Raw genomic sequence first — 126519 nt, 5'->3', positions numbered from 1 at the left:
TGCCCTAGACCCAGAAGAGGCTGGGCTTCTCTTGAAAAGCAGAGTAAGGTAGAGGCCAGGGCAGTGCTAGGTCCTAGGAGGAGACAGAAGAGCAGAGGAGATCTGGAGGAAAGATGGAAGAGGAGCGGGCCTGAGGAGGGGTGGCCTCGGAAAGCAGGGCCATCCCTGAAGGAAACCCCTTAGGAGGAAGGCACAGAGCGGGGTGGGAGAGGAGAAGGAGAGAGGCCAGGAGAGGGGCCCCATGGCTGGACGAGAGCGGCCACACACAAATGGTTAAAATATTGCTGCTTCTATTATATCATGAAAAAATGGCAGTGACCAGAGCTGCCTGGATTAGGAAAAAAGGGTGTAATTCCATCTTGGGGCTTCTGGTGAATTGAGCTTGTGGTTCTGTGGTTTATGATGTCATCAGAACTCCTGGCTGGAATTACAGCCTTTTAATTTACAACTTGGTAAGTGGGGAGGCCGAGGGTCCATTGTGCCTGGTTGAAATGTGGCGAGGACCCCCAGGTCGAGGTTGGCCTGGGAGATCAAATTCTGGAGGTTGGCCCCTTCTACCCTTAGTGGGTAGATAGACTTGGTTAAGCCACTTTTCCTGTTCTGTCCTCTGTTTCTTCTCTCTCTGTCTCCCCATCCCTCCCTCCTCATTTCCCCAAGTTGCACAGCTTGATTTTCCCATGATTTCTTTTATAAAAAGCCCAAGTTAGCCAGATTCCTCTGGCGTTCATGCTCACTAAGCTCACAGTTCAAACCTTTTCATCTCAAAACCCACCCAAGAAAGGCTCAAATGTGACATCTTCTGGCTCCTGTGAATTGGGTGGCTCACTTCTGTCTTGTGTTCTGCCCCCAGCCTCCCACGTCACCGTACATGTCCAGGTCAGAAAGTGGTGGAGCTCATGGCTTAGCCTCAATAGAGTGACTGCCATGGTCTCCTCAGACATGGCGGCAAATTGCTACCCCAGTGCCTTTGGTTATCTTAGTTCCTAAGCCTCCATTTTTTCTTCAAGCCTTAACAAAGGTTTTCTGAATATTTACTATGTGCCAGGGACGCTAGGCTGAGATCTGGGGATATATAGAAAGCAAGATAGATATGATTGCTGTCTTCATGGAGGCTCTGCCTGCCTACTTGACATTGCCGTCTCTGGGCTGCAGAGGTCTTCAAGTCAGCATGTCTCAGCCCCTGTCTCCGAGTCTGTTCCTCCCCAAGGCTCCCTGCTTTCAGCTCCTGCCACGGTAATTGCCTAGTTGCTCAAGCCAGAGATCTGGGAGTATCCTGCCTGATTTCTCCTTTTCCCTCACTCCCAACATCCGGTCCTTCAGCTGGTCTTCTCCGTGGGGCCTCCTAACTAGAGCTCTTCTGCTCTGGACCACGTTTCTCCATCTCACCGACACCATGCTACTCCGCCAGCTCTTCACGACTGCAACAGCATCCCCGTGCCACCTCCCACCTCTTTGTTACTCTCTCTAATCCCAGAGTTCTCAAAGTGGGGTCCCCGGACCAGGAGCAGCAGCATCACCTGGGGATTTGTTAGAAATGCATATTCTTGGGCCTCCCCCAGACCAATTGTGTCAGAATCTCTGGGGTGGGGGGCAGCAGTCTTGACATTAACAAGCACCTCAGGTGATCTTGATGCAAGTTCACATTTCAGAACATCTTCAATCCATTCTCCAACCAGGGAGGGTACTCATCACTTTTTATGCATTCTTTTCTTTACTCCCATTTTACAGATGAGGGAACTGAGGCCTGGTCTTAGAAGATAAATTGGATGGTATAACTTCCAAGCTGAAAACTCTTCAGGAGCTTCCCACTTCACTTTGAATAAAACTCTTCCACAGCCTGTAAGACCCTACACCATCTGGCTCTAGTCTCTCTCCCCAGCCTCCCCCTGAGCGACACTTTTCCTTGGGCTCACTTGCTTCCAGACGTTCCCATCTTTCAGTTCCATGAACACACAATTCCCTTTCCAGCCCCAGGGCCTTTGCACACACTGTTCCCTCTGCCTAGAACACTCACTCTCCCCTTACTTTACATGGATAGTGCCTTCACCTCATCTTTCAGGCTCAGCAAAAATTCACCTCCTTAGAAAAAACTCCCCTGACTGTCTTAAAATAGGTTTCCCTGGTTTTCTCCATTTCAGTTCCTTACACGTCTCCTACAGCACACACAATTAGTAACAACTCTATCATTCTTTTTTGTTTTCTGTCTCCTCCACTAGGAAGTAAGCTCTTTGGGGATGGGAGCCGTGTCTGTTCACCACCGTGTTCTTAGTACCCAGCACAGTCCTGGAAGTATAGCATGGAATGAATGAGTGAATGAATAAACAAACATAGTCTAGCTTATTTTGTTTTGCCAACAAAGTCCTTACTTGTCCTTAAAGTCTCAACTCAAATGTCACCTTCTCTGGGGAGCCTTGTTTCCCTAAGCAGAATTAAATCTGTGTCCTCCCACTGTGCTCTGGACGGCACCATCATGATACGCATTTCCTTGCAGGCAGTGGGGGCCGTGGGATGGCAAGAGTGTGGGCTTTGAGGCACAGGGACCTGGGTCCACAAGACAGCCTGTGTGGCTGCCTGGCTGCTTGCCATTTTGCCTCTCTGAGGCCCCCGTGTGTGAGATGGGGAGTTCCTCGTGAGCGTGGAGATAACGTGCCCAGCATGGAGCAGACCCTTTAGAAGTGGCAGCTATTGTTTCAGAGCTAGTTATTCACCTCCCTCTCACTCCAGGGACTGGGAGCTCCTGGAGCGCTGGCCTCTGTCTTGTCACCTGTGCTGGTTGAGGGCGGAGGATAGCGAGTCCTGTGCACGCCCCTCCCCGTGCATGCCCAGGGCATGGTTTTGGTGGCCGGCCAACCAGAGGACAGCGAGCGGGCTGTCTATGTCTGTGGGTGAGCCCGGCCTATGAGTCACAGGGAAAGGGAACACAGCTGATTTGAAAAGCAAGCTAGACCTATTTACCGATGCCCCCCTCCAAAGAGCATCACAAATAGATGAGCCCAAAAACACAAAGAAAATCCCAGAATCACGGCTGGGTGGAGTATCCCATTTGCAGAGAGACACCCGAGGTTGTTTTGCAATGCCTTGGAAAGGCCCCGTGGGCTTCTTTTCCACCTGAGACCTCTCCCTTCCAGCGCTTGCCCTCAGTTGCATGAGTGTCAGAGATGCAGGAGACACCGGCTTCCTGGGAAGCGCATCGGGTGTTTGCCCGACCCTCAGTTGGTGGTAAATGATGCCTGCTTTTCTCTCTCCAAGACTCCCGGCCTTGTGATAGATGCTGATGGTTGCCAGTCCAGTCTGCCCTCCGCAGCTCTCTGCCCTCTTCCTTGGAGCTTCCCGAACTGCCCCACCCGCTGCTGCCCTCCACCCGGCAGCGGGGCAGGAGACCCACCTCTAAGTTCAGCAGCGTCTGCCGTCTTGTCCTGTGTTGTGTTTCAGGGGGCACTTTGAGATCCCGGCTTCCTCTGGAGGGAGGACTTTGCCATTGGTCATCTGCCTGAGCGCTCCCTGGGCACAGCACATGTTAGTAGGACTTCTACCTCAGCCTTCCCTTAGGTTGTATGAGTATTTTCCACACTTGAGGCATTGGGGTCTCACCTTCATGATTTTGCCATAGTACATTGCGACTACTTATATGATTTCGTAGTTTTCTTTGAACCTACTCGCTGTTTAATATCAATAGATTTATTCTCATTGGAAGATTTATTCCACTATCATAAGTAGAAAACCAGTGTCAATTGCTGTTAATCGATAGCAGTCATACAAGAAGGGCCAAGTGACTGTGTACATTTCAGCTGGATCTTTTCACCTACCAAAGACTGAAGCTTAGGCCTTCTTTCTCTTTATTAAAAGGGAGAACAGCAGGTTTTAGAGATGTGTTAAAGTCATATTTGCATTAAATTGTGACTTTTTCCTTGACATAATCAGAAAGTTTGAAGGAGAATTGAGGACAAAATAATTCCTTGATTTACTCTTATTTAAGGCTATGTCTGGGTACCACCTAAACCATTTTAGGTATTAAGAACCAATAACATAATGAAGGCACCAAGTCTTTTATGTAGATTAACTCACTAATCTTTACAACAACCCTATGATGTTGTGTTATAATTACCTCCATTTCACAGATTAAGAATTTGAGGCATCAAGAGGTTAACCTGCCCACGTTCATACAGCCAGTGAGCAGTCTGGTTCTGGATGCCTTGATCTCAAACATTACTCTCTATAGCCTTTTGAGAGTACCACTTGTCCCAACACTTTGGGAAATGCTGGCCGTGTGAAAGGTGGCAGATAATGAGGCCAGGACATCTCTTCCCTGGGCATGATGGGTCTGTCGTAGGCAGAGCTATGACCCATTGACAGAGCTGCTCCCTCCCAGGGCTGGGAGCTGTGACCATTACTGTGCCTCTAGTGCTTTTGTGTCTTTAGCTCTGTTCACTGTATTGAGTGCCTGCCGTGGCCATGGTGCTGTGCTGGGCCCTGGGGCCATGGAGACAAGTGCACCCCAGGCCTGGTTCTCAGGAGCTCACAGTCGTCCAGTGGGGGAGAGAGACATGTCAATGGGCACCAGAAGAGCCGCATGGTGGAGTTCTGTTACAGAGGGGAGCCCAGTGGGGTGGGATAGGCTGTGGGCACCTTGCTTAGGTTGGGAGGTAGAGAGGTAGGTGGGGTTTGGAGAATACTTCCTGAAATGAAGAAGGAAACAAAAGACTTCCAGAGCAGAGGGAAAGCATGAGAAAAGGCCCAGGGCTGACCAGCTGGGCATGGACAGGGCAGCATGCTTCTCAACTCCTTTGAAGAGTGTGGGCAAGTCTAGGTTCCTTTCCCGCCCGTGCGCTGAAAGCCCTGGGCAGAGTTGTAGGGAAGAACTTGAGCCAACTTTCCTTTGTCATTGCTTTTGCAAAGGACTCAGATTTGGAATGTGTGTGCAGTGACCAGTGAAGACCTCCGACTTGACAGAGAAAAATGGAGGCTTTTGTCCCCAGCTGGTCCCCAAATAACCAAAGATCGCTGTGGGCTGATTTTTACCGCCTCTGCACCACCGTTGCAGCCTGTGACTCTGAGGTGCAAACTCGGCCAGCCCAGAGAGGTAATTTTAGGGGTGAATTTGTTTATTTTAAACCCCACACTGGCAGTTGGGTCAGATTTTTATGTGATGATTTTGTGTTCTGCATATAAGGAAGTACTGCTCGTTGGCTACTACAAATGTGCCCAAAACATCTCTCTCCAGAATAAACTTGTGCTCTGCAGATGAAATGGAACATACTGGGGCCACACTCAGAATAGAACGTCCTTGGCTTGGTGTGGGATCCCTGGTGAGCCGTTGACAGGATCCCTAGAGTGGGAACTGCCACACTCCATACTTGGAGCTCCTTCCCAGAGGCAGGAGCCTCCAGAACATGGAGCTGAAGGGCTGTGATGAGTGGCAGGCTGTGAACATTTTGGGGGTATGCAGATGCTCCCCGGAATATTTCAAGGATGCATGCACTCTCCCACAGCAGTTGTTAAGTGGCGGTGGAGGCCCACTTTCGGCATAGGAGGGGAAGAAACATAGTCACAATTCAGACCTTTGAACCAGAGCAGTTTCGGTTGCATCCCCATGGAAAATAGAAGTTTGGAAATCTGCTTGAGAAACACAGGCAGGTGGGAAACCCGAGCACCACTAATGAGCTGAAGGACATGGGGCTGTGTTGCCTAACCTTTCAAGATGGCAGTGTGCAAAATGAGGAGGTTAGGCCATTAGGGAAGCTTTCCGGCCACTTTCACATTTTAAGTCCAGTGAATCTCTGGGAAAGGTGAGTAGAAGTTTGCTGGGATTGTTTTGCTCAGCCTATTAGGCAGTTTCTCCAGCTGCGAGTTACAGAAACTCTCTGGGAATTTATCAGCAGGACATTGGGCGCCCTCACAGGATCAAAAGAAAAGCTGAGTGCCTGAGTCACTCGAAGGAGGGGAACCAGGACAGCCCCAGGGATCTGGAAGCTGAACCAAAATGCTGTGTCCCGGGCATTATGTCTCCCAGACATATGCATGTCTAACCTTTGCTGGTCTTGTATTGCTCTACTCTAGCCTCAGAATTCCTAGATGAGCGAGGCTCTAACTGACCTATATTGGGCCCAGGACCCACTCCTTGGGCAAGGGAACCAGGGCGCCTGATTGACAGGCTCATCAAGACTGTAGGCAATGGTGGCGGGGTCGGGGGGTGGGTGCAGCAGGAGGGGATGAATAACTCCCCAAAGGAAAAGTGTGTTGTTACCAAAAAAGGGGAGGCATAGATACTGGATGGTCTAAAATAATAGATTTCCATTACTTTTAGAGATAATGAATAAAAAGGAGATCATTTGGACTGTCACAGTGCCCATTTTTAAGGTCATAATGAGTGTGGCTATTGGTCTTCTCAGCCCAGTCCTATTGAACATTTGCTTAAATAATCCGATCGGCTGTGTAGAGACAAACGTTTCTACATGTGGTCTGTGACATGCCCACAGTGCAGGATCCTGGCTATTTCAGCCATTTGTCCAGTCCACTGATGAGTAGAATTGAGTGCACAGGATTAAGTGAAGCTGAAATGACTAGAATGATGATATTGGGGTCTGTCTTTTCAGTTTTGGAGTCATAAGCATGATTTTTTGGTCAAGATTCTTTGCACATGTTCCTTGGACCAAAAGGGAAAAAAGGAAGAAGAAGAATATGAGGGAAATTGATAGCACCCTTAAGCTCTTGGTTACTTTATTCCCTTGCCCTCTTGGGTTAGGTGAGCAAGTTATATTGTTAAATTTCCACTAAGTACTATTCTTACCATGCACTAAGACTGTAGAAACAGCCTCGAGCAGCATTTTCCAAAGCATGTTCTATGGAGTCTAGGCCTTGAGATCCTCCAAAAAAAAAGAGAGGAAAAAAAGAGGAAAAAAAAGAGGAAAAACAAGAGGAAAAAAAAAAAGAGAAAAAAAGAGGAAAAAAAAGAGAAAAAAAGAGAGGAAAAAAAGAGGAGGTTTTATAGTCAAATAGGCTTGGGATATATTGCAAATTATATTGACTGTTGGATAGTCATGATGCTCATTAGCATATTAGAGAAGCTGATAAGTCCTGCAGTAAATAAACCTGTTTAGTTCTGTCTAATTTGGCATTTCCCAAACGTTGGTGACCATGGAACATTTTAAAATAACACCTATTACTAAATAGCACCTTTGGCTTCGAGGAATGCTCACAGTGCTCTTTCACCTCTATTGATCAGGAGCACGTGGGGTCATTGGTCACCTCTTCATCTTCTTGGCACTTACAGATTTCTACACGGTGACTTCAGAGGCCATGTCTACTTATATTTGATAGTTCTAAAGTAAACCTGGAGTCTTAAAGCATACGTACATGTTGCTCCATATTTTCTGTGATAAGGTTCATGTACCCTGCTACCAAATGTTTGTCAGGTGCTAATGTCCAGAGTGCTCTGTGAGGCGCAGTTGGAAGCAGAGAAATGAATAAGGGATTGACCCTTCCTTAAAGAGCCTCAGGGCTCCCAGGGGAGAAGCGCATGCAGGCAAATCGTGAAAAAGAGGTAGAATGAAGGAGAATAAAGAGATGCTCTATGCCAGCCCCAGGATGGGCGTGGCATTTCGTGTGCATGCTGTCTGAGGACACACTAATGATGCACATTGTACCTAAAGCTCAGTAGCTCTGCTCTAGAGGCAGTACTTTCCCTTTCTGCAGGGGAGGGAACTGAGGTTCAGAGAGGTCTGTCTCTTGCCCATATCGCACCGTCGGTGAGCGATGGAGGCAAGGGTTCAAACCACCTGTGTCTGACTCTGGAGCCCGGGATCTTTCCAAACACCCCATGCGGCTGCCATTTCCTGATGAGATGTCCCAAACCCCAAAGCCAGATCGTTTCTGAGACTGTCACATGTTAGAATGGGCTCACATATTTAAATGAGTACTGTCTCAGAAGACCTGAGCCGTGATCCTCATCACCAATAGGAATTGAGAGGAAGGCAAACTTTAATCTTAAAAAAAAAAGTTATTTCTAATTGCATGAGCAATTCATAATACACTCTTCTAAAAAATGAAAAGATTGCAGATAAGCTGAAGTATTCTGTAACAGCTGTCCTGGGCTCCTCTTCCCTAAAGGTAAACCGCATAATCAATTTGGTATGTATTCCTCCAGACCTCTCTCTGTGTGTTACTTATGTACAAATGGATGTAACATGGGAAATATCACACTGAGTGAATTATCTTGCAAATTTTCTTTTTTCACTCAACAGTATATTTGGAGCTCTTTCTATACTAGTACATATAGCTACATCATTTTTTTCCAACTTTTTATTTTGAAGCAACAACTTCTTATTTCGAATCAAAGAAGTTGCAAGAATAAGGACGGTTCAAAGATGTGTGTGTGTAGATATATATACACACACACATTTTATACAATGTAATTTTGTTATATGTAACATAATTTTATTATATATATAATGTAATTTTATTTTCTGAATCATTAATAAGTAGTATACATCATGTCCCTGTTCCCCTAAATACTTCCCTGCATATTTCCTGAGAGTAAAGATATTCTCTTAAATAGTTACAGTAGTTATAAACTTATCTAAATTTGATATTGATATGGTACTTTTATCTAGTCTGCCATCTATATTCCATTTTTGTCAATTAACTGAATAATGTCCTTTGTAGTATTTTCCCCACCAATCTAGGAGCTAGTCTAGGATCAGATACTGCATTTACTTGTCATGTCTCTTTGTTGTGCTATTCATAGGGAACATTTTTACAGTCTTTCTTTGTATTTTATGATAGACACTTTTGAAAGATACAGTCACTTTTTATAAAATGGGCTGTTTCTTATTTTGGGTTTTCTGATGTTCTCTCATCATTAGATTGATGACTGGATTCACGTTAGGCATTTTCAGCCAGAATATTATATAGGTGACATGTCTTTCTCAGGGTACCATATCTGTGGGTACCACGTGTGCACACTCACAATATCCATCTGCCCCTCGCTGGTATGGCTACTTTTGATCACCTAGTCAAGGTGTTGCCTGATTTGTCTACTATATAGTTACTATGTTTTCCCCTTGCAACTAATATGCAGTCTCTTGGAAGACACTTAAGACCATTCAAATAGCCCACCCCTCATCAACACTTGCCCCCAGATTTAGCATCTACTTATGATTCTTACCTGAGCCAGTCTTTTTGTTGTGACGGTTGCAAAATGATGATTTTCCATCTGTAACAATCTCTCCACATAGACAAGTGGGCTTGGCATTCCGCTGCAAGCTAGGGCCCTCCCTTTTCCCCTCTGTATTTATCTATTTATTATGGACTCATGGTTTCTAATTTTTCAATGGTCTGTAATTTATTACTATCCTTAATCATTTTAGTGCTCAAATTGTCCCAGATTAGGCCAGTGGAAGCCCCCTCTGTGTCTTTGTGACATGTACCCATCATTTTTGTAGTACTTCATTACTTTCTGGCATTACAAAATGTTCCAGGCTCATCTTGTACCTACCCTGCCTCAGCCCTAGGAATCTGCCATTTCTCTAAGGAGCTCTGGTTTCTTTTAGGGAGTGGTATCATAGACCAAGATCTGCATGCTAGCATGATCGTCAACTACTGGGTCTCGTTGCTTCTATCTATTGTATTCTTTTTAACTACTGCCTGGTATTTCATTGAATGGCTGCACAATAGTTTATCTATTGCCCCTATTGATGGATGTTTAGGTTGCTTCCCATTTGCTCCTATTTCAAGCAACTCTCAGTGAACATTTTTGTCCATGCCCATTGTGCATTTGGGCAAGGAATATCTCTCCAAGGGTGGGTGATGAGAAGTGAAATTGCTTTTCATAAGCTGTGTACGTTTGAAATTTTACTAGATACTGCCAGTTTATTCTCCACCAATTTAGAGCCCAACAAACAGGATATGAGAGTCCTTATTTTTCCACACCCTTTCTGATGCTTAGTATTATCAAACATTTTGTTTTTACACAATCTCAGGGGTGAAAAATGTTGTCTTATTGTCTTAATGTTTATTTTCCGGACTGTAAGTGAGGGCGAGCATCTTCTCGTGTTTATTGGCCATTTGTTTTCTCACTGAAGCAAACAGAGAAAGCTTTATGAGGGATGTAACTGTTGAGCCAGACCTCACTAGATGAGAAGGCTTTTAGGAGGCAGACAAGACAGGGAGGCTGCTTCAGACATAGGAAACAACAGAGCAAACCACAGAGCAGTGAGGGCCAAGTGGTCGTAGACTTTGGACCTCCCCCTTTCCTGAGGTGGGGCCTGCTATTTCATCCTGGTGCTGCCTCTCTCATGGTCATCTCTATGACAAGCTTTGCAAGAGATGGGAGGGCGACTCCCTGGCTTTCTGTTTTAAGGTCATATTAGAAGTCACAGACACACCTTCCTTGTCTGAGTGAAATTTCACTGGGACTGAAGTAGCCAAATGTTTTTCTTAAGGCAGTGCTCACCACAAATCAGATCAAGTGGAGGTACAGCTGATGAAGGAAAGAATGCAAGCCAAATGGCCTGCGGTGCGATACAGACTGATCAGTCAACAGTATTAAGCAAACAAACCTCTACCCAGAAACAACAGATGGAAACCCAGCACAATGTGGGGTATAGCCATCAGGACCGAAAGAGAGGCTAGCCTTTCACTGTGGCCCAGTAGTCAGAGGCTTGGAGGAAAAGCAAGATAGTGTTCCAGAAACAACATGTCTTATTGTGGTAATCATTTTGCAATATATACATGTATTAAATCATTATGTTGTACACCTTAAACTAACACAATGTTAGATGTCAATTGTATCTCAATAAAACTGGACAAAAAAATTAAAAAAAAAAGAATAATGAAATGGTTATGGGGTCTTGATGGTGGTTCTGCCAAGAGACGGGCGCCGGGTAATTTACTAAGGTTTAGGCGGGGCCTTCTTGCAGACAAAAAGGGGCCTCTGTGGGAGGGAAGAGCAAGAAGGAGGGGCTTCCTCCAGAGCGCAGGGATTTAGGTTAGGTCCGAGATGTGGAACCCATGGGGACGATCGTAACTATTCAAGCGATTTGTCAGGGGAGTTTGTGGAACGTCCTCTTCCTCTTTGATAAAGGCACAGATTCTTTTCTGCTGGGATAATTTGAGGCGTCCTGTGTGAAAGCCCCCCACGCCCGATTCTCTGCCAAGTCAGGGCCTCTGCCGGTGACGAAAGGTGCGGCCGTGGTCGGCAGATGCTGGTTTACTGCTCACACACTCACCTGCTTTCTCTGTCCAGGAGAGGAGAGTTGCCTAACCAGCAGGACCCCAACCTTTCAAGGGTAAATGGACTTTGGGGCCACAGATGTACTCAGGAAAGTGGCAAAGTATTTTATTTTTCCTAATTGGTATCTCAACTGACTTCTCATAACAATACCAAGAAGTAGGTATTATTATCCTTATTTTCTTCTTTTTTTCAACCTTCTGGTATGACAAATTTTAAACTCACAGAAAAGTGAGGGTCTAATATGATGAACACCCCTATATTCACCACCTAGATTCAACAGTTTTGTCTCTATTTCCTTTGTCTCAATGTATGTTTGGGTACGTGTGTGTGTTATAGCTATACATATGTGTATCTATCTATATATCTATATTTTTTCCTTTTGGCCGAATCTTTTTAAAGCGAGTTGCAAACATTATAACACTTCACTGGTTCAGGAGACAGAAACCACACCTGCTATTTCAGTGGAGAGAATTTACTATAATGACTTAACTAGGTAGAAAGTTATTAACTAGGTAACTAGAACTCCAAGGAATCCTGGAGGAGGCAATTTCAGGAAGAAGGTACCATCCTTAGGGCTGGTGGCATAAAGGCGAAGTTGGGATTGTTAATCTAGAGACCTAGAGGAGGGCTCCATGTCACTGAAATTCTGGTCTCTGAGGCTGAGGGGTGGCTCGGCTGGTGCTGGTCTCTGAGCTGTGGGGCTGGGACCAGACCTCTGAGAGGGGGCTGGCTGGAGGCTGCTGGTGTCTCTGTGGGGTGGATTCAGCAGCTGCTGTGGGAAAGAAGGGCTGCGGCCAGGGTGAAGCAGCAGTGTGGGGCGGCAGAGCAGGAACGGGAAGTAGACAGGGCCAAGCAAGTCCCTTCTTCCTCCTCCGGCACTGAAGGCTCTCTCTAGCGCACCCTTTTGGCAGAGCCTATCATATGGTTTATAGAGTCCCAGACGCAGTATTCAAGGCCGAGTGTAGAAAGATGAGTTTGGAGTGAAGAGACAGTATTTTAATAACTGGCACAAACCTTAAATACTTGAGCATTTAGTGTCTCCTAAATTAAGAAGATTCTCCTACATATACACAATATCATTATCATCATGCCCAAGAAACGGTAATTTCCTAATACCATCTAATACGCAATCCATGTTACAGTTTCCCTCATTATCTCCCAAATGTTTTTGTATGGCTGGGATTTTAGTTTTTTAGGGATTAGAATCCAATCAGCATTTCTGCATTGCATTTGCTTGATATATCTCTTTAGTCTCATTCTAGAACAATCTGTTGCCTCCTTCGCCTTTTTTAAGTAACCATGACAAGAGGCTAGGCCAATTGAGTTGAACAAAGTCGCACATTCTGAATGTCTGAGTGCTTCCTCACGGTGTTGCTTCACCTGTTCCTCTGTCCCCAGTAGTTCCTGTATCCTAGAAGTTAAATCTAAAGGCTTGATTTGATTCATTCGTTTTTGTCAAGAATACTTCACAGGGTGTGTTGTGCACCTCATTGCAATGTCTGTTTTAGCATATGAATTCTAGCGTCGTCTTTTAAGACATTTATTAACTTCAGACACACTTTTGTACCCCCGGGAAAAAAAGTAAAACAATTCTCGTGAAAAGAGGGGGAAGGACAACCGTTTTCATTGTAACAAGTGCCCCTGTTTGTTCTGGTAGATCTTGCCCTCGTCCCCCATGCCCTGAGCCCTCCCCGGCCGGCTCTTGTGTCATCTGGAGATGTTCTGTGCTGTGTCCTGGAACTGCTGCTCATCGAGACTGGGTTCTATCCCTGAGCATCCTGTTTTGCAGTCCCCTGGGCTCCCCCCATGCCTGGCAGTGTGCAGCGTGGGGCATCCCCACTTCTCTGGGCATGTGGGCTTGGCTCTCTGCCACCACTGAGTGCTCTGCTGCAGAGCCAGTTTGACGGGAACTGACTGTTTGTGGCAGTCTTTTCTTATCTGCAGCTGTCCTCTTTGTGAGTTCTTCCTGGGGCTGTCTTGTACACCTTGCACTGTGTCATGCCCTCACCCCTCCACGATCATGCCTTTCTCACCAGAGACTCTGGTCTGTCTCAGCATTTCCACTGCTCTCTCTGCTTTGCCGTTCACCTGGGGCCTTGGCCATTCTGACCTTCCTTTGGCATCACCGAGCAGAGCCTTCACCTACTACTTTGGATCCTCTTCCTGGGTTTTATTTTTGTCAAATCCATCTCGCCTTCCCATGTGCATGAGTGAATGGGTCAGGCACGCTTGTTCTGAGCTAAGTTGCAGGATAAGAGTTCTAGGTTTAGTTCTTTAACTTGGATGCCTACAAGGCTCCAGGTAGAGTGAAGTTTTGAGGAAGACCAGATGTAAGAAAACCAGTAGCTCAAGTTCAAGGAGAAATGGCAACTGACCCCCAGTTTCTGCAAGGTGGGGTTTATGGTGAACTGGAGAGCTCATTAGGAAAATAATGAAAGATTGTCTGCAGCTTCTCCTACCAAGGGGCAACGTCTATTTCTCTAACCCTTGAATCTGGCTGGTCTTGTGTCTTGCTTTAACCAAAGGGATTAATAAAAGGCATGTAGGCAGAAGCTCGCAAAAGGCTTGCCTGTTGGGGGTTCCCTCTCTTGCTGATGGAAGAGTGCCGAGCTACCCGTGGACAGGCCATGCGGAGGAGAATTGAGTTACCCTGTCCAACAGCCTGTCAACCTCTGACTGCAGCTGAATGCGTGAGCCTAGGCAAGACCTGCCGAGGAAATGCTTAGCTGAGCACAGCCTAAATTGCTGACACCCAGAATCGTAGCTAATAAACGATTATTGTTTTAAGCCACTAAGCTTTGGGGTGGTTTCTTACTCGGCAAAGTCTAACTGGTACATGCGCCATCTGATGGGGGCAGCTCCCACTCAGCCCCAGCCTAGAGTTGCCATGCCAGAATATGGACCCAGTATCATTGTATCTTCTAGTTTTTCCAGAGAAGAGGAAAACTCAAGAAAATTTTTATATAAAATATTCCAACTTTTAAATGATGGCACTAATTAAAAATTTTAAAAATATTCTAGAGGCCAAAAGAAACATCTGGGGGCTGGATTTTATCTCCTTGAGGCCATCCCCCTTCTTGCTGCTGGCTCCGTGTTTGCCCCATCATTCTCCCCGATCCAGGGGAAGTGGACATGGCAGGCGGGGTAATGGAGGCACACGAGCCAGCAGCAGCCTCTAGGGACCCCTGGCTGAGGGCTGGAGTGGGAGCAAATGCTTGGCCTGCCTTGGAGCACTGAGTCAATTATGGATAGCTGTGGCAAGGTGAGTCCTTTTAAAAAAATCCCTGAGGAGGAGATTTCTTTTGCTCATTCTTCAAGACTCAAACAAAATGCTACCTCCTCTGCTTCTCCATCACGTGGTTCGTTCCTCCACCAGGGCAAATCATAAATACTGTGCTTTTCTTTCCACTTCTGTCTCCCTCACTAGACGTGGGGGAGGTTCTGGAGGGCCAAGTCTGGAGGAATTATTTACCTTTCCATCCTGATGCCCAGGCTGATGTGGTGTGTTGAAGGACCAGGCGACCTGATGAATGCCTGGAATGTTCTTTTGTGCTCTTTCTGTGGGACAGGCTTCATCTTTTCCCAGTCCCAGTCAGCTTTCCTTGAAACCTGTATCAGAGTAAGTCACTGAGCACAAATTCATCTAGCTAAGGAATTCAAGAAAATGGAATTTTCTTACATTTTTGCCAATTTATGGAAAAGCAACAAATAAGCCCCAAAACTAAGCACAAAAGTCCTCCACGTGTCAAACGTGTCAGAGGCTAATCTCCAGAGATGGGACATCCAGCCGGCTCTCAGCCTGGGGAGAGTGATTTGCCTCCTTGGGACCTCGGAGCTGTGATAGCCACTGGGCAAGGGATTCACCCCCAGCGGGACGGTGGCGTTTTATTGGGCCTGCGCAGTCCAGGCCAGGCCAAACATCTGGCTCATTGTGGAAGAATAAAGCCTCCCAGTGTCTAGTCCTGTAACTCGTTGTACTCCCATTGAGAGTGAGCGCACGGACACGCTTTTTCCATTTTCCTTCACATATTTGATCTGTCACAGTCCAAGACTTGGCGTGGACGGGGTAGGCCAGAAAAACTTTGAGTGAAGGCCATCAGAGACCCTTAGGGGAGGCCAGGGGAGGAACAAATGTGCCTGGCAGGGCCTGCCTCTTCTTTCTGCAATGGCCCGCTGTACCCAGCTGGTGCAGAGCTGCCTCGTCATGGCAGGAGCCAGGCTGGGAGGCGCATGGCTTTCCTCTCTCCACTAGGGGCCGAAGCTGCCTGCATTAAACTCACTGGGCAAGGAAGCCAGGCGGCTCAGAGAACCAGTTGAGCCACAGGGACCGGATGGGGGCAAGGCCTTTTGATGAGTTGCCTGTTGGAGGCAGGTCTGGTTCCATGGGGCAGGATGGGCAATTGGGTCTGGCCTATCCTTGGGCAGTTTGGCCCAAGGCAGGCCAGTGAGGGCAGCTACTGTGGGCTGCGACCTGCAGTTCTGACCTCCAGACCCATCCTCAGGCTGTCCTCCATCAGTGATGGCTCTGTCCATTGTCATACGCCAGCCACAAAAGATGACTGAGCACTGGGCGGAGGACGTGGGGATGGGGTTCCTCTTCTCCAGCACTGCAGTATGGGGCCTGAGATTTTCCGTGTAGGAGATCCAGGGTGCCAGGAGGCCTGTGCAACTGGGAATATCTCCCCAACCTCCTGCTTACGGCCTGAATTTACTGCATCGGAGATTTTATTCTTTTGAGTCAAGGTGTGGGTGCTTCCCTGCGATCTCCTTTAAGAATCCACTCTCTCTGAGAGGAAGACTACATTAAGAAGGGGTCATCCTAGTTGCCTTGGAGTGAATTAATTTATTGCACCCCCCTCTTCCCCCAGGGCCATTTACTTTGAAGCAGAGATGGAAAGAAAGTCCAGTGACTGGGGCAGGGGGGAAAGAAACATTAGGAGGTCTGGGCCGGTGGGGCAGAGTGGCAGTAGAGGCTCTTGGCAAATTCTGGGGAGGGAGAAAATGGAGTAGAAAGAGGGTTCTTAGAATGAAAGAGGGGAACTGGAGAAGGAGGGGGCAGGGACACTGGAAAAAAACATTCCATGATTTAGTCTCATGCTGCCTTCATACCTGAGCTCCTTGAGTTCTGAGCTGAATTTTTAGTCTCTCACCTTCCCATCTTCCCCTTCACTTACTGAGGAATTGGCGAAGGATGAAATGCAAACTCAAATTACGTAACCCTCCGAGTCTAGATATCCTTGCTGGTAAAATGGAGAGAACTGTATCCCCATTATGCGTGGAAGGGACCAAGCACAGTATTTGTGAGGAAATACTAGCCTACTGAAGCCATAAAAGAAGATTATAGGGTTGCCCTGTACCCCGCATATGCCATGGTACTCAAAAATGCTATAACTGCTGGGAGGTTGCAGCAAGGGTTCTGGTGAGAGAGGAAGGCCAGGAAGAGGCTGGCCTCAGCCTGTGAGTCGCCGTCCAGTTGTGCCAGATGTTGCCGTCAGCTGAGAGTAGTGCAGAGGGACTGGATTGGCGTCTGAGATTTTCAGAGACGTGGCCCAAGTTTTTTATTTGGAGGGCTGGTGGGCTACATGTAGACCCAGGCTCTAAGTACACAAGAATTAAAAAAATAAACTGAAATAGACAAGCAATATACAAACACCACTTTTGATGATTTACACCCAAACAAATAATCTTAGAAAACCACAATCTACCAAAAGTATAAAAGGCAAACAACGTGAAAATGCAAAATTCCTCCATGGAACAAGCAAGATGTTTGTTTTCCTACGTGCAGGCAAGCCTTTCCCGTCCTGTAGCCCAGATTCCCTTCCCTGCTCTGTCTTCACGGAGTGAAAGGAGAGCCGAAACCTCTACGAATCCATCCCCCCTTCATTCAGGACACCTTACAGCAAACATGTAGAAGACAGCAGGACAACCCATGTAACTAAGGATGTCAGGGTGAGGAGAAACAAGGGTAAGACAAGAAGAACACGTCAGAGGTAGACTTGTGCAAAGACATTTGAGCCTTAACGTCCTGCACAATTTCTAAAGGGGAACTAGAGATTTGGCTATGAGCCTAGTGGTGGCCAAAGCAAAGAAGGAAATATGATCCACCAGAGGACTCCTGCTGTCCATCAGCTGGACTCAAGCCAGCTCGCTTAGGAGAAGCCCAGCTCTTACTGGAACCAAGGCTGGGCAGGCTTCTACCCTGGGTTTTCATGGAGGAAGCACTGTGTGCTGAAGTCGAGGCTTCCTTACCACAGCACTGCAATGCACGGAGCAATGAGTTTTATACTCCTCACCAAAAAATGCCTCCCTGGAGGCAGATGCCATGTAAGCAAGGCCCTTCCAATAAAAATGATTGTACAAAAACCCAAAACACTCTAGCCTGAACATTTAGCTTTCTTGTGGTTGGATTTTACTCAAAGGTAAAATTTAGAAAATGTGGAGCAATAACTTGCAAGGTGTGTCCTGTGGGATAATAATATGCACGATGTGAAAAAAGGTGAAACAAAGGTAAGCAAGCTCTTTTGTAAACTGCAAACGCTCTCAGAACCTTTCATGGCTGATGCACTTACACCTCTGTGGTGTGTAGTCTCTTGGAAACCTATTTAAGTGCTCAACTCCGTGTGTGCCTGTAAGACCTTGGGAGTCCACTGGAGGGGGAGGACTGAAAACAAAGAATTTAGGACCCCAAATCCCAAAAGCTAGAGCAACATAGTCTTGTTCCCTAACCACATCCTTACCTCAAATTTGTTTTTGAAAGCAATGCTCGTGGGATGTCACCTTGGAAAGCACTCATCTGAAGCAGTGTTTCATGGATTGGTTATCATTTTCCTAGGAAATATAAATAAGTATTATAAATAAATTTGTAGCTACTTTAACAATAAATATTCAACTAAGCTCCACCTAAAATGATCATGCATCTGTCCAATGGTGAGCCTGCCTCCCACCCTTGGGGAATCTGGCTCCAGGCAGCGTGGACTGCCGCGTGTCCTTCCACCAACTCGCCCTGGATTTGGGGTCTCGTCCCTGAGATGGGATGAGAGTTGGGCAGAAAAGAGTCGTTGGTTGTATTCTATGGCCCAGCCTCGACTACTGCAGTCCCGGGCCTGGTGTGCCCAGTTAAGGGCTGACCCATTCACTCTGGCCGTCCATTGAGCATGATGGGGGCGTGGAAAGAGGTTCAAGGGTAGTGCTTGACTCCACTGGATGTGAGCTAGAAGAAAATGAACACTATTCCCAACTTTTTAAACTCCCCACTGGGTCCACTTCTTTTTTCCCTTTGTTTACATATTTTTTGTCTTCTGAGGGGAGATTTCCAGATGGGATCCTTCAGGTTGTATGAGAGTGGATCAGGTTCATATCCTATCAGATCTTTAGCATTTCTCCCAGTTTTGTGGCCAAATGTTTGGAAATGTTTGCTTTCCAAAGGCAGCCATTCATTTATCTCTTTCTGCAGCAAATGTATATTCAGTGCTGACCATATGCAAAAAGAGAGTGAGCAGGCACACACAAATATATACAAAAGTCATCTACGAGTTACATAAATCTCTGTATAAATAGTATAAACCAGATTTCCAGCCAAAAACAGCAAGCATCATGTATTTGACAAAGAACATTTATACAATAAACACTATTCTTTTAGTAAAGTGGCTTTTAAATAATTTGCACTCCATGATTGTTGCTTACCAAACCAGTCTGATCGTTCAATATGGGCATCCTGATTTGGCACCAAGTGATGTGGAAGAGTTTTCGACTTGCCGACGCCTGTCTGATTTTCCATGTCCTCCCCTGCTCTGGTCTAAGGCCTTTCTCTCTCCTTTTCCTTTACGCCATTTCTCAGGACTAAAAATCTAGATACACTAGCGTGATCCCATTCAGCAAACATTTACTGGCTATAGTGTCTTAGCATTTTCACAGATGGACAAACATTCATCTGATCCCCTCCAAAGACCTTCTAGAACCACCTTGTGGACAAAAACTTTCCCTCAGGAAATGTTCTCTTTAGCTCTCTGCCAAGCAGGTCTCTAAAAGAACACAGAACACCCCCTTCTGTGAGAATTATAGTTAAGAGAGGCTCAGCTGCAGATCATTTCCAAGCGAGATGATGTACTGTGCTCATCGGCCATCTGAACAGTCTGTGATGTGGTTGGTAGGAAATGCACACACAGTGGAAAAAAAGTCCCCAGGGTGGTTAAAAGCCAGTGATGATAAATTTCTTTTACAATCCCATTATTCAGTTAAAAAATCGTACGTTAGAAATGAAATTCTCGCTACATGTTAGGTCGAAGATCAAGAGGGGCTATTGTCTGGATCCTGGGAAGGATCAATAATACAATAATAGGAGACGTAATTCTGGTGTGCGGACAGTTGCTCATTAGGTTATAATAGAAATTCACATGAGTGAAAACATTGTCTTCCTAACTTGCCCAAAGGACTTGAATGAACCCGGGAGGCCTTCTTTCCAGCACGTGGTCGTGCCTGATGAGAAGTAATTAATGGATTTGTCACTTGTGCTTCATATTATCTGGAGGTTAGCACATGCTTGGGAAGATCTCCCCAGACACAGAGCGGAGAGGAGGTATTAGTGGATTAATCCACTAGCTCCCTGTTTTCTCATATGTCTAACTTTCCCTTTAATTGAGATGTTGTATTGTCCTAAAAGTCTTTGTCCTGTGGCCTAAATGTTTTGTGCTGGCTTCCACTGAGAGGGAAAATATTTCTAGTTAGGGATGTGTGGTCAAATAGGAGTTGTGAGAGGAGCTTAGTGAAATGCACCACCAATCTTATTCAGCCAGGATTTCCTGAGCAGCTACTATGTGCCAGGCGTGTGTGAGTTCTAGCCCCAGAAGCGCTACTCAGGACCCTAAGGATCTCTAGTTCTCTCTCTTTGCTATTTTTATCTCTTTTCTTAGCACTGCACATCAGTATTTTGCAGCTTGCAAATAGCATTTTCTCTTCAAGCTGTCTCCTTTCCTTCTTTGAAAATCTGAATTTCACACTGGCACAAGACAATGTCTTCGGAGAACCAAACCATCCTGTCCCAGACCACTGTGAAATCTGCCTTCAGCCCTTCCACCCTGAGATTTAAAGATGCAATTGTTTTCTTCTAGGAAAACTAGGGAGCAAGCTTCTTCTCTTCTTCTTCTCTGTGGGTAAGAGTAGGTTATGACTTTAGAATGTAGTCCGGGTCCAGCAAGTTTTGCAATGGGATGACCTCATCCGTATGAACTCAGATTCTGTGGTCTTACAAAAAAAGGCATAGAAGATTAATTGGAGGGGTTGCTTGGAACAATTGATACTACTTTATCTTATTTGATATGTCTTTGGTTCTTAACTTGTTGATTTAAAGATGTTTGTTCCTTGCTTGATTACTTGAAAATGATTCTTGGATGTGTTTCAGCACTGGGTATTTTTTTAATTAAAAAATACAGATTCTTAGTTACAAAAAAATGTAGAAAAACATAAAGGAAAAAATGAACATAGCCTATAATCAGATATTTAAAAATTCAATGCAGTTGTATATCTATATTTATTTATAAAAGTGGGTTCATATTGTGCAAACCATTTGCAACCAGTGTTTTTCACTTAATATGACATGAACATTTCCATGTTGTTTCATATTTTTCTCTATCATCATGTTAATAGCCGCATAGTTATTCCCTTTGTATAGTGCCATAATATATTAAACCAGTCCTTCATTGTTTGGACAGCGAGGCTATTTCCAACTTTTTGATTTTATAAACAATGCTTCACTGGACATCCAAATGCATGTATCTTTAGCCATGATGATTTTCCTTAGGGATAAATGCTTAGAAGTGGAATTGCTATGTCCAAGTTTATGTGTATTTTAAAAGTTATTTATAGGTTTTTCAATATTGCCCCCCAAAAATGTTTTACCAATTTACCCTCCTATGAACAGTGTATGAGGCTGTTTACCTGTCTGTCCTCTTATCAACAAGTATTATAAAAAAATTTGAAACGTATCTGCTAGTTTGGTAGATAAAAATGTTATCTGACTTTTCACTGTGTGTCCTCAGTTATTAGAGGGGATGAATATTTTGTGTTTAGTGGCCATTTGTAGTTCCTCTTTCATGAATTGCTTATTTATGTCTTTTGCTCATTTTTCTGTTGGAGTGTGGTTTTTCCCTAAGTGCTTTTTATATGTTAAGGATAGTAAATATTTACATCATTAATGTTGTAAATATTTCCCTCTCCGAATATAGTTTAAGGTAATTTCTTTTTTTACAAATAGAAGTTTTTCAGTATTTGAAGTTAAGTCCATCCATCTTTCCTTCTGTGGTTTCCGCCTTTATCATATGCTTTGCTCATAGCAGATATATATGCATGCATTTTAGCTTTTATTTTATTGCATTATAAATGCAATGCATGCATTCTCCTTATGAAGGCTCCAAAGGCTGGATATGAGTGTGAAATAGCAGAACTCTCTCTGCCTCCTGCTCTCCTTTCCTATACCCTAGAGTTACTGCTGTTAGCTGTTTGGAAGCCCTTGGTCTTTAAAGCAGGTGTAATGGGTCCTTGGTCAGTGGAATGATTGTTTTCACTTGTTTCTGCTGTGACGGCCCCTGTGTGATGGCGTGTAGAGCTGACGGTCATGGCTCTTCACCTCACTTCATAGTCAGTCAGGTCCCATTCCCCACACCGCATTCCCTTTCTTCAGGCCATATGATTGGTATGGCCAGCGTGTGTTTATGGCTGGAGGTTCCTGCTCTAGGACCCTGCAAGCAGCTTGTCCAGAGGCCGGGGTGGAATGAGGATGGACAGTCCAGCTGGCCCAGTGCGCTTTCCTCCGGGGTACGAAATCTGGTGTCAGATGCTCCTGTGTGGGATATGCCTGAGGGGACCCTCCATGCCCAGCATTAGCTGGGCTGAGTCAGGCTGTTCGAGAGCCACACTTGCCCTTGACTGCTGGTGACCACAGCCCAGAGTAATGTGCCTAAGGTCACCTGGGCAGTTGGGACCAGGACCCAAGGCCCTGTCCTCTTGGCTGATGTTTTAAGCTGCATTATTATAGTGGATCAATCCTTGCAATGCTTTTGTCGATACAAGAGGAATTGAATACTCTGAAAGTTTCTGGTTCATCTTTATGGAGCGTTAAAATAAAATGACATTTTTTTAACCACATTTAGAAAAGCCAGGCTCCATTCTTCACACAGTGTTCCTTAGAACACTATTACACACCCCACAGAGCCACACAGGGAGGTAAAATGCTCCTTCTCTAATGCCTTTTCACATCAAGAGCTTGGGTTGGATGACTATTGGTTTCGTTCACAGAATATTTTGATGTCTGATTTTTGTTCCTGTTCAGTAGTCTTAGAAAATATACAGGTTCAGTGCAGGTTCAAACTGGCCCGCTATTTTTTTTCTGGAAAAAAACGCTTTGTTCCACTGTTCGGTAAAAATTTAATGTTTGGGCCCAGCTCATGGTGCAGCTAACGAGTAGGGGTTGTTTTGGTCACAGACTGACAGTGCGAGCTCTTGGTCGGGACTGAATTACTTCTGTTCCAGGGGAGAATCGGTCGTCTGTTAGCCAGCTGCCATCACAGCTCCCAGGGCCGCCTCAGAATTCCCGGGGAATGCTGCCTCACCTCCTGGCCCTGGTGAATGGGGCTCTGTGCAGAGGGATGGAGCTGGGCAGAGCAGACGGGACTGGGGCAGGGGGAGCCGTCTGCAGACCTGGGCTCCCTGGAGAGGCAGCCCCAAGTGCCATTTGGTCTTTCCTGACCTGCACTTTCCTGAAATCTGCTCACAAGAGATGAATCCATCAGCATGTTTGGGAGGAATTGATATGTGATGAGCTGAGGGTGTGTGTCTGTGAAGCAGAGTGGTATGTTCCAGAAGAATCTTATATCTCAAAAAACCCCTGTCCTGACACACTTGGCTGGGTGACCTCTGGCAAGTGACTTATTTTCTTCGAGTTTCCGTTCTTCATCTCTAAAATGGGATAGTGAGACAATCTCCATCCTCCACCTGCAAGGTGGTTGTGAGGGTCATATGGGAGCCTGTGTGTACCTGGGATATGGTAATGCGCTTAGCTACTTGGAGGAGTTTTGGGGGGACACAGCACATTGCATGAACTTGACCTGAAAATATAAAGGCAGTGTAAGAACCAGGAAGTGGCATGGGTAAATGTTGTAGGAATTCAGAGCAGGGAGGAATTCCCAAGGGCTTGGGAGAGAAGGCCAGGCTTCCTGGAGGTTTGCACTGGGCTTTGAAGGAGAACTCCGTGGAGAGGAAGACGAAGGCAGAGCAAACCTGGTGTGTTCTGCTCAGAGCCCAGGAAGAGATCTGTATATCACCTGTCCACTGACTTCATTTTGGATGTTAAGGTTGACCAAATCATGTCACGAATTAGTGATGGGCTGGGGCTGGGGGAGGTTTTCTCTCTTGTATTTTATTCATCAGTATTTCTGTTAGTTATTATGCTTTCGAAGATTGCAAGTGACAGAAAAACCCAATTCAAACTGTCTTAAGCAGAAAACCAAAAGAAAAACAACAGCAAAATCCCAGCAACAGAGAAGAGAATGCATTGACTTCACTCTTGAACAAACCCTCCCATGGTGGCTTCTGGCATTTCTAGGCTTATGCATGCCCAGCTTCACGTCCAGCAGAAAGCAAGCATCTCTGTCCCCCGAGTCTACGCTCAGGTCTCGTTGGCCTGGCCGTGGCCATGGGTCCATCCCCAACCCATCACTGCAGCCAAGGTGTATGCGTTTATTTTGTTGGACCACCTGCTCAGCATTGGAGCCTTCAAAGTGGCATGGTCTAGGGGGTTCTTACTGTAGGAGGGGGAGGGCTCCTGAGAAGACAGAAGCAGCAGTGCCCACTCCGCACTGGGACAAGGTTTACACACTCCTTGTGGTCGTTTTGTCCACAAAGTCAGGAGGGGCACCTGTAAGTGACCTCCACCAGGAGGTGAGAGACTCCTCTTCCTTGAGTTCTGAGTAAAAGCTTATGTAGTGACAGCAAAAGGCCCAGAAATTCAGTTCTGGCTGCCCATGGCCCCGGGAGTGGAGGAAGCTGGAGTGCCCATTGTGTGGTCCTGGCACATGGTGTGGTGGGGCCCATCCAAGATGGGTCTGGAGAGCTGCCTAGTGGAGTTCCGGGTCACTGGACCATGGTAGTTGAACTGGTCACTGAACATTCCAGAGGCAGTGCGGTAAGACAAAGGAGAGCTTGAAGAGGGGAGGAATCCGAGTGCATCGTGCAGGCTGGCCTTGAGTCCAGGGCTCCGGGCGGGGATGAAAGACTGTGTGCCTGAGTCCCTTGTCACCCGTGCTGTCCTCTCTGGCAGGGAGCAGGTTGGTTTCCCTTCCCATGTGACATCCCCGGGGGGTGGTGGGCATTCTGGAAGCAGCTTACTCACTGCTCTGTGGCTGCCAGGAGGTGGGAGGAGAAGCAACAGCTTGTGATGCTGCCTGTGGTCTCCTGGGGCTGGTGGAAAGATGACCTCCAGGCACCCCGGCCCCTTGCTCTTTGGGGGTGCTCGGAGACCCCTGGCCTGGCCTGTTCACACCTGGAGTCTAAGTTATGTCCCTCAGAGGATTTGTGTGTGGTTGGTTTATGAAGCGTCTGCTCCCAAGGGGAAGCAGGAAGGGATGAGAAGCAGGATGTGAAGCCAAGCAAGAGAGTGACTTTAGACAGAACCCTGAGGGTGGCTTCAGCCTGATCCTGCAGGGGACTCGGGGGGTGACTTACCTCTCAGAGTTGCTTCTGAGCGAGAGAGCTGGGCTTTCCTAACCTCGTTACCTCAGTCAGAGGCTAAGGGCCACCCAGAGGAAGGTAAACTCCCATGCACTTCTTGCGGGTTCAGGCTTTTGGAAACAAAAACACATGGAAGGTGGGGGACAGGTACCAGAAACAGGAAAAGGCCCCGGGGTGGGGGTGTGGTCTGGATGGAGCAGGGACAGTGTCTGCTCCAGCAGTTTCTTCTGTTCACAACACTCCACCACGTATTTCTTGCTGAGAGCCCATGAGTAGACTTCTTCCCCATAGGGAAGAGTCCAGGAAACACCTAAGTCTGTATCTCAGGGGTCCCTGTATTAACTGGGTCTAAGAAAACTGAGCTAAACGCAATCAGCTCATCATACCCAGCAGGACAGGGGTAGGGCTAACTTCAGGCACGGCTGCATCCAGGTGTCCAAATGGCACATCAGGGACTCTCACTGTCTCTTGGCTCTGCCTTCCTCTGTGCTGGCTCCATCCTCAGGCTGGTGCTCTCCTCATGGTGGCAGGATGGCCACCAGCAGCACTGGGCAGACTTAAGTCCAATGGAAGAGAGCAGTTTGCTCTTGGGCCTCCAGTAAGGGCCCTGGGATGAATTATGATTAGGTCACATGCCCACCCCTGAACAAATTTCTGGTGCCTAAGTGACCAGGCCTGGGTCACACTTGTCCCTGGAGTGGTGTGTGTGTGTGTATGTGTATGTGTGTGCACGTGTATGTGCACGTGTGTGTATAAAATGTTCCCAAGGAATGTCAGAGCTCTGTTACTAGAAGAGGAGACTAGGTTAAGGTTGGGGCCCAGGCCCCAGAGTCAGGCATCAGGGTCATGTGGTTGCGCACAAGGACCTCTTGTCCTCCCCGGATGTTCACGGTGACCTGTCCCTGACTTTGGAGACTAGAACCAGGGGCTCAGATCTCAGGGGCTGGAGTCTCCTCTCTAGCATAGAATGTGTTGCTGTGTGCATTCATTCACTTTACTTGTTCAATTTAGTATTACGGAAGTTATATATAGGTGCATTATAAAAATTCAAACAATATATAACATATAAATTGATAAATACATAAAATACATTACATTTAAATATAGTATATAAAAACATAATGTTTATAGTATCTATTATATATTATTATATATATTTATATTTAGAGCCAGCCCTGGTGGTCTAGTGGTTACGATTTGGCGCTCTGACCACCGCGGCCTGGGTTTGTTTCCCGGTCAGGGAACCACACCACCCGTCTGTGGGTTGTCGTACTGTGGTGGCTGTGTGGTGCTGTGATGCTGAAAGCTATGCCACCGGTATTTCAAATACCAGGAGGGTCACCCATGGGGGACAGGTTTCAGCGGAGCTGCCAGACTAAGACAGGCTAGGAAGAAGGCCCTGGCCGCCCACTTCCGGAAAAACTGGCCGTGAAAACCCTAGGAACGGCAGCAGAGCACTGTCTGATACAGCGCTGCAAGGTGAGAGGATGGTGCGGAAAGACCTGGCAGGGTTCCGCTCTGCTGCACACAGGGTCACTAGGAGTCAGAATCGAGTCCACAGCACTAAAAACAAATATTTATGTTTATACTTACATTTATGTTGTATGTATATAAAATAGAAAATATGTAAAACATAAAATGCAAGTCACTCATGATCCAGCCCGGAGGAAATCGCCATTGGTAGTTTGGGGAGTATCGCTCTCCAGACACCCTTTCCTCGTCTCAGTGACCCTCATCTCGTTTCCGCCTCTGTCTTTCATATCCAGGTGAAGTCCCTCCAGCCCTGCCTTTTGTGACTGCGGGAAATCCCCTCTGCCCTAAGTTGTGACTTGTTGCTTCTTGCCCATCCACGGGTCCATTCACATAAGTTTTACCCAGTGCCTGTTCCATCAAGAGTGTGTTGTAGGCACTTGAGATGTGTGGGTGATCAAAATAGGCTCCGATGCTGCCCTTGTAGGGTGCAGGCAGTGAACAATAAACCTAACGAGTAAACCAGGTATCTCGTCTATTACAAGACGCCAAGTACTATGGAAAGGGGAAAGGCTGGAGCAGGGTGAGGGGTCGGGCTGTGGGTTGGGGCTGGCAGGTTGCAGCAGGACCTGAGGGAGGACTCACTGGGGAGTCAGGGACTTGAGGGAGGGCGGGTGGTCACCTGGGGGAAAAGTGTCCCAGACAGAGGAACAGCCAGTATGAAATCTCTAAGTTGGGAAAGTGCCTGGAATGTTCTAGGGAGAGAAAGGAGGCTGGGGTGAGGGGAGCCAAGGGAATGGTGGTAGGGTGTGTGTGTGGAAGGAGGTGGGCTAGCAGGGTATCTGGATAGCTAGGCCCACGCTGTGGGAGTCTGGATGCCGTGAGGACATTGGCTTTAATGAGACAGAATGGGGAGCCACGGCAGGCTCTGCTGGAGGAGAGATGCTGTCTGACTTCTGTACACTGCACACTGGGCTCCCCAAGGCTGCTCTCAGCTTCCTCCTGGTCCCGCAGCCCCTCACACTGGGTGGGGCTCCCTCCTCCATTCCCCAGGCAGGCCTAAGGCAAGGCTGGCAAGGGATGCAGGGGCTGTAAGTGAGCCTTATCACGACTTACATAAAATACGTGTGTGTGCCGGATGGGTGTACAAATGCATAGATATGTACATAGAAGAATACAGAAAGCACAGGAGGATGTGCAGTGCTGGGGCGGGAGCAGGAGCTGGTGCAAGTGAGGGGAGACTTCCGAGGTTGGTGGCTGTATTATGGCTTGGATCTGGTAAATGACAGCAGCTCCATCAAGGTCGTTCCCTCTGGGATTTCAGAGCACCTGCCCCCCCCCCCCCGACTTCTCTCCACCTCACCGCTTCTGCTTCTGCTTTTGGCTCTGTCTCTCTCTCCCTCTCGCCAGCTGCCGACCCTCACTGTAAGGCTCTCATTCCTTTTCCCCAAGACCAAGGATCAGAATGGTTCAGTTAACCACCTTGACCTGATCCCAGGCCACCTGGCAGATCAATAAATTGGCTCTGAAGAAAAAAAAAGGTGCCAGTGTGGGATTCTAGCTCACGGGACAGTGTGTGAGATGCAGTCGTCCTGTCCCACCCTCCAGGTGGTCATTAGAGGTCTGTATGCATGTTAGGCAGGAGAAACGGGGTTCTGTTCCTTGGGAGAAATTCTGCTTTGCTTTTCACCTATAGCCACTGTCCAAAGAGTCTGGTGCTTTCTGTGATTTGTTATGCTATACTTCTCATTTCCATTTGGTTAGTCGTTCAGCGAACATTTATGGAGCATCCAGGCCCTATGCCAGATGCTAGAGACGTACAGATGATTTTAATCAGAATCCTGACCCCTGGGAGAAACATACTTGTCAGCTGTGGACAGTGTTCCGATGCAGGGTTGTAATATCATCATTGTCGTCACCATCATCATCATCTTCTGCTGCTGCTGCTTCATCATTGTCATCACCACTAACATTTATGCTAGCTGCTCTAAGCATTCCACAGGCGTTAACTTATTTAATGCTCACAACCACTCTAGGAAGCAGGTGCTATTATTACCCCCGTTTCACAGATGAGAAAATTAAAGCTCAAAGAGATTTAGTAACATGCCCAGGGTCACACCACTAAGAAACACTGGAGTAGAGATTTGAACACGGGTAGTTTGCTTCCAGAGCCAGAGAAGCAGCTATGGCCCTCAGTGCGTGACTGCATCATTCAGTGTTCTGACAAACGTTGGTTCCACGAGACATTAATAGGCGTTCCAGAAGGAAAGGGGGTAAACGGTTCAGGAAATGCTGGGCCACATAAGGCAACAAACAGCCTTCTTCACTGCAGGCATTCTCAGAGCCTTTAATTTGCTAAGGTGTGAATCTCTGGCAGCAGCAATTTCCAAACTTAGCTGACCATGCTTTTGGGGTGGAAACGCCTATGAACACTGCATGGCACCGGCATGTCATTGAATGCAATTTAAGAAAGGCTGCTTTGTGGTTTGTTTTTCCTTGCATTCCTACTTGTAGTCTTCTTACTTCATCTTTCGATGACAACTGCTGGGGTACCCTTTCACCACCCCCTCTACTCATGTGACCCATCCTGTGTGGGCAGGTGGAGTTCATGTGGAAGAAACTGTTCTGACACTTGACGCCTGATAGCCTTTGTCGCTGGCAGTAACGGGGCTGGTGCGGAGCAGAGCTGGCGCTGAGCTGGACTGGTGGATCGGCCAGACGGGCAGGAGGGCACCAGGAGGTCAACTAATACAGACCACGTATGGTCTGCTGAAATCCCACTTGGCAAAACAGGTGCGGTGTCTGGGGTCACAGATGAGGTGTGGGGTCCAAGCTGTGGTTGGTCCTTAGAATCCAGGGTGGACCCCGGGAGCAGGACACTGTCCACAATGTCTGCAGGTCTGGCCCGGGCCGTGGCTTCCTCCATCAGTGGGGCTCACTGTTCATCCCGGCCAGAGTGGCTTTGCCCTCCCCCTGGCTCTTGCCCCTTCCCTAGCGTGCACCATAGAGGCTGGAGGGCTGTGCTGTCCCCGAGTGAAGCAGGAAGGCTTTCAGGCTTTCAGGTTGCACTTCCCGGGGTCCTCGGGGGAGTTTCCACACCTGGCTTCTCCAGACCTGCAGCGTGCAGGAGGAGGCTCGTGGGGCAGGACTTCTAAGACAACGTGTGCTCCTGACCTGTGACAACTAAGCTTGAATTCAGTCTGGTGGTCCAACTTCTCAGAATCCCAGCTCTGAGAAAGAAAAAGTGAAGGACAGAAGGTGAGTTTTAAAGAGAAAGGATGCGGCCAGCCCCGTGGCTTAGCGGTTAAGTGCGCGTGCTCTGCTGCTGGCGGCCCGGGTTCGGATCCCGGGTGCGCACCGATGCACCGCTTCTCCAGCCATGCTGAGGCCGCGTCCCACGTACAGCAACTAGAAGGATGTGCAGCTATGACATACAACTATCTACTGGGGCTTTGGGGGAAAAATTAATAAATAAATAAATTTAAAAAATTTAAAAAAAAATAAAGAGAAAGGATGTAAAAATTGAAACTCTTTAAAAAAGAACCATGGCAGGACTGTGTAAGGGTTTGGAGTTGTAGGCATGGGCAGACCCTTGTGAGGTGATCAACTGCAGTCGTCATTGTGGCTGAGGTGGCTGGTGGCCTCCCAGTGTCCATTCTTCCCTTTCAAATAGCCCTGCTGCCTAGCCGGTCACAGCCTCCCTTGCAGCTAGATAAGGTCATCTGATTAATTCTACCCAATGAAGTGGAAGAAGGCATATTGTGGTTATTCAGGAAATGACGTTAAATGGGAGGAAGTACTCTTCATGTCCTCTCTCTTCTTCTGGCTGCTTGGAATGCAGACATGATGCCTGGACTTGAGCAACCATCTAAGACCATGAGGTGACATGCCAAGGATGGTGAAGTACAAAGACAGAAGGTGACACTGTGGAGCCACTACACCAACCCTAAGCTGTCTATCTCTAGACTACTTTTATGTAAAAGAGAAATAAATTTCTGTCTTCTTTTAAGCCAGTGTTGTTTGCAGGGGGCTGGCAGGAGGGAGTTCTGTTACATCAACTACACCAGCACAGCTGTAACTACCTTTCTATCCTAGATGGGTGGTGGCCTGAAGAGTAAAATTCTGGAGATCTGAGGTCAGAGCAGAAATGCTGGCAGCCTCGGGGGTGGTGACACGTTCTCCTGACTGGCTCAGGCTGCTGCCGTCCACAGCCTCGCTGCGCTCCTCCTTTTTGGCCACAGCAGTGAAAGAGATGAACAGAGGATGGTGGGGAGGGGAAGCTATGACTGGTCCTCGTGAGGCCAGGCGCCAAATGTCTTGTTCTGAAAAGGGAACAGGTTTCACGTGGACAAGATGGAAGGACTGCTTGTTCCCTCTGGAAAGTTCTATTAAAATGACCGACCCAGACACACTTTAATATTAATGGGAAATTCCTCCCGTTGTTTATGAAATCATTTTCGAGTTGATTTTAGAAAGAGAGGAGAGAGAGAGAAAAAGCCGTTTGTTAGCTAAACGAAGCCCAGACAATTATTTATAGATGCATCTGAGTGGCTTGTTTTAACATGGAGCAACTGTCTGAAAGGACTCCACTCTGACTCCGGTGAGCACCCCTGGCACTAAGAATAAATTTATGAATGTCTTTTATGAGAGTCAACAAACTAGACAAATAACCCCATAGCCCGTCCTTCACGTCGAGAACCAGAACAAAGATAGTCGTATCCATCACTCCCTCAGGACGGGAGCCGTGCCAGGCTGCGCAGCCCTCGCCGGGCCGGATGTGCCCCTCCAGCTAATGTGATTGCTTTGGGCACTGCCACGGCGGCAGGCAGATGCCTGGTTTATTTCCATTCCTCCGCTTCTCTGATTTGTTTGGGTAGCTAAATATCTCTTTCCCAGGAGAACATCTGCTCTTTTAAAAATGGAAAAAAGCAGGAAGACCTCCAAGTCATTAGACTGGAACTCACCCTCTGGTGAGACAGACCAGAATCTCATATAATGTGGTTTCTGGGGTCCATGCCACATCTCGGGGGAGGGCTCATGCCACCCAAGCCCCTTCAGGGCTCCTGGAACTCGACCCACTTGAATGGACTTCAAGGCAGTTCAGAGTCTATGCTAGGATGCCTTAAGCTTAGTCACCACTTTGACCAAGTTCAGGTCATTTTTCTTGCCGTCTCATTTGGAGATGACTTCTTACCATCCGTAACACCACAGTTTGGTTGGAAGTGAATCCACAACAATTCAGAGGTGCAAAAAGATATGGTGGAAAGACTTCAAACTCTTCCGTTAAAGGTGACTGAAGTGCTCCTGGATGAAACAGCCTCTTTGAGGAAACAGTCTTTCATGGCTTCATCCCTTTCTCCTCCTTCCTTTTCCTCGGGGCCCCGGGTGCCGAGGATGCTCACGTAGCATTGTGGCAGTGTGGGGACTGCTCCTGCAGCCGCCCCCTGTGCCCTGCTGTTGTGGCCGGGCTGATCTGGCCGGGTCCCTGGCACCCGGTGTGGATCCTGTGGGGTGGCCGGTTGCTCATCCTTCCTGGTCTGTGGGTCTCGCCAGCGCCGACTGCTGGAGTCTGTGGTCTCTCTACTTCCTTTGGTGGTGAGGTGCCTGTGTTTGGGTGCAGCCTGGTCCCACCCTGCATGCCACTGATACTCCTCGGAGCAGCTAACCAGGCCAGGTGGCATTCTCATGTTGCTTGGCCACTTGATGTTGCACTGGGGACGTTCTTCAAGATGGTTTCTGTATTAGTTTACTAAGGCTGCCATAACAAAATACTACAGACTGGGTGGCTTAAACAATGGAAGTTTACTTTCCCACAGTTCTTGGCTGGAAGTCCAAGATCGAGGTGTCAGCAGGGTTAGTTTCTCCTGAGGCCTCTCTCCTTGGGTTGCAGATGATGGCTTCCTCACTGTGTCCTGTGTGGCTGTCCCTCTGTTCACACGTAACCCTGGTGTCTCTTCCTCTTCTTATAAGGACACCAGTCATCTTGGCTTAGGGCCCCACCCTATTGGCTTCAATCACCTCTTAAAGACCTTATCTCCAAATATGGTTACATTTTGAAGTACTTGGGATTGAGATTTGAACACATGAATTTTGAGGGGACATAATACAGCCCCTGTTAGGGGTTCCCTTCCCCCTCGATGAGTCTGGGCTTTCTGTTCTCTTGCTGGGTCCTCCCTGGCCCTCTGCCAAGGCCCAGGGAGAGCTGGAATTGCTGGGTCCTTCAGAGATCAGGCTGAGGGTGTCACCATCCCATCTCGTTGACATCTCCTGCATCCTCAGCATCACTCTTCAGACCAGGAGGGCTTTTCCTCCTTCCTGCGGAGAGAAGACGTGGAGAACGCGCCTCCTGTCAAATCCTGTCTTTTCTCTAAATGTAGCTGGTATGTTCAGACCACCATGTGTTGTTCTTTGCAAGGGAGGCACGTTGGAATTTAGAAATTCCTTTTCTCAACAAAGCCTCACTTTCAAAACGATTTTCTTGCTGCTGCCATTGTAAATCTTGTTTGAAATTCAAAGCTTGGCAATTGCTTGGCCCTCTGAAGCAGTGGATGATGGGTGGGGAGCTACAGGACAACTTGATTTATAGAGAATGAAAATAAATCGATATGATATTGTCAGAATTATGATTTCTGCTTCATATATCATATGACTGATGCATATCAATAACAGAGATCTTAATTCTGAAAATATTTTATCTAGTTCAGGCTTTTTTAGTTTATTTTCTTTTCATTGTGAAAAACAATACGTGTTCATTTTAGGAAATTTGGAAAACAAGTTCAAACAAAAAAAAATCGTACTTAGGCTTAACATCCAAAGACAGATACTATTATCATTTTGGCTTATTTCCTTCCAGTCTTTTTTCTATGGGTAATTTTTGGGCTTTATTTATAATTTAATTTGTATTAAAAAAATTGGTGATATTTCAAATAGTTAAAAAATGAAAACACTATGTAGAGGTATACAGAGGGCAGTCTCACATCCGTTCCTGTCTCTGGTCACCCAGTCTCTCTAGGTAATCACTTGTTCTAGTTTTTTGTGCATCTGTGCTTCCAGAGTTTCTTTATTCAAATAGAAATTGAATATACACTCTTGTTTCTGCCTTTTCTAACGCAAAAGGTGTTAGCGTTCTGCAGCATCTGTACCTGGAGAACTTCCCGCGTCAGCCCTTCTTTTACAGTTTCCCACGGCCTGGACTCCTGGCTGCCCTCCTCCCTGGCTGTGACACTTGGGCAAACGCCTTCACCTGCCTGGGTCATGCTTCAGCAGTGATGGGGGTCTTTGAATTAAGAGAGCTAATGCTACTTGTCCTCTTTTCCTTCCTCCTGGTAACAAACACTGCCACCTGCCTTTCCACCACAGCCCTGGCCACCTGTGTGGACATATGACCCAGACCTGGACAATCGAATAACTGCCCTGGTGACAGTCATCGGTCCCAGCATGACTCCTGCTGGCCAGGATGCTCCTTCTGGTCCTGCTGGGAATGCCTGCCTCTTGCCTCTGGGCTTGCATGTTGGCTTAATGTGAACTTGGGGCTGTGCGTGGCCATTTTCCCCACCATGTAGAGGGGCCATCACTGGTAGGACAGATGTCACCAACATTCATAGAGAAGCAGAGAAGGGAGATGGAATGCCCCATGAGTCATTGGAGTCCTGGATGCAATCCTGTTTCGAGCTCAGTGAAGTCTCTTGGGGAAGGAAGGGAGTCACTGGGAGGTGGGGGTTAAGGGTATGGGCTCTAGAATCAGACTGGCTGGGTCCACGTCCTGCCTCCACCACTTAGTCTGTGGCCTTGGACAAACCATGTAACCTTGCCATGTCTATTTTTGCATTTGCAGGGTGACATGATTGAGTGAGCTGATGTCTGTCAAGTGTGCAGCCCAGTACCTGGTCATGGTAAACCACTGATAAATGCTGTTATTTGTATTCACCTGTTTGCATTTCGCAGCTGTCACGACACTCTCACCAGCTCCGTTTTCATTCTACCCAAGCCCATCTTCCCTCTCACCCCCGTGTTGTCGAACATTCGAGTTGCAACAGTCAGCATCAACATGGTGGGAAAGGACTGGTGAGAGTTTTCAATCAGCAGACATCTAAGGCCGGGCAAATAAGCAAAGAAACAAACAAAAACAAGTTTTAAATGAAAGGCACTAAAATAGAGCAAAATTTTAAGGATGGATTGAGCAGGTACAGCCCCGAGATACAGGAGGCCATCTTTCCTCCTTCGAGTGTCCTCTTTCATCAGTGAGCGCCTTTCTTTAAGTTTCCCCAATACCGAGCTTTTTGTTTTTGTTGTAAATCGTCCTGTATTCGTCTATTAGGGCCGCCATAACAAAGTACCACAGACTGGGCGGCTTCAACAACAGAAGTGCATTTCCTCACAGTTCTGGTGGCTGGAAGGCCAAGATCAAGGTGTTGGTAAGATTAGTCTCTCCTGAGGCCTCTCTCCTTGGTTTGTAGATGCCGCCTTCTCCCCGTGTCCTCACGTAGTCTGCCCTGTGTGTGTGTCTGTGTCCTTCTTTCCTCTTCTTATAAGGACACCAGTCATATTGGATACGAGCTCACCCGAATGACCTCATTTTACCTTACTTATCTTTTTAAAGATCTCTTCTCTAAATACATTACATTCTGAGGTACTGGGGGTTGGGGCTTCAATATACAAATTTGGAAGGATACAATTCAGCCCATAACACTCCTTGAAAGGGGCTTTCACGGTCCTCAGAGTCTGAGGACCCTGGAAACGTGAGCAGGGTGAAGATCCCCCCTGAAGCTGGTGGGCGTGGAGATGAGGAGGCGGGGCGGCCGTGTTTTGGGACCGTTTGTCCTTTGCACGTATTCAAGGCTGGCCAAGTTTAAAGTGGAGACTTTCCTTTTTTTTTTTTTAATTGTAGTTTTGAAAGAGGGTGGATGATTAGTGTGTGTGCACAGGAGCCTGTCTTGGGGTAAAAAATAAGTCAGTGGACGGTTCCATAACTGGGTAGAGACAATCTCAGAATGTTGAATAAAGGAACAGAGCAAGATTCTTAGCCTTCTCTTTTCTAGTTTCTTCAGAATATTTTTAGTTGAACTATCATCTTCAGCTTAGAGTCATAGGAGAGACTTTATTTCATTTAGTTTCGTCACCAGGAGAGCAAAGATAGTTGATTGTAATAATGACACATTGGGAATAAGTGATGAGGTATTTTCTTTTGACTGCTGGGAGCTGAACTTGCAGCCTGTAGACAATGACTGCGGTGGGCTGGCACCTGGAGTCTGTGTGTGGACTTGCCCTGACACCATCCCTCAGCTCAGCCTTCCTTTTCCATATCTATGATTTCATTCTCTTTTGTATTATATTGGATATATATTTATATATCCATTCAAACCCATTAATCTGTCCATCTGTCCATCCATATGTATGTAAATTATTTGGGGCTATTTTCCTGTATTTCAATATGATGTTGGAAGCAATCAAGCACTAACCTTATAATTGGAGGTTGAACCTTATTAGTATTCCACCTAACTGTGTTTAGCTAGTATCTTTCAGATCGAGATTAAAAATAAAACGCAGAGGTTTTTTAAAGGACCATTGTGCTTTCTTTGCCTTTGAAACATACTCTTGTGTACATACCTCTAAGGACACATACACACCTACAAGTATCTGTATGCACACGCACACATATATACAAATGTAGATATAATGCACACGTGTATTTAAAATTCTGTCATTGGCATGATTAGGATGTGTGGGGTATTCTGGTTAGTTGAGTGTTTTGGTTAATAATGAATTGCTTTATGTCATCTAAAAACTGTCAGTTAAAACAAGAATGCGATAAAACAGCCAACTCTCAAGTTAGACTGCGTAATTGGATCTTTCTTTTTAATTCAGAAGGCGCTTTAGTCTTGAGGTGATGATATGTAGCGATGTCAATGGACAAGAGATGATAAACTGGTTAATTTTGGACTTTCTGTGAAGTTGAGGGAATATATACCAGAAATTGCAATCGTGTGTTTTTGGGCTATATTTTATAACAATGGCACAATGTTTGAAATTTTTAAGATGTGATGCCAACATTTAAAAATTGAGAGAGTTCACATAAAAATCTAGATTTCAGGTTCCTCTCAAGTGATGGCTAGTCCTGGACTCCGGAGGCCCTGCCGTCTCTCTGACCTCCCTGGTCCCTAGTGGCGTTTGAGATCGCAACTCCTGAAACATACCTTCATAGTTTACTGCAAATTCTTAATATACAATGATCAAATTATTAAGGTAGTCTATTTTTGCATCTGTTTTGTGCCTTTTACTTTTCAAAAGAGTTTCAAACCCGTCAGTTCCTTGCTGCAGCCCTGTGGGGTGGGCAGAGCAGTAGCATCGCACCCATTTCTCAGATGGGAAAGTTAGGATTCCTGGACAGGAGACAATACCCACTACATTTAAAGGCCCTAAATTCTCTTCAGGAAGCAGTTTGGAGCCTTGTTACCCGTGAGTTTATAAAACCTCTTTTGAAGTTATATACATTTTTTCCTCCAAAATGAAAATATATTTGTTTTTTTCTCTGATTATATAAATAATACATTCTCAAAGTAAAAAGTTTAATGAATACAGAAATGTATAAAAAGAAAGTAAAAATTACCCGAAATATCCTCACACAGAGATGATCACTGTTAACTGTGGTGAACTCACTTCAGAATCCCCCTTAGCACATGTGCAGATGTTCTAGTCAGGAAAGTTCACCTGAGTGAGATCACATTGGTGATGTGGTTTGTAGTCAGGACTATATCACAGACGGCTTTCCGTAGCCGGACACAAAGACATACATAATCATTTTTAAAGTAATGTAGCATTTCATTTTAGGTACACACCGAGATGAAATCTTTATCTTTAACCAATCCTTGGGGTTGTCGTTTAGGTTGCTTCCATTTTTTCCATTATAAACACGGCCGTAATGGACATCCTTGAAGACGTACCTTTGTCTACTTGTTCAATGGACACATAAGGGTAAATTATTAGTTTGAAGTTGTGTGCTTGTGCACATTTTAACCATCAACAACTTTGGAGATAATATCCTTCAAAAGATCACATGAGCTCTTGGATCTGAGAGACAAGTCCATGTTGATGGTGTCCTGGTTTCTCTAAGTACTAGCTGTGTGACCAAGGACATTAAAAAAAAAAGTCCGATAAACGTTTATCGACCATCTTTTATGCACACTAAGCAATATATAGAGGCAGTTAAACACGATTCTGGCCATTCTTGAGCTTGACACCTAGTGCAGAAGCACGGTTGCCAGCGCACACGTGCGCACGCACACACATACGATTAACTATAATACAGTACGGTAAGTGCTGAACTTCCAGGCAAATGAGTCAGATGGCAAAACGGATAATAATGCCTAGGAAAGTCTGAGGCCGTAACATTCCCGCTGGGCTTTGAAGGATGAATAGGATTACAGCAAGCAGGGATGAGGAAGCCATTTCGGATGGAAAGATAACCTGGGAGAGCCTGGCAGTTCAGAGGTTTGGGGAGACGAGCTGGTATCCTGGGATGGCGAGGGCTGAGCACTGAGACATGAAAAGCTGTCCTTGGGAAGGGAGTTTGTAAAGATCTTCCTCATTCATGTGGGTAATAATTTTGCCTATTTCATAGAATTGGAGGATTAAAAAAAGTAATGGGTGTAAGTGCTGAATAAATGATGTCTTTGTGGTTGTTATTATCCGTTCCCTTCACAATTCATCTGAACTCTCCTTTCAGCCTTTAGCTTTCTGAACAGAGAAGTTCAGTCACCTTCCTGTGCCCACTCCTCCAGGTGAGCTCTCTGGACCGTCTCCAGCTCCACTGCCATTTTCCTTGAGAATTCCAGGCTCAGATGTGGAGGCAGAGAGCAAAGAGCCTCACATTATTTGGATTCAACATCTTAACTCTGAAAAGTTTGTTTCTGTGCTGAAGACTCTTGGACATCAAGCTGGACTTCTAATTTGGAAATGTGGAAAAGCCATATAATTTCAAATATTTTCCATGAAGTGCTATAAATTTTTAGGCCCAGGCAATAGTACTGTCTCAGGGTGATGAAATGGAAAAACCCACTGGTGTGGGAGACTTTGTTTTGCCACAAGCCGTGGCTGTGTGATTTTGGATAAACCCTGCATCCCTCTGGGCTTCAGCATCACGATGATATGGATGATGATGATGATGATGATGATGATGATGATGATATGACGACGATGATGATGAAGAGTACCCACCACAGTGAGAGAGGCATGTGCCAGGCTCTTGACATAGATTATTTAATCTTATTTAATACTCACAACAACCCTTCAGGGTTGGTACTATTATCCCCATTTTACAGATGAGCAAACTATTGCCCAAAGACATAACTCAACTTTTTTAAGACCATATACCTAGTAAGTGTCAAAGTCAAGTGCAGATCCAAGGCAATTTAACTCTAAAAGTCAGTGATCCTCACCATTCCCTCCCTATGTTTTTTCTTCAGGAAAAATGAAGAGATTTGGTGAGATGACCTCAAAGGACGCTTTAAAGTCTAAAATCCACAGTCTGTGGAAAGGTGCCCACCCCCATCCAAAGGTTGTTGATGTTACTGAATATAATGTGGGATCTTTGTCACAAACATGTTGTTCTAGCCCACCTGGCGGAGCAGGACAGGGCAGCGTGCACTGGGTGGAAAGTCGGTGTCATGGCATCTATATTTATTCTGCCCCAGAGTGGGAAGGGTGGAGGGGACGGTTCCTGTCCGTGCTCCCTGATGCCAGATAGGATTAAATTCATCATTTGATTTGGGAGGTTTTGTCGTTGCTGGTTTCAGCCACACCGTCTGAGCTAGTCGCTTTTTATAGACAAGGGAGCTGGGGTGTTTTCTGCAGGCAGAGTGGCTCCACAGGCACCCCGCGGGGGCCAGCTGGGACTCAGGAAGGACACCGGCCCCGAGTTACCCGGGTTGTTGTTCACTCTGTGAGCCACCCTGTAAAGAGGTTAGCAGCCGCAGCCCTCTCCGCAGGATGGAGGCTGTCCTCGGACTAAGCAGAACTGGATTTCCCGGCTTATTAGAGGGGGGTTGCGTTATGGGGGGGCTTTATTCCTGACCTCTGGGTTCACAGGCCTGAGTTTGAATCAGGATCTGCCTCTCTGTCTAGCAAAGTACCCTGGATGCAGATACACCTCCTAATTCAAAAAGGTATTTTGATCTTAGTGTCAGTGGGGCTAATTATGTTTCCTGTAACACATATATATAAAGTGTAACAATCTTTTTGTGTGTGGTAAAATATACATAATATTTATCATTTTAACCGTTTGTAAGTGCACAATTCAGTGGCATTAAATACATTCACGTTTAGGGGTGTAGCCATCATCACTATGTATACCCAAACATTTTTCATCTTGCCCAACAAAAACTCTGTATGCGTTAAACAATAACTTCCCCTTCCTCTCTCCCTCCAGCCTTTGGTAACCTCCATTCTGTGTTCTGTCTGTGAATTTGCCTGCTCTAGGTACCTCGTATAAGTGGAATCATGCAACATTTGTCCTTTTGGGTCTGACATTTCACGTAACATTTTAAAGGTCCATCTGTGTTGTAGCGTTGCGATATTGTGATTTATAAGAGATATGTATTTGGTGATTCAGATGACCAAAATGTATTTCTCATATATATTTGGTCTTCGTCCACAGATCCTGGCTCACAGTTCCCAAAACCCTTGGAATTTCCAAAGTATTGAGACTGATAAAGGTATCTTTTGTTATGTTAATGAGGCAACTTTTGGACAGCACCTAAGGATGGAGGCTGGTTGCCAGTGGAGCCAACCCTGTGATTAGAGGGTTGGAACTTTCAGTCCTAACCCAGTCTCCGGGGAGGGGAGAAGGGCTTCAGGTTGAATCAATTGCCAATGGCCAATGATTTAATCCCTCATACCTATGTAATGAAGCTTCCATAAAAACCCAAAAGGACAGGGTTGGGAGAGCTTCTGGGTTGGTGAACACCTGGAGATTCAGGCAGAGTGGGCAATCCTGGAGGGCATGAAAGCTCCACCCCCTTTTCTCGTAGGTTGCGCTGTGCATTTCTTCTATCTGGCTATTCCTGAGTTATATCTTTTTGTAATAAACCAGTGATCTAGTAAGTAAAATGTTTCTCTGAGTTCTGTGAGCCACTCTAGCAAATTAATTGAACCCAAGGAGGAGGTCATGGGAACCTCTGATCTATAGTGAGTTGGTCAGAAGTACACTTAACAACCAAGGCTTGCCACTGGCATCTGAAGTGGGGGAGGGTGGGCAGTCTTGTGGGACTGAACCCTCAACCTGTGGAATCTGATGCTATCTCTGGGTGGCTAGTGTCAGAATTGAGTTGAATTATAGGACTTCCAGCTGGTGTCCTGAGAATTTCTTGTTGTTGTGCCCCCCTCCACATTGGAAATTGAGTCTCAGAACTAAAAGAAGCGTGGATCAAAATTTCATTCCTTTGCATGACTGAATAAATTCCATTGTATGTATATACCACATTTTTTTCCATTTTTTTTTACTGTGGTAAAATACACCTATCATAAAATTTATCATCTTAGCCATTTTTAAGTGTACAGTTCAGTGGTATTGAGTACATTCACATTGTTGTGCAACCGTCACCACCAGCCATCTCCAGAACTCTTTTCATCTTATAAAACTGAAACTCTATACCTATTAAACAATAACTCCTCCTTCTCCTCTACCTCCAGCCCCTGGCAACCACCATTCTACTTTCTGTCTCTGTAAGTTTGACTCCTCTAGGTACCTCATATAAGTGAAATCCTACAGTATTTGTCTTGTTATGACTGACTTGTCACTTAGCATAATGTCTTTAAGATTCATCCATGTGTCAGAATTTCCTTCCTGTTTTTTTTTTTAATTTTTTAATAATTTTATTTATTTATTTTTTTCCCCCAAAGCTCCAGTAGATAGTTGTATGTCGTAGTTGCACATCCTTCTAGTTGCTGTATGTGGGATGCGGCCTCAGCATGGCCGGAGAAGCGGTGCGTTGGTGCGCGCCCGGGATCCGAACCCGGGCCGCCAGCAGCGGAGTGCGCGCACTTAACCACTAAGCCACGGGGCCGGCCCCGAATTTCCTTCCTGTTTTAGGCTGAATAATATTCCATTGAATGGATATACTACATTTTGCTTATCTGTTTATCTGTTGATGGGCACTTGTTAGTTTCCAGCTTTTGGCTGTTGTCAATAACGCTGCTGTGAACATTGATTGGTCTACAAATATCTGATTGGTCTACAAATATCTGTTTGGGTCCCTGCGTTTAGTTCTTTTGGAGGACATATGCCTAGGTGTGGAATTGTCAGGTAGAGTGTACCAATCTTAAATGTACAACTTGATGAAGTTTTACGTATGTTTACACTTGTGAACCACTACCCAGATCAAGACGTAGAATATTTCCATTACTCCAGAAGGTTCCCTCATGCCCTCTTACAGGCAATCCTTGCTGCTCCCCCTAAGGTCACCATGATTCTTCCATGTTCTCAGCCTCAAGGTCACTCACTGGCCAGGCTTAGAGACTCATGGAGGGTTAAACAGTTTAATGGATTAAAGGGGCACACTGCACGTGCACACACACATGCACACACTCACAACTGGTCTCGCTGTAACGTTGTAGGCTAAAGAAATACTTTCAATCCATCTTTTCATTTGGACTTTTTTAGTTTCTTGTCTTCTGAGATGTTTTTAGGGGACACAATGATTCTTGACTCCTCCTCAGCTGTTTGAAGAGAGAGGATAGACTTGGATGTCCAGGAAAGTAACCTTGCTGGGATGGATTTTGAATTCCTGGGCCTGAACCTGTAATGTCAGGCAGTGAGCCACTGCCATGAAGGAGCCCCCCTTGTAAGAGGTGAGAAGTTACAGGGCCGCCTCCTGCTGGACATCGGTTGGTCTGCAGCTGGCAGTGGAGGGGGCCACAGAAGCTTCTGGGTACTGGTGCTGGAGGGAGGAGGACTCAGATCTTTGGCTAATCCTCAGGCTTGGTGACTCCTCAAGGCCCCTTGAAGGAGGGGTGGGTTGTGAAGGATAGAGAGGAGCAAAGGGAACTAGGAAACCTTTGGGGTCTGAGGTGGCCCCGGGGCTGTGCTCCTCGGTGTCTGAGGTCAGCCGCCTCCAATGTGCTGCGTGTCTGCTCTTCCCCCTCGCCGTCGTCTGCGGGCCTCACCCTCTCCTGTGTGTCTCTTCTCGGATACTTCTGTTTACTCACAGCTTTGGCTGCCTCATGGTTTGGGTTCACCATGAGCACCTGTAATTCCACTGTCCCTCCCAGACCCTTTCAGCTCAGCTCTCACCAATTGCTGCCCCATCATCTCAGGATACTCTGGTTCAGATCCTATTCCAGGAAATGTTTGGCCTGGTTTCTCCTCTCATGTCAAGCTGAGCTCATGTCAAGAGGGAGCTACTCAGCCTGGGATGGGCTGCCTGTGGTCAGGACGCTTTCCCAGCTCCCAGGCAGGGCAGGAGCCTGTGGGCAGGCCTCGGGGATAGGGCAGCCTTGGCAGGCATCCTGTTGACCATGCTCAGCCTCTTGCCTTCTGGTTATCGTTCCCATTTCACAGCAGAGTCGGCTGAGGCCAGGGAGGTCATGCGACATGCCCAGCCCAACACGCAGCCTGTGTTGATGGTGAGAGTGGGTGTTGACATTAGTGGTTGGAGGTGGGGTGGGGTGAGTGGAGAAAAAGGGGACTGGGGGGACTTAGGACCAAGTAGAAGGCAATGTTGTTCTCATTATGATTATTTCTATCTTCTCATATGTTCATAGAGCCCCTCCTGCCTCTGGACTCCCATGGTTCTCAATGAATTCCCCGTGAATGGTGTACATCACTCCCAGAATAGTTATTACTTCCAGTTTAGTTTTTATTTATTTATTTATTTTCTTGAGATATAATTGACATATAACATTGTGTAAGTTTAAGGTGTGCAATGTGTTGGTTTGATACATTTATATGTTGCACTGTGGTTCCCACAGTAGCATTAGCTAACACCTTTATCACATCCCATAATTATCATTTCTTCTTTGTGGTGAGAACAATTTAGATCTAGTCTCTTAGAAACTTTGAAGTTTGTAATATAGTATTGTTGACTGTAATCACTATGCTGTGCATTAGATCTCCAGGACTTATTTATCTACTAGTTGCAAGTTTATACCTTTAAACATCTCCCAAATTCCCCCACCCCCCACCCCTGGTAACCACTATTCTGCTCTCTGTTTTCACTAGTTTGGCTTTTTTAGATTCCACATATAAGGGCTATCATACAGTATTTGTCTTTCTCTGTCTGACTTATTTTACTTAGCATAATGCCCTCAGAGTCCGTCCATGTTGTTGCAAATGGCAGGGTTTCCTTCTTTCTTGTTGCTGAATAATTTCCCATTGTATATATATGTATACCACATCTTCTTTATCCATTTATCTGTTGACAAACACTTAGGTTGTCTTCCATATCTTGGCTATTGTGAATAAAGCTGCAGTGAACACAGGTGTGCCCCAGTATAATCATTATACACACTTCTAACCTTCTTGGGGTGTATGAGAGTTCTATTCCCTTCGCATCCTCACTAACACTTGATATAGTCAGTTTTTAAAGTTTTACCCGTTCCAGTAGGAGTGTAGTGAGCCCCTGGAGGATTGAAATCATTCAATGTGCTTAAATTTGTTTCCCACATGTGTTTACTGTAGCACTTATCTTTATTTTTACATTATGTGCATAACACAAGGTGATCATGCATGAAATCAGTGAGACATTGTTTTAAGAATCTTTCCATTGTGTATGACAGAAAACTCCAACTGGATTAATCATAAGAGGAAATTTGTTGATTCACTTAAATGAACTGACAAGGGGCCTTCAGGAGCAGCTTGATTTGGAAGTAATGTAATGTAGATCAAAATCTTCGCTATGCTTCTTTTGGTTTGGCTCCAATCTCACAGATTTTCTCCTCATTGTCATAAGAATGGTTACCTATAGCCACCACCCCCCCGGGGCTACATTACTCCTAATTCGTATCCAGCAGAGAAGAGAATAGCTGTTTCTTCAACTGATAAACAAACTCCTGGGTTTTATTCTTATTGGACCAGTTTAGGGAAGATGAACCAATCCTGAACCATTTCCTGTGAGCAGGACAGTAGGAGTATACGAATTAGTTAATCCCAACTAAGGAATTAGTTATACCCCACCCACATGCCCTACCATAGAGCCAGAGCTTCCCCTGGCATCTGGGGGAGGCATGGGGAGGGGTGGAGGTGGGAACAAACGTCCAGGGCTGCCCGCAAGAGACAGAATGCATGTTGGGGCTGACCGGGTCCAGAGTAGCCCATCTCCACTGAGTACATTACATGGCCTGGAGCTGGAATGGACCCCAGTCCTTTTGTGCACTAGCTGCTGCTGCCCGAGGAGAGTGCAGCAATCAGCGGGAGCGATCCCCAAATTAAGGAAGCAGCTTGCTCTGTCTGGCTTGCTGAATGCTTCTCATTTTCCTGCTCAGACCTGGACTGGACAGCCCGGTGGAGTGTGGCTTCGTCTCTCCCCTGCTGCTACCATTGCTTTAAATTCAAGTGTCTTCTGTTCCCTGGCGATGCAGCTGTCCCGGTGTCCAGGGTAAGGTTTGGGCTCTTGAACATGAATTTACAACCAACCCTCACTTCACTTGTCTCGATGAGCTGTGATCGGTCTGTCCATGCTGCCTGTTGGAGGATTCTGATCCCAGCCTCTGAACACTGTCCTGACCGCCTGAGTCTTATCTGAACTCTCCAGTTTCGGCCCCTGAAGGAGATTACCCCCTGGGGCTCTCCCTCCCTCCCCTGCTGCCTCTACGCTCATGCCCTCCCTGTCTGTTTCTTCAGCCCTCGCTGTCTATCTCTTTAGTGCCTGGCTGTGTGTCTTCCTGTAACTCGCAGGGAATCTCCTTCTTCCTTCCCAGCCTCTTTCCTGCTGCTGTTGCTCTTTCTCGTCTTTGATTTTCCTCCACTGTCTCTTGTTTGCTCTGCCTCCAGCTCTTTTCTTCCCTTCGTGCTGGTTGCTGATAAGAGGCAGGGACTGCATTTTTCCTTGGTTTTGTTTTAACGTTTCACATTATTGATGGGTGTTCCTTTTATCTTGTTTCCATCTTGAAAACCTGGCCATTTGTGCCCAGGCAGACTGGGGCCCCAGCACACTCAGCCATTTCTTATCCTTTGTGAGTGGCCAGTGGCCGTGAGACCCAAGTCTTGTGTCTTCAACTCAGGGCTTGGAGTCAGGATGCCTGAATTCTAGTTCTGAGTCCACCGTGGAAGTGCTTAAACGTCCTTCTCCCTGAAGAGGCACGAGTTTCCACCAGCTCTTCTGAGGTATTTGTGGAGTGCCGGTGGTGTGCCCAGGGCAGTGGACCAGGCTGTTGGGAAAGGTAAACCAAGGCAAATGTAAACGAGCTGCTCCCTCTGCCCTGGGGGATTGTGCAGTTGCAGACAAACACCCCAAGCGCTCCCAGCACACAGAACTCACAGCTTCTGCCGTGTGCCAGGCCTCATGCTACGCACTCCTTTTGCAAGCTGGTTTACTCCTCCCCACGACTGGGGCTTGATATCTTAGCCCCATCTCCTGGATGAGGAAGACCGAGGCTCAGAGGCTTGGATTGCCTTGTCCGAGGCCGTGGAGCCGGTAAAGCAGCAGGGCCAGCCTTGGCACACAGGCCCCTCTGCTCTGCTGTGTGGTTCCTCTTCATTCGGCTGGCTGCGGGTTCCTGACTTCTGCTCTTTAGCTTCCACATGGCCCGTCTCCTTTGTGTTTGTGGAGAAGGAGGTTGAGGGGGCAAGAGTGTTAAAAAATGGAAAGTGAGGAGGACTGGAGCCTAGAAAAGCGAGCCCGGACCTGCGCCCCTGAACGCGGATGCTGTCGTGGTCTGAGTTCCTTGGGGGAAAGGGTCGTTGAATATTATTAGTGTTAAGATTTTATTTTTCCTCTGTGGGCAGTGGGGCAGGTAGTGTCTTCTCTATAAGGCACCTGCATGTTCACTGAGGAAATATTTATCCATTTATATTTACTCTGTGTGAGCCACACAGCGCTGAGAACAAAACAAAGATTTAGACAATGATTTCTTTTCTTGAGACGCCTCCAGTCTAGAGTGTGATAGTGGTGATTCTGCAAGAAAGGATGCCATCTTTATCCTAAGAGAAATAATAATAATAATATCATCAAACACTAGCATGATGTGTCCTTCAGGTCTGGCTCTGTCCCTAGCATTTTGCGTATGTTAACTCACTGTTATAGCACCCTCGAGGCCGGTTTCGTTACCACCCATGTTTTATAGGTGAGGAAGCTGAGTTGAGAGAGGTAGGTGACTGGTTCATGGGCACACAGATGATAAGTTGGAAGTAGGGATTTGAACCCTGCAGACTGGCTCCAAAGTCCATACTCTGAGCCTAGCTGTTCTCTGCCTCTCCCAGTGCTCCGAGCACTCAGAAAACCAAGTTCTCTCTCTTCTTGGGGGGTCTGAGGAGACTTCTTGGAGGAGAGACCTTTGAGTTGGCCTTGCAGGGAAGGACGGGGGATTTCTCCCCGTGGACATGTTGGGGGCAGTCACTTGGGGCTGCGAGGCTGGCCTAGAACAACAGGAAGCCCTTCACCCCCTGGTGGCAGGAACTGAAGCCTGACGTTTTGTTTCTCCAAGTGATTGCCCCATCTCGCATAACTGCCCTGGCCTTGGCAATCATAAATCGCCCATGTCTTTAAAACGTCAGCTGTGGCGAACATACGTGGAATCCCAGAAATTGATTCTATGATGCATTGGAAGGCATTTCCGTCATTGCTTCTATGTCTCCTGCCCTTCAACTCCTCGCAGTGACCTTGTGTTCTAGTGTGGTGGGACAGGATAAATATGAGGGGTCGGTGGGTTTGCATTTCTGTCCTTTGATTTAGTACCCTCGGGAGTACTTATGTTTATCTTTTGGAGGCTAGAATGTCTCCGATCATTCTTCCTCGCTTCCTAAGGCCATGGAGATCTCCCTCCCTCCCTCCCTCCTTCCTGTGTGCACGTGTGTGGTGTCTCCTCTGGGCTAAGCCCTGTGTGAGGTGCTGCTGGATGGATGGATAACAAGGTTAGAGTCCAGTGGGGAGAGTCTTGTGCAGTCAGGTGATCCCACACCAGTGTCATACCCTTTGGAGCTGCAGAAAGTGCAAACCCATCAGGGCCCAGGGTGGGCTTCAGTTTTGGGGGTGATGGGAGGCTTCTAGGGGGAGTGAAGGGTGACTGACTCACAAAGGACAGACAGATAGGGTGGAGGGGTGTGTTCCAGAAGTTACAGTATCAGTACGGCTGACCCAGGCCGTGAGAAGAGACAGGAGGTGACCCTAATGGTGGGGGAGGGTTGTACTCATCATGAAATCCTCATGGGGTCATAGCTCAGTCCTCATGGCTTCTAGGTGAGAAAGGAAAATGCAGGATTCTTGGGCCCTGGTTTCCCTTTCTTCCCACTCCCCGCTGGCCTGACACAGTTGAGAACCTACAGCAGAAGCAGAGCCATGGCCGCAACAAGAGGACTTCCTTCATGCATTGAGAGTACCAAGTTGGAGAGACTTTGGAGATCCACTTGGAAGAAGATTCCAAGGGAGAAACAAATACATATTTTGTCTTATTTTTGGTAAACGGATTACAGAGGAATGCTTCCCTCATGCACCACTTGTGGACACGTCCTGTTCCTGGCGTCCGCTGGGCAGAACCAGTTCCCCCGAGACAGCCTCTCCACAAATTCCATGAGCAGGTAGCTCTGAATTCTTATTTTTTCCCATCAAGACTGCGCTCAGCCCTGTGTTACAAGCAAGGTCCTTTTCCCGTCTTCAGCTGCATCGTTCAATGCTGGCTGGGGTGACCAACCATCCTGGTCCTGGTTTGCCCAGGAGGGTGGGGTTTCCTGGGAAAGAGGGCTTTCAGTTTTGAAACTAGGAAAGCCCTGGGCAGATGGGGATGAGTTAGTCATCCTGACTCCATCTGGACTCACCTAACCCCTTGTTCTTGTATGCTGTGGAGGAGTCCACTGAGAAGCATGCCGAATAGTTCTGGGGGTCACTCGGCCTCACTCACCTCCATGGGGGCTGCAAGAGCCATCGTGGGGTTGTTGAGGGTTTTGCAAAACTGGCTGGAGGCACAGTCCTTGCTGCACTTGGCTCTCCTCTGGCCCTGCCCTCCTCTCCCAGGTCCCCGTCTGGCTCTCCAGCTGCCGGGGGCTGTCCCTGACTCACAACCTTGAGCTCTGTGATCTTGTTTTCTAACACCTGATATGCTATTGGGGGAGATTGGCTTGAGGTCTTGCTTTGAAAAAACCAAGGCTGCTTGTGATTCAAGATGCATCAAGGCAGCAGAGGCTTCCTAGGGCCTGTCGCCAAGATGTGAGACTTCTTGAGTCTTCATGACCTCCAGATCTTCCCTCTTCTAATCTGCCTGTGTACCTCTGGGAGATTACTCCTCTCCCAGTATCATCTCCTTCACATCGATCCCATGGTTAAACACTCACTGGTTCCAAATTAGTGACAGCAGGGGATTTCAAAGTCTTTTTTCTTTTTAGATTTTGAGAGCACTATGCTTTCTTCCATCCAAATCTGATGAGAAAGCCCAATTTCAAAGCAGATCAAAGTGGGGCTTCTTTTGTTGAAATGGGGCAAAGATGCCTTCAGAGGAGACTCTGCAGAACCCCTCAGACTCTGGGCACAGGCTGAAAGGCACTAGTCTACACACTCACATCTGGTTGTCTTAGTCATGGCAGATGGCACATGTATTAGATACTACTGCACATGCTTAAGTCACACTTAAACAAGGGAACTAGGAATTATTGGCTCAGAGAGCTGGGATGGGGCCAAGGGAGGCCACAGGATCAAAAACAGAGCTGCAGGACCCAGGCCTCGGGAGAGGGGACAGGCTCTGCCCTCCCAGGGCCTGTGTCCATCAGCTCACATTTGCCCCTCTGTTCAGCTTCTCTCTGAAGACCAGCTCACGCAGACCGCACAGTTGGAAAGATGGCTGCTGGCCACCCCAGATCCCGGTATTCCCAGTTTAGCAATCCAGGTGGGAAGAGAGACTGTCCCTCCTCGTAGGCTCTCTGTCCTAGGACTCTGATTGATCCTGACTGTCATCCATAACCCCTTGGCCCGAGCACTGTTGGCAGGGGGATGGAGTATTGTAATCAGCCCGGCCTGCTGAGTGGTAGACGGTCAGATTACTGTGATTGGCTGTCCCACTGGAATAGGCAGGAAGGTTCCCCAAAGGAATTGGGGTGCCAGGGAGCCAAAGGCAATAATGTCCCTACAGCATGTCACAGAGGGAAGAGCACGGGCTGTGGAGCCACTATGCCTGGGTTTGAATCTCAGGTGTGTGTGACCCAGAAAATTGCTTTTTTGTGCTCCAGAATCCTCATTTATAAATGAGAATGGTATTTCCCACCTTGCAAGGCTTCCTGGAATATTATGGGCATATAATAAATGATATATTAAATCTGAGCCCCCCTCCCCGGCCTCCCTGCCCTAGCTCCCCCCTCCCTCACACCAATGCCACAATCATTTTGCAGTGATTGCCTCTGCTGCCTGGTGGGGCTCACTCTAGGCTTCTTCTGATAGATGGTTCTGCTCTCTGCTCTGAGGAGTTGGGGGCTCCTCTGGGGCACCTTGGGTGCGTCTGGGGAGGATGCAGGGTGGATTGGGGGCTTTGGAGGGCTTGGCAGTGCAGTAGGGACATCCCAGACCCTGCGCCTGCATCGTACCTAGAGCAGTACATGTTTTGGGGGCCATTTTATGTGTTGGTTTATCAGAAAGGCTTCCTTTTGAGACAGGATTTAAAAAATATTCCATTGTACTGGACTTACAAGGATCCTACACACAGTGGGGAAGAAAGGGGCCCAGGTTGTGGCAGCCTTGACTGGCTCTCAGGGTCTTGCTGACCCCACCCTCTCCTGGCCTTGGTCACAGAATCCTCAGTGGCCCAGGATGGGGCTCTGCTGGGGAAGTGACCTCCTCTTGTCCCAGCCGCTGGAAACCCCATGGTTTGGGTCAGTTCTGTAGTTTCTGCAGAACTAGAAGCTGTCAGTCAAAGTCACAGCTGGCCCCTTATTCTTGGGTTGCTCCAAGCATGTTCAGTTGATCCTCACATTAGTTGCAAACACAGTGGGGATGGTAAAGTCAGTGACCGGCTTGAATTCCGAAGGCAAGAGAGCCCGGGAGTGTGCATTGCCAGGGCAACAGTGATTAGCATCCAAATGGGCACAGGAGACAGCGGGGTGAGATGTCACCACCCTTCACACTTTACAGGGGCCCCTGCTCTTTTAAGAAGGCGTTGCTCCAGGATTCCTGTGGACAGAGAGGCAGCATCAGTTTCCTGGTTACAAATGTAACCTGCACAGTATGGTCCTCCTTTCTGTCCTGTGTGAGTATCCCTTGCTCCCTGCTGGGCAGGAGAAAGATGAGGCCAAAGGGCCTGAGGGCCTCTCAGCCTTGGGGACCCCTCTGCTTTTGCTAATCTTCTCTGCCTGGCCATCCATGTGGGAGGCAGGCATCCCACCAGCGATCAGGTACAGGAGGTGCCCAGCTCCCAGGTATGGTACCTCCCTCAGACTAGGACATGGAGAGTGCCAGGGCAGTTTCCCCCTCACCTAAGTGTTTCTGTGAACCTCCTCAGAAGCACAGGTCAAGGCCACGGCTCTGAAAAGGGGACTTTAGCTGATTTATCCCCCGTACACACAGGTTGGGGGCAGACCTCTGGAGAGGTCCCACAAATACATCCCTTATTCCCCCGACACCCCTCTCTTCCACCCTCCCCACACCCTTCTCTCAGCTCTGTCTCTGAGCCTCTCCTGCCTGTCACCACCTCCTGCTTGGGACCCTCCACATGGAGAAGGGTCGACACTTTTATGGGTCTGCAGACTCTACAGACTGTAGCCAGAGGTGATGGGAGGGGTGTAGGGGTGTGTGATAGTCAGGGTTCCATCAGAGAAGCAGAATGTCTGTGTTCCAGAGTGAGAGATTTATTATAGGGATCTGACCCTGTGCAGTAGTGGGAGCTGGTGCAACACTCGGTAAGGCCATTGCTCCTGCATCTGGTGCCAGGCCTGAAGTCGGCAGGGCTGGCAGTAGGAGAGAGAAAGTGGATGTGAAGTGGGGGAAGCCGGGCAAGCTGGGGCCCCTGAGGAGGAGCTGGGACCCGCAGGGACAAGCTAGGACCACATCAGTCTCGTTCACCTCCAAACATCCCACCGACAGGACGTGGATGCCCTGCAGGAGAAGCTGGTGCTCTTTGTCATGGAGCAACATGCCTGGCCCAGGACTCAGCGAAGCCAGAGAGGGAGATCCAGCGGGAGCTGTGGAAGCTGCAGCCTGGCTGCCACCTCACGCCAACAAGGTGAGCGACAATGCACTTGAGCTGCAACAGCACTTGACCCTGAAGGTGGCTTCTGAGCCTGGGCATGGCTGCAGCTTCACATCTGTCCTCCAAGTCCTACGCAAGTTTCTCTTGTGGCCCAGAATTGTGTGTACATGGAATAGAATTCTGGGAAAGGTCGTTCCAGCTTGGCTAAACGGATGTGGTACAAAGTTGTCACCACACGGGGAGATGGCGGGTGATTTCAACCACAATCCACTCTCTCCTTATGACCGGCGGTTGGCTTCTTCTGAATTTTCTAAGGGCAAAACCCCCTCAGCACCATGCAGGCCACAGAAAATAATGCCATGACCCCCACTTTTCTCCCAATGACTGCACAGTTCCATTTCCCAGAGGAGAACATAGTCCTCCTGTTACTGACATTACCCTATTCCGTATGAAGTGATAACCCTGGCAGGAGACTTTGCCTCTTTCTTAGGCTTGTTTTCATTGTGAAGAGCCCTCCCCATTAGCTCTGAAGGCTTCCAGTAGTTTCTCCAGGATGCCTGCATTTCTACCTGCGAGGCTCCCTGTGGACTGATATCCTGACTGCCTGTGATGGTTAATTTTATGTGTCGACTTGACTGGCATGATTATTCACACCCCATTCAACTCGCCTCTTTGGCCCGTGCAGAAGGCAGATGGCTCCTGGAGAAGGGAGCGGATTCTCATAAGCTTGCCCAGGTGGTGACTCCTACTGCAGCTGCTGTACCAGATGTGCCTTCATTGCTTGAGCAAATTAACCCATCCCCCGGTACCTGTCATGCAGCTACTGAGCTGGCAAATGCCTTTCTCTCCGTCCGTGTCCACAAGGCCCACCAGAAGCAGTTTGCTTTCAGCTGGCAAGGCCAGCGATCCACGTTCACTGTCCTCCCCCGGGGGTGTATTAACTCTCCAGCCCTGTGTCATGATTTAGTTTGCATTTAGTTTCGATTGCCTTTCCCTTTCACAAGACATCACACTGGTCCATTACGTTGATGACGCTATGCTGACTGGACCTAGCGAGAGAGAAAAAGCAACCACTCCAGACATACTGGAAACACATTTGTGTGTCAGAGAGTGGGAAATAAATCCAACTAAAATTCAGAGACTTCTACCTCAGTGAAATTTCTAGGGCTCCAGTGGTGTGGGGCATGTTGAGTTGTCCCTTCTAAGGTGAAGGACAAGTTGTTGCATGTGGCCCCTCCTACCACCAAGCAAGAGGCACAATGCCCAGTGGGTTTCTTTGGATTTCAGAGACAGCACATGCCGCATTTGGGTGAGTTACTCCAGCCCATTTACTGAGTGACCCAAAAAGCTCCTGGTTCTGAGTGGGGCCCAGAGCAAGAGAAGGCTCTGCGGCAGGTCCAGGCGGCAGTGCAGGCTGCTCTGCCTCTTGGGCAGATGACCCAGCAGAGCCAACGGCGCTTGAAGTGTCAGCGGCAGATAGAGATGCTGTTTGGGGCCGATGGCAGGCCCCTGTAGGTGAATCCCAGTGCAAGCCTTTAGGATTTGCAGCAAAGCCCTGCCATCATCCGCACACAACTACTCTCCTTTTGAGAAACAGCTCATGGCCTGCTTCTGGGCTTCAGTAGAGACTGAACACTTGACCATGGGCCACCAAGTTACCACCAAGTTACCACTGAGCTGCCCATCATGAACTGGGTGTTACCTGGCCCACTAAGCCATAAAGTTGGGTGTGCACAGCAACACTGCATCATCAAATGGCAGTGGTATATATGTGATTGGGCCTAAGCAGGCCCTGGAAGGCACAAGTGAGTTACATGATGAAGTGGCCCAAATGCCCATGGTCCCCACTCTTGCTGCACTGCCTTCTCTCTCCCAGCCTGACCTTACGGGGAGTTCCCTATGATCAGTTGACAGAAGAAGGGAGACTCAGGCCTGGTTTATGGATGGTGCTGCACGATATGCAGGCACCACAGGAAAGTGGACAGCTGCAGCACTACAACCTATTTCTGAGACGTCCCTGAAGGACAGTGGTGAAGGGAAATCCTCCCAGTGGGCAGAACTTTGAGTAGTACACCTGGTTGTTCACTTTGCTTGTAAGGGGAAGTAGCCATATGTACATATAATCGATTCATGGGCTGTGGCCAATGGTGTAATGGTCAGGCACTTAGAAGGAGCATGATCGGAAAATTGGTGACAAAGAAATTTGGGGAAGAGATATATGGATAGACCTCTCTGAATGGGCAGAACACATGAACATATTTGTGTCCCATGTGAATGCTCACCAGAAAGTGACCTCAACAGAGGAGGATTTTAATAATCAAGTGGATAGAGTGACCCATTCTGTGGATACCAGTCAGCATCTTTCCCCAGCCACCCTGTCATCACCCAATGGACTCAGGACAAAGTGGCCATGATGGTAGGGATGGAGGTTATGCATGGACTCAGCAACATGGACTTCCACTCACCATGGCCAGCCTGGCTACAGCTGCTGTTGAGTGCCCAAGCTGCCAGCAGCAGAGACCAACACTGAGCCCCCATTGTGGCACCACTCCCTGGGGTGATAAGCCAGCTACCTGGTGGCAGGTTGATTACATTGGACCACTTCCAACGTGTGGAAGGGGCAGTGTTTATCCTTACTGGAGTAGATACTCTAGATATAGATTTGTCTTCCCTGCATGCAATGCGTCTGCCAAAACTACCATCTGTGGACTTACAGAATACCTTACCCACTGTCATTGTATTCCACACAGCGGTGCCTCTGATCAGGGAACTCACTTCACAGCAAAAGAAGTGAGGTAAAGGGCCCATGCTCATGGAATTCTCTGGTCTTACCGTGTCCTCCACCATCCTGAAGCAGCTGGCTGTATAGAATGGCCCTTTGAAGACTCAGTTACAGTGCCAGCTAGGTGGCAGTACTTTGCGGGGCTGGGACAGGGTTCTCCAGGAGGCTGCATGGGCTCTGAATCAGCATGCAATCTGTGGTGCTATTTCTCCCACAGCCAGGATTCATGGGTCCAGGAATCAAGGGGTGGACATGGGAGTGGCTCCATTCACTATTACCCCTAGTGACCCACTAGCAAAATTTTTGCTTCCTGTTCCCACGACTTTATGCTCTGATAGCCTAGACGTGTTGGTTCCAGAGGGAGGAATGCTTCCACCAGGAGACACAATGATTCTATTGAATTGGAAGTTAAGACTGCCACCCAGCCACTTGGAGTTCCTCATGCCTCTGAATCAACAGGCAAAGAAGGGAGTTACTGTGCTGGCTGGGGTGATTGGTCCTGACTACTGAGGGGAAATTGGACCACTACTGCACAATGGGGGTAAGGAAGAGGATGTCTGGAATACAGGAGATCCCTTAGGGCATGTCGTAGAATTACCATGCCCTGTGATTAAGTGGAAAACCACGACAACCCAGTCCAGGCTGGACTGCTAATGGCTCAGACCCTTCAGTAATGGAGGTTTGGGTCACCCTGCCAGGTAAAGAACCTCAACCAACTGAAGGCACAAGGAATAGAGAATGGGTAGTAGAAGAAGAGGAAGGTAGTTATAAATACCAGCTATGACCACGTGACTAGTTACAGAAACAAGAACTGTAATTGTCATGAGTATTTCCCCCTTATTTTGTTATAAATATGTGTGTGCGTGTCTTTCTATCTAATATATATCTCAAATACTTTGTTTTCTTCCCTCTCTTATTCTCTTATCATGTAACATAAGATGTACTGACCTTAGGGCCGGCTCCGTGGCTTAGCGGTTAAGTGCGCGCGCTCTGATGCTGGCGGCCCGGGTTCGGATCCCGGGCGCGCCCCAAGGCACCACTTCTCCGTCCAACGCGAGGCCGAGTCCCACGTACAGCAACTAGAAGGATGTGAACCTATGACATACAACTGTCTGCTGGGGCTTTGGGGGGAAAAAAATGAATAAATAAAATCTTTAAAAAAAAAAAAAAAAAAAGATGTACTGACCTTATATCATAGTACTTAAGTATTGTTAATTTTACGTTATAGTATTTAAGTTATGGGATGTCAAGGAGAAGAGTAAACATCACTCAAGGACTTTACCTCGTCCTCTGGGGAAGGAGTTAGTGTGTTTTCGGCTGTAGGCAGGATAGCTATATCATGTTAGGTGGAGTTATACTGTTAATATCACTATTTGGAGATTAAGTATGGTTTAAGGAGATGTGGATGGGGGCCAAGTTGACAAGGGTTGGGCTTGTGATGGTGAATTTCATGTGTCCACTTGACTGACCATGGAGTGCTCAGATTAAATGTTATTTCTGGGTATGTTTGAGGGTGTTTCCCAATGAGATTAGCATTTGCATCTGTGACTCAGTAAAGTAGAAGACCCTCCTCAGTGTGGGTTGACATCATCCAGTCTGTTGAGGGCCTGAGTAGAACAAAAGGCAGAGGAAGGAGGAATTTGCCCTTTTTTTCTGCCTCACTGATTGAGCTGGGGCATCTTGTCTTTTTTTCTCCTGCCATCGGACTAGGATTTATACCATCAGCTTCCCTTGTTCTTAGGCCTTTGGACTCGTACTGAATTACATCACTGTCTTTCCTGGGTCACCAGCTTGCAAATGGCAGATCATGGGACTTCTTAGCCTCCATAATTGTATGAGCCAATTCCTCATAATAATTATATATAGATATAGATATCCTGTTGGTTCTGTTTCTCTGGAGAACCCTGACTAATATACTATCCTGTCTCCACAATACATCTCTGGTCCCTCTGTATCCTCAGCCGCTTCTCTCCCACTCCATAGCCGTCTTTCTGGTCCAGGACACCGTTAGCTCTCTCTGGGACACCTGGCACAGCCTCCTAGTTAGCCTGCCAACTGGATGGTCTTCATTCCCATGCCTAAGACCCTTCAAAGGCTTCTCACTGCACTAGGAATAAGATCTAAATTTCTTGCCTCGACGGTTAGGCTGTCCTCCTTGCCCACCTCCCCCCTGCCCCCCACTCACCTCTCATGCACTGCTCCTTGGCCACATGACTCCTTTGAGATCCTCAGACACTTTGCACTTGCCCTTCCCTCCTCCTTGACCACTAGATAAAGTGGCCTCTCCAGTTGTTCTCTGGTTCCTCACCTGTTTATTGCCCTCCCAGGTCTCATCTGTCTATACTTGCTTGTTTCTCTATGTTTTTGTCTGTTACCTGTCTTCCTTACTAGGATGCAGCTTCTTGAAGGCTCAGCCTTGTCTGCCTTGTTCACTGTGGTTTGTCCTCTTTCCTGGCAAGTGTGGACGGCACTCGATAAACATTGCTCAAATGGGTGAGTGGAGAATGTGGCGATGCAGTAGAGAACTTGTGACAAACATGGTGCACATCAGAGGGGACGTGCCTTAATGATCCTGTTGGTCAACCACACCATGGGATGCTCAGATCCCAAACAGGCCCTTGAGAGCTTGTAGTGCAACTTTTAGTATGAGAGCAGATATCACAAACGTGACATTCCAAATAAGCACCCTGGTTGTATGAGCCATGTGCAGTTTCCTGTGCCAAAAATCATACAATGAATAGCACATGTTTATTGAGTGTTTGCTTGCACTCAGCTTTGGCCGTGTAATAAACAAACACAGAACCTCAGCGGTGCTCAGCTCACACATCTGCAGGTGGGCTGGGGTTTGCTGATGTACTTGGGGCTTGGCTGGGTTGAGTTGGGCTCCGGCTGAGGCTGGGTTCAGGTGTGCTCCACGTGATGCACATCCTCCTTACACTAGCTGGTTCCGTGGGCCAAGGCAGGATCACGAGAGGGCAGTGCCAGTCATGCAGGCACATTTCAAGCCATTGCTAGCAGCTCATTGGCCAAAGCAAGTGACACAGTCACGTCCAAAGTCAGGGGCCGGTAAGGCTCCTCCACACCCCCCAAAGCCATGGCAAGGGTATGGATGGATAGCACTACCACAGGAGCATGGAGAAATGGGACCAATATTTCAGTCTGTGTCAAGTATGTCACTCAATCCTCCAAACACCCTACAAGGATTAGTATTATATTACACATGGTACCATATACTAGATCATAGTATAGATAGTATATTATTACATATTATACCGTATACCATAGTATATAGCATACCATATACTATATAGTATATATAGTATAATATATATTAGTATAACATACGTATAGTATAATATATAATAACTATGTATAGTATACATATATATGCATATATTATATATAATATATAGTACAATATATACTATAATATATAGTACAATACATAGTGTATATAAGATAGTATACAATGTATTATATCATATAGTATAGTACAATATAGTATAGCATAATACGTATAAGTATATATTATATGTTAGTATAATAATATTATATATAGTATAATACATTATTATATATGATATAGTATAATATGTAATAGTATATCCCATTAAAGTGTGCCACCTAGCTTCATTCCCTCAAGGTCTCTAACACCCTTAGGAGACAATGGCTACTAATTACTTCCCCAAGAGATAATTTTCTTGCATTTTCAAGACCCCAAATCCAAAGGCTTGACCATGTGGGAATTTTAGACTCTAGATGGACTCATGGCAGAGGTAGTAGGAGACAAGGAAGCTTTTCGGGATTCTTCACTCACTTTGGGATGGGAGGCTTATTTACGGGCTGGGCCTGGAACACTTTGTTAACAGTCAAGACTTCCCAGGCCTTTAGTTCTCATTAACCGTGGAGAGAGAGAGGGCGGGATTGAGAGGACAGAGAGCAGGAACCCTCGAGATTGGTTCCGTGGGTCAACGTACATAGATGTGCACTTACATAAAGACGTTCCACGCTGTGCAGAGGACAAAGCTGCTGCTGAGCATCCGCTTCCGTTACGATGGAGCATTTCAACTCCATCATTTGGCACATTTTCTAACCCAGAGTCTTTCGGCACAGGACGGGCTGGTGGGAAAGGGATCTGCGTGGAGGACTTAATACCATGCCCTGTTCTGTGCATATCTGTGTTTATGTGTTTATAGAAAAATTCAATACTTAATTGTATGCTTGGCCTGCTCACCACTAATTTCTAAAAGAGACATTCCAAAGCCTTGGTTAGGTTTGCTCACATCTCATAAAAGCCATAACTTGACTGTGGGTACCCAGAACTAATCCTGTGTGGAGACGGGGCAGCAGTCACCTGGGAGCGTTTGCAGTTCTGGAAGCCCACTGTGCTGAGAATGATTGGTCACCTCCCTAGCATCCATTTCCCTTCCTCCTTCCTAAAAGGATCCCAAATTTCCCAGGATGTGGTTTGAGTGGCCCCGTTCCCAGATTCTGAAGTGGACCTCGATTGGTTGAAGGCAGTTAGCCTAATTCTTGCTACAGTGAATTGATTCAGGAGTGGGAATGTGGTGTGAGTGGCTCCAACAAGAGGAAGCCCAAGAGTTCTTTGAAGGTTGTGGGGAAGAGAAACTCTCTCCACATTGAGATATAAATGAGGAAGATGTACCCAGTTAGCTCTCTTGTGACTGTGAGAGGAGCCAGCCTTGGGATGAAGCTGACGCAGAGAGATGGAAGGAAATGGATGCCAAGCAACATTGTTCAGCCACTGGATCAGACCATACCTGAAGCCTTTTCTTCCTCCAAAATCTTTCGTTCCCTTTAAAGGTTGAGCCTGAGTTGGGTTTTCTATTTACTTGGAACCAAAATAACCTGTACTAATACACCCACCCAGCCAAAATTTTGTCCTTTTCCAGTCTGCACTGGTACTGGAAATACCCACTAATAGAATTGCTGCTCCAGGACAAATCAGTGTGCCCAAAAGACCTCAGGAAGCACTTTAAAGTGTTACCCTGGAACTTCTACTCGTCCCAGGAAGAGTTCTTAGTCTCCTGGAGGAGACAGATGTGTTATGTCATGACGAGATGGTGCGGAGAGCACTAGGATGGAGCGTGAACATGCATGCACAGGGTGAGTGATCACTCCAGAGCCCCATCTCAGCCCCATGCTGCCTCCCGTTGTTTCAATAAAAGAAGCAGAGTGCCTCCAAAGTGGGATGTAAGTGCTGCCCGGAGGACTCTGGGAAGGTTCTAACTAACCATATTTATGGGGCGTCCATCACCCACCAAGCACTGCTCTAGGTGGTGGAGACACCACAGTCAGCCTTAGTCAGCTTGGGCGCTATAACAAAATACCATCAACTGGGTGGCTTAAACAACAAACACTATTTCTCACGATTCTGAAGGCTGGGAGGTCCAAGATCAAGGTGCCGGCTGATTTTGTTCCTGGTGAGGGCTCTCTTACAGATGGCTGCCTTCTTGCTGTGTCCTCATGTGGTGGAGAGAGAAAGAGCAAGCTCTCTGGTATCTTATAAGGACACTAGTCCCATCATGAGGACCCCACCCTCATGACCCTCATCTAAACCAGTTACCAAAGGCCCCACCTCCAAATACCTTCACATTGGGGTTAGGGCTACAACGTGTGAATTTTGAGGGGACACAAACCTTCAGTCCATAACACACAATGAGCAAAACAAAGCCCCTGCCCTCATGGGTCTTCCATTCTGGTAAAGAGGCAGAAAATAAACAAATCAGCAAGATACAATTGATGATGGAAGAAAATAGAAATGCTATGAAGAAAAACAAAGCAAAGTGAAGGGGAGAGAGGGTGGCAGGAGCAGAGGGAAGACCTGTGTTAGGAGGTGATGGTAGAGAAAAGACCTGAGAGGATGTGAGAGGGTGAACAAGGGGGCCATGAGGGGAGAGTGCTTCAGACAGAGGACAAAGGCCTGGAGCTGGGATGAGGCAGGGGATGGGGTGGGGGACCAGAGCAGAGAGAGTGAGAGGCAAGGGGCAGAAGATGAGGTCAGAGAGTTAGTGGGGGCCATGACCTAGGGGTCTCCTGGGCCATGGTGAGGACCTCTGACTTTAGTCTGATGAGGGCCTATGGAGGCTTTTAAGGCATGACACAATTTGATATATGGTTTTAAGCGTTGCTGTATGGAGAACAGCCTCTAGAGGGGTTTAGTGGGCTGGATGGTGGTCCTCAGAAAGACATGTGCACGTCCTAAATGTGACCTTGTTTGGAAAAAAGGTCTTTGCAGATGTAATTAAGTTAAGGATCTCGAGATGGGATCACCCTGGATTATCTGGGTGGAACCTAATCCATTGATAAGTGTTTTATAAGAGACAGAAGGAGAGAAGACACAGACACGGAGGAGAAAGCCATGGGAAAATGGAGGCAGCGATTAGAAGCTGCAGCCATAAGCCAAGGAGTGCCTGAAGCCACCAGAAGCCAGAGGAGGCAAGGAAGGAGTCTCTCCTGAAGCCTCTGGGGGAAGCACGGTCAGGCCAACACCTTGACTTTGGACTTCTGGCTTCTGGAACTGTGAGACAATAACTTTCTGTTGTTTTAAGCCACCAAGTTTGAGGAAATTTGTTAGGGCAGACCTAAGAAACTAACACAGGGGGCAAGAGGGAAGCAGGGGGTCTGGAAACAGTCTATTGCAGTAATCCAAGCGAGGGATGAAGCTGCCGTGGCCTGGGGGGGAGCTATGAAGGGGCAAGAGGTTGTCGTATTGTGAAGGTAGGCTTTGCTGAGGGACTAGATGTGGGGTGTGAGAGAGAGAGAGGAGTCAAGGAGGACTTCAGGAGTTTTGGCCTGAGTAACTGTAGAACAAAAAGGACATCCTCTGAAAGGGGAAAGACTGGGAGAATCAGGTCTACGTGTGTGGGAAGATCAGGAGTTCAAGGTGCCTATTAGATGCCATCCAGGTGGCAGTATCAAGTAGGTAGTTGGATATGTGAGCTTGGTACCTGGACTGGAAATATAAATCTGGGAGTCAGGGGCATATAGATGGTACTTAAGGCCAAGATGAGCATACCAAGGAGTGAGAGCAGACACAGAGGAGAAGCAGGTGGAGCCCTTGCACACACCTGTGTTAGAAGGTCAGGGAGGCAAGAGGGAACTGACGAATGGGGCTGGGAAGGAACAGCTGGAGAGATAGGAGGAAAGCCTGGCGAGCACGGTGTCCCAGAAGTCAAGCGAAGAAAGTACAGCTCAATTCAAGACGAACTGAACATCATAACAATTTCATCATTCAGTAAGCAAAATAAAAATTGTCTTACTCAAGAATCTTGGTTTATACCACTTCTTCCTCCCAACCGTAAAGACATGAAGAAATGTATCCTGGCCGCCACTTCAATCATCCAGTTGTGATATGCTCCACATGTCTGGGATAAATAGCTTCCTGGATTGACATGGGCCCTGGGAGACGAGGGCACACATTGGGCATTTGTAAGATGATAGAAATAACCATGATAATTCCTTGAAGAATGGGTTTTGACTACTTGTTTATATATAATCCAGTTATTGAGTAATACATTTTTGAAAGTGTTTGATTCTTTCTGGATCATGCTGTGTTTTAAGAGGAGGATGTGGCCATCTGTGTCAATGCCCCTGGTGGGTCAAGGCAGTGAGGACCAGGCATTGACTGCTGGATTGAGTACTGTAGGGGTCTTTGGTGGCCTTGGAAGGAGCCATTTCAGGGGAGTGGCGAGGCTGAGAGCCTGACTAGAGTGCAATTAGGACAGAATGGGAAGAGAAACTAGATAGTCTGAGTTCAGTTACTGTGATAGAAAATCGACTCTGTGAAGGAGAACACAGAAGTATGGAGGTAGCTGCAGAGGAATGTGGAGTCAAAGTAGTTAAAAAATATTTTTTTAAGATAGAAGAAAGAGCAGTGTGTTTGTAAGATGATGGGAAAGATTCAGCAGAGGGACAAACCGAGAATGCAGGAGCCAGGGGGTTTAACTGCTGGAGTCATGCCCTCGAGGAGGGGAGAGGCCCTAGACCCAGGGCCTAGGGGAGGGGCTGGCCTTGGCGGACAGCCCACTCAGTGACAGAGGAAGGCTGGAGTCAGGTGTGTGGATCCAGTGGGGGCTGCGTGCGGAAGTCCCCTTCTGACTGCTCCCGATGCTCAGGGAGTGAAAAAGCAAGAGGGTGAGGAAGAGGGGGGAGTACTGGAAGTGTGAGGAGAAGATACAGAGAATCATTCCCAGGCAAGCGGGTGAGGACCTGACTAGGGAAATAGAGGATTGCTGGGCAGGGCCGAGGGACATTTGAAGCTGTGATTTTGAAGGGAGGCCCGGCAGCACGTCTGGGTGTGTTTCTCCAGCCATGTTCAGCTTCGAGGAGCAGGCCCAGGGTAGGAGGAAGGTTGGGCCTTCCACCGTTAGGGTTGGGGTTTTGCTGGGCCAGAATGAGGAAGGAGCCGTGGGCACTGGGATTGAGGGAGTATGAAAGGGAATATAGACCCTGGATTCTAACCAGGCAAGTGGGCAGGCTCTCTTGGTGCTGGGTCGATAATGGAAGTTCTGATGGGTTTTTAAAATGATTAGAGTTGGGTTCATGGAGATGTAAACGGGAAAGAGGGGAGACAGTGGTCTGTGGCTGGGGTGTTTGAAGCTGGGATTATAGAGAGAGTGGAGTGTGTTAGTTTCTTAGGATGCCCATAACAAAATCCCGCAGATGGAGTGGCTAAAACAGCAGATGTTTATATCTCACAGCCTCATCTCACAGCTCTGGAGGCTGGGGACTCCAAGATCAAAGTACTGAGAAGGTAGGTTTCATTCTGAGACCTCTTCTCTTGACTTGTAGGAGACCTCCATCTCCCTGTGTGCTCACGTGACCTCTTCTTTGTGTGAGCAGGGGGACAGAGAGAGAGAGAGAGAGCAAGCACTCTGATACCTCTTCTTCTAAGGGCACTAAGCCCATCATGAAGGGATCTCATCTAACCCTACCTACTTCCCTAAGGCCCCATCTCCAAATACCATCATATTGGGGATTTGGGCTTCAACCTATGAATTTTGGAGGAACACAGTCATTCAGTCCATAACATGCAGTTATTGCCAATGACAAGATCTAAGCCTCTGACTAAGGTTACTGGATGAAGAACGGGATAACTGGAGGCAAGGAGGCCGAGGAACTCAATGGGAGGGGTGTTGAGAGCATTGTCTTCATGGAAGTGAAATTGTTAAGCATTATCACAGCAGTGGTTTTTGGAAAGAGAGATAGGCAGGTGCTAAAATCTTCAAGGAATGGGAGTGGGTGGAGGCTGCCGTCCCTGGGGGCAAGTGGGTGGAGTGGCTAAGAGGCCGGACTCTGGTGCCAGCTCCCTGAGTTTAGGTCTGATCTGTGCCGTCTTTGGCAAACTACTTAACCTCTTTGTGCCTCAGTTTCCTCATGTGTGAAGTGAGGATTTTCATCATACTTACCTCATGGGGTTTTGTGAGGTTTAAATAAATTGATAACTGTAAAGTGCAGCAGGGCTGGAGCAGGGAGGGGCTGGGTTATCTAGTGGTGGGGCTTCTAGGTCGATGAGCATTTTCAGGGAAATCGGAAAGATAAAGACCTGAACGTGAGGAGGAGGATGTCTCCTTCATCTCCAGGCCAGGGACACAAGGAGTTTGGGAAAGAGAAGAGCCAGACAGCAGAGGAAGCAGAGTTTTTGGGAGAGAAGTGGGTTTCGGTTAAAGGATGGTGGAGGGAAGATCCAGGAAGGAGGTTGAGAATAGAGAATTTGCTGAGAATGGACAGGGAAAGCCCCAGCATCCATGCAAAGGTGGGGAGATTGGGGATGGGTAGTAAGCTTGGGTCACAGCAGGGTGTGTACAAAGCTCTTTGGGGATGAAAGACCAGGTGATAGGGATGGCTGGGAGCCATGGGCTCTGGGCAGTGGCTGAGGCATGATGCAATTGGTCTCGAAGATTTCTTAGACTGCAGTGTTGAGACGAAGAGTACTGGTATGTGTGTGGTGGTGACAGGGGCACTTCCTTGCCAAGAGCATGTGGAGCTCTGGGGTCCCTGCTCTGGAATACTGATGACACTGTTGAGCTTTACCGAGGGGAGCCTGTGGAGCTGAGCAAAGGGTGAGCACGTCCCTCGAGCTAGAGTCAAAGGTCCCTGGGGAGGGACAAGGGGATGGGAGGGACTGGTGGACTGATGGGGGCCCAGATCGTGAAGGGTCGCACATGCAATTTTCACAATGCAGACCTTTAGCCTGAGAGTCAGATCTATGTTTTATAAAGATCACCCAGGATGAGGGTGGACAATGGATGATCGGGCAGGGAGAAATCCATCTGCATCAAAGGGACCGGTTAAGGGGCTGTTGTAACGGGCTAGGCAGCAGATAACGAAGACCGGAAATCAGTAGCTGGAGGTGACAGGGGGGTGGAAGGTGGGGGAGCAGATCTGAAAGAAATTTCAGGATCTGTTTTCTGGAGATGTTCAGAAAGCCCTGAGCAAACAGGGCCCAGCAGGGTCATTGGAACCCAGTGCTGATAGGAGGCAGAAATGCAGGCATGGAATGTGGAAACCTGGCTCTTGATGGGGCCCCCTCACCAAGTCAGTCACTTGCCACCTTTGGTGATTCTCTTGAGCTTTCCAGAGCCTCAGTTTCCCTAACTATTCCGCTAACACAGGAAGAATATATCCAGCTTCCCCTGGCATTTCAGCAACGGAGAGTGAGTGGATGGGATATTGCCATGCATTTAAGTGCTTCAGTGAAGGATGCCTTCCATCTGCCTGGTGGGGTCATATCAAAGCACTTTCGCCAGATGATGATGGTGACAACCAAGATGATGGTGAAGACAGCTAGCGTTTATAGTGTACTTGTTAAATACCGGTCACTGTACTGAGCATTTGCCATCATGGCCTTGCTTGCTTCTCGCAGCAATCCCTTGAGGCACATAGTATTACTATCTCCATTTTAAGGATGAGGAAACTGAAGCGTGGTGAGGTGAAGCAAATTTCCTGAAGTTTACACTTAGTAAGGACCTGGAACTGAGTTTTGAACTCTGGCAGTGAATTGACACCATGATCAATTAACCATTTCTGTCAGATATGAAGGGTGGGAGTGTCATCATTCTTGCATTAGAGGAAGGGTCGGGAGACCAAATCCAGCCCACTGATTGCTTTGTAAACAAAGTTTTATTGGAAGCCAGCCACGCCCATTCACTTGTGTTTGTGTGCGGCTGCTTTCCTGCTGTGCTGGCAGAGTTGAGTAGTCACGACAGGACAGGTCGACAGGTCGCGTGACCTGCAAAGCCCAAAATATTTACCATCTGGCCCTTCACAGAAAGTTTGCTGAGCCCTGCACTGGACTATTCTTCTTTTTGTCTGCTTCTTCTTCCTCTTCCTACCTGTTTGTTTCTCTTTCTCCCAGCCATACAATAATACTTAAAATATAATAGTAAAGGAAGATGATTCCTATTGAAGCCTCCTGTTTGCATGGGCATCTGACCAATGCCAAGTTGAGAAAGAAAGAGCAGTTAATGTATCACCAGGTGAGTTTTTTGATGAGATCCACTCTTAAAGTAGTGACAAGGATAAAGAGTGACATTAAATTCTCCTATTTATAATGTACCTACTATGTTCCAGGCACTGTTCTAAATGTTTTTGGGATTTCTCCCATTTGTAAAGTGAAGGGGTTGAAACGAGAGAATCTAGATTAAGGTCCCACCTATCTCTGATACATTCTAAGCCGTCCTTTTAGAAACTCTCTGTCTCTAAGCAGATGTAATGTGTACATAAGTGGCACACACCATCTAATGTGCCAGGGAAGCGACCTCCTTTCTAGAGATCAGCTGCATAAAGTGGGCTTATGCCACAAATGTACAGGTCATGGGTCTTAGGAAATGTGTTTTGGCTCTTTCAGCCACAGCAAGGAGAGAGAAGGAACCCTCCGTTCCCTCCTGACACGCTTGGCAAAACCAAACCCAGCTTGAGGTCGCCAGCAACCGTTGGGCATCCCATGTGGGGACTCAGATGAGGAGTTGTAGTGTCACCTCCTGGCCACTAGAGGACTTCATCCTATTTAAACAGAGGAAGACTTGTTCCCGGCTTTTCTGCCCTGGGGGGGGGGAGCGGGGGATGGTTTGCTCATCTTCCCTTCACTTAATTCACCAGCGGCCTTACGTGTGGATGCTTTGTGAGCTATAAAGAATCAGAGGGTATTTATAACAGACAGCCATCCAGTGAGTTCACCTCCAGCTTGGTCGATCTGAGACAGCTCTACAGTTATTATTTTGATCACAAATCCATCTCTTTGCAACTTCTACCAGTTGGGTCCCTCTGAACAACATGAGGTGTGTCCTGCTAATACATCACAGTCCTTTCCAAGATGCCCCGCAGTGGAGAAGGCACAATGAAAAGGCTTGTTTTTAGCACATCCCCTCACACGGCATTTACTGTGTACTAGGCGCCATGCTAAGTGCTTTGCAAACATTGACTTACTTAATCCTCAGGACCACCCTATGAGACAGGTGCTCTTATTAGCCAATTTTACAGATGGAGAAACTGAGACACAGAAGAGTTAAGGAACCCGCTGAGAGTCATGCGGCTCTTAAGTGGTAGGGCTGGGATTTGAACCCAGGCCACGAAGCTCGAGAGCTTATCCTTTTAACTAGCAGGCTCTGCTCTGCTGCCTTCCGGGAGAGGGGCCAGATAAACAATGACATATTTTAAAAAACATTTTAACCTATTTTTTTCATCATACGTACATAACAGAAAATTTGGAAAATCAAAAGAGAAGAAAAACGTCACCCACAATCTTACCACACCACCACAATCGCAGCGAGCAGTCTCGTGTTTCTGCTTTCATTTTTTATGTGCATGTGTGTTTTCTCATATCTCTGTGTGCACACAGAGCGCAGATATAAAAAACTCGTATCCTGTTTTTCCACTTAACATATAATGTCCGAATGTTATTACATAATTTTCATAACTGCTTTTAAATATTGCAAGAATATGTGTATGTGGTGACATAATGGAAGTTCTAGGGGAGCTGGGAGATGAGAATGTCCAAAGAAGGGAGAGAGCAGTACAACCATCAAGGCGAGGATGCAGAATGCCTGTGGGACCTCTGGGCTGGCACAATGACAGCAAAGGACACTGCCCTGCCACATCATGTTGGTGGCACTGAGCTAGGAGGCAGCAGCTGGCGATCCAGTGCCTCACGGCATTTGGAGACTAAAATCAGCTCTGTAAGGTGACAACGTGTGGTAAAGGCTCCATGGGGAGAGACAGGACTGTGCTCACTGTGGTGTCTCCTCCTAGCGTGGATTCAGAGAACCTTGAGTTCTCAGTCCATCTCCAGTAGTTGCGTGGCCTTGAACACTTCAGTTCACTTCTCTGGGGATCCGTTTCCTTAACTATTTCAGGAACAATAACAGTTCTCATGAAGGGTCTTGGGAAAAATGATTTGTTGTGTCAGTTAGGGGTACTTTTGGCTACAGGTAATAGCAAACCTGATTTACAGTGGATCAAGCAATAAAAACTTTTAATTAGCTCATATACGAAGTTTGGAGGTGAGTTGTCCAGAGCTAGTGCAGGGGCTCAACAGTGTCACCAGGGAACCCAGACTTTTGTCTCTTTGCAATCCATCATCCTTAAGGCGTTGATTGTGTTTCTTGCTTTTGAGTACAGTTATTTCAATGACTAGATCTGTGGTGGAGTGATACTGATCCTTCCTTGTAGAAGTCCAGTTTCAGGGAGACACTCTTATGCTGTCTGACTAGTAGGAAGGCCCCTGTATCCCCCAGGGGCTTCTGTATTAGTCTCTGCATGGGTGAGGAAGCTTTTTCATCCCCTAGCACATGCTCAGAACCACTTCCAACACCACTGTCTTAGTCTGCTTGGATTGCTATAACAAAATTCCACAGACTGGGTGGCTTAAACAACAGATTTATTTCTCACAGTTCTGGAGGCCGGGAGGTCCAAGATCAAAGTGTTAGCAGATTCAGCTCTTGGTGAGAGCCCGCTTCCTGGCTTGCAGATGGCTGCCTTCTTGCTGTGTCCTCATGTGGTGGAGAGAGACACAAGAGCACTAATCCCATCATGAGAGTTCCATTCTCATGACCTCATTTAAACCTAATTACCTTCCAAAGGCCCCACCTCCTGATACCATCACATTGGGGGTTAGGGATTCAGTGTATGACTTTTGGGAGGACACAAACATTCAGTCCATAGTAACCATCCACTGTGTCTTTGTTATATTCTGGGACCATGCGTGGTGACTTCTACAGCTTTGTCAAGGGCTGTAGATTCCTGGCCTGTCTCCAATAGTCCTTCTCTGCAGAAAATGCATTCCTCCCCATTGAATCTGCAGGCAGAAGATTTGTACCTTTAAGCCAGTTGTCACAATTTTCACTTATTTTGTTGTGTGATTATTTGATGAGTGCTGGTCTCATCCGCTAGCCTGTAAGCCCTGTGAAGTCAGAAATGATGTCTGTTTTGTCCACTGTTCTATTCCAGAGCCTAGCATGGTGCCTGGTGTAGAGTAAGTGCTCAATATATATCTGTTGAATGAGTGTATCAGAGTCTTCCATAGCCTGAGCTCTTGTTAGTATTTCTGCATGCATTTGTGGCTATCACAGAACATATGTGTCCCCGGTCCTAGTGACTTGTTCTCACAAGTCTTCTCCCTGACCAGTAAGGACACTTACTAGAAGCTACTCCATGATCTCGTGGTGGGTAGTGACAGATTCTACAGCAGATGCTGTTGAGTCTTGTTCTGTATCCACCCAGGCTACTTGAGTCCACCTGCAGCTGTGGTGCACAGTTTCCAGCATGCTCACAGATGCCCAGGGGAAACCCTCAACCAGTTGACGGTGAGAGCAGAGAAATAAATGCCCCGGCCTCCTCACCCTCCACTGATTCCACATGGATCCTGAAGAGTCCCCAGCAGGACTGAGCTCCATTTGTCTGGAGGCATGACCCACCCATCACTGCCCCTTCTCCTTTTCTTGTCTCTCTTCCCCACTTGTGCCTCCTGGGATGACCTCTGAAATAAACCACCTGTATGCTATGGATATCTGATCTAGATGAGACTTGGGGCTTTAGATTTTAGAGTTGATGCTAAAACGACTCAATACTTTTGAGGCTGTTGGGATGTGATGAATGTACTTTGTATGTGAGAAGGACATGAATTTTGGGGGGTTAGGGGCAGAATGTTATGAACTAAATGTTTGTGTCCCCTTCAAATTCATATATTGAAGTCCTAATCGCCAATGTGATGATATTCAGAGACGGGGCCTTTGGGAGATAACTAGGTGTAGATGAAGTCATGAGAGTGGGGTTTTCAGGATGGGATTAGTGCCCTTATAAGAAGAGGAAGAGAGACCAGAGCTCCCTCTGTCCCTCCACCATGTGAGGACAGCAAGAAGACAGCTGTCTGCAAGCCAGGAAGAGAGCCCTTATCAAGAACTAAATGTGCTGACACCTTGATCTTGGACTCTCCAGCCTCCAGAGCTGTGAGAAATAAATGTCTGTTGTTTGAGCCACCCAGTCTATGGTCATTTGTTATAGCAGCCCCGAGCAGACTGAGACAGTGTATCTAAGACCCTGTCTGAAAATGTGTTGACATTCCTCCCACTGAAGATGGGATCTGTGTCCCCTCCCCTTGGATCTGGATTGAGATTCACTTGTAACTATTAGGATGCAGTAGTTGTGATATTGTAGGTGGTGTTTAAAAATGTCCCCAAATTATAATTATTTGACACTCCCTACAAAGTGGAGCCTAATGCCCCTTCCCTTGAGTGTGGGCTGGATTTAGTGACTCCCTTTTAACAAACAGAGTTAATTGGAAGTGATGATGTGTGACTAGGTCATATAAGGTACTTCCTGTTCTCTCTCTCTCTCTGCCTCTCTCTCTCTTTCTTCCTCTCTCTCCCTCTCTCTGATCGCTCTGGGGGAAGCTGGCTGTCATGCTTTCAGGACCCTCAGGCAACGCTGTGAAGAGACCTGTGAGGTGAGGAACCGAGGCCTGCTGTCGACAGCAGGTGACTGAGCCACCTGGGGAACAGATCGTCCAGCGTCTGTCCAACACCCCAGTGATGGCAGCCCTTGCTGGTGCCTTGAACGCTATCTCACAAGTGCCTTCAAGCCAGAGGCATATGCTAAGCCACCCCTGAGTTCCTGACACACAGACACTGTGAGATCATAAAGGTTTGTTCTTGTAAACTGTTAAGCTTTGGAGGAATTTCTTATGCAGCAATAGATACCTGATACACTGTGTACCATCCAAAGCTAGGTCAAAAAGGCCGTGAGTTTCTGCCTGGTCCCTTCTCTTGAATCTGGGCCAAATCTGGGCCCTTGACTCATAGTGACTGGCTTATAATCAATACAGTAATAGTGATGCTTTAGCTTCCAAGGCTGGGTCAGGAAAGGTCGTGTAGCTTCTGCCTAGTACTTTTGGGACATTTGCTTGAGGAGGAACCAGCCACCATTTAGGGCATTTGAATACCCTATGACTGCCATGCAGGAGAGGCATGTGTAGGTATTCTGGCAACCCTGCTGAGCTCCCAGCAGACAGCCAACAACCATCAGCCATGTGAGTGGATGGTCTGGGACATCTGGTACAGCCAAGCCTTCGGATGACTCCAGCCCCAGCTAACATCTGGCTGCAACACATAAGAGACCCCCATGCAAGGACCACCCAGCTGAGCCCTTCCTGAAGTCCTGACCCATGAAATCATGAGCTAAATCAGTTTGTCACACAGCAGTGGCAGCCCGGACAGTCAACTATTGGAGGAAACCAAACTAGGAAGACTCATATGCTGTCTCTGACTAGGGCCTTTTTGCCCATGAAAATATCAAGCTTAACGAGAGGCCAAAGGGCTTTCCCATGCACACCACTTATAAGGCAAACCCACACAAAAGTCAAAAACATTAAGTATGCACCACACACACACACATATACACACACACATACACATACCATAAAACAAAATAGAAATTAAAATAAAAATAACTAGAAATGTGAGAGATCAGTGACGGTCAAGTTCTCTCTCGGGCGGATACTCTCCATCTTGGAGACCTCTGATCTAGCACATACCTCTCCCTTCAGAGATGGAGACAAATGACTTTGACCTACAATATGCAATCCCAATGCTTTCATTTGGCAGTTGATTTTGCAGAGGATTTAAATTTCTAATTGGTTTTTCTATTGAAAACTTTTTTTTGTAACAGAAATTCATGCACCTGGTAAAAGTTCAAACTTTACAGAAAAAAGTATGAAATGAAAGATGAGTCTATTCCTCTTACAACAGTGTTATGGGTTGAATTGTGCTCTACCCGAATTCATATGTTGGAGTCCTGACCCCCGGTACTTTAGAATGTGACCTCGTTTGGAGACAGAGTCTTTACAGAGATAATCAAGTTAAAGTGGGGTAATTAGGGTGGGCCCTAATCCAATATGACTGGTGTCCTTATAAAAAGGGGAGATTTGAACACAGAGACACATAGAGGGAAGCCTCTGTGAAGAGACAGAGAGAAGACAGCATCTACAAGCCAAGGAGAGAGGCCTCAAACAGATCCTTTCCTCACTGCCATCAGAAAGAACCAGCCCTGCCAACACCTCAGCCTCAGACTTCTAGCCTCCAAACGGTGAGACAATAAACTTCTGTTGTTTAAGCCACTCAGTTGGTGGTACTTTATGACAGCCCTAGAAAACGAATACAGTTTCTTATGTGTCCTTCCAAAAATAAGTCTGCATGTACCCACATATGTGTATGTTATTTTTTCTTACATAAATGGATCATTTAATAATACGTTTCTATACCTGGATCTCTTCATTTTCTAATTTATTGTGGTAATCTTTTTATATAGGCCCACTGGGCTCTAGTTAATTCCTTTTAACAGCTGCGTAGTATTCTGCAGCATGGAGAAACCACACTTGATTTAAGCACTCTCGTATTAGTGGACAGGTTGTGTACTTTGAATAATCCTCCAAGTCCATCAGATGCCTGAGCTTCAAGTGCGGCAGGGTTGCTGACGGATGGAAGCACAGCAAATGTTCAGGATCCACAGACAGGAGAGCGGTGAAGAATAGATCTTGGTTTTATTTGCTGCTTCCGTAACACTGACTGCAGCCCGTCCTTCGGATCTCAGCTGAGAGCTCCTCTTGTCACATCTCGAGGCACCATGTTTCTCCCTGCTCTTAAGAGAGTTGCAATTTTCCACTGGTCTGTGTGATTTTCTGAATATCCGTCTTGCTTCCCAACCCTCTGACCTTGCTCTGCAGTGTGTCCTGGCACCTCACACATCATCTTGCTTGATCGCAGTAGGTTCTTGAAAAGTGTTTATCCAATGAGGGAATCTTCGTAAAGTGTAAAGTATCAGACAAATGCATGACGGAGTCGATGCAAAGGGAAGGCAGCTCCCCAGGGACTTAGAAACAGCATCAGATCAGATCATGCGAACTTCCTTGAGGTAAAAGGTCTTGCAAGACCCCATCCCCTGATCACCTCCCACAGCCTCTGTCTGTCATTTGGTCCTTGCCTTCTGCCACCTTAGACTGTTCAGAATTTGCAGTAACAACAACCAGGGGCTTCCCACAGCTGTCCTCTGTCCTCCTGCATGGCATTGGTCAGGTGTACCATTGACAGATTGGGTTCAATGTGCATTTTAGAGACAAGGCAATCAGTTACAGTCAAGTACCCGAGACAAGGTTGCTTAAGTGAGCACATCCACTGGGGAAGGTGGGATCAAGAGTCGTCACAGCAAGAACATAAACTGGGAATCAGGAAACCCGATCACTAGTCATAGGACTTGGGCAGGTTGTTTAATAAGAATAAGAAAACAGTATCCACAACAGCCACTAGCATTTATTGAGTGCTTACTGTGTGCCAGGCACTGCATTTGACGTGTGTTATCCAGCTTAACTCTTGTGACAACCCTGTGAAATAGATACTGTTCCTATTTCCATTTTGCAAATGACAAAAAAAACACAACAAGGCTCAGAGTGGCCAAGAGACATCCACATGGCCCTGTACCTGCTGCATGGCAGAGCCGTGTTTCCAGTCCACACTTGCCCGCCTCGGGTTTCTCAACCGCCACAGTATCCCTCTGGGGGCTCCGCGTCCTTTTCTGAGAAGGGGAGGTGGCACGAATCACTTAGGAGCTCCAGGTCCCTGCGACTGTGCCGCAGAATCTCTCTCTTAGAAGCAGTTGGGCCGTCTGTAGTGAGTTGGTTAGGCACCCAGGATCGTATGTCTTCAAAGTGAAGGAATCCCACCTCTGAAACATTAACACACACACACAACTTGATGCAGCAGGAGAAAGTTACAGTACTGACCATCACAACAAGAGTAATAGTAAATATCACAACCACAATGAGATATCACCTCACATCCATTAGGATAGCTACTATCAAAACCAAACTAAAACAAAAACAAAAAACAGAAAACAACAAGTGTTGGCGAGGACGTGGAGAAATTGAAACACTTGCACACTGTTGGTGGGAGTGTAAAGTGGTACAGCCACTGTGGAAAACAGTATGGCAGTTCCTCAAAAAGTTAAAAATAGAACTACCATATGATCCAGCAATTACGCTTCTGGGTATATATCCAACAGAACTTACAAAGAGATACTAGTGCTCCCATGTTCATTGCAGCTCTATGTGTAATAGCCAAGATGTGGAAACAGCCTAAATGTCCATCAGTGGATGAATAGATAAAGAAAATGTAATACATGCATACAATGGAATCTTATTCAGCCTTAAAAAGGATGGAAATTCTGACACACGCTACAACATGGATGAACCTTGAGAGCAGTACGCTAAGTGAATAAGCCAGTCATAAAAAGACAAATACTGTGTGATTCCACTTATATGAGGTACCTGGAGGAGTCGGATTCACAGAGACAGCAAGTAGAAAGGTGGTTGCCAGGGGCTGAGGGAAGGAGGAGTTATTGCTTAATGGGTACAGAGTTTCAGTTTTGCAAGGTGAAAAAGTTTGGAAATCGGTTGCACGAGAACGTGAATGTACTTAACACTACTGAACTGTACACTTAAAAATGGTTAAGGGGGCCGGCCAGGTGGCACAAGCAGTTAAGTGCGTGCGCTCTGCTGAGGCGGCCCCGGGGTTCGCTGGTTCAGATCCCGGGTGCGCACCAACGCACTGCTTGTCAGGCCATGCTGTGGCGGCGTCCCATATAAAGTGGAGGAAGATGGGCACGGATGTTAGTCCAGGGCCAGTCTTCCTCAGCAAAATGAGGAGGATTGGCAGATGTTAGCTCGGGGCCGATCTTCCTCACAAAAAAAAAAAGAAGGTTAAATGGTAAATTTTTGTTATGTGTATTTTATCACAATTAAAAAAAAGAATAATAAAAAGAAGAATGACAGTAAAGGCTGTCATTCAGAGGGGTCAGCATGGCCAGTCCAGAGAGCCACAAGGGCCTTGCTGGAGCATCAGGAGCTTGACCCTGTGAGGGACAGGGAGTCTTGTCTCGGGCTCTCTGAGCGAGCCCTCCGTTGGGCCAGTGGCCCAACCAGCTGTGACAGCTGAGCAGGGGAGCACTCTGGGGCCGAGGCCACAGTCATGCCTTGCATGAGCCCTGTGACATCTGCACTGCCTGTATCATTTCAGGAACGTGAGGACTCCAAGTGGGGAGCCCTGACAGCTGGGTGGGGGTGGCCGGAAGGGGAGCACGTTCTTCAATGGCCCTCAATCAGCAGCCGATGGCATGTGGCCTGATGCATGCATTTGTGCCATTGCTTTGGAATGCGTTTAAGGGGAGAGGACCCTCTGTGACAAGATAGTTTTTTTTGTTTTTTTTTTTTTTGGAAGGGGGATGGCTTGATTTGCTTCTAACGCTCTGAAGTTTGGAAATATCCAGTTCAACTTTGTCATATTCCTGAATCCTGAGGAAGGTGGGGAAATGAGGTAGTGACATGCTGAATTTTTTTTTCCCAAGAAAAATGAAAGGTTAACAACTTGCTGAGACAATAACAAATGCACACATAAGTAAATACATGCTATGCAATATTCCTAACAAGCAGTGATGGATGTGGGCACTCTCAAATGATTGGAATCACTGGCTCAACACAGTGGTGGAGGCCAGCAACAGAAATTTCGGTGGAGGAGCATGAAAATTCTATGCCTTTTCTTAACATTAGATTTAGACCTCAAAGATGGAAGAATGGAGAGAAGCAATTGTACAGCGTGGCTAACAAAGGGAGCATCTCAATCAAGACCCTTCCAGTGGCGGGGGAAAGAACCCAACTCCACTGGCTGATGAAACAAAAAGAAATTTATGGGCTTGCATATATCTAAGGTGTTCAGAGTAGTATTGACCTCAGGCACAGCTGGATCCATGTGCTCACACAAAGTCTTCGGACATCTGTCTCTTTCCATCTTTTAGCCCTGACTTTCCTCTGTGTTTGCTTTATTCTGGGACAGTCTGTCCATGTGTGGTGGCTCCAGCAGCTCTGGGCTCTCTTTTCTTACCAGAAACAGAGCTCCTCCTTCCTAATAGTTCTTACAAAAGTCTTTTGGATCTGACCTGGGTCACATGTCCACCCCTGACCCACTCACTATGGCCAGGGTGATGGAATATGCTGAGCGGCCAGGTCAGGACCATAAGTCCATGCCTAGAACCAGAGAGCAGGGAGAGACTTCCTTAACCCTACAGGTCTGATGGTGAGGATGTGGCGGCTCCGCAGAGGGGAGTCTGGGGCTGGTGCCAGAGGAAGGGGAAAGGAATGCAGGGCAGGCATCCCTTCCAACAGTTGTTCACTCATGGGACCTGTGAAATAAGGCAGAAGCCAGCTCCCATCCAAGATTCTGATTTATTTATTTCCTTGGTCCATCATCATTGAAAGTGTTGTGGGGCTATTGATGGAGTGGCCACTCTTCTCTTTTCTGTCCTGTGACAATTTCAGTCACCAAAATATTTAGCATCCTTTCATTTTTTCCAGCTTTCTTGAGATATAATTGACATATAACATCGTGTAAGTTTAAGGTGTACAATGTAATGATTTGATATATGTATATATTGTAAAATGATCACCACAAGAAGGTTAGTTAACATCCATCACCTTACATAGTTACATTTTTTGTGTGCATGGTGAGAATTTTTAAAATCTACTCTCTTAGCAACTTTCAAAGCAACAATACAATATCATTAACCATAGTCAGCATGCTGTATGTTAGATCCCAGAACTTATCATCTTATAACTGGAAGTTTGTACACTTTGACTGCCTTCACCCATTTCTCCCTGGCTCCTTGTCTCTGGCAACCACCAATCTGTTTCTCTGAGTTCTGTTTTTTTATCTTCCACATATAAGTGAGATCATACAGTATTTGTCTTTCTCTGTCTGACTTATTTCACTTAGCACAAGGCCCTCCAGTTTCATTCATGTTGTTTCAAATGGCAGGATTTCCTTCTTTTTTATGGCTGAATAATATTCCACCGCATATATACACCACATTTTCTTTATTCATTCATCTGTTGACGGACACTTAGACTGTTTCCAGGTCTTGGCTATGGTGAATAATGCTGCAATGAACATGGGAGTGCAGACACCTCTCTGAGATAGTGATTTCATTTCCTTTGGATATATACCCAGAAGTGGGATTGCTGGATCACACAGTAGTTCTATTTTTAATTTTTTGAGGCACTTCCATAATTGTTTTCCATGGTGGCAGTTTACATTCCCACCAACAGTGCACAGGGTTCCTTTTTCTCCATTCTCACCAATACTTATCTTGTCTTTTTGATAATAGCCATTCTAACAGGTGTGAGGTGATATCTCGTGGTTTTGATTTGCATTTCCCTGATGATCAGTGATATTGAGCACTTTTTCACATACTTGTTGGCCATCTGTATATCTTCTCTGGCAAAATGTCTATTCAGGTCCTTTGCCCATTTTTAAATTGGATTATTTGGGTTTTTCGCTATTGAATTGTATGATTTCCTTACATATTTTGGATATTAACCCTGTATCACATATGTGGTTTGCAAATATTTTCTCCCATTCCACAGGTTGCCTTTTCATTTTGTTGATTGCAGTCATCTCTTGATTTGGGACAGAAGGAGTGCTGTGGTCAGGATGCCAGTAATGGTGTTCTTGGGCAGTGGCTGTTCCGTTTTGGGTTTCATTGCATACAGACAATGAGGAACATTTATTTTCTTGCTCACAGATCTGAGGTTGACAGTGTCTTGATTGGCATTGGCCAGGCATGGCTCCAGGCTGCAGGTTGGGTCCAAGTCTCTGGACTAGCGGTTACCTGGGGCATGGCTTTCTCATGGTGGATCATGAAATTGTAAGGGGGCAAACCAAACTGGGCAAGCCCTGGAAGAGTCCCTATCATGTCACAACTGCTAATATTCCTTGGCCAAAGCAAAGCACATAGCCACGCCCAGGGTCAGTGCAGTAGGGGTGGGTTCTCAGCCTCAAAGGGAGGAGAGGAGAAATGGGAACAATTGTCCAATCGACCGCGTGTTTCCTTCATCAGAGCTCATCTGTGTCAGGCTTCCCGCACAGAGTTAGCTTCATGATCCATCCAGCCCTTTCTGTCTCATCATCTCATTGGTGATGATAAGGAAGATGTCTTTGCAAGAATGTGAGTTTCCTCCTTGAGGTCAAAATCAAGGTTGAGATATGTACCGTGAACCCTCTAAGGTATTGCTCTGCTGAGTGTATAAGAGGATGGTCTCCACTCTTAACCTGTCTGGACTCCCCTGCTGGATAGGCAGGTGATCAGGGCAAGGGTTGGGCTGAGTGCAGGGTAGGGAGAGGCCTGAGAAGAGAGCTGCAGAGCACAGGGCCGAAGGAGAGCTGGGAGAGCTGAACTGTTAGCCAGGCGGCCAGTCTGGCTGAAGTGCCTGTCCGGAGGGCTAGGCAGAATGAGATTGAATCAGGGCAATTGGACAGAGCCCCAGGGATCAGGCCAAAACAAGAGACTGCTGGACAGATTTGGGAGTGGGAGCTCAAGAAAGTTCCCAAACAACAGAAATTTGCAGCCTGGGTGGGAAGGAAGTGTTAAGATCTGGAACATGATCCACTCGTTCACTGGTTTTCAGCCCAAGGAGGAAACTAGCTGAGCAGTTAGTTTTCCCTCTCATTCCTGCCTTGGCAAATTTCTTAAAACTGCTTAAACATGTCAGTATCAGTAATTGTTTCCATGACTCCCCACTGAAGTGTGAGGAGCTCACATGGCATAGAAACACTTGCACATAAATAGAGTGTGATAGTTACTTTTCTTTTTTAGCTCCTGGAGAAAGCTGAGTATTTTACAAGATGAATGTTTACTATTAAAATTATCTTTCCAGCAGCTCTGATATTTTTTTCTTATAATTAACTTTAGTAATGCATTTGAGTAATGGAGGCACAAAGTATCAACTGGAAAGGCAGAAAAAAGACACGGTTACTGTAAGGGGGTATTTCTGTTGTGATAGAGCTGTTCTGCTTAGTTCTATTACATATCAGCAGTCCAGGGGGGCAGGGGGCAGTGGCCGAGCCGGTGGAGGGAGGGAGAGAAGGATTCTGGGAGGGCAGAGAGCGAGTTTCTGCTGTAGAGAATGTGGGGCCTCTGTGCAACTGGGCATCCACAGATGGCGAGGATCACATTTCCATATCTGGGGTGAGTGAAGGAGAAGCAGAAAGCCTTTACTTTCCTGTACAGTTGGAGGTTGATATTGGTACCAGATGAGAGAGAACCAACTTATTATTAATAATAATAATAATACCAAGATCTATGAGGAACTTATTGTGCACCACACAGTGAATGCTTTATTTCTTCAAAATAACCCAATATAGTAGGTACTATTATTATTCCCATTTTACAGATGAGAAAACCAAGGGAGAAGGTGTTAAAATAACCTGCTCGGTGTTTCACATCCAGTAAGTGGTAGAGCAGGCATCCAAACCCAGACCCACTGAAGCTCACGGTGATTTGTCCAGTATAAGCCCCCAGCGTGAGATGATCTTAAAAGCCACGAGTCAGGCTTAGCCAGTGTTCCTGGACGCCCAGTGTAGCCACACAGGCTCAGAATGGCTTCCCTGCATAGGTGAGCACCCCACAGTGCTGAGTGCTGGGGAGGGCAGGCAGACCAGAAAAGGCCCAGGGATCGAGTCTGTAGAGGATCAGGGGAAGGGGCTGGGCTTTCCACCCAGGAACGGAGAAGGACCATGGACTGAACACAGTGGTTGCCCCTCCAGCATCCACATACCCTTCTCCCATTGTGTAACAGCAGCGGGATTTGGCAGATGGTCCCACAGCTTGGAAGGGCCCTGGTTGGTCTAGTTAAGCCAAGCAGGGAAGTCCTATCTCCTTGCCTCTGTGATTGGTTGAGAGATGGGCAGATCTAAGACATTTCAGGACAATGAAATGCAAGGAGGAGTTAGGTAGGGGCTTCTAGGAAAGTCAGTCTGCGGGTAGATGAGGGAGGTTCAGGAAGGGACCTTCTCTCTGTCTATTCCCTGCCATCCCTCAACAGGGAGCAAGAAAGCAGGTAGTCTTGCTGGCTGTTGGCAGCCATCCTGTGACCCCAAGGGCAGCCAGCCTTGGGAGATGGCTGAGCCACTGGGGCAATCTCCCCAGCTTGCAGCAAGCCCACCCCAACTCGGGGCTGCCTCTCAGGCGAGTCTGTAAATCTCCTTATTGTTTCATCCCCTTTGAGCTGGGTTTTCTTTCTCTTGAAGCTAATGGCATTTTAACTGGCACAGCCTGGCCTACAAAGGGAAGATTAGCTTTCTTTCCTTGTTCCCACTAAAGCAGAATTAGAACTAGAGGAAACTAGATGTCCTCCAAGATGGAAGGAGCTGCCCTGTAGTGAGTGCTCCAGCATTTGAAGCATCCAAGCTAAGCCTGGGGAATCTGCAGGAGATTTCTGCGAGGAAGGAGGGACATGGCTGCAGGCATGCCCATCACCATCCAAGTGGGGGCTCTCAGACCCCTTAACAGTGGGAGCAGGATTCTGAGGCAGGGGACTGATGCCGAACGCCCCTCCTGCTGCAGGACAACTTGTCAAAGGGAAATGAGGGCGTGCATTTAGTTTTTCCTGCTCTGTCTTCAAAAGAGACCAGGATTGTTGAAATCTTTCTTCCCAAATCGCCCACATTTTAAGAAGGCGAGCCAAATTGGTGCTATGTAATAGTGTGCATTATAACTAATGGATCAGCTCTAGGGCAAATGGTGGTGCAATTACATTGTATTTCTTAGTCGTTTTTTTTATGCTTCAAAGTAAAATGGGAACTTTCATATAATTAGTGTGATTGATGAAGCAATGTCCATCTTATCAGGCACACCACGTCAATTCTTAGCACAGTAAACTATTATAAAGGTTTATGGTTGTGATATCTTTGCTTTCCTGACGTATTAAGAGTCATATTCATGATTTAATTATTGTGAAGTCCCGGGTCAGGAATGCTTCCCAGCTGAGAGGCAGTGCTGTTCTTGTCAGGGAGAGGGAAGAAAATCCGCTTTAGTCATTCTGCTAATTAAACATGTTGCCCGGTCTAGGTTCCTTTCACAATCCCATCTGGATGTGTCATCTATGAATTTATTTAAACATTTAAAAATCATTGACTGTTTCCAGCGTGTACCACCCGCTAGCTTTGAGAAGCCCGTGCTTGCTTTCGTTTATCCTCAACTTGTGTCTCCTGAGCTCCAGCGTCCTCAGCACCCTCCCCTTGGACTGTTCTCCCACGAGATGACAAACACAGCGCTTGGCCGCTGTCAGCAGTGGCCATCCTCGCTTCCCACCTAACACTACCTTAACCTTGTTTCATGTAAGTGGCTTATTTACTCTTCTCCTCCAAGTCTCAAAGCAAATTAATAGCGTCAGTGGCTTTTGCTAAATGAAGAAGGAATTAAGCAGAGACCACAGAATAGATTGGTGCTCCTCTGGCAGCATTTTATGTGGCTAAATGAAGGGTGATCTTGACTCCTGGCTGCCTTGCCCAGTATGTGACTTTATGCCATAAGATGAGTGAAGGGAAGGCGGTATTGCAGGAAACGCGTTCCAGTTGTTATTGAGTCGAGGACTCAGGACAGACAATGGGGCTCCTTATTTGAGTCAGTAGAAGCAGCTTTTTAGCTCCTAAATCAAATAGCTAGTCCCCAAGTGTCAGGCTGTTCTGCTTGTTGTGTGACCTGGAAGATGCGGACAGGACAGGAAGAACCAGGCATGTTCTCAAATGTCTGGGATAATATGCATCATTTTCTTAAATTATCTCTGCTTCATGTGGAATTAGTTCACTGAGTTTGAAGCCTTTTGAATCTCCTGTAGCTGCCCCGAGCAGGCGTGTTTGCCCCTTTCTTAATCCAAAGCTGCAGATGGATGTCTGGTCTCTTCTTCTTGCTCAGTGCCAAAGTGACCACAAAAAATGCTTAAGGTTTGCCGGAGGGGCCAGGCCCCGCGTGTGACCCATCAGCTCTGCATGCCCAGGTCCCCACTGAACTGCCCGTTCCTGTTATGCAACTTAGGAAAAGGAAACTTTTAACACCTTGAAAGCCTGTCCCTGCCAGGCGCACTTGGTAGCAGGGAACCAGAGGAATTAAAGACTTCAGCCTAGTTCCAGCCATTGCCCTCCAGCCAAGAGGAGCCACTCTGTGCATTTTTGTGCGTGCTCGTCCTTCTCTCTGACTTTTTGATAGCACAGATTGCTGGTCCTTATCGAGGGCTGATAAGGCCATGCGTTCACTCTCTCTAACGCTCCCAACCACTTTGCAGGGTCTGTGCCATCGCTCCCGTTGGATGGATGGGGCAACGCATGCTCGAAGGAGGGAGGCCCCTGCCTGGAGTTACACTGCTTTGAGGTGGCAGAGGTGGGATTCCTGCCCTGAACACTGAAATGCCACAGCGCTGTCTATTGATTTGCTTAAGCGTAATTGGAGGTTCTTTTTAAAAAAGATTGGAGGAAGTAAGAATGTGTTGGCTCTAAGTTCCTTGCCTATACCGGCTGGCCTGGTTTTGTCATTTCCTTAGGTTCTGATGCTTCTGTTAGGGCAGGACACACACCCTTGTTCTCTGCCCCATCAAGCCTCCCTTGGCAGATCAGGGAGCTGTGGGCTCCCAGGGCCAAGAAGGTGGTGCATTCCCCAGGGAAGTGAGTGGCGGTCATTGACCCTCATTTAGGAAAGGGCGTGGGGGTAAGACTGAGGAGAATATGGTACTCTGTGCTAGCTCAGGAAGGCTTGCATTTAATCCTGTTGTTTTTGCGGGTGTGAGAAGAAATCTTGATGGTCTTCCTTTTTCTGCTTCTCTTTCCCCCTCTAACCGTCCTTGTGTATATTGGCCCATTTTACTTTATCACCATTTTCCCCGTGGTTTTAGTCATCATTTTTTTATTTCTTCTCTTGTAAATGATCAGTTTTTGTTTTCCAGCACCAATTCTAAGCCTAGATCAGTAACAAAGAAAGGTTTTCAATTTTATAGACCCTGCTCACTTTCTGTCTCTGGCCTCCTTATTTCCCCGAAAATAGGCATTCTGGGAAATGAGCCTCTGACAGGACCTTCTTCCTGAATCTTTCACTGGCATCGCTGGGTTTTCTCTGCTCACATCTTTTTCATTAGCAGCAGTTTCCCTGTTCTTTAGCTCATCATGGGGCACCAGAGAACCTTAATACCCATGGCAACCTCCTCACCACTTAATGAGATTTAAGCCAGCTTGAAAGCCCATCTCAAATGCTGCTGCCTCCATGAGGCCCACCCTGAATTATCCCCAGCTGCATATATCCTCTCCCTCCTTTATATCCTTCAGCACTGATAGTCTATCTTTAATTGTTGTTGTTGTTTTTCTTTAAAATGTGTCATTTCCCCATATTTTCCCAGCTGTAAAAGTAATACATATTCATCATGGAAAATGCAGAGAGGCACAAAGAAGAAAAATAAGAATTACTGAGATAACAATAGGCTCTAACATTTGGGAAGTGTGATGTGTGTGTACCTTCTAAGCTCTTTACGTGTATTAATACAGCTCATTGTCACAGCCTCTCCTCAGGGGCGATATTGTTACAGTCCTGATTTGACACATGAGGAAATGACGTTCGAGGCAGTCATCGAGATTGTCTCAGATGTGCGACCTGGAGACCTAGTTGAACTCTGCTGACCCGTGGCTGTGTGAGTCAGGGAGTCCTGGGCTGAGCTGTGGGCCTTCTCCCTGTTCCTGCCCCAGGACTCTGTGTGGCCTTGGGTCCCAGGTGGACGTCTGCCCCTCCCTGTTGGATGCTGGCTGTCAGGAGGTTATAACTTTCAGACACCACCTCTATGCTTCACCTTCTTCCCACTTCCTGGCATGTGACTTCTCCTTGGGTCAGATAGAGGCCACCACACTTCAAGAGAAACCGGGTTTTAATTGTGGGAATAAAAAGTGCAAGAGAGAATACCCACAGCTAACATGTATGGAGTGCTTACTACATGCCAAACCCTGGTCTGGGAGCTGTGTGTGCGCGAACCCATTTACTTCTCACGTGACAGCTGCCACTCGGACCTCAGGGTTGTGGATGAAGGGACTTTGGCACAGAGAGGTTAAGAAACTAGACTGAGCTGCACAGCTAGAATGCGGTGAGATTCAAGCTCAGGTGGGCTGCTTTCTGAACCCAGTTTTAACTACTCGCTCTCCTGCCTGAATCCATGTCCAGTGGTGAGACAATCAAACAGGACTCTGCGAGTCATAGTGGGGCCTGAGTGGGGAGGAAAATGTCTTCTGTAACATTTGGATTAGAATGAGGATCAAGGGAAAACTTCATGGGCCTCTCCCCACCCCAGACCACAGTAGGGTCTCCGGGCTGGAGAGCAGGGTGTGCAAGAATGGATGTGGGCCTGAACGTGACACAGGGAGACCTGAATGGGGTCCAGGTAGAGAGAGGAAGGTCGGCACTGAGAGACTCAGGGAGCAGCCTGGAGCTGACCCAGTGCCCACAGGGCTTTGTTACATTCTAGCATGTGCCCTTGGCAGAGGGGTCCTGAAAGCTCTTTGTCTAGTCACTCCAGTGTATGGCCTTCTGGTCACCTGTGGATCATCCATCAGAATGACACTTACCTGAGCCTGGAGGCTTTGCCAAGTCCCGTCTAAACTGCCCTGTGTGGACACCTCCATTCTCTCAAGGCCCATCACACCGTAGCCCTGGAGGCAGAGGGTAGGGAGTCTCCACCCAGAGAGGGTAGCCACCCAGAGAGATGGTGGCTGTGCTCCTGAACTTGGGTGGGAATAGACAGTCTTGAAATCCATTCCCTTTTCCAATATTCAAGGGAAATTGTCCACCATTGCCTTTCCAGGTCATGGGCAGTCAGAGAAAGGGACGGCCATGTGGATGAAGGCTGGGAAGACTTCTTGGAGAAAGAAGACTATAGCCTGGTTCTAGAAGGACAGAGACAAATGCATGTGGAGGAGGAGGGAGGCGGGAACACAGAGCAGGCTGAGGAGAAGGGGTGGGGGAGCAGCTCAGCATCCAGGGATATGGACTGAGAGGACCCTCCAGAAGCCAGGTTGGGGTCGGTGGCAAGATTCTGCACCATCTGGGATGGGGAATGTGATGAGGGTCAAGGAGAAGTGTGAGTGTGAGAATCAGACCTGGGCTTGAATCCTAGTTCTGCTACTTACTAGTCGTGTGATTTCTGGCAAGTCAGATACTCCTACCCTCACCCCAGCCTCAGTTTCTTCATCTGTAAAATGGAAACCATAACACCTACATAAGGAAGCCGAATCAGGACCTGGTGAGATAATAAACACACAATGTCTAGCTCAGTGCCTGGCAGGTACACAGGACTTGCTTAACAAACGGTATTTATTACTCGTGTTCAGTTGGGAAATCCCTCCTATGGGAGCTCCACCCACTGCTGCTTTGTTTTATATGTCTTCATGCAATGTCTCCAAGTAGCAGTGAAAACAAATTTGTGATATCGTGATTTGTAATAAGAAATATATGTTTGATCTTTGTTCCCATTTCTGGCACAGAGCTCCTAAAACCCTTGGAATTTCCTGAGAGATAAGATAAGAGCAATGATAGCATCTTTTGTTATGATATTTGGTCTCTTGTCCTTAGTTACTGAAATCACTTCAGAGCCATAAAGGTGAAATTGATGTCTTGTTATTCATAACAAGCCCCTTTCTACCACCACTGTGTTTATGTTAATGAGGTGACTTTTGGAAAGCACCTAAGGTTGGGGGCTGGTTGCCAGGGGAACCAACCATGAATACAGGGTTGGAACTTTCAGTCCACGCCCTGCTGGAGGTTGAATCAATCACCAATGGCTCATGCTTTCATCTGTCATACCTGTATGATGAAGCCTCCGTAAGAACCCAAAACGATGGGGTTTGGAGAGCTTCCAGGTTGGTGAACACATGGAGATTTGGGGAGAGTGCTGTGCTCTGGGAGGGCAGGGGAGCTCTCTGCCCTTTCTCCATACGTTGCCCTATGCATCTCCTCCATCTGGTTGTACCTGAGTTATATCTTTTTCTAGTAAACCAATGATCTAGTAGGTAAAATGTTTCTCTGAGTTCTGTGAGCTGCACTAGCAAATTAGTCGAACCCTTGGAGAGGGTCATGGGAACCTCTGATCTATAGCTGGTCGTTCAGAAGCGCAGGTGACAACCTGGACTTGTGATTGGGTGAAGTGGGGTGGAGGGGGGCTGGGAGGTGGGCAATCTTGTGCGATTGAGCCCTTAACCTGTGGGATTTGATTCGATCTCCAGGTAGAGAGTATCAGAATTGAGTTGAACTGTAGGACACCCAGTTGGTGTCCGAGAATTGCTTGGTGATATGGGGACCCCCTCTCCAGAACATTGGAAATAGATCCAGAGCTCCTTAATATTCTAGCCTAGACATCTAGGAGAAATTGGGAAAATCCTAGTGAATGTCCAGCTAGAGGAAAATTATGCAGTGGGCATAAAGGAAATGTTGGGATGCCATTTTTCCATTTTATTTGCTTTTTGTTTGATTTTTATGGGAAGCCATATTCATCTGAATAGTCTTCCCGGCAAACATTGGAAACATGTCTGGTTCCTTCATGCACAGCAATGATGCTTCTGGCTTCTGTCCACGGATGGATCAGGGTTCAAGGAGAGCTGCTTGGCTTGGAGGTGGGTAGATTTGCCCTCCTCCACCCCACCCTCTCCTTGCCCGGCACCTGATGGGAAATAGAGAGAAGCTGATGGAGTCGTGCTGCTGAATCTTCACCCTCAGCCCTTCTCAGGGACCACCACTCCCACCCCCAGGAGTTCTGAGTGGGAACCTGAGGAGCTAGCGACTCTGGGAAATGAGGCAGCAGCCGAAGAGTTCTCAGGTAAAGGGGAAATTTCCAGGCAAAATGATTAGTGGCCAAGTTGCTTTGACTAATGAGCTTTTCAATCAGAGTAATAAGTATTCAGATAAGTCCAGTACTCAGTTGGTGATACACCAAGCAAAGTCAGGACGAGATGGAAAATTAGAGCTCATTTGGCCCAAGCTTCTACTAGTCTCCCTCAACAGATGCATAATTTCAAAGGTCTTCTGTCTTCTAGGAAGCTTCCCGTGTCTATGTTTTATTCAATGCAAGCCAAGAAAGTCCTGCCAATCACTTCTACTGATAGAACTTAAAACTTTAAAAAGACAAAGCCAACTTCTAGTTGTCCTGTCTCCCCAACCCCACCCCATCCACCTGTTCAGGTGATTTTTCACATCTGAGGGATGTCACCATGGCATGCAGCCCGGTACCAGGCACGGAGCAGGCATCCAGTATATGCTGAATGCTGACTGTGGAGGCCGAGGCCATTCTGGAATGTCGTGTCTATCACCACTCCACTTCTCCACGTGTGTCTGCCTGCTTTTAGCCCCTTCCCTGGTCCACCTATCAGAGACACAGAATTTAGACCCCGGCATTGATATTGAAGATCAGCTAACCTGGTTTCCAAACCTCACTCATCCATGTGTCACTGTAACAGTTATTTGTAATATTTGAGTATTAATGGGCATTGTTGAATAGATTCTTAAAATCAACTTCTTTTTTTGACCTTAATCTCATTTCAAAAGAAAACTTCAGAGGCTTGATGAACTAGTTATATTTTTATATCAGAAAATAAATCTGTATCAATTTAAATGAAATAAAATAAAAACAAAGAGTGTTCATTTTGCATTCCGTTTGTGGGATGTGTCTTACATTTGATAGTTACAGTTCTAATTGAACCTCTCAATGGAACAGATGAGAAAAGGCCTGGTGATGTGAAGTTACCTGCTCAAGGCCACACAGCCAGCCAGCGGCTGAGCTTCGACTTGAACCTGGATCGTCTGAATTATCCGTACATCTCGGCAGCCGTCTATCCATCCATTCATGCAGACCTACAAAAATGTTTGGAGTGCAAGCACAACTCCGCGTGTTGTGGCAAATGAAAACAATACCATGGGAGTGCCTGTTCCAGTGGACTCAGGATCTGCTGGGGGAGACAGTGTTCTAACAAGCCGTCTTGGTGTTGAGTTATGGGACAAGAGCTGTGATAGACAGGCACAAAGGATCATGGGAGAGAGGAGGTCAGGGTCTGGGATTGTGCAACTGGGTCCTTGTGCTGCCCTTTATCCAGGGCTAAGGAGATGCCTCTCTCCAGCAATAAATACCACTTGGCAACCAAATATCCTCCTTCCAGATTCCATCATGTGGCATAGTGTAGTGGCTAAGAGAGGGCACCACCTTCAGACCTGAGTTCAAATCCTGGATGTGCAAATCACTAGCTCTACGACATAGGCGTGTTCTGTCACTTCTCAGAGTCTAGCTTCCTTCTGTAAATGAGGTGGCATGGTCTGCCTGTATCTCAGGGATGTGAGAAAGAAACGAAGTTGTGCATATAAAGCCCTGAACAGTGCCTGACCCATAATAGATACTCAAGAAATGAGAGCTGTTATGTGTTCTAGATGGATTGTTGCCTGCATGCCTGCCACATCCCTTCCTCACACCAAATCATGGGCAAGTTTTTCCTCTTCCCACCAGTCTCTCTGGTAGTGCAGAACCTTGGTGTGAAGGTCTTTAAAACAGCCTTTCAGGTGGCCTAGGATCCACTGGTCAGAGTTCTGTTCATGTCCTTTGTCAAAGCACTCACTTCTCTTGCACATGCTGGGGAGAGGTCAACCCTTAAACATAACTTGGGGGTGACTCCAATTAACAAAAGTCAGCATAAAACATGGTGGCCCCATGGTCTTTGGGCCTGGCGAATGGAAGTTGGGCCAAGTCTGTCTGACTTCATTTCTGGAGGCAAACGTACTCCAGCATTACCCAGGCTGGGCAGTGAGGAAATTCTCATGTTCCCAACACTCTCAACAATGCCCCATTATGCTTGGTGACTCACGAATGGGCCCATGTCCATGGAACAGCGTGTGTCTCTGCAGTGAGTACAGTGCCTTGCTGTATGTTTGAAATAATTTCATAGGCTTGTCTCCACCACGGATGTTACTTGCCTTCTTTTCTGACGGTTGCTGGAAACTTGTTGTATCGGAGAAAGCCAGGAAAGGAAAGGGCTCTGATTCTTTCCACTGGGCAACTGAGCGTGTTGGAGATGGTGCCTGGGAGGGAAACTTGGGTTCAAGCTGAATTAAAGGCCAAGTCTTGGGTGTCTTTGCAAAAAGGCACTTACCTGAGTTGGCAGGTCAAAGAAAACGCTCAGGTCGCCCATAATTGCTGTGGCTAATGCCAAAGGCTTTCTTTCCCTTGACATGCAGGGGAAAGGGCAGCAGGATGTTGAAACAACTCCTCGGACATGCCAGGGTTGAGGAGGCACTGCAGATTGTGTGCAGAGACAGCTGATTTGCCTCTTGTGTTGTTATGATCACGAACTTGGGCAACTTTATAGGGAACAAAGAACCCCAGGAACACAGACTCAATTTCTAGCATTCCAAAGGGAGGGAAGAACTGCTGGCATCTCCTCAGTCCCAAGGACACCCTGCCCTGTTGCTTTTTCCCCCCGCCTGGCACAAATGCCTTGGCTGTGCTGAGCTTCAGCCACTTTTGAGGGTCCCATGAATCAGGTGGGCCCAAGGCCAGCCTTGCTTGTGCCTTTTCAGACCTTGGCACCATTTTCAGACCTTGGCTACTGAAACGCCCGTGTCTCCCCAGCTCCCTGCCGAACTCCCTGTCGGCCGCCAGCAGCCAGCGCAGACTGCAGTTTCTCCAGCGGGCCTTCCTGAATGCCCGTTCCTTGGGTAGCTGCCTCTGGTCCCCGCACGGGTTCCCACCCTCTATTGTAGTAACTAAGAATGAGAATTAAAACTCCTTGGCAAGGTCTTTGCTGCTGCTCTCTCTGCTCAGCTAGACAGTGGGTTTTCTGAGAGCAGGGACCTTGGGTGTCTTGCTCGCTCTTGTGTCCTCAGCACACAGGACATTTCCTGGCAGGCGGAAGGCACTCAGTAAATGTCTCCTCAGATACCAAATGAAGAAATGAAGGAATGAGTGGCATCCCCGGGTAATATTCTGTGTATGATGAGGCATGTTAAGTTTCCAGGATCCCTGAAACTCCTACAATTAACCATTCTAGCATGTCCCTATATGGTCACTAGAAGACCTCTTTAAAAATCACATCTATTACCTATTATCATTCATCAATACCTTTGCATGAATGAGTTTACAGGATTACAAGGTACCTGAGGAGATAGACTGGGCCTGATGCTGCTATGGGGTGGAAATAGGGGAGTATACATGTGTTGTGTGAGGTCAGAAGTAAGCAAGAAAGATCTGGAGTGAGGCTATGGAATGCCATCCCAAAGGGTCCTTGAAATGAGGGGTCTCTTATGGGTATGACACCTAGGAGAGTGTCCTTGAAAGGGAAGGGCACTGGGAAAGGGAAGGCAAGAGGTCAAGGGTTACTATTAGCCCTGAGGCCAAGCCAGAGGGTACCTTAGATTTGTTGGGGGGAGGAGCCCAGGTGAGTTCCTTTCCTTGTTTCCAGCTTCTTAGACAAGGGGTAATTCCCTAACCCATCTTCCATTCATTGATTTATTCTTTTGTTGAACTGAACCACACTAACCACCTACGATGCACCCAGACCTGTTTCAGGTGTGGGATGCAGTGAAGAACAGAATGGATACATTTCCTGCCCTCATGGAGCTTACAGTCTAATTGGAGAGAAACAGACTCCAAACAAATAAATCTATGATGCCGGAGAACCACAGTGTCCTGAAGAAAAATGGAGCAGGGAAAGCCAGTGGTGAGCAGTGGGGTGTTGTTTTGTTACTGCACAAAATTGGGGTTCCCTTGCTGGATGCACATAAACAAGCTAATTAATTATGGCATCAGCCTTTGGGAAAAGAGATGAGCTTTATTCTGGGAAATGGATCTGCGGGGAGAACAGGGGGTGTGTCCCCTCAGATCCATCTCCCCAGTTCAGGATTTGGGGCAAAAATTAAGAGGTTAGAGAGAAGAGGCTGGCATGCAGAAATGCTGGTGGGCAGCTTTTGATTGGTGGGCTTCAAGCACTTATGGTAAGGTTTTAAACATTTATGACAGGGTTCTAAACATTCTTGATGAGGTGAGAAGGAATTTTAACACCGGATCTTCCTGAATGAGGGAAAGCTCACTTCTGATAAGAGTCTGACTTTCAAGTTCTGGTCGTGTCCCGGTCCTTGGGTTCCATAGAAGGAGGATCTTTGGCTCTGTGGTTGTTTCAGGTCACGATTTCTTCTTTTGTGCATGCCCTGGCTACATGACTTTGCAGATTTTCTGAACAGCAATTCTTAATCACTCTATTGATAAGAGGTGGGGTCAGTTGAACTGGTCCTGGAGGGCCCGCAGTTACGGTTTTAGGTAGTGCAGTCAGTGTGGCCACCTTGCGGAGGGGACACCAGGGCAGAGAATAGAGGAAGGGACCCTGATATCTGGGCTGGTCGTTGGTGGGAGACAAAGAGACTGTATGCAGGTCCAGCTCCATTGGTTTTGATGAGCATGGAGAATGGGGCTAAAGATGTTTTCTTTGGAAATAACTCTTTCATCTGAGCTGAACAGTGGCCTTTGACAGATGGGTGCGCTGGGCATCCTCGGCTTGGAGTTTCCTGTGACACTTCCCCCACTGAACCTCAGGCTGCTCCTTGGGGAAGTGGGGACAGCAATTAGATGCCCTCCACAGGGCTCTCTCGAAGGGTAAACGAGCTGTCCTATGTGAGAGCAGCTCTCCGTGAATGGTAAGGGACTGTGCCGAGGAGGGTAATTTATACGCCCACCGCTTGCCCACCTTCAGGGTGTTGAAGTCCCATAAGCAGTTGGCTGCCTGCTGATTCTGGGGAGCTGTTGGACACGCTCCTTCGTGCTCCCAAGCCAGATGCCCTGACGTCTGCCCCAGGACTCCCATTAGCGTTAGGTGCCTACAGTCTGGAGGTTAAAAGTGGTTCATGCATGGCTGGTTGGTTTTTGGCTGGCATATAAGAGCGTGGCAAAATCACCCGCATTTGTCCTAATGGGTTGGTGCCTATATGATACCAGATGTTAAAATTTCTTGACTCTCAGTCTAGCTGAAAGCATGGACTCTGGAGCCAGGGGCTGGAGCTCAAATCCCAGCTCCACTGCTTGCCAGCTTTCTGGCCTTGGGCAAGTTACCGTCCATACGCCCGTTTCTACATCTGTAAAATGGGGATGGTAACAGTGCTGTCTCATAGGACTGCTGGGAGAATTAAATGAATTATGCAAAGGCACTTGAAGCCATGCCTGTACATAGCCCTAATCAGTGTTTGCTATTCTCGTCCTTACTTTTGTTCCTCATCCACTTTTACTGGGACTTCCTGTGGAGAAGAGGTCTATTCTGTTCATCTCTTGGCTCCCAGTGGCTCTGTCAGGCTCGGGATAGGGTAGGCACTCAATGAATGTTGGGTGGGTACATGGATGGATGGATGGATAAATAAATGGGTGGATCAGCTACTTTTTATTTCTCCTAAACTTTATGATCAAGGCCTTGAGGGTGATGAAAGAAAATGTGGAAGGAGCTGATGGTACAGCTTGGGGAAGGGGCAGAGCACGGTGCAGCCTTCCCATTAGATCCCCTTCCCTGTAGAAGTGCCTGAGGGTTGAGGGGAGAGGCGACCTGGCTCACCTCATCTGAATTCCACGGCTGACCCGGTGTGGGTTCTGCGCCAAGCACGTTACAACACTGTCCATCTCTTAGTCCTCACAGCCACCCTAGGAGGCAGTACTATTGTTGGTTCCATTTCACAGATGAGGAAGCTGAGGTTTGGAGAAATGAAGTGACTTTCTTACCGTCACACCCAAGACTGCTAATTCTGGAACCAGCACCCTCAACCCCTATGCTCCACTGTTGGGTCTGTTCCTCAGCCACATTATTAACAGTGTTGCTACACAGCACTGGGCCAAGAATCACTCTTGGGAAATCCTTCTTCATCTGAGGTGAACGGGGACATTTGACAGGTGAATGTGCCGGTCTCGAGTGCTGCTTGGGGTCTTTACCCCAGCTTCTTCTTGGGAAGATTCTATGATCTCTTCAGAGCAGTTTGGCTGAGTTCACTCAATTCACAGGTAATGATAAAGCTAGTATCTGGTAATGCACACCCTGAATTCGTAAAGGTGATTACAGAAATGTGAAATTGAGGAAAAAGGGAAGGTATCTTAGAATGGAGGAAAGGCGGTGTTTGTTGAGTGCTAACAACACACCAGCACCTTGTATTCTTTCTCGATAGTCTTCACTTCAACTTTGTGAAGAGCATTTTATCACGTCCATTTCTCAGGTGAGGAGACTGAGGATCTTGTTGGTTCTCTGGCTTGCCCAAGTCAGGTAGCAGTAAGGGCTCCTCTGAGATTTGAACCTGGGTCTCTCAGGCCTCCAAACCCTGCCCTTTGCACTGATCTTCACTGGGAATGTGTGGCTGGCTGTGACAAGGAGTGGGTTTCTCTCAGGTTCATAACTCTGTGTGTACAGTGTAGGGTTAGCAGTCTAACCTGAGTATGAGTCAGTTCCCAATTGCTGTGTTCTCTGCCGTCTGACACCTAGATGATGTGCTCAGTCTCAGAGAATGCTGGGTTCTCCCCCTGCCATGCACACCCTTCGGGGGAAATTTCATTGCTCAAAAGAAATCCCAGTGGCATGTTCCCCATGGAATTGAAAGCTGGGATTCCAAGAGATATTTGCACACCGTGTTCATAGCAGCATTATTCGCAATAGCCAAAAGGTGGAAGCAACCAAGTGTCCATCGATGGATGAATGGATAAAGAAAATGTGGTGTAAACGTACAATAGAATATCATTTAATCTTAAAAAGGAAGGAACTTGTGACACATCTACAGCACGGATGAAATGAGGACGTTATGCTAAGTGACACAAGCCAGTCACAAAAGGACAGAGACTATGGTTTCACCTACATGAGGTACCTCCAGTAGTCAGATTCATGGAGATGGAAGGTAGAATGGTGGTTGCCAGGGGTTGGGATGGGGGGCAGAAATAGGGAGTTGTTGTTTAATGTGTACACACTTTCAGTTTTTCAAGATGAAAAGAGTTCGGGAGACAGATGGTGGTGATGGTAACACAACAATGTGCTTAATGCCTCTGAACTGTACACTTAAAAATGGTTCAGATACATAAATTTTATGTAATATGTGTTTTACCACATTAAAAAAAAAAGAAATTCCAGCTGTGTAGGAGCAGTTTAATATTTTCTGATGGGAAAGATTTGAATTTGGCTTCAAGGAACTGACTTTTTTCCAATCCTTACCATTAGTGGGTGGAAACTGGGTTCCTCCAAGTAAAGCAGGTCCTTCAGTAACTCCTGGATTCCTGGACAACTGTCTCCTGGGCTGAGAATCTCCTTCCTTCCTTCCTGACATATTTATCAAATGCCTACTATGTGCCATTTACTCTGCCAGCTACTGTACATGGCAATATGGGATCTGTGTGCAAATGTACTCCCGTTTTCTCCCATTTTTACTGTGTTTTCATGGGTGTATACACACCCTCTGTTTTGCTTGATATTGATTCATGCTCCATTTGTTTTCTATGCCAATTTTTTCAGAGCAGAATGGAACAACTGCTTCTGCTTTAATTTCTGGTGCTTTACCGAGGCTGAGCTGGAGGCTGCCCCACCAGAAGCTTGGTAAGCTTGGGTGACTGGCCTTGGCTGGTGGGCCACCGAGAAGTGCAGGTGAGAAGGGCTCCAGCGAGTCGAGTGAGTGTTTTCACAGTTTTCTGAGTCTGGCATCGTAGGAATCTGCCTGCCTGCTGGATGGAGAAAGTCTGACTTGGATCTGGGGGCTTGGAAAGACAGTTAAAAGACTCTTCCCTTCCCTGAAATAGCCATGCATTTGTTTACAGAATTGAAACTGTTCTGATGCTGGAATTTCCTCCTGTGTTTATTTTCGCATCTGGGTGATGGTCTTCTGCCACTGGAGGACTTTTAATGAATCACTTCAGAGATTGCTGTTAATGTTTCCCAGACGTGAGGGGCTGGCGCTGGTCTTGATCTGAGGCCTTACAGGGCAAGACTGCCTTGGCTTCCCGGCCGGCCGCCTGGAGCTGTCCCTCGGGGGAAGCGAACAGACATTTTTCATCTTTCCGGGAAACCTGCTTCTGCGGAGCCCCTCATCACAGGGCTCTCTTTCCATGTGAGGAGGGAAAAAAAGGTGAAATGGAATATAAATAAAAGAGATAGATTGGCTTTAACTGGTTCAAGATGTTCTAGGTTGGGCTCCTTCAATAGCCACCGGCAGACACCATCCCTCTGTTCTCCCAGGCTCTCGGCTGCAGCGTCAGGGGCTCCAGAAGACAAGGGCGGCTGGGGTCGGCTTCCAGAGTGCAGCTTGGGAAGCTTGGGGAGGTGTAGGCTCAGCTCAGGAGTTATTGGCTGCCTGCCAGGCACCTTTTGATGGACGCCTGTTCCCAGGGCCCTCAGCAAAGCCAGCAGTGGCCAGTGTCTCTATGACCACGTCAGGTCAGTGGTTCCCACTCACTCTTAGCCTCACAGACAGGCTCCTTTGTGATCACGTCCCTGTTCTGTGTCCCTCTGTCACCTGTCCAACCCATATACCAGCCACGTCTCATATACTTGGATATTTCCCAGTTGCCACTACCCCACATGCCTCCTCTACTCTGCTCTGTCCAGCTCTGAGCCCCAGGAGTCAGATAACTATGGGTGTGTCACCCAGGCTCCCTTACCCTGCCCACTGGCTTCCCGTTGGGCTTGACGGATGGCGAGCCCCACAGGAGATTTGAGGAGGGAGGGGAGAGAGAGGTGGAGGGACCCCCTCCCTGAGGGGTCATCTCAGGTTGGCTGTGTGTCTTAGAAGTATCAGATCCTCTCAAGATGGCCCTCTCTACGTAATTTTCTCTTTCTGCGTTCAGGTAACTGCTGCCTCCCTTCCTCCTTTTGAGTCCGGGGTTACAGCCCCTGGAGTCCTGCGCTGTCTCTTGTAGCTTCCCTATATTTTGCCCACCTCTTTGTCAATAGTCTGTTTATAAACCCTTCTTGAAATCTCTTAATTTGAGTATTCCTGCTGGAACTCAGACTGATATATACACTATATTATTTTACATACCTGTACCTCTTTCCATATTTTTTCTCCTACCAAGAATTCTCTTCTTCTCTGTGGGTACCTGTTGAACTGCTCTTCATCCTTCAAAATTCCACTGCAACGTTACCTCTGTGAAGCCTATCTTGAGTTCCCCATTAGAGTTAATTACTTCCCCCTTGGCCTTCTATCCCTCTTCGTGATATCAATCTTGTCCATATGCCTACCATCCCCATCCTAACTCCTTGCTAATCAGACATGTCCAGACTTTGTCTCATCAAAATTTTACAGTGTCTAATTCCTTCACAGTCTGATTAAGTGACTGTCTAAAGTGCCTGCTTCAATGCCTGACCCAGAGTAGATGCTTAATAAATGGTAGCTATTGTCAGGCTACTTCATACTAAAGTATGAATGGCTATGTGGTTTATACATTAGCCCTCCCAAGAGCAGCTTACATTTATAAGGGACCTTTTAGAGTTAATATTCCCTTCAATGAATTTCTAAATTGGCAGAGTAGGGTGGGGGGGTGTGTCAAGGGATCTTCCTCTGTGGCTTCTCAAATTATATCAAGTGCAAGGCCTCTCTGTCTGTAGGTCTGAAAAAACAGAGACTCTCTTCAGGTCAGTCTCGAGCATGCAGAGCTGCTTGGAAAGAGGACAGGTTGCTCAATAGTGGCCTGGGGGAGCAGCGTCTGTGGAAAAAGACAGATGTGACTGGACCCATCTCTGCTCGGCTAATATACCCTTCCAGTGCTATTGGAATGTGATTTTCTAAATTGTGACTGGCCAACTTTCTTCTCTTGTGGTTGAGTTTGTAATAACATAGACTATGACTCTAGTTTTGCCAAAGTGGAAAAAAATGCCATCCAACAGATTTTTATGGTGGTTCTTAAACATTTTTTTAATATTATTAAAGATTTAGCTCAGTATGCCTTTAATGTCCTGCTTTGGGGCTGATGAGCCAGGGCACAGACTTACGAGGCTGGGTATGGGCAGCCGAGGGATGCTACACCTGGGAGGTGCCAACCCTGGCTAAGTTGCTCAGTGCAATTTTGCCTAAAAATGGAGCTACCTACGTAAATGCAAATCCAGAGTATTTTGATCGTCCATGGCTTGGGGCAGAGATCAAAGCAAAGTGTCTCACTCCTCATTAAGTTCAAGAAGCCAGGGAGCCTTCTGTCTTCCAAGGAGTCCCAATACATCCTTCCCAGACTGCGGAGAATCACAGTTCATGTCCTAGGTGGTAGAGAGGCTGGGCTGAGCGGAACCGCCTCGTGCAAGCTGACCTCCTCCCTGCTCTGTGGAGAAGAGCGGGCCAATCTGACATAGTTTCATCGTCAGGATGTTTGGGGGCATCTTTTCTAACAGGGTTGGTCCCACAGTTCTTCATGCAGCTGGCAAACTGGCAGGATTCTTGGGAGGAACCAGAAGTGGTGTTTGCTGAGTGAAGAGTGTGGGAGCTTACTTAGTGTCTCTGAGCGGTTAGGACAGAAGTTTCTCAGTGGGGTGATAACCTCAAGTGAGCAAGATGGAAGGCCCAGGGACTCTGCGTTTTCTGCCCTTCCCCCTTCCCCCAGCTTCTCATGTCAGCAACATCCTGAATTCCCCTCTTTTGGGAAGCTGTCATGTCACCACTGTGAGGTCCCAAAACCCGGGAAGGGAGGCTTGTGAACTGGGCTGCAAAAGAGGTTTGTCCTGGTCGCTAACTGCAGCCCTAGTGACCTCCTTTCCGCTGCCTGCGTGAGCTCTCCAGCCCCCACCGCAGGCTCCCGTCTCCACACGGTCATGGTCTCTCCCAGCCTGCGTGCTCTGATTACACACACCTTCTACTGCTCTCTGCTGGCACCTCCATACGTAGTAGATGCTCAGTAAGTGTTTGTCAATGGAATGATCCTGAACTTTCATCAAATGTGCTCTTAGTTACCCTGAAATGCCATTCATTTCACCTCTTCTGCCTCCGTGTTTATTTTCTCGGATTGGACCCAGTCTTGGAGGGCACTGCCATTGGTCTGAGGAGAGGGACGTACTTGCTCTGTGTGTCTGGCCTCAGGATGGCATTACTGTAGTTGCAGCTTTATGACCTGTGGCTATCTGACTGCAGCCTTCGCTCCCCGTTGCAGTGTGGAGCAGGGCGAGCTCTCTGAGTGAGGCCGTGGTTGAAATGCTCCTTGTTTCAAAGAACTGCATATAAATATATTTAAGACATTTAAAAAATTTCCAGTCAAAACATTTTGGGAAGAACAGCCAGCTTTTATAAGGAAAATAAAAGGGCAGTTTAATGGCAAAGATGTTCTGAGTAATTCTATGCTTGAGTGACTATCCAAGTTAAGAGGCTGTTTGACTAGCATTTTCAGGAATCGAGGTCTCCAAGCTGACTTGTCATCGGAGCGTCTTCAGGGGCTCATGTGGCAGGGCCCTGGTCATCTCACTGAGTGTTGGACCTACTCAGAGAACAGTTGTCCCTCCCCGTCCAACCATGACCCCACCCCAAGGTCTCTTTACACCTTCATGCCTCAGTTTCCCTATTTGTATGACACAATATGGCAAATGTTCCGATGCAGCCAATAGGAGACCATGTTCAGAAGAGGGGTTTGTCCTCATCCGACCCCATTCCCTCCCATATCCTAGAGGTCGCCTCTCCCCTCTTGTTGCTCCCCAAATCTTTTTTACTCTCAGCTAGTTTCCAGTTTCTTCCCCTCTTACATGTATGCTGATAATAAATTGAGGGGTATTTTCTTTAAGGACACCCTAAACATAAAGGAGGATTCTGTAAGGTCAGAAGCCTTCGAGGTGCAGATGAATAAATCTCTAATGATAATATTTCAGCAGAGATTTGTTTTTTTTCTTTTTTTTTTTCAAATGAGAGTCTTTTCTAAAACCCATTGTGGTGGTGGAGGAGCCTTTATATAATTGAGATCATAGTTTGCTTTTTCTGCTTATCATTTTATGTATTTTTTCTTGTCATTAAAATTATTTTGTAGGCATCAACTTTTTCCACATTGTTTTATACAAAATTTTCAAACAATGCAGGAAAGGTGAAGGAACTTTATAGGGAGCCCTTGCATACCTACCGCTTAGAGTCCACATGCATTAATATTTGACTCTACTTGGTTTTATCATATATCTCTCCACCTAGCCCTTCCTTGCTATATCAATCCATCTATAACTTTTGGGGTGCATTCAGAGTAAGTTGCAGGCTTTAGTACACACCCCCAGTATACTTCAGCATGTGTATTGTTAACTAAAGCTCACTATTTGCTTATGGTTTTTTTTGAACATACAATAAAATGCACACATCCTATGTGTACTATTTGTAGACATTAATTTTTTTTCTTTTTTTTTTTTTGCTGAGGAAGATTTGCCCTGAGCTAACATCTGTGCCAATCTTCCTCTATTTTGTATGTGAGTCGCCACCACAGCATGGCTGCTGATGTGTAGTGTGGGTCTGTGCCCGTGAACTGAACCCTGGGCCATGGAAGTGGAGTGCGCTGAACTTTACCACTAGGCCATGGGGCCGGCCCCTAGACATTAATTTTTTGAATATCACTTCTATTTTAGTTGCGTATCCCCACACTTGCTTACTTAACAGTTAGTTAATTAGGTAATAACAGCCAAGTGACTCCTCTGTATTCCTTATTTGGAAGGCGGAGGCCTGGGGGGCTCCTTTATTCTTCAGTGAGGAGAAGTCATTGTTGCCCCATCCTGGTCCCCATCCAATCTGATCTCTCAGCATCCTGGCAATGGATGCAGACCCTTCCCCTGTTCTCTCCCCTCCAACCCTTGGTGAAGGAGGCCCAGGGCCACTTCCAGAGCCCCTTTGCTGCAGCCTGGCCTGTGTGGCCAAACCCAGAAATGCTGACTCTGTTACCATGAGGGAGTTAAATAATTGTAGACCTCAGCTGCCACGCTAGCAGTAGTGAGGCACTTCTCAGTTTCAGAAGAGCTTGCCTCCATGTTATTTCATTGAGACCTCACTGCAGCTAGGTGGGGTAATGATTATAACTACTGTACCTATTTCTCAGGTGGGGATACTGAGGCTCAGAGAGGGGAGGTCTTGCAGCTTGGGTCTGGATCCAGGCCTGCTTGGCTCCATGTGCTGAGCTCTTCCTGTGGCCCCACAGAGCTCTCACCTGAGCGGAATTCCCAGGCTGTGAAACAGTGACAATGCATACCACTAAATATGTGTCAGAGTAAGTTTCTGGGAAGTTTGATTTGGGCACAACGTTAAACTGGCTGGGGGTTTGCATACGTAATGACATCATTTGCTGCTCATGTGACAGGGAGACATGTAGTCTGGTGGAAAGAGCATTGGTTTTAGAGTCAGCTGACCTGGACTCTTCATATCTGAGCTGTGTGACCTCAGGCAAGTCACTTATGAAGAACCAATATTTTTTGAATACATGCCCAATGGGGGACACATATAATCTTATTTAACTCCCCCTCCCAACACCCTACCGTTATTTTCAACCTTGCTTTATAGATGAGGAAACTGAGGCACAGAGAGATGAACTAACTTGCCCAAGGTCACACAGCTGAGGAACCCAGGCCCTAGGGCCTGCTCGCCTAACCGCAATGCTACATTGCTGCATCTGCAACATGGGGATAACTAGGCCCCCCTTACAGGTGCTATTGGGACTCTGAGGTCTGACATGTAAAGTTTTATCTCCAGAGAAATAAGCTGTGGTCCCTTTTTTCATGGTCCAAACACAGAGGCCACAACTGGATGCCTCTGTACTAAATTTGGTCCACATGGTGTTTGCTAGAGAGTTTTGTTCTTTTAATTTGGAGTGTCAACACTTAAAAATTAAGAGCCTGTACACAACAATATCTTTTTCCAGCTTGCCTTAAAAGATCTGAACAGCTGCCCCTGTTTGGGCATAAAGCAGTTGGCTGGCACTGAGGCAAACCTCCTGCTCCCCAGTTCTCCACAGTCCTCACCATTCCCTCTTGCCTTCCCCTTCCTGAGGCTGAGTGTCAGTGGCCATTTCTCATCCTGCTTGCGTTGTGGCTTTTCTGACACCAGACCCACTTCACTCACTGACTGTCTGGCCGCTGTGTGCATGTGGATTTGTAGACAGAGCAAAACCAAATAGCTCAGTAGGGGCGTATTATTATTATTTTCCGAAGGGAGCCACAACTCAGGTCATTTTTGATCTATGAGATTCAAAGTTCAGGGTGTTCTCCTGACAGTCAACTCACACGTGTGCCTAGGGGTATTTGGAAGGGATTTATTTGCCGGCTCGTCACAAAACATCGTACAGAGTGTGATGCTCTGGTGAATGCTGTGGCTGTGTCTGGGTTGTCAGCTTTTTTCTTGGTATTTTCAGCATATACCCCACCCTGGCCTATAGTTTCCTTGTGGTCGCACAGGACATTCCAGAAGATCCTCCGTCCTGATCATGCACCCTATTCCCCAGGCTCAGCTCTGAAAGTGTAACCACGTTACCTGGGAGAGGCAACATTAGCACAGCTTTTCCCCAGTGGTGGGGGGGCAAACATTTAGGTGATAACACAAGCACTTAAAAAAAAAGTTGATTGTTTTGTATTTATTTTCATGGGTACTAGAAAAATATAATTAGCACATCAAGTCTATGATTTTAAGAATATTATTGCTTAGGAGGAAGCTAAGTTTTAAAAAGAGTTATTTTAAAGTCCATTTAAAGAAGAATAGTAAGTAGATGCTGCTACCAGTAAGAAGTCACAGCAAAAATACAGGGTGTTGACACACGAATGACTGAAGTTTGGGGAAAAAACTGAAGTTTGGGGCCTCTGTCATCCTCTCCATCCTCTTTGGGTCAAGTCCAGGGGCAAGAGACAGGGTCCACCTATCTCATCCCTTGCTTTACCTCCATCTCCCCGGCCCACCCCTGGCCCCCGCGGAGTCTGGGGAGGCTTGACCTGGATACGGGATGGGATGGAGATGGTGGGAAGCTTTGCTCTTCCTAACCACAGCTTCTCCTACGTCTATTGTGTTGTCTTTGCAAATAGGCCCTTTACTGGCTTCAAAGGAACTTTTGAAACTCAAGGCAGGAAAATATTCTTGTGCAGAGCCATCTCTTCCTTGGGGTGGAGAATACAGAGCACCCTGGCAGCTGCATGAATGGGGGAGTCATCATGGGGTAATGGGAAATAGCGAGAACAAAACAAAACCGACTAACCAAAACGCTTATTAGTTAATATTTTTGAAGAAATATCCACCATACATGGATGTAGCAACTATATATACGGACAGCAGTTGTTGGAAAGAACATAAGGATTGAATTGAGTAAATGAACTTGGCTGAATGACTTCATCTCTCTGAACGTCAGAGTTTCCTCATCTATAGTTTCCTCATCTATATAATGGGACTACAAATAACACAACCTGAAGGCTTGTTGAAAGGACTGAATGAGACATTGTGTGCAGAGTGGCATGTGTAAGTGCTGAATAAACGGTAGCTCATAGGATGCTGCTGCTGGAAGGACTGCAGGCAGAGTCTTTCTTCAGGTGTTGGTGTTAATTTAGGGAGAAAGAGGAGTTCTATCTTGAGGTTTTGTGTTAGAGTTTTTGCCCATGAGAGCATCTTCAAGGAGGGCATGGTCTGTTGGCATATTAACGCCCATGCTCTAGCCACCATTTTCCCCTGCCTTTGTTTGGTCTGTGGGAACAGGGAACATTCTGTTCTGTTGGTCATAAGGCAAGACTGTGGGAGTGGAGGGCAGCTCTGGCACTTGGCTGCTTTCTAGATTGGGTGAAAGCCAGTGAGGACTGGCTACAGTCCATCGGATCACATCCAGTAGAAGCTGCTCTCCCACCTGGCTCCCGGGCCTGAAGCACAGTCAGAATTCACTGAGTCTCAGCTGAGGGTCCAGTGGAGGAAAGGGGGCACATGAGCACACTACCTTGAGTGCAGATCACTAGAATTCTCGTCAATACAGCGTTAGCACAAAGGACAGAAATGGCCCAAAGAAACTAGCTTGGCTTCTCCCAGAGAGAACTCCCCACTGAAAATAGATTACTCTCCTCTCTTTGGTGGGTTTTGATTTAACTTCCAGTTATTTTCATTGATTTTGCAATAACCACATTTTCTAGTTTCTGTATTTGATGCTCCCCTCAACGGTCCCCAAAAGGATCCAGCTCTGCTGACAGACATCTCGACTTTAGCCAGTGAGACTGTTTTTGGACTCCTGGCCTCTGGAACTGTAAGAGAATGAATTTCTGTTTTTTTTCAGCCACTAAGGTCATGGTAATTTGTTACAGCAGCCACAGGAAACTGGTACACCTGGTTTTCCTTCATTCGATCAACATATCTTTGATGCGCGTCTTCTGTGAGGTGTCGGGCATCCTTTCCCTGTACGGTGCTTCTGTAGGGAAGTGTCCGTGGGAGATGCCACACCCTCTCCAGTTACAGCCGAGTCAGTGCCTGGTGGAGGAAGGTCGAGTGCCCTGCTCCGCAGAGGCTCTCCAGTGGTTCTGTCTGACAGCTGGGCTCTGAGTCTGAGCTCAGGGGTCCCCTCCAGGAGAGGAGAAGATCCAAGGTGTCCTGGGCGCTGTGGGATGGGGAGACAATCATGCACTTGTACCTTCTTCTCCGCCACAAGGAGAGCCTGGCTTGGGCTGAGCACAGGGAGCAGCTGCTGGCATCTTGACCCGTGTGACCTGAATTAGTTTCCTAGTACCACAAATGTAGTGGTTTAGCACAGCACAGGTTGTTTCTCTTACAGTTCTGGAGGCCAGAAGTCAGAAATCAGGCAAGGAGGCCTGGAGGCCTTAGAGGAGAAGCCGCTTCCCTGCCTTCTTCACCTTCCAGAGGCCATCCGCATTCCTTGGCTCGTGGCCCCTTGCTCCGTCTTCAAAGCGCGTCACTCCAACCTCTGCTTCCAGCTTCATTCGGCCTTCTCCTCTGACTCTCACCCACGCTGCGCCCCTCTTATAAGGATCCTTGTGATTACATTGAGCCACCTGGATAATGCAGGATAATCTCCCATCTCAAGATCCTTAACTTCATCACATCTGCAGAGCCACTTTTTCCAGGTAAGGTCATGTTCACAGGTTCTAGGAATTACGACGGGGACATGTTTGGGAGCCATTATTCAGCCGACTGCATCTCCCCTGGAACAGGAGGTTGCCAATGCCCTTTGAGCTTCGGCAGAACCCTGGCCCACAGCTCTCTCTGGAAGGGTGTGGATAGTAATCGGGGCCTGAGGCCAGCCTTTCCCTGTGTATGTGTGAACACCACCCGATTTGAGGGCCACGTGTAGCTGGGTAATGGGGTCCTCCATGGCCCTTCCTGAAAAGAACATAGAAATGTGATCATGAAATTTTGTAGAAAGCACTCAGTAATTATGGTAGGACTCAGGACTCGGGGAGCTGGGTTTCAGCGAGCTGCCTGGAAAGAGTTCAAAGATGCCTGTGACAGAGGGCCTGTTGATTTTCTCTCCATGGTGCTATAGCTGCTTTTTCCGTGAGAGCTTCCTAACTTCTCTGAAGCCAAGCTGAACATTAGTCTAAACCCCGACGTACGTTCACGTTGACCAGGACGCCGGTGAGTGTCCCTTGTCTGCCACCACAAGAACATTATGTGCACCAACTGGAGTTTGGGTTCCTCCAAAAAAAGATCTTGGACCGCAGCAATTGCGCTGGATTTAAAGGTCCATGGGGTCAGTGGAGGTGGGTGGGGTCTGCAAACATGGCTTCAAGAACAACTGGAGGTCCTAGCGAGTGGAGAGAATAAAGAGAGGGCAGCGTTGTGAACACTGTGAACATCTTTTTAAAGAGAAGCAGCATTTGGAAGATGCCTGAGGAGTGGGGCCCAAGCTATTTCTAAACTGCCGTGATTGAGTGTGTTATTTGCAGGGATAAGCTAGGTAGGGAATACCCAGGCAGCCTTTACTTATGAGTTAGCCAGGAAGTTTGGTTGAAAATGATAGAGACATAACTTAAACTGGTTTAAGCAAAAAAGGGAACATTTTGGCTTAAATGTCTTAAAGAGTCCATAGATAGAACCTGCCTTCAGGCAGAGCTGGATCTGGAGGCCCAAGGAGAAATCAAGATTCATCTCTCCCTATCTCTCAGTTCTGCTCCCTTCCCGTTAGCACTGTGGGAACTCTGGACTTGCATCCTATCAGCTAAGCAGGCTCAGTGGAAAAGGACAGTGTCTTTCCCAATAATTTCAACTCCAGTTGTTGGACTGATCCCTGTTGGCTTGGTTTGGGCCACGTGACCATCCTTAAACCAATTCCCATGTGTCCAGGAGGGTGTGGTGCTCTGATGGCTGGGTCTGGGTCTCTTGTCCCTCCCTGCAGCCACAGCATGGGGTCAGACCTAACTGACCCACAAGGCCTGAAAGTGGAGGAAGGTTGGCTCCCCAGGGAAAGTAGGGTGTTGTTAACAGAAGATGGAGGAGGAGATGCTGGTGAGGCAGAAATAGCAGAACGTCCATGGCAATTTACAACGTTGGAAGAGTTTATTAGCTATTAGATTACTTCCTAGTAGAAGGGAAGGACTATGTGTGTTGTATCATTTTCCTTAGCCCTGCTCCTCGGTTAGGGGGGCATATTCCATTAGACTTTAAGACAACTGGGATTTATTTCATGAACCCTATGAAAGTGGAGAACAAAACACTGATTTTGTAAAGAAAAACAAAGGATTTGGAGATCCTTAAAATTCAGAGCATTATCTTTCCCAAGTGAGCTTCAGGGGACAAAATGAACAAAAGATGCTTATGAACATATATAAATTGTACCCAGAACTACCTCTCCAGTGAGAGACTCTGGGAAGGTCCTGGTACTCTTGGACACTCAGGCTCTCCTGGTGCTGTTAATAAGGGGAGGCTTGTTCTGGCCAGTTGTTCTGGCCATGGTCCAATGAAGCTTGCTGCATTCTATCTCCCAAATTCCCCTTCAATTTCCTGTGGAATTCTTCCCTTTTTTTCTTTTCTTTTTATCTTTTCTTTCTTGAAATTGTTAAAATTCCTTTTCCAGCCTGAATCTGCTTCCTGGCTATTTATAAGAGCTGTGTGCCACCCAGAGGTGGCTGCTTTTTCAGACAGAGACATGAGCATTTGTCTTTTGTGTCCCTCCTTAATTTGAATGTGGAGTGAAATGTGACCAGACCTAGGATTTGGTCAGGTGCCACCATGTCTAGAGGATGGCAGTAGCAGTTAGGATACTTTGCTTTGCAAGTAACAAAAAAGCCCAACTCAAACTGGCTTAAATGCTATGGGAATTTATTGGCTCAAATGTCTGGGAATTGTAAGGCTTCAGGCACAGTTTGATCAGGCTTCAGCACTACTTCTCTCACTTCTTTCCATGAGGGCAGGCATTTTCATCTGCTTTATTCACTGATGTAACCTAGGCACTTAGAACAGTATCCAGAACAATAAATATTTTTTGAATGAACAAAATTATCTCAACTCTGCCTTTCTGTGGGTTGGTTTGGCCTCAGGCAGTACAGATCCGTGGTTGAAGAGGCAAAATCTTCTTCTCTCTCTCCTGTCTTTCTTTTTCTCTCTCCTCCCCTCTCTCCCAATAGCGTTCCCACTTGCATTATTATCTTACTAAATCCTCACAATTGCCCGAGCCTTCTGGCATTTTAAAAGGAGGGAAACTGAGGCCAGAAATCTGAAAGAATTTACCTTTGGACAGCCCTTTCACCATCCCCTGAAAGACTGAGGGCAGATTTTTCAGACCGTACCTTCCGTTTACATTCCCCATGAGCAGCTGCCTCTCAGCCAGCTGGACGAGGAGCTGAAATTCATTCTCTAGTCCTGCTGGTCTATATATTCTCAAATTGGCAGAAGAACCCTTTCTAATCATAACTGCAGTCAGTTTGTAAAACGGGAACACGTGGCAGCTCCACTCTTCCACGGGGAGAGCGGACAGCCCTGCCCCGCCGGGGAGAAGCACGGCTGTCACCCTCAGGTCCACCTCGGGCCGGGTCCCTGGAACACTGATGGGGCTCTACTGAGTCCAGCTGTTCTGAATTTAAACGCTTTTATACCTCCGGAACATCCCAAAGCCCACAAGGTCTTTTCTCAAATGAATAAATGCATTTTTATTGTGTTAACTGGATTTCCAGTTATTTGCCTCAAACATTTAACTTTTTTCGTCCTCTTATTTAATATGTCTCATGTCCTTGGGCTGAACCTCTTGATAGAGGAATGAGAGTGTTTCTGCTTCTCCTGGCACTCCTTATGGATTGTATGTCAAAGAAACACCCCTGAGGACTGTTGAGCCCTGACACCCTTCTGGAAGACTGACTTTGGTGAACCAAATCCCAGGTGAGAAGGAACCTGCACGAACAGAATCCAATGAAAATTACATGATTTGAACTTAAATCAAGACCCCAAGTCAAAGGCAGCATATGACAGACCCCACAGAGCTGCCAGAATTTGTAAAACGAGCCTCTCTTGTCAGGCTGAGAATCCACAGAGGCTGGCCAGAGATAACACTGAGGAGAAGCCAGGAGTCTCTCCAGTCGCTGTGTGGAATTTGCAGTAGTAGCCTGGGCCAGGGTCCACAGAATTGCATGCATGCTTCACCAGGCCGTTCTAGCACACCATGTTTCCTAACTCCTCGTGAACCCAAACGACGAGAAGACACCATTAGCAACCTGATTGCCAAGTTGTACCTTCCTCTCGATCCCCCAGATCGGGTGTTATCCTTGTAGGTGTGATGGGGACTGTGTGATGGAAGGTGGAGCAGGTAGGTGAACATGCACCTGGTTGAAGAACACTTCTGGATGAATGGGTGGGGCTTATCTGCGTGGAGGTCCTTGGGTGGGTGAGGGCTTTCCTTATCCAGCATTTTCATTAATGGCCTCAATAAAGACATGTGAGGTAGGCTTATCACATTTGCAGATGAAACAAAGCCAGGAAAGAGAGACAATTCTATGGATGACAGAAAAAAGCTCCAGGAGATCTTAGGCTCCAACCAAACTTGAAGTGTAACAGACAACGACGTAAGTCTCACGTGTAGATCCGTGAATGCAAGTCTGTCATCTCGATGTCATGGGGAAGGCTTGCCTTTAACTCCCTTCCTGAGCTTCCAACTTGGAATGTCTCTCTGTTTGCCCGTAAAGCTTCCTTCAGGTCCACAGTCCTTCCCCATGCATCTCTTTCCTCCCTGAAGTGGTTTCTGGAGCTGTGTGGGAATGTTCCATCCGACCCCGTGCTGTGTCCTCTTGTGCCAGTACTTTCCAGCCCTGTGGGACCCGCTTGGGGGACAGACTGGGAACTGGAGCCCCAGAGCCGCAAATAGGATGTGAAACTCCACAGACGGGGTCAGGGCTTTGGGCAGGCTCTGCCGCTGAGCAGGAGAGTTGCTAGCTATGGAGTGGGCCTTCGAGGCTGCCATGGACCCTGTTCCTCATGACTTCCTGTGCCCAGGCTGCCCCCTCCCCAGTCTTGGAATGCTGAGGTCTTCAGGGCTCTGGTCTCTTTGGGCTCTGCTTTGTTTTTTTCTTTCAAGATCTTTATCACAGCCAAAGATTCTTTTCAAGAGGTATATATATATATCAGGGTAGTTTAAATGTTCTCTGATAGTTCTTTTTTTTCATTTATATTTTTTCTCTCCCAATTCAATATATATATATATATATATATATATATATAAAACATGTGCCGCCTTCTGTGAATATTGAATATGGAACCAGTTACTCTAGGTTGCAGTAATTACTTTTATATAACTAGAGTTGGGGACTTGTGAATCAATTCCATGCCCATTAGCAGCGTAGGCTTGAGCCAAGATTTTTTTTCCCTTTCTTTTTTTAATGGGACTGGACAGTGTTGAATCCTTGAAAAAAAAAATAACACGTTTTTTTAAGCTGACAGCACATTCCATCTACTCAGCAACGTAGAGCTAATGAAGATGTAAGTGCAAGAAAACCTATAATTGGATCCAGCACGTAGCCAGCATAGTTGAACACGCAGCACACCCAGCTGAACTCGCATGTGCTGGCGGCCTGATCCTGTCGGGGCGGCCGGCACTCGGAAATATTTCTGGATCGTGTCTCAGGCGGCGTTTGCTATCCCTGTAGCCAAGGCAGAATAAAAGTGGCTTCGAGCTAAATCAGGGAACACCTGAGTTGCCTTGGATAAGATTGTTCTTTGGTTTATTATGAAAAGGGTCAGGAGAGGAAAAATAATTGTGAGAAATAGAGGTGTTCAGACTAGAGCTCTTCTCGGGGCTTTACTTCCATTCCGCTGACAGTGTTTGTCAGCTCCCTGCGTGGTGGCCTGAGGTGTGTCTCTCCCTATATCGCACAATTGGGGCAGTCCCTCAGGGATGTGCCTTTTGGTCCCAGCCCTTGGGGTTCCAGCATTCAGGGCGAGGCTGATCAGCCCAGCTGACTAGTTCCCTGCGTCCCAGGATCCCTTTGATGTGTGGGTCAGCGTGGGAGGGAGACTAGAGTGGAAATATGTGTTTTCCTTTCAAAATTCCTCATTGATGATTCACTGCCAGGTGTCCCCAATGCCCCCAGCTGCTCTGTCCCCTGAAGTCACTCCCTGGGGATGAGCACTCCTGATGCCTGGTCCTTGGCCCTGCATTGCTTCCTGGCTGGGGAGGGAAGAGCTGCACGGCCCCCAGAAACTCTGCTCTGAGTCCACGCCTGCGGAAGGAAGGCACAGGGTGTTGCTCTGAGGGCCTCTCAGCCCAGCCAGCCACACAGAAGGAGCCCCAGGCTAAAAACGGTTTGAATTTGAATGCCTCTGGCCAGTTCCCCCAGTACCCACCATTCCCTATTGTCAACCCCTCAGCCAAACGTTTACTTAGTTATTTGGGTTCTGTGCTGGGCCCCCGCCGATTGAGATCACTGGAGCTGTGCTCCTGTGGAGACTGTGGCAGATGTGCACAGCGACACCCACCACCCATTTGCCCCCACTCCTCTCCTGGGTCCTTTGGGCTGACGGTGTGCTCGGCTGCACTGCTGCCTGGCCCATGGGACAATGGCATTCTACTTCTAGTCCACGGAAGGTAGTGTGGTCTTCCAGGCTAGGCTCAGGTGAACTGGGCCAGACGCGCTGCCAGGCTCTGTCCCCGAGGCCTCACAGGCCTGCTTTGGGAGCTGCAGGGAAGTCCCTGGATGTCTGCTGAGCAGGAGGCCTCCGTCTGGACACCCAGCCCATTCAGCTGTTGAGCCCTAGTTGGAAGAGGCATTCCAGGGACATTCTTTCTGTCTGGAGCGGGGACTTGGCCTGAACTGTGAACCAAAAACCGGAACAAACTGCACTAGTTTGCTCAACCTCGAACCAAATCCAAATATTTTTTATATCACTGAGAACCAAACCAGAGTTCTGGAGTTTGGTTTGGTTTGGTTTGTTTTCCCACCAGAGAACATTTAGGGAACAAGGCTGAGTTAGAACAGGACTCGTCTATCTCTTCAAGCGACGGAGAGGGAACACGAAGAGAACCTCGGCGTGGATTTTAGACTCAGTTGCCTTAAAACACTAGAAGGCAGGGTTAGGTCTGCAGAGATGGCACAAGGTCGACTCCAGGAGGGAGAAGCTACGGTGGCAGACCTCTGTCTAGAAGACAAAGCAAAGTCGCACACCAACGTCTCTGTGGATGGTGCTGTGTGGTGTCCACCCAGAAAATTACTACCAGGCAGCCATGATGAATGCAGGGTGCCAAAGAAGGGTACAGCAACATACAAAAGGTAGGGACTTTAATAAAGTAATGTATCAGTTGATTTTTTGGAATTGTTTTTCTGGTATATTCTGGGTCAGTCAGTAGGCATCTAATTAGTACCTGCCACCATGCTGAGGCAGACCCGAAAGAAGTAACAAAAGCATGACCTTTGCTCTCTTGGAGCCCATGGGGTGTGTGTGTGTGACACCACACTGTGCTGAAGAGAAGCTATGATGGTTTACATGGTGTACCCCCAAAATTCATATCCACCTAAAAACCCAGAATGTGACTTTATCTGGAAATAGGGTCTTTGCAGATGTAATTAGTTAAGGATCTTGAGACGAAATCATCCTGGATTTAGGATGGGCTCTAAATCCAATGATTGGTGTCCTTATAATAAGAGGAGAGGATACAGAGACACACAGGGAGAAGGCGGTGATGTGGAGACAGAGGCAGAGATGGGAGTGAAGCAGCCACAAGCCAAGGAATGCCACCAGAAGCTGGAAGAAGCAAGGAAGGAATCTCTCCTGGTGTGGAGGGAGCGCAGCCCTGCGGACACCTTGATTTCAGACTTCCAGCCTCCTGAACTGTGTGGGAGAATAAATATCTACTGTTTTTAAGCCACTCAATTTGTGATAATTCGTTATGGCAGCCACTGGAAACTAATATGGAAACCCCTGAGACACCAAGGGCCTGACACACCCACACTTCCTTTCTGAGGAAAAGTGTTATCTTCTGCATAATTAACAGAAGGTCACAAATTACATTTGTGTCATGTGACCTTGCTACCCTGGTCACACAAGATTGGACCAAGGATTGGTTGGCTGGACATGTGAGGATGTCCACTCATGAGGTGCCTGGCCACTCTAGATTGGAGGGCTTCTTACCAGTGTGTCCTTTGCAAAAGGGAGACACACACACTGAGTAGGGGGTTGGTGGGAACTGAGATACAGATCCATGAAGCAGAAACCGTGATAAGCAGAGCAGGAGAGAGAGAGAGGGAGAGAGAGGGAGGAAGGATATGTTGAGAAGGGCAGTGTCACCAGAATCAGCAGCCACATCACCCCTCTGAGAGGTCAGGTCTCTGTTACCTTCTCACCAGAATCAGCAGCCACACTGCCCTCTCTGAGGGGACAGGTCTCTGCTATATTCTACAAGAAGCCTGAGTCTGGCTACTGTGATTGCATTGTTTCCTGGTCTCCTTTACTTCATCTGGATTCTATAATTCATTCTCATTTCCCAAGAGAACCTGGGCACCTCTGTTCCTTGCAATCTGAAACAGCCCGACCAACACACAAACACAAGTGAGACCACCATAGAAAAATAGGAGCTCACATATGGCTGTGTTTAATCCAAGGCCCGCCCATATACACTACTTCCTGGCTATGTTACCCTGTGCAGGTTGCTTAACCTCTCTGTGTCCTGATGTCCTCATCTATCAAATGGGGTTAATGCCATCCTTCAGAGGGTTTTGTGAGGATGAAATAAACTATAGAAAGTGAAACATCTGCAGTGGTGCCTGGCACAAAGCATACCCTCCATAGTTTCCTTCTCTTCAAGTGATAGCAATTCAGAGACCGGACTTGGGTCTGTGTCTATAGTGTTGGAAACAGGCATGGGCTTCCAGTTTGAACCAATCTGGCAAGTGGTATTTTGAAAATGCTTGGACTGGGTTCAGTTCCGGGTGCAATAACAAAATTTATGTTTAGTTTGGTTGGAAATTTAGCAAATGAGTGGTTTTGGGTCCTCCTTGCCTTTTTTTGTTTGTTTATGACTTGATTCAGTTGATGTCCCTGAAGAACCTATCCATACAGCATTACTTTAGTCAGCAGAAATCTTGCAGAAGCAGATTTTTGGAGCCCACTAGCCTGCCAAAACGTTCCCGAGCTTATCAAAAGATTTTTTACAAATCTGATAACGCTTAATACATCACTGGACCTTAACAGTATTATGCAGCCAAATCCACAGGGGCTGAGCCACGTGTCCCGATGCTGGGCCATCCTCTGCTCCTCCAGCGCCGAGGTCTCCTCCCGTCCCCCAGTTCCTTAAGAGAACAGAGAACATACGATTTTTTAATGTTGGCATGTGAAATCATTTTCACAGCGACTTAAGAAAAACAAAAGCAATTTTAGGCAAAACAGATGGTAGTATCTGACGCAGCATATCTTGTCCTCTGAAGGGTGAACTGTGCCCGAGTCCTACCCCGCAGCTTCCGTCCGTCCTCTCCCCAGGCCCATCTCCTCCTGCTGCGGGGCGCTCAGGGCTGTTCCCTGGCTGGGCGGTGCCGTCAGGCGGGCCTGCCCCGCGCGGCCTGGTGCGGCCCCTCGTGCTGCACTGTGCGAAGCTGCCAGAGGCTGGGAGAGGGAGGCGCCAGGCCGGTGTGAGCGTCAGCAGGCCAGGGGGCCGTGGGACGAGAAATGAGGATGTACGCAGAGGCTGCAAGGGATTCTGCGGTGTTGTCTTTCTTGAAAAGAAAAAAAAAGATCTGTGGGGGCCGGCCCCGTGTCGTAGCGGTTAAGTGCGCGTCCTCCGCTGCTGGTGGCCTGGGGTCAGGTCCCGGTCCGGAACCGGTGGTGGCGTCCCATATAAAGTAGAGGAAGATGGGCACAGATGTTAGCCCAGGGCCAGTCTTCCTCAGCAAAAAGAGGAGGATTGGCATGGATGTTGGCTCAGGGCTGATCTTCCTCACACACACACAAAAAAGATCTGTGGCAAATATGGCATAATTAAGACTTGGTAAAATTGGTTAGAGGTTACAAGGTGTGTGCTAATATTCTCGAGACTTGCCTATATGTTTAAAAATCTTATAATAAAGCTTTGTTTTAAAAATACTTTGCGAAGAGAGGTGTGGACTTCAAGAGGAAAAAAAAAAATAAGAGTTTGCTGTGTTAAGAAAGTCGTTGATAGCGGTCCATACAGAATTTGCCGTGTATAAATGAGAATTTAGGTATTGAAACATGCATTTGAATGACTGACCACCTGAGCACGTCATGGAGCTCAAGGCCGAAATAGCATTTTCCTCCAAACGGAGCCACATGTCTAACCCACTGACACAAAGTGGACCCTTGAAGGCTTTGGCCCTGTGTGAAAGTGTCTTCAAATGGGGCCTTCTTTGTGGGGGCATTTTGTATTCTTTCCATCCCAAGCCAGTTTATTTCTCGATCGTTCCCTGCTGAATACAAAGAGAAGTATTTGTGCGATCATTGGCCTTGGTCAGGACACTCGTTCCTTGGGGTCTGTAGCCAATGTGGAGATTGTTCGTGAGGTTCCAGAACAGCTGTGTGTCTCAAGAGGGGCATGCTCACCCCCTGCCCATTGGAGTTGTGTAGGTGAGCCCAGATCTCGGTCCGCCGGTCATCGATGGGACTCCTGTAGAGTCCCGGGGAGCACAGGGGTGGGGCCGGCAGGGGCTTCATGCCCGGCTCCGAGGCAAGCTTTGATTTGTTTCTGAGATGGTTGAGGACCAGGTAGCATTTATGGAGGCTTGAACGGCTTCATTATGACCCCGTGCTGTTCAGGTGGTTTTTGCTTCTCCGTTTAGGTGTATAATTACCCTCTCCTTGGCTATGAGCTCTCAGAATACGGAGAGGCCACACACACAAGGACCTCCTACCACCAGCGCTGACCTGTTTGGCTTTCTAACTGGAGCTGCCTGGTGATCCTAGCCAGTCCTGTGGCAGCACCAAAGGGCTCAGTGTGTGCAATGGAGACCCGGACGTCAGAGGTGGGCTGTCTTGTCGCTTGGATGAATTGCCTTTTTCTCATCTTTCTCATGGTGATGATAGTATCTGAATCAAAATGTGCTGAGTAAATGAAAGAGCTCCCGGTGGCCAAAGCTGGAACAATTTGAACAACAAATAAATAAAGTAGTATTGCATTATAACGCAAAGTATAAAATAAATATCCGTGAGTCCATACGGATGTAAACAAGTGATCGATAAATTACTAAATGGGGCAGAAGAGACAAGTCTCCCGTGCAGACGAATTCCAAATAATTTATGTAGATTCTTCGTCCTAAAGGAAGGGAGCACAACTCCCCACTCCTCAGTTGTGGGCTGCACAGAGCAACTTCCTTCCGAAGAAGACACTACGCCAAGGGGAAAAAACGAGGAACTTTCCAGTGGAGAGCGCTGACAAACACCAGCTCCATCAGGTGGTCAAGGTCAACGTCAACGTCATGAATCATGTTGACAGCATGTGCCCTTGATATGTTGCGATGAAAATAGCACTTCACTTCTGTGATCGTCCTCCCCCAAACCCATAACCTCAATCTAATCATGAGAAAAAGACCAGACAGATCTCATTAGGAGGGCATCCTGCGCTATACCTGACCAGTGCTCCTTACAACTGTCAAGGTCATCCAAAACAAGGAAAGTCTGAGAAACTGTCACAGCCAAGAGGAACCTAAGGGGACGTGACAGCTAAATGTAATATGGCATCCTGGATGGGATCCTGGAACTGAACAAGGACAGTAGCTTAAAACCAAGGAAATCTGAATAAATGATGAAATCTAATTAATAATAAAGTATCAGTATTGGTTCATTAATTGTGACAAATGTACCATAGTGATGTAAGATGCTAATAATAGAGAATTGTGTGTGGGGGATGGAGGAGTATATGGGAGCTCTGTAGGATCTTTGCAATTTTTCTGTAAATCTAAAACTGTTCTAAAAAATAAAGCCTATTAATTTAAAAAATTTAAAGAGAATAGTAAAAGTATACAGAGAAGATTATAGTAAACATCTGTGTTCTACACATACATAAATAATTGTTAAGATTTGTCATATTTATTTCAAGTTTATTAAATAAATGAATTATTAAAGCTGAAAAAGTGTTGCTGAGAGGATCAACTGACAATACGGATGTGAAAGTGTGACAGCGTCTGTGGTGGATCAGAGACTCTGTGACACATTCTTTGTCTCTCCCCACACCAAGAGATGGGCTCTGTTTCCCACACCCTGGAATGGGGGCACAAATGATGTGGTGCCATGTAAGGCCCAGCCTTGACAAGACTGGCTGCTTCTGCGTTCCCCCATCTGGAACCCAGCTGCCAGGCTGTGAGGCAGCCCGAGCAGCCACGTGGAGAAGCCCGTGATTCTCCTTCACATGTTGAGAGCCCAGCTGAACTCCCCGCTGACAGCCAGCACCAACTTGCCGACCACGTGAGTGAATCATCTTGAAAATGCATCTTCCAGCTCCAGCCAACTGCCCCGGCTGATGCCACATGGAGCAGAGGTGGACTGTCCCCACCAAGCCCTGCCCAACTGCAAAATCCTGAGCAAATGAATGATTGTTCTTTTAAGCCATCAAATTTGGGGATGATTTATTATACAGCAAAAGATAGCTCAAGTGGCACTGTACAAAAAGAAAGATTTGACTCCATGTTCTATCTTTTATGTATTTTTTATTCTTCCGCAGGTTGAGATGTTTCCCCAAATCCTCACGATTTTCTGATGCCACCTTTTACAACTTGTTCTATTGACTCTGTTGTGTCCTAGCTCTTCGCCCTGGGAGAGGTTCTAGCCATGGGTCCCTTTTTGGGGCAGGCTTTCCTGAAGAGTGCGCTGTCCAATATGGTAGCCATTTGTGGCTACTGAGCGCTTGAAATGTGGCTGGACTGAACGGAGATGTGCTGGAAGCATACAGAACACACCAGAGGTTAAAGCTTTCGTACTAGTCTTCAAAAAGGAATGTAAAATATCTCATTAATAATTTTATATTTATTATGTGTTGAATTGACAATATTTGGATGTATTGTATTAAATAAAATGTTATCAAAATTATTTTCACCTGTTTCTTTTTGTTTTTTTTAATGTGGCCACCAAAAGTTTTAAAATGACATACGTGGCTTGCATAAGGTTTCCTTTGGACAGCACTGCTCTAGAGCAAAAGGTTCTGGGTCAAAAGTGTCGTTTGAGAAGTGCTACTTAGTTACCCCTTCCTGGAGAATTATAGGGCTTGCACATTCAAGGCTCTGAGAAGTCCTGCAGTAAAGGAAACTGTTTAACACAGGGGTATGATCAGGAGGATATCAAAGGACAGAGAGAGACAGTTAATTGGCTCTTCTCATGACAATCTCCGTTGTTGCTCAGCTCCCAATTCAAATGTCTCCATTCCCAATGGAGCCTTCTCTGACCACCCTATGCAAAGTAACCCCCTCCCACCAGTTGCTTTCCATCTTGCTTTATTTTCCTTCATTCTTTTCTCCTTGGCTGAAATTCATTGTGTGCATCAGTAAGGGTGCTGATAGGAAACGGGGTGGTCAAAATAGGTAATTTGAGGAGTTTAATAAGGGACTATTTATGAAGGTGGGGTCAGAATTTAGGGAAACAATACAGATGCCAGTAGGATCCTGGTGCTGGCCTCCCCTGGGAGCTGACACCACACCTGGGCTTGAAGGGGCTAGTGGAGGCGGCAGTTGTCAGTGCCTGGAGAAGGGAGCTGGAGGGAGAGGGCTGCCTGGCGGGACCTGGGGCCTTCCATCAGGGGACGCAGTCTGCCTGTGGGAATCCTGCAGGGGGGCGAGCTGGAGGGAATACATGTAGCAACCTCCCTTCCTTCCCCAGCTCTGACTCTTCTGCCAGTTCTCCCATTGGCCCAATCCTCCAGAAGTTGGAGCCCATGACATGGTCTATCCCAGTCCACTGTCAGTCTCCTCACACTGAAATAGAAGTTCTGCTAGGGGGCCGGCCCTGCGGCTTGGTGGTTAAGTGCGCGCGCTGCGATGCTGGTGGCCCGGGTTCGGATCCCGGGTGCGCATCAAGGCACCGCTTCTCCGTTCACCCTGAGGCCGAGTCCCACATACAGCAACTAGAAGGATGTGCAGCTACGACATACAACTATCCACTGGGGCTTTGGGGGGAAAAAATAAAATAAATAAAATCTTTAAAAAAAAAAAAAAGAAGTTCTGCTAGGTCAGGAGTGTTGTTGATTTGCTCACCCTTGTAGGTGCTTAATGCATATTTGTTGAATAAATGAATGCATAAATAAATAGTTACTTACTATTTACTTACTAGTTACTTCAAAAGCCAAAGGCCTTAGGACGTTGAGGTCTTAAGCATCAGCATGTGATGGCATTAATGTTTCCCTTTTATTTTTTAGTAAACTCTTTCTGGAAGTATAGTATACACATATAAAAGCATATCAACCATAAAGGTATGCTTCAATGAATTTTCCACACTGAGCTTGTAACTAGAACTTAGATTAAAAAATAGACACCCCCGAAGCCCTCTATGCCCTTCCCAGTCATTGCCCTTGCAAGAGCCGCCACTCTCTTGAGTTCTACCACCCAAAATTAGTTCTGTTTTTGAACTTTCTGTAAATAGAATCATCCAATATGAGCACTTTTGTGTGTGATTTCTTTTGCTCAACATTAGTTTGTGAACTTCACTGCTGATGTTGTGTGAAGTTGTAATTTGTACCTTCTTATTGCCGTATATTATTCACATATTTGAGCATATCACAGCTGATCCATTCTACCCTGGATGGGCATTATTAGTTAGATTTACTCCTAGGTCTGTCCTTCTATTGATTTAGGTATTAATTAGTTTCTCTCATTCAATGTTTGTGTATGTAGGGATCTTGTACATCATTTGTCAGACTTATTCTTAGATGTTTTATATTTTTATGCTAATATAATTTTCACACCAATAGTTTTTAGCTCGTATGAATAGTGCTCTTTTGTACATGGCTTTCAGGTATACACACACACACACACACCCCTTAGAATGGAATTTCTGTATCATAGACTATGCGTTCAGCGTTAGTAGGTATCAACGGTTTCTCAAAGTGGTTGTGCCAGCAACATGCCTACTGTAGCTCCAGGTGCACCATATCCCCACCGTTACTGGCTATCAAGATTTTTTATTATAGCCGTCCTGATGAGTGTGTGTTGGGATTGGTATTTTCACTGTGGTTTTAAGTTGTATTTCTGTGATAACTAATGAGATTGAGTACCTTTCCATATTGGCCATTTGGGTATCTTCTTTTGAGAAGTGCTTATTCAAGTCTTTTGTTAATATTTCTCTTGGTTCATTTGGATTTTTCTTATTGAATTGCAGGAATTATTATATATTTTATATATGAGTCCTTCAGCTAATGTATGTATCACAATCTTTTTTCACTCTGTGGACTATCTTTTCAGTCTCTGAATGGTATTTTTGATAAAATTAATATATCTATTAATTTTAATAGATCCAATTTATCAATCATTTCTTGTATGGTTAACGTGTTTAGTGTGTTTCTTTTTTTTTGGGGGGGGTTATCTTTGAGCACTCCACGTTTGTAAAGATCTTCTATATTTTCTTCTAGGAGCTTCATAATTTTATTTTATTTTACTTTTCACAGTTAGATCTACAATCCATCTGGAATTGTGTGGTGTGCAGTAGTGATCAAAATTCATTTTTTCTAATTGATCAAGTACCGTTTATTAAAAAGATCGTCATGGTCGTGTCGCCTTTGTCATAAACCATGTGACTGCATAGTGTGGGTCTGTTTCTGGCCTCTGTATTTTATTTCATGCGTTTATTTTTATATTCTTGGGCTAATAACACACTGTTTTTTATTCTTGTGATGAGAACTTTTAACATCTACTCTTTTAGCAATTTTCAATATACAGTATATATAGTCACCATGCTGTACATTACGTCTTCAGGACTTACTTGTTTTATAACCAGAATTTTGTGCCTTTGACCCTCTTCACCCATTTCGCCCACCCCTTATCCCCTGCCTCTGGCTACCAACAATTTGTTCTCTGTATCTATAAGTTCAGTTTATTTAGTTTTTTTAGATTCCACATATATGTGTGGTCCTATGGTATTTGTCTTTTTCCGACTTATTTCACTTGGCATAATGGCCTTAAGTCTCATCCATGTTGTTGCAAATGGCAGGATTTCCTTGTTTTTTTTGGCAGAATAATATTTCACTGTATATGTATACACCACATTTTCTTTATCCTTTCGTCTGTCGATGGACACTTAGGTTGCTTCCATATCTTGGCTACTGTAAATAATGCTGCAATGAACATGGGGTGCAGATATCGTTTCGAGTTAGTGTTTTCATTTTCTTCGGATAAATACCCAGAAGTGGAATTGCTGGATGGTATGGTATTTCTATTTTTAATTTCTTTGAGAAACCTCCATACTGTTTTCCACAGTGGCTGCACCAATTTACATTCCCACTGACAGTGCACAGGGTTCCCTTTTCTCCGCATGCTTACCAGCACTTATCTCTTGTCTTTGATAATAGCCAACGTACTGTCTTTATAATAGGTCTTGTTATTTGATAGTTGAAGACCCTTAGCTTTGTTCTTTTTCTTCAAGATTGTCTTGGCTTTTTTGCCCTTTGCATTTCCATATAAATTTAACAATAGACTCATCAAATTCCACAAAAAACTTTTTAGAAATTTGATTTGAATTGCATTGAATCTATAGTAAAATTTGGAGTTAAATTGAGATCTTTACAATATTGAGTCTTCCAATCCATGAGTATGGTATGTTCCCTGCATTTATTTAGGTCCTTATTAATTTCTATAATTAATATTTGATATTTTTATGCTAATATAAACAGTATTCTTTTGAAGTTTTATTTGCTGTATACCTTTTGCTGTTATATAGAAATGCAGTTGACTTGTACATACAGTTGGCCTTCTATCCAGTGACCTCGATTAATAATGACCTTTCTAAATTCATTTATTAATGTTCATAGTTTGTCTGTAGACCCTTTTGTATCTATTATGTAAAAAATCATATTTTTTTTGCAAATAATGATTTTTTTTTCTGTTCCAAATTATTTGCCTTTTCTTTTTCTTGCCCTTTTGCGCTGACTAGATCCTCCAGTTTAATATTTAATAGAAGTGGTGAAAACAGGCATCCTTGCTCATTCTCATTCTCAGGCAGAAAGCTTTCAGTAGTCTCACTAAGTATGACTTGCCATAGGTTTTTTTTTAGAAACAGTCTTTATTGGGTTAAAGAGGTTCCCTTCTATTCCTGTTTGCAAAGATTTTTTTTTTGGCAGTCATAAACGGGTGTTGAAATTCATCAAAAGCTATTTCTGCATCTACTGCATCTACTTCTGCATCAGTTGCAGCTACTGCTCATATGAGTTTCTCCCTTATTTTGCTAATGTGGTGAGTATAGCAATTTATTTTGAATATGCAGGTCTCCTGTCATTTCTGGAACAAATCCAATTTGGTCATGGTTTACTATCATTTTATCTTTCATGGAATCCAATTTGCTAGTTTGGTATTTTTGCATCTCTGTTCTCATTGACCTGTAATTTTTCTTCATGTCCTGGTCAGTTTTTGGTGTCAAGGTTACAAATGGACTCATTAAACAAGTTAGGAAATATTTTATTTTTCCTAGTCTATTCAACTCTTTATAAAAGATTCTTCCATAAATGTTTGCAGGAAAGCCACCTAGGCCTGGAGTTTTCCTGTATAGATATTGTTAACTGCAGCTTCAATATCTTTAATGGATAAGGACTATTCTAGGTTTCTAATTTATTTGTGTCAGTTTTCGTTAGTTTTGTTTTTCTAAGGATTTTCCATTTTATCTAAAATTTTAAATTTATTAATATTAAATTGTTCATAATATATTAGAATTGTCTTTTAAATATCTGTAGGATATGGACTGATGTCTTCTTTTTGATTCAAATTGGTAATTTGTGCCTTCTCTATTTCTTTCTTATCAGACTTCCCAGAAACCTAACATTTTTATTATGCTTTTACAAGTGCCAACTTTTGGGCATGTTGATTTTCTCTCTTGAATGTTTTATAGTTAATTAATTTCTACTTTCAGTTTTTATTATTTCCTTTCTTCGTATTTCTTTAGGTGTAATTTGCTGTTCTCTTTCTTCTTTTTGAGATGGATAACTAGATTATTGATTTTCATCTTTTCTTCTTTTTAAATATATGCATTTAAGGCTATAATTTTTCTATTAGCAGAGGTTTAATCACATCCCCCATGTTTTGATATGTTGTATTTTCATTATCATTTAGTTAAAGATATGTTCCAATTTCCATTGAAATTTTTTTCTTTGACCTATTTAAAAGTATATTGCTAACTTTCCAAGCATTTGAGGAATTTCTACTTATTTTTTTATTGATTTCCAGCTTAATTCTTCTGTGGTCAGAGAACAGATTCTGAATGATTTAAATCCTTTGAAACTTGTTGAAACTTCTTTTATGGCCAGCATAAATGTTCCATGTATGCTTGAAAAGAACATACATTCTTTTGGGCACAGTGTTCTGTACATGCCAATATATCAAGCTTGTTAATTGTGTTGTTCAGATCTTATATGTCCTTACTGATTTTTTCCTGCTTCTTGTATCTTTTATTGAGAGAATTGTGTTCAGACTTCCTGTTATGAGTGTGGATTTGTCTATATTTTCTTATAACTCTGTCAATTTTTGTTTCATGTATTTTGTAGCTATGTTTTTCATGTACACATAGAGAATTCTTGGAGGATTAATCTTCTTATCATTATGAAACTTTTATCTTTATCTTTATTAGGCTTCTTGCCTTGAGTCTACTTGGCTACTGTGTAGCCGTACCAGCTTTCTTTTGGATGGTGTTTGCATGGGATATTTTTTATCAACTTTAATTTTTAGTTACTCTGTGTCCTATATTTAAGGTGTATCTCTAGTAAGCAGCATATAATTGGATTTTGTTTTTTAATTTAGTTTGGTGATTGTGGACTTTTAGTTGAACTACTTAATCCACTTACATTTAATGTCATTACTGATATATTTGGGTTTACGTCTACCGTCATGCTCCTTGGCCAAGCTACTGGATCATAAATGGAAATGGTAGTTAGCCCTCCCTCCTAACCCGCTTCCTTCCCTGCTCTCTCTCGTTCCTCTTCCTGCCTCACTGACTGCCTCTTAGCTTAGTTCTTCTTTGCTGTGCCTCTCTCTTTTCCCAGACTTCTAATGATTCGAGTTTCCTCTTGCTCAGTCCTCAGTCATTTCTTCTCTACTCCTTAGGTCACCTTACCAATTCTCAAGGCTTTATATGGGCTGCCAACTCCCAAATTTATAGCTCCCCTTGGCCCTCTTCCCTGAACTCCAGATACGTATATCCAGTGTCATACGTCACCATTTAGATGTCTAATAGTGTCTAACTTCTCATGACTAACGTTTTCAAAACTCAGATCCTAGACTTTCTGTATTTTCTTTCTGCAGTCTTCCTCATCTCAGTAAGTAGCTTCATTTCTCACTAGAAGTAACTCCATTTCTATAAGCTCCATTTCTCCACTATAAGTTCAACTTCTCACTATAAGCTCCCTTTCTCACGATAAGTAACTCCATTTTCTCACTTCTTTTTTTTTTTTTTTAAAGATTTATTTATTTATTTTTTTCCCCCCAAAGCCCCAGTAGACAGTTGTATGTCACAGCTGCACATCCTTCTAGTTGCTGTACGTGGGACGCGGCCTCAGCATAGCTGGAGAAGCGGTGCGTCGGTGTGCGCCCGGGATCCGAACCCGGGCCGCCAGCAGCGGAGCGCGAGCACCCAACCGCTAAGCCACAGGGCCGGCCCCATTTTCTCACTTCTTAGGCCAAAAAACTTGGGGTCATTCTGGACTCCTCTCTATTGTCATCCAATCCATCAGGAAGGCTTGTTGATGCAACCTTCAAAATATATACATAAGCTGACCACTTTTCACCACCTCCTCTGCTATCAGCTTGGTCCAAGCCTCTGTCAGCTCTCACCTGCTTTATTGCAATAGCCTCCTAACTGGTCTCCTTGCTTCCAATCTAGCTTCCATGAAGCCTTTGTACATAGCTGCTGGAATGATCTTTACAAAGCATCACATCACTTCTATGTTCAAGACAAAAATGGCTTTCTGTCTTACTCAGAGTAAAAGCCAAATATTTACCATGGCCTGTAGAGCTCTGATTGATCTAGCTCCATGTTACCTTTCTGACCTCACCATCTACCACCCTGCCCTCATTAACTCTGCTCCAGCCAAACTAGCCTCCCTGCTATTCCTCATAAATACCAAGCATACTGTCACCCCAGGGCCTTTGCACGTGCTCTACCTCCTCTTCTCGCATATCTTTGTGTAGCTCACTCACTTCCTTCCTTCAGGCCTGTTCCAATGTCCCCTTCTTGGAGCTCTCATCTCCTTTACCCTGTGCCATTTTTCTCCACAGCCCTCATCACCACCTGATGTATTATATATTCATTTGTTGATTTATTTATCAGTCTGCTTCCCTCCACCATCAGCTCTAAGACACAGGAAGTTTGTTTTATTCACAGATGGATCTCCAGAACCTAGGTCAATGTCTGGCATGTAATAGGCCACCAATAAATAGTTATGGAATGAGTGGATGAAATACATTTTTACAACAATCCTGTGAACATGACAGGGTAGATGTTGTTATCTGCTCACCAAGAGGAAACTGAAGCTCAGAGCCTTGAGGTGATTTACAGAAATCGCACGGCTATTAAGTGGCTCAGCTGGAACACAAACAAGTCTCTTTCTGCTCAGTTCAGGGTCCATTCCACACCAGCACATATCTCAGCCGTGGCGGATTCCATACTGACAGCCAAGGACGAGAAAAATTGGCAAATGAGGGTGAGGCAGACTCTGAAGTTGCCTTTGCTCCAGGTTCCACGTAGATCAGCAGTACCAAAAAAGAGGAAAAAGGGCCTTACGATGCATATGGTTTCTTCCAAGTTTGCCATGAGTGAAGAGAAGTGGGAGCTGAGTGAGCTAGTGGGCGTTAGGAAGAGGTGTGGCTGTGGTCAGGGATGTCCCCGGGCACTGGGCGTTGGGATCATACATAATGGGTCAGGGAAGATTTTTGCAACATCAAGTATGAACTTCCTGAGATTGTATGACTGAAGGAAAATTCATACATTCATTCAAGAAATATTTATTGGGTGGCCTACAGTGTACCGGGCATACTGTTCTAGACACTGGGAATAGAGTATTGAACAGGTCCTTGCCCTCCTCTAGTGAAGAATAAAGTCTAAGTGAATTATCACCAAATGAATGAATTGCAAAAGAACATGGGGTTTTCTATTGAGAGCACATTCAGTAATTTCTCAAATTACCTCCTTTTTGAAAGGAAGGACTCGTACTTAAAGGCCAGAATTAGGAAACTGTCTGAGATGTCAAGTTGGAGGCACAGCTAGACACACAGCTGTCAAGCCACAGAAGGCAGGGACTAGTGAAGGACGTCAGTGGGAGAGATGAGGGGCGACTGGTATTTGGCAGGGCCAGTGAAACAATCCAGGTGGGGTGGAATCCCCTAGCTATCCAGAAAAATCCACCCATCCTGTCCGCCTGGCGTGCAGAGTGCCTTTCCTACCTTCCCTTGCAGTTATACACGATCACACGACCGAGTTCTGGCCTGTGGGACGTGATGGAAGAGTTGAGTGCAACGTCCAGGACCGTCCCTTAAAACCTCTTTTGAGGACTTTTTAATATGGCAGAACCACCACCACCCTGGGGCCCGAATGATTGTATGGAGTGGAGTTGTTGCTGACCCGGATCCCCACCCTGGATCCTTACACGGAAAGGATTCAACTTCGTATACCACTTTAGAAACTTGGAATGTTTGGAGTTGTGGAATTCTTTTAAAAGTTCCATAGACTTTTTGGAGTCTGTGAAAGAGACTCTTGGTGGGCACTAAATTCCATGAGTTCCTCTACATTTCCCAGCCTTCCTCACAGGCAGGATGGTCATGTGGTTCAGCTCCGTCCAATGGACTGTGGGAAAAAGGACATGCTGCTTGCCGGCCTAGGCCGTAAACAGCTCCCGTGTGAAGCCATCTGGTCTCCAGCTAGCTGACTCCAGGGCACCGCTGAAGCCACAGATGGCAGAGCCACAGTGAAAGGAGTCTAGGCCCCTGATGAGCACCTGGAGAAGAGCCACCCAGGAACGTGACCATCAGACTTTGCCTTTGAGATAAATCCATCTTTATTACTTTTAGCCCCTGATATTTGAAGTTGTTCCCAATGCAGTTAGCCTGCCCTGACTAAGGCAAGGTCTGTCTGTTGCTGCACTCTGGCCTACTTGAACTAACGCACCAAGTGTCCAGCGGTCCCACCCCAAGATAGGGGCGTCTCAGCGGACACTGGATCGAGCCTGAGAGGAGGGACAGGGACTATTTCATTCAGCACTCGGTTCCCAGTGCTCACATGGGCCTGGCACATAGCAGATGCTCAAAAGTGCATGTTGAAATGATAATGAATGAGCAATGTCCATTTTGCATTGTTTTGACATATTCTAACAAAACCCCAAATCTAGCTCTAGGTTTCGTGATATTCATAAGGATAATTAAATTGTTTATAGTGTGTGGCTTTTAAAGAAATATGTAAAAAACTTTGGAGGCAGACAGTCCTCAATCTGCTTGTGACTTTAAAAGCATGGAACCTCTCTAGGCCTCAGTGCTCCGATTTGCCAAATAGGGGTGATGCTCCACCTTACCAGAGTATGTGCCACCGAAAGAGGAGATGTCTGTAAAGAACCCAGCTCAGTGTCTGCCACCAGGCAGGTCTCTGTTAGAGCTCTGTTTATGCATGGTGCAGACAGCGTAAAGCAGATCCAGGGTGATCAGGGGTGACAGGACAGGGCCCATGAAGGAAGGCCAAAGCCATTCAAGATAAGCCGCCAAGTCAGAGGAAGCAGCGAGAGGCCCCTGTTATCACCCAAGGGGATCATGAGAGAGTCTGGAGCTGTGAAAATAGCTGGCTTAGGAGCCAGACCTGGGTTTGACTCTTGTTCATTTAGTACTCAGCCAATCTTTCCTGAGGGCATACTCTGTGCCAGCAGCTGTTCTAGGCTTCCGGGATCCAGCGGGGAAGAAGACAAAGGCTCTACTCTCACGGCTCTTTCATGTCAGTGCAGGAGATCTAAAATAAACAACGAAATAAGTCACGTCATATCTGGGCTACAAAGACAAGTAACCAGCTTCTTCTTTTTTTGTGAGGAAGATCAGCCCTGAGCTAACATCCGTGCTAATCCTCCTCTTTTTGCTGAGGAAGACCG

At 46.6% G+C, this 126519-nt stretch overlaps 1 long non-coding RNA gene across 1 annotated transcript; it reads left to right on the top strand.

The window, feature by feature from the left end:
• Positions 1-44662: 44662 nt before the first annotated feature.
• On the top strand, positions 44663-104611 carry LOC147917195 (uncharacterized). The gene is made up of 4 exons (XR_015551904.1): positions 44663-45006; positions 51625-51763; positions 103615-103924; positions 104344-104611. It is a non-coding gene; the product is annotated as an uncharacterized LOC147917195 (long non-coding RNA).
• The last annotated feature ends 21908 nt before the right edge of the window (positions 104612-126519 follow it).

Source organism: Ceratotherium simum, chromosome 4 (assembly GCF_057802395.1).
Source record: "Ceratotherium simum simum isolate JZ-2026a chromosome 4, ASM5780239v1, whole genome shotgun sequence".
NCBI lineage: Eukaryota > Metazoa > Chordata > Mammalia > Perissodactyla > Rhinocerotidae > Ceratotherium > Ceratotherium simum.
This window is presented reverse-complemented; position numbering and strand designations above follow the sequence as displayed.